Source organism: Barbus barbus, assembly GCF_936440315.1.
Source record: "Barbus barbus genome assembly, chromosome: 15".
NCBI lineage: Eukaryota > Metazoa > Chordata > Actinopteri > Cypriniformes > Cyprinidae > Barbus > Barbus barbus.
In genome coordinates, this window is record NC_136743.1 from 21817359 (window position 1) to 21961537 (window position 144179).

The 144179-nt window shown below is 37.1% G+C and overlaps 1 protein-coding gene across 2 annotated transcripts; it reads left to right on the forward strand.

Moving 5' to 3' along the window:
• The first annotated feature begins 44015 nt into the window (after positions 1 to 44015).
• LOC306881372 (pre-B-cell leukemia transcription factor 1) lies at positions 44016 to 112596 on the forward strand. Of its 2 annotated transcripts, XM_079435454.1 has the most exons (9): positions 44026 to 44642; positions 45853 to 45926; positions 100092 to 100336; positions 100522 to 100712; positions 101476 to 101611; positions 102006 to 102165; positions 104157 to 104266; positions 105925 to 106014; positions 112139 to 112270. In XM_079435454.1, the coding sequence occupies exons 1-9, from the start codon at positions 44455 to 44457 to the stop codon at positions 112229 to 112231; spliced, it is 1287 nt and encodes a 428-aa protein (XP_079291580.1). In that variant the 5' UTR covers positions 44026 to 44454; the 3' UTR covers positions 112232 to 112270. The 2 variants fall into 2 exon arrangements, with proteins under 2 accessions (XP_079291579.1, XP_079291580.1); XM_079435453.1 differs by lacking the exon at positions 104157 to 104266 and having other exon boundaries at positions 44016 to 44642; positions 112139 to 112596.
• The last annotated feature ends 31583 nt before the right edge of the window (positions 112597 to 144179 follow it).

Below are 144179 nucleotides of genomic sequence, written 5' to 3' on the forward strand. Positions count from 1 at the left end.
CAGGAATAGGACAGTCAAAAAAAATTTTTTTTTTTGATGGTCCACTTTAGACATTCTACTGACTATTAGTACATTTGTAACTACATGTCAACTAATTCTCATTCATTTGCAACTACATGTCTACTAACTCTCAGAGTAGACTGTTACGGTAGGTTTAGGGTTAGTAGAATAAGCTGACATATACTTGCAAAGTTTCTCATAGTCAGTATGATGTATGTTGTGGACCCATCAAAATAAAGTGTTAGAAGATGTTAAGCAGACAGTCTACTAATGCTCTAATGACTGCTAGTTGACATGTAGTTGCAAAGCTACTTACTGTTAGTAGAACGTTTAAAGTGGACTATTGAAAGAAAGTGTTACCCAGGAATCATTTATATTTTAAAGTGTATTAAAATAGAAAATCGTTATTTAAAGTTATAATAATATTTCACAATATTACTGTATTTATTGTATGTTTTAATCGCCTTGGCGAGCATAAGAGACGTCTTAAAAACCTTACTGATCCTAAATAGCAGTCTAATTACAAATATATTGTGCGCACACACACACACACACTTTAGTTTTATATTTTATTTTTTATTTATTTATAGCACGTTCCATTTTGTTTGTATATATTTTAGATTTATATAATTATAATGTCATTACACAATTATATTCACCAAATAATTAGAAAATCTATATATATATATATATATATATATATACATACATACATGCATACAACTGCTCACATGGTGCACTGTAATAAACCCATGTGTGTTTGCTTTAAAAATACGCTATATATCTCCAAACATCATTATACACGTAGATGGGCAACTAGTAGCGACACTTGCATTTGTAAGAACACATATTCACGCACACACACACACGCACAGAGGTTGTGTAGCTCATGGCAGCTGCCCAATGGATCTCTCACAGTATTATTTACTGGCTTTCAATGTCAACCGAAACACGTTCCATCATGCGATATATGATTACATGCTGCTGAAAGTAACAATGTGAATTTAGATATCACAAGATCTTTTTGATTTAGTACAAATGTCCTTCAACAGTTTGAGTTCCGAAGGATTCATGGGCCTGTGTATTGCCTACCCTGGTGAAACAACCTCAGCAACAAGAGATTTTGGAGAAAATTATATTCTGAAGAGGAACTGTTGTGCCGTGGGCATGTGGTTTAAAAAAATGCCTCTCATTTCACATCCTCACCTAATGTGATGTTCAGCGCATAAACAGATGGATGCCTATCGCAGCACATCAGATTCAACATTCAACTCTGGGATATAAAATTTCACAGTGCTTAAAATTGCATTGAAGCATTGCTGCAATGCTGCTATATGCATTTATTAAATGCACACAAACCTGTAAGTTCACAACAGCATTATCAAAGTCATTTGCTTATCTTTAATTTCAACCTCAATTCAACATATTGAAGAACACAGGCTGAATTCGATAAACGCTGAACATGTGAGATAAAACGTGGTTGATGTGTTTGCTTGCCTGTAATTCTTTAACTGTCTCAGTGGTGTTATTTGCTCATAACTCTGACTGATATCTACACCTGTACAGTCAGAGTAGGTTTTTGGTTTTATATTAGCACGTGCTGCCGCACTTCAGTGTGTGTGCTCAGCATTGTTGGGCTGAAATAAGGTTACTATTACAGGCCAGGTTCATGAAATTGTATGAGCGGCGGTCCTAATCCAAGAATAGAGGAGTATGCGAGGCCAGCATAAAGGATATCTCTAAAGCCCTGAGCTGAGAAATACAGGAAGAAATGACAGCGATGTGACAAACAGAAAACACAACAATATGTGAATAAATTTGATTGTTGTATCTTTGACCATCAGCAAAGGAAATGCCAGTACAAAAACTGTATAGCTCCATGCTATTCTTGGAATACACTGATTTGTATTTTAAATATGAAGTAGCAAAATAATACAAGCAAATATAGCAAAATACATCAGTAATTAAATTATTATTTTTTAAATCCCGTTAATTTTTCAGTAAAAAATGGCAGCCGTAGTTGCCATAAATTCATTGAAATAAACAGTGACAATATTTTAGGTATTGAGGAATGGCATTTTGTTATCTGTATATTTTACAACTTTATATGCTTGTAACAGAAGTGGCGTGACACGGATGGTAAGTAAAACAAATACTTTATTTTGCACAGAGGAGTCGTGACGGGTAGTGGGGTGATGCACTGGTGAGTATTACAGTCCTTAGAATTCTTCCTTGGAGATTGGAGTAGAGAGTAACTTGAAATCTTTTCCTTACAGATGATCCGGAGCACACGAGACACAGAGACGGAGCACACACCTCAGGAGACTGGAGAGAGTGTGGAGACACAGAACATTATCAAGGAACACAGGAGGTAAGTCATATAGAATGCTGAACTAAGTCAGAGAGTCCTCTTCATAGGTACGAGACCGGACAATGATGGTGACTGAGGTGTGTGCTTATGTACTTGGCTGGTGATTGGGTAATTGGATGTGTGGCAGGTGCAGGTGCTCAAAACTCAGGTGAGAGTGATCTCTGTGATTGGGTGGTGGTGGAGCCTGGCTGATCCGTTACAATGCTATTAAGCAATATGAATTTTGCACTATTTTACAGTGAAATGACATATTTAACCATTTAACAATGTTCAAAGTTAAATACTGGAACATTTTTAAATATTGCTACATTTCATCATTTATATTTTTACATATTACATATTATATTTTACATATTTGCAATAATAAATATTTATTAATAGTAATCAGAATAATATTTTTTACTAAGCATTAGAGTAAGCTGTAGGCTGTTTAAGGTGTACAAGTAACACTTCATGTATTTTCATTCATAAAGTTCAGAGTTGTGTTATAATTTTACATATGTTCATTAAAATATTGCATTATCCTTATTTGATGAGTCCAACATTTCTTTTCTCTCTCTCTCCTTCTTTCTTTCTTTCTCTCTCTCTCTCTCTCTTATTGGCTATTATTCGCCATTAGATAAGATATTAGGTATTTGGCTTTAAGCACATCTTTAATTACCCAGCTAACAAAAACATGTTCCAATAATAATAATGTTTTGCTAACAATCCCATTAACGTTATATCTGATTGTACAGTCAAATGTCAGCAATATATTTATGAAAGCATATGATTGATCACATCACACAAGTTCCTTTCTTCCAAGTCATAGAGTCACTTTCGCTCTCCACATTTATATATAAATGTAATAATTCTGTTAATGGTGATATGGCTTTAGACCTTAGAACTTTAGGAATGGTATGTTGTTTAAGCTCATCACAAAATAATGAGACATTTTAGCTGCATACCACACATTTTTGGTATTTGATATTCTGACATTTTGGGCTTATACGATACACATCCTCCTACCTCACCAGTCCCAGTTGGGTATCTGTGCACTCTTAATGAAGTTTTAAGTTAATTCTGTACACAGTACTGGGTCTAGTAACAAGCAACAATAAAACTACTTTCACAACCTAATGCTGATGCATTTAAATGCATGTTTATGAGCTAGCAAAGGCTGTATAGTTGGAGAAAATCTTCATTATAGGTGGCAGGTTCTTTTGCTATCTTTGAAATCCCTGGAGCGAAATGAACAGGGACAGCTACACTGCTTAATGCAACGTAGCCTAGCAACAGAAATTGCAACGACTTCAGGAACACACTCTCATATTTATGTTTACATGAGAGAATGATTTGTATGTCAAGCTGTTGGGTCCTAATGTCTCCAACTCCTGTAGGAGTGCTCCTTCACTCGCTCTCTTTTCTCTCACTATTTCTGCTTTTCTTCCTTCCTCTTTTTTCTTTTTTATTTGTGCTTTTTTGATCCTCAACATGTGTGGACTGCCAGTGACCTAAAAGACATATACAATTCAATCAAAGTTATTACTATTTACTATCTATTCAGTATTTTTGCAGACATTTAGCTTTTAAATGGAAACCTCATCACTGACATTTTAGTATAGCTCACAGTTCTTGAAATCATAGTTTGTATCATACATTTTCAAAAACATGATTAGGGGTTTGGGGGTCTGACTCCTTATTTAAAACCTGAACCCCCCGAAGAAAAGGTCTTAAAACTACAAATTATTTTTTCCAAATGTTTCCATAACCACAAAGATATAGGCAGTACATTCACCTTTTGCCAAACACTGTCAGGCATTATTTGGATAAAACATTATCAATTTGTTTAGTATTTATAACTAGATTATGGATTTACAGTATAGATTTATTTATACATCACACATACACCAGAAATGAAAATTCACTCACCCTAAGCCCACTTGCTCACCAGTGGATCTTCTGCAGTTAATGTTTGCCAGAGTTTAAACCGTTGATAAAAATCATCACATTAATCCACATGAAGGGTGACCATACAGCAGATTCTCTTTTTCCTGGACATGCCCTTGCCAAGATTACTAAATTGTTCAAACTGTCCAGGATTTGGCTTTGTTAGGGCCCATGTCACTAAGGCGCAGGGGCCTCTTGTTCTTCTAAGGATTATTATTTGGGGCCCAAGCCAGTAAGGCGCAGTTTTTTTTTTTTTTTTTAATTCTTTTTTTATTCAGTTTTAATATGACATTTGCTTTTCCAGAACAAAGGTCCAAAAGGAAAGCGATAGTACGGTATACTAGTTACAAATAAATTCCTCTTATGTTCAAAATATAGGGTTTCCAAACAGATCACAGTGATAACATCAGCAGGGTGTGAAGAAGAAAAAAATAAATAAATGAATAGATAAATTAAAAATAAAAGTAAATAAAAAAATAAATAAAAAAGAAAGTATATATGTATATAATAAAATAAATAATATATACATAATAAATAAATAACATATATACATATACATACACAAATACACATAAAAAAGTAAATTAAATACAAAAATACTTTGATCACCACATAATATATAGGTAAATCAATTTAAGAGTTACAGAAGTATAATGCAGCATACAAAACAATGTGAATAAGTTATCTCATTCCTAAGTAATCTAACACAGGCTTCCATATTTTCCAAAATAGATCAAGCTTATCATTACCGATAAATCGTAATTTCTCAATATGAATAATGTCTGCTAGCTCACTCAGCAACACATCAAATGTTGGGACAATGTCAAGTTTTCACCTCTGAAGAATCAATCTCTTTGCAAGTACCATAAATAAAGAAATACCCTGTCTTTCATATGAACTAAAAGAAGGTACCGAAATCACCCCAAAAATGGCAATCATTGGATCTGGAACAATATCTTTTTTATACACTTTTGAAAGCAGGTCAAAAATATCTGTCCAGTACTTATGAAGGTTACAACATGTCCAAAATTAATGCAGAAGTGTACCCTCCGCTACCTTGCATTTATTGCATATCGGTGACACTTCAGGGAAATTTTGTGCAATTTAGTTTTACACATATATACTCTATGTAGAGATTTGAATTGAATTAAGTTGTGTCTTGTATTAATTGAACAATCATGTATATTCTGTAGGCATTCCTCCCATTGTGCATCCTCAATAGGGAAACCTAAATCCTCCTCCCATGCTTTCCTAATTGTAGTTGTGTCACTTTCCACCAGATCTGTTAACACTTTATAGAAATATGACACTGCTTTTGAGTTTCCAGCTTTAAATCTGTTTATTTCCTCTAATTTTTCATGCGTTTTTAGTTGTTCAAAATTAGGAAAATATTTTCTGACGTAGTCTCTAATTTGCAGATATCTGAAAAAGTGAGAATTTGGTAACTCAAACTCTGATTGGAGCTCTTTAAAAGACAGGAAATGCCCATTCATATAAAGTGAGCCAACACACTTTATTCCCTTCTGTTTCCAAAACGAAAAAGATTTGTCGTTAAGAGCTGGAATGAAGGAGTGATTCATACATATGGGGCTATAAAGATATACATTAGGAGCTTTAATATATATTTTAATTTGTTTCCAAACTTTTAAAGACTGGCCTATAACAAAGTGATTATTATAGATAAGCTTACTAACCTTACCAGGACTGTTACATAGTGCCTGCAGTGAAGAATTAGAGCAAAGGGCTTGTTAGTAAGGCGCAGTTTTGATCAAACTGCAGTAGTATGTTCGTTGTATGATACCGATCGCATAGATGTGACTATTAGGAGTCAAAGTTACGCCACCAACTGGTAGCAGGAAATGTGTCGTTTTCAAAATGCTTTGAATTCAGCATCTTATTTTTACTCTATTTGCTTCTAACTTATTCAGAATAATGTCAAAACACGGCCGATGTAAAACTGTGAAGGGAATATTGATATCTAAAATTATGTTGCCATGGCAACGTGTCAAACTTGAAAATTCGTTTCTGGTGATTTTGAGGCAGATAAAATGTTTAGAATGTCGTGAAACTCAACACACATATCAGTATTAATGACAGCTAGACACTGGAAAAAGCTCATAAACGGGCGTGGAAGAGACACTCTATAGCGCCACCTTTTGTCAAAAATGGGGGGGGGGGGGGGGGGGGGGGGGGGTTAGTTTTAGCTACAGACACCAAACTCGGTACATAAATTGTTCTCATTAAGCCGGACAACTTTCTAATTTACAGTCATTAGCTACGACCAACAGGAAGTCGGCTATATTTATTTTAATGTGGGTTTTTTTTTTTTTTTAATCAGGCTGTAAATAAATTCATACTCCTCCAAGCAGAAACAAGTAATTCACACCAAACTTTTTTCAACATGATGCCAATATACTGAAGATGCTAAATTGCGAACGGATTTAGGATATCTTGAATGGTGTTTTAATGCCAATTTATTAAAATTACAGTATTTGTATTTTTTTTTATCTTTTAAGAGCAGCTTCCAAACACTTCATAATAAATTACATACACAGAACAAGTCATTCTGAGGGAATGTGATTAATTTCATGAATTTACAATAAACTATGGAGAGCAGAAAATTTTAAAACTATCAGACAGCTTGATGTCACTGCTTCTGTGTGTGGGGTGGGGGGTGGGTGACTATGTGTGTTGAGGGGGCGAGTGAGAGAGAGAAAGAGAGAGAGAGAGGGTCGGTTTAAACTTTTGATGCTTTAATAGTGGTTTAAATGTAACAGAAAAACAGTTCAGCTGACAGATGCAGACTAAGATATAATGCAGGCAGAAATATTTAATAATACTGAGATAAAATCATTAAAAAATGCTTATAAATTTTGATAACACTTTATAATAAGGTCTCATTTGTTCACATTAGGTAATGCATTAACTAACATGAACTAACAATGTAAAATATATTTTTACATCATGTTAATTCTTCATTGATAGTATGAACTAACAATGAACTAGCAATGAACAAAACTTTTTTTTTACAGCATTTATTAATCTTTTTAATGTTAGAAAAATAGTCATGTTTGTAACAGATCGACCAGGCTCTCAGTCCACCCAATCACAGCGAGCACCCTCACCAGAGTACTAATGAGCACACCTGCACTGAATCTTCACCTCATCACCAGCCACTATAAAACCACACACCTCACAACCGTCAGACGTCCGGTCTCGTTCAGACGAAGTGGACTCATGTATGCTATCGCAGCTATCGACCTATCGACCTGTTACCAACCTGTGTGTGTACTTACCTCTTGTGTTTCCTCCAAGTGTTGTCGTCATCTGTGTCCAGGATCCAGATCCTTCTCCCGAGTCTCTGTCCAGCCAGAAGTGAGGTGTGTGGCACCGTCGATATCCATGAGCTCCTGTCAAGACACCAAGATCAGTCATTCAAGAATCCAGTCATCTCAAAGTATCTGCTATCTGAACTCACATAGTCAGTCATCAATCACCGCTCATCAGCTTTAATAAATCTTACCTTTTTACCATCTCTCTTGAGTTGAGTCCCCTTCCGTAACAATGTTCAAAAGATACAACTTTAAATTTTAATAATGTATTAAAACATTTGACTTAATATTAATTAACATTAATAAATGGTATATAATTGTTGATGTTAACTAACAACAGTTAAATATAGTTTTTTTAACATTGGTTAATTCACAAATAACATTAAGTATGAACAATATATTTTTATTTATTTGTGTTAGTAAAAATTACTCATGTTAGTTCATGGAAAAGTAAATAATTAAAAAATGCTTATAAATCATTAAAAGCTTAGGTAACTATAATAATGTCTCCTTTGTTAACATTAGTAAATGCATTAACTAACATGAACTACTGTTACGGGGGTGACGAGACGTGAGACGTGCGGACCATTTGCAAAGCTTTATTATAAGACATGGTCAAGACAGGCAGGGTCAAATAACAGCAAACAGGTATGGCAAAGGCAAGAGACAAGAATAATCCTAGGGCAAGCGTGGGTCGACGATCGGCGTACAATATCCAGACAGGGAAAGGCAGAGAGAATAATCCAGGAACACAGGCAGGAATCAAAACACAGGGAGACAAACTAGGAAACCTATGACCAGAAAACGCTTCGTAGAGTAGCTAGGCTAGACACTACTCGGTGCAAGAGCAACAGCAAGTCCCAGGCTTAAATAGTGAGTGGTGGTGATTGTGAAATGATGATCAGGTGTGGGCGAGATAGTGAACAGCTGTGCATGTCGTCAGTGCAACGGATTGTGGGAAATGGAGTCCAATGTGTTGTGAGTGAAAATAGTCACTGTGGTGAACGGGTGACCTCTAGTGGTGGTTAACCGGGAGAGCATGGACCAGATTCGTGACAACTACCAATGACAAATATATTTTCACAGAATTTATTAATGTTTTTTTATGTTAGTTAATCAAAATGTTTGTTAATTCACAGTGCATTAACTAATGTTAACAGATAAAACTTAAAATTTTAATAATGTTTATAAGTTTTGAATATTAACTAACATTAGTAAACGCTATAAGTATTGTTCTTGTTAATTGATATAGTTAATGTTAGTAACTGAAACTTTATTGAAAGTGTTACAGAAGTTTTATGCATTGTTGTGTGTGTGTATATTTCACAGTCTTGATGGTTTGGATTAACCCTTTCGTTGCTGAATCCCTCAAATCCAAACTGCCAGAGGGTTGCTGTAATGCATGTGCTCGCTGTGCACCGTTTTCCTGATGCCACGGGGGGTGGCAGTTGCACTGACGGCTTGGGCCCGTCATCACTGCTTGCAGCTTTAATTTTCCTATTGCTTTCATACTAACTGAAAAATAGTTTGACCAATAGTGTGCAGGCATTGTATATAATCGACTAATCATGTCAAAGCGGTCAAATAAACAAACTTAATGTATAATGACTGTAGCACACGTCAATTGGAAAACAAAGCCTAAACCTGGACATTTTAGGCAATTTAGAAATCTCACCCTATGCACAAGTTCATCCAGTCCATCAGTTAATGTCTTGTGAAGTGAAAAGCTTCATGTTTGTTGGAAACAAATCCATCATTAAGGTGTTTAACTTGAAACTACTTTCAAAGTCCATAATCCATAACAACGGTTCGTCCGGTGAAAAAGCTCATCCTCTGTTGTCCTGTGACATCAAAATCCACCGACATATTTGTTTAGAACTGTTTTGGACTCTTTTAATTTGTAAACGATTCTTGATCTGTGCGTACGAGACAACTTTTTCAACGGAGGATGCAGTATTATGGATAGTGGACTTGGATTTTAGTCGAAAGCAATAGATTGAAGTTAAAACATCTTAATGATGGATTTGTTTTACAAATACACAGCTTTTTGCTTAAATAAGATGTCAACTGATAGACTGGAGTCGTGAGGATTACTTGTGGATTATTGTGATGTTTTTATCAGCTGTTTGGACTCTGACGGCTCCCATTAACTGCACAGGATCCTGTGGTAAGCAATTTTCAGTAAATGTGCATTTTTGGGTAAACTGTTCCTTTAATGTTTTTTCTTTAAAATACTTTTTAGATGCTTAGCTAACCATGATAGTGGCGCCAAATGACAATTTGCGTAGCACAAATCAACCCCCATCAGATTTCCCCTGAAAAATACCTATAAAATTCCTTTCTCGCCATGGGATAGACTTTATGTACTGTATGCTGCCTGGTAGTGGCACATTGAATTTAATTTCTCTTTCCGCTGTTGTTTACAACTTAAAATGGCTCGCAGTATAATAGCATTACGAGCTGTGCTTGAATAATAATGCTTTCAAATTGCACATCACTGATGATCCAGCTTGCAAGCTTTAGATGGGAAACAGGCGAAGAGGGTTTCAAACTTCATCAGAGGGTTCAGTCATCAACATTCAGTGTGGGTGAAAAAAATTTATTATGAGCCCATAACATTTGATAAGTGCTTTGTGATCTTATATCGATCTTTGGCTGTGTATCATTTAATTTCTCCTGTTCGCTTTTGTCACACACTCATTCTTGCTGTGTAAAAAATATCCTCGATTCCCTTTCAGCACATGTGAGACAATGGTGGGCCCTCCAGCCTTGTTGCCATAGTTACCAAGCAGTTTAGGCAGACAAGAATTGTGGGTGCTGACAACAGTGAATCAGCTGATACTCCAGTGACCTCCCAATTCCATCAGCGATTGCTGTTAATGGAACGCCTTAATGCAGCAGCTCTGAGAACTGCACAGTGATAAGAACCAGCAAAAAACATTCATATGTGCCAAAGAACAGGAATGTTTAAATGAGCATTTAAAGTCAACATGAAACCCTTTTCATGCAACGCCCGTTGCTTTTGCTATGTGAATTGTTTCCGAGTGAATCAGGATATTTAACATGATCTTATTAAAGATAAAATGTGGTTCTCATACACATAACATATGGTCAGCATTTACAACCCGAATTCCGGAAATGTTGGGACATTTTTTAAATTTGAATAAAATGGAAACTAAAAGACTTTCAAATCACATGAGCCAATATTTTATTCACAATAGAAAATAGAGAACATAACAAATGTTTAAAGAAATTTTACACTTTTATACACTAAATGAGCTCATTTCAAATTTGATGCCTGCTAAAGGTCTCAAAAAGTTGGCACGGGGGCAGCAAAGGGCTGAAAAAGCAAGACATTTTGAAAAGATTCAGCTGTGAGAACATCTAGCAACTAATTAAGTTAATTGACATCAGGTCTGTAACATGATTAGCTATAAAAGGGATGTCTTAGAGAGGCAGAGTCTCTCAGAAGTAAAGATGGGCAGAGGCTCTCCAGTCTGTGAAAGAGTGCGTAAAAAGATTGTGGAATACTTTAAAAACAATATTCCTCAACATCAAATTGCAAAGTCTTTGCAAATCTCATCATCTACAGTGCATAACATCATTAAAAGTTTAAGGGACAAGGCCGAAGACCTTTGTTGGATGCCCGTGGTCTTCGGGCCCTCAGACAACACTACATCACTCATCGGCATGATTATGCCATTGACTTTAATAAATGGGCCCAGGAATACTTCCAGAAACCCCTGTCTGTAAACACAATCCGCCGTGCCATCAACAGATGATGATGATGACGATGATGATGATTATACTTTATTGTCAGACAAGTCTGAAATTTTTCTTGCGTAACAGTATCTATGTTTACAACATTCAACACCAACAAATACATTTAATCTACACAGTACAAAGACATCACACATTATACAGTACATTACACTTACCTAAGTATTACATTACATCCTACATTACATGTACTATACGTTTGAGACTAAGACATCCTTCATTACATATACTAAACCCCCACTTTATGGCACATTCAACTCTTATATTCATGATTTATGATTAAGTGTCTTATTCATCTCAAGGATAGCCTGATGCACAAATGAATGCTTCAGCCTCACTCTGTTGAAACTTGGGACCCTGTATCTCCGATTTGATGGTAATAAGACAAACTCATTGTGCAGGACATGATTAGAATCAGCTACTATATTATTAGCTAGCCTAAACAAGTTGTTATAATAGGCTAAATCATATAGCTTCTCGAGAGGTTGACCAACAATCTTTTAACAGATTTTTATGTAATTAAACAATTTAGTTTTTAACTTAACTGATAGACTCTTTAACCATATAGACTTGCAATATTGCAGTATACTCATAATCACAGACATATAGAAGAGCAAAAGTATCTTCCTACTCACTTCAAAAGACCTAAGACGACGCAGAAAGTAAACTTTCTGCTTTACTCTTTTACAGGGAGTATCAATATGATCCTTCCAAGATAGCATATCATCCACAAACACTCCTAAATACTTGTACATTTTGACCTGTCTGATTTTTTCATTATGAATAACAACAGGTGATGTACAACCATGACATCAGAATACTTTAAAATATATTAATTTGTCATGTCAGCTCGATAATCGTCTGTATATACAGTAAAAATTGTAGCAGAGCTGACACATCCCTGGGGTACTCCAACATTTGTTATAATAACAGATGACAATGTTTTATTCACTTTATTAGATGCCAACTAAAGCTCTATCATGCAAAAAGGAAGCCATATTTGAACATGGTCCAGAAGCGCCATCGTGTCCTGTGGGCCAAGGCTCATTTAAAATGAGTTTCAATGTGAAAAAGTGTTCTATGGTCAAGACGAGTCCAACTTTTACATTCTTGTTGGAAATCACAGATGCTGTGTCCTCCGGGCTAAAGAGGGAGACCTTCCAACGTGTTATCAGCACTCAGTTCAAAAGCCAGCATCTCTGATGGTATGGTGCATAAGTGCATACGGTATGGGCAGCTTGCATGTTTTGGAAGGCACTATGGATGCTGAAAGGTATATAAAGTTTTTAGAGCAACATATGCTCCCCTCCAGACGATGTCTATTTCAGGGAAGACCTTGTGTATTTCAGCAGGACAATGCAAAACCACATACTGTAGCTATTACAACAGCATGGCTTCGTAGTAGAAGAGTCCGGGTGCTGAATTGCCCTGCCTGCTATCCAGATCTTTCACCTATAGAGAACATTTGGCACATCATTTCACGAAAAATACGTCAAAGACGACCATGAACTCTTCAGCAGCTGGAAACCTATATCAGGCAAAAACACCAGAAACTCATAACCTCGATGCCCAGATGTCTTCAAACTGTTTTGAAAAGAAGAGGAGATGCTACACCATGGTAAACATGCCCCTGTCCCAGCTATTTTGAGACCTGTTGCAGGCATCAAATTTGAAATGAGCTAATTTTGTGCATAAAATTTAAAAATTTCTCAGTTTAAACATTTGTTATGTTATCTATGTTCTATTTTGAATAAAATACTGGCTCATGTGATTTGAAATTCTTTTAGTTTTCATTTTATTCAAATTTAAAAAACGTCCCAACCTTTCAGGAATTCGAGTTATAGAATGTAAGCATTTTGTATGAAGAACGTCAGAGATGTTTACGATTCTTTTTAGATTCATTAAATATTGAATTCATGGTTTCATAGATTTATTTTATTTTTAAAGAAATATGATTTTTGATTTTTATATTTATGGGCTTTTGCCTTTATTTGATAGGACGGCAGAGAGCAGAAAGCATTGGGTAAATAGAGGGGGTCAGGATCGGCAAAGGACCTCGAGTCGGGATTTGAACTTGGGTCACACTCACACTAACCACAAGGCTATTGGTGCCAACAGATTTATTGTATTTAATAAATGAAAGTAATAAAATATGTTCAACAGTTTCAGGGATAAAGCATTACAAGTAATGTGAGTTATGTAATCAGTTAAGTAACTAGTAGAGTAACTCATTACTTTTAAATTTTACAAGAAAATATCTGTAATGCAAGTTACTTTGTTTTCCCATTTATTGAGATAAATCAGAGGCGCTTCCTTCAGGCTGAGGCTTATTTTACTTTACAGTTGTCAAAAATATAACTTTTGGGGTTTTTTTTTGGTTAATAATCAAGTCCAGTTTAGGTGACAAAAAGTAACAATGTCTTACTTTCCATTAAAAATAACTAAGTAACACAAATAGTTACTTTTTTATGGACTAACGTAATATTGTGTTGCTTTAATTTTAAAAGTAACTTTTCCCAACACTGATGTTCAGTGCCATCACATTTATCTAACTACAAACCCGATTCCAAAAAAGTTGGGACACTGTAAAAATTGTGAATAAAAACAGAATGCAATGATGTGGAAGTTTCAAATTTCAATATTTTATTCAGAATACAACATAGATGACATATCAAATGTTTAAACTGAGAAAATTTATAATTTTAAGGAAAAAGTAAGCTTATTTTAAATTTCATGGCATCAACACATCTCAAAAAAGTTGGGACAAGGCCATGTTTACCACTGTGTGGCATCCCCTCATCTTTTTATAACAGTCTGCAAATGTCTGGGGACTGAGGAGACAAGTTGCTCAAGTTAAGGAATAGGAATGTTGTCCCATTCTTGTCTAATACAGGCTTCTAGTTGCTCAACTGTCTTAGGTCTTCTTTGTCGCATCTTCCTCTTTATGATGCGCCAAATGTTTTCTATGGGTGAAAGATCTGGACTGCAGGCTGGCCATTTCAGTACCCGGATCCTCCTTCTACACAGCCATGATGTTGTAATTGATGCAGTATGTGGTCTGGCATTGTCATGTTGGAAAATGCAAGGTCTTTCCTGAAAGAGACAACGTCTGGATGGGAGCATATGTTGCTCTATAACTTGGATATACCTTTCAGCATTGATGGTGCCTTTCCCGATGTGTAAGCTGCCCATGCCACACGCACTCATGCAACCCCATACCATCAGAGATGCAGGCTTCTGAACTGAGCGCTGATAACAACTTGGGTTGTCCTTGTCCTCTTTAGTCCGGATGACATGGCGTCCCAATTTTCCAAAAAGAACTTCAAATTTTGATTCATCTGACCACAGAACAGTTTTCCACTTTGCCACAGTCCATTTTAAATAAGCCTTGGCCCAGAGAAAACGCCTGCGCTTCTGGATCATGTTTAGATATGGCTTCTTTTTTTACCTATAGAGTTTTAGCCGGCAACGGCAAATGGCACGGTGGATTGTGTTCACCGACAATGTTTTCTGGAAGTATTCCTGAGCCCATGTTGTGATTTCCATTACAGTAGCATTCCTGTATGTGATGCAGTGCCGTCTAAGGGCCCAAAGATCACGGGCATCCAGTATGGTTTTCCGGCCTTGACCCTTACGCACAGAGATTGTTCCAGATTCTCTGAATCTTTGGATGATATTATGCACTGTAGATGATGATAACTTCAAACTCTTTGCAATTTTTCTCTGAGAAACTCCTTTCTGATATTGCTCCAATATTTTTCGCCACAGCATTGGGGGAATTGGTGATCCTCTTGCCATCTTGACTTCTGAGAGACACTGCCACTCTGAGAGGCTCTTTTTATACCCAATCATGTTGCCAATTGACCTAATAAGTTGCAAATTGGTCCTCCAGCTGTTCCTTATATGTACATTTAACTTTTCCGGCCTCTTATTGCTACCTGTCCCAACTTTTTTGGAATGTGTAGCTCTCATGAAATCCAAAATGAGCCAATATTTGGCATGACATTTCAAAAGGTCTCACTTTCAACATTTGATATGTTATCTATATTCTATTGTGAATAAAATATAAGTTTATGAGATTTGTAAATTATTGCATTCCTTTTTTTATTCGTAATTTGTACAGTGTCCCAACTTTTTTGGAATCGGGTTTGTGTATATATATATATATATATATATATATATATATATATTTTTTTTTTTTTATTTTTTTTTTTTTCTAAATAAATAAATTCTTGGTAAATAAGTAAATACACTGTAAAAAAAAAATCAGTAAAATAACAGAAAAAGTACTGGCAGATCATTACACACAACATTATCCATTCATTTTACAAATATTTTCTGTTAATTCTAATACACAATGCAATGAAGTGTAAAATTATTAAATTAAATATTATTTACATTACATTTAGTCATATAGCAGACACTTTTATCCAAAGCGACTTACAAATGAGGACTTACAAATTGAAATGATATGCAAGTGCTATTACAAGTCTCAGTTAGCTTAACGCAGTACATGTGTAACGCGGCAGAAGAGACGTGAGACGTGCGGATCCAAGTGCAAGCTTTATTTGTAAAACATGGTCAAAATACAGGCAGGGTCGAACAATAGCAAACAGTATCCAGAGGACTAGACAAGAGAGGTAATTCAAAACGTGAGTAATAATCCAGGCAAGGTGCGAACAGAGTCCGAAATAGCAAGACAAGGGTTAATCCAAACAGACAATAGATCCAGGGCAGGCGGCTGGCAGACGAGACGAGATAAACCAGGCAAGGATCAAGACACAGATGAAACTGACTATAAATAAAGTTAGGCTAGACTTAACTTCAGAAAACACGGAATGGCTTCGTAAGGTTGTTATCACTAGGAGAAAAATAAATGCAGACAATACTCGGCAGTGAGGGAGAGAAAGTCCAAGGCTTATAAAGAGTGTGTGATTGTGTGATAATTTTCAGGTGTGAGCGTGATTAGTGCATTCAGCTGTATGTGTGACGTCAATGCAATGGGAGATGGGAATTGTAGTCCGTGGGTGAACGTGCAACAGTAGTGCAAGAGTCAATATGATGGAAAGGCGACCTCTGGTGGCTATCGGGCGGAAGGCCACAGACCGGATTCGTGACAACATGTAGCAAGGTTTTTTTTTTTTAATTATATAATAAATAAAAAGAAAACATAGTATAAAAAAAGAATAGAGCAAGCTAGTGTTAGAGGCCTTTTTTGCTTTTGTTAATTGTATAATAAATAAAACGAAAACAAAATACAAAAAGATTAGAAAAGTGATAGTATTTTTTTTAAAAGAATAGAATTAGAATAGAGAGTGCTAGAGGGTCAAATAAAGATGGAAGAGATGTGTTTTTAGCCAATTCCTGAAGATGGCTAAGGTCTCAGATTGAGTTGGGCAGGTCATTCCACCAGGAGGGAACATTTAATTTAAAAGTCTGTGTAAGTGATTTTGTGCCTCTTTGGGCTGGCACAATAAAGCCACATTCACTTGCAGAACGCAAGCTTCTAGAGGGCACATAAGTCTATTATCATTCCAATCATTATTCCAGTCACATGATTCTTCAGAAATCATTCTAACATGTTGATTTGGTGCTCAAGAAACATTTTTTATGATAATAATTTGTTTTTATACCTATTTTCTGCATATGATTAATAGTTCTTTAGGGGCTCATCTCTAGGTTGATGGATGAGGATTGATACTATTGTTAGCATGATAGGGTAGACGAAGCTGGTTGTTGGCAGATAATTAGGCTACTGTCAAAAGCCGCTGCCAATCAAAATAGCTAGTAAATGAATGTAGTAATGGTGAAATGCACCTTTAGCACATTGAACGGCTACTTTAGTACACTTGCCTTCTCAGAACTCATATACAAAACTTGAAATACTATAAAAAACTATTAATATCATTAATATAAACAGCCAAATGTCTATTTTTGATTTTATGGCTCAATCCATTGTCTCCTTTGTTCGCACCTATATGCTATGCGTCAGATGGGATGGAATACAAACTAGCCCATGAACAGTTTTGACTGTGCGCTAATGGTTTTATATGAGAGCTAATCACTGCTGTGCTGTTAGCCACATGCTCGTCTCTGGCTTATTGCTGTGTTTCAGGGGTTAGCAAAATACTGGCTGAACACATGATGGCTCTTTACGAGGTGGAGGCCAGGAAGAGGGGGTCCACAGACACCGCTAAAGAGACGATAATGACAGCCATTCACTGCAATCCAATTATGCAAAAGGGAGTCTAAACAATTCCATCATCCCCCAAATTAGATTGTCCTAACGAGATAAAGGCACCAATTAATCCTGAATTAATTTCTATAGCTCATTTTCCCAGAAAACACTCTAATATGCTAATGCAAATGAGAGACAGAAAAGAGAAAGCCCTTCAGCGGGGGTTGCCCAGAGTTCAGGTCGTTTAGTTTTGCAGAGTGTTCGGATAAGTGCTGAGGTGCTACATTAAATTTTTAACAAACAGAGACGAGATTGCAAAACTCAGAAGTGCAACGCTGTCTTTGAGAAGTCTCTGTGTATGAGCTGGTTGGTTTGCAGTTGAAACCTCAGTGGGCAACTGAAACTGAGCGGAAAATATGTGAATATCTCTGTGAATCTGCATATCCTTCTATTACTCTTATTATTAACTATTGTTTGATGATTCACCTAGTTGATATTGCTTTTGATATTGGCAAAATGTGGTTGTGGGGTCCAAAGTGAACATTTGCCAAGTAAAATTCAACTTTAGTTAGTAAATAAAACCTGCCAGTTGGCTTGTATTATGACAAGCAAAATCATATTACATCTAACCTTTTTTGTTACAAGTGCCAACCAAAACTGGTTGGCTGTGTACCACATATATGATAGGAAAAACAAATGAATTCCTCTGTAATATGCACAATATTATAAATAAAGATATATTTGTATGTAAATCACTGTGGATTATGCATAAATGTAATTTTAAAATGCAATGTAAAATACAAGTTTGGAGCAGATACCAAATATTTGGGTTACACTTTAGTCTAGGGACCAATTCTCACTATTAACTATTAATTACAACTTTTGCCTCAATAAATTCCTAATTTGCTGTTTATTAATTGTTAGTGAAGTATAGTTGTAAGGTAAGAAGTAGGATTAATGAATCTTAAATATGATCATGCAGAATAAGGCATTAAAATGTGCTTCATGCTAGTAATAGGCATGCTAATTAGAAACTGTCACAGAAGCAGCCGGACACAAAGGTAAGTGATAACACTGTGACTTTATTTCCAAAGTGAAGGTGCAGGAGATCGTGATGAGAGGGGAGTACTATATCTTGAGGCTTGATGTCTGAGAGTCAGGCAACTGAACTGATACTGTCCTTTTGCTTCACAGGTTGACGGAGTGAGACAGATGAAGAGAGCCGGAGTCAGATGATTTAATTCCCAACCGAGACGAGTCTGCAGACAGGGGAGACAACAGGACGGAGAACAGAAGGTAAGTCTAAGAGGTAAGTAGTCAGAAGGTATACTCATCAGCTTGTGGTGCGTTGTAGAGGAGTCAACGTTGAAGCAACGAGATTGGACAGCTACTGTGACTGAGGTGAGTGATTTTAAAGTGTCCTTGATGATGGTGGTGACGAGGTGCAGGTGTGAGTGATTTAGAATGCAGGTGAGGCTGATTGTGGGAGTTGAGTGGGATGAGAGCCTGGCCGTGCTGTTACAATATCTCCCCCTCCCGGAAGGTGCGTCCCGCACCGTAACATCGGGGAGGGGGGCGCCCTGGAGATGGATCTGGAGACTCGGGAGACCATGGCGGATCAGGAGACTCGGCATGCCATGGCGGATCAGGAGACTCGGCATGCTGTGGCGGATCGGGGTCCTTGGGCGGCCGTGGCGGATCGGGGAGCTTTGTGGCCTTGGCCTTTGGCCTGGCCACACAGACTAAGGCTATATGGCCCCCCCCAAAAAATTTATTTGGGAACGTTCCCCTCTGTCGGCCATACTGGAGGAGCAGGTTCATGGGAATGCTCAGGAGGAGAGGGCTTTGGAGGGCGCTCTGGAGGAGCGGACTCTTGGGGGTGCTCTGTAGGAGCGGACTCTTGGGGGCGCTCTGGAGGAGCGGACACTGGAGGGCGCTCTGGAGGAGCGGACTCTTGGGGGCGCACGGGAGGCGCGGAGCTGGACAGAACCAGCGGAGACGAAGGAGAGCTGGACGGGACCAGCGTAGACGCAGGAGGGCGCTCTTGTAGCGCGGACACCTGAGGGCACTCTTGCAGAGCTAACATTCGAGGGTGCACGGGAGGCGCGGAGCTGGACGGGACCAGCGAAGACGAAGGAGAGCTGGACGGGATCAGCGGGAACTCAGGTGGGCCGGACGGGACCAGCGGGAACCCAGGTGGACTTGCCTTGGCCACGATCGGCGGCGGGTTTGAGAAACTAGGGGTAGATTTCAGCGCTGACCGGACAGATGTTAAGCATGGGTCTGAAACTTTAGCCCCCAGGTCAGCGCTGTTGGACACCCATTTTAGGGCACGCGGGAATGCCGCGGACCGAGGCAGCTGTACCCTCTTGGTCACAATCTGGTTTGAGTGGGACTTTGAAATGGTGGTTCGCTCTACTGGGGTAGATTTGGAGATTGGAGTGGTTGGATGGTTCTCGACTGTCGCGCCTACAGTGAAGGGAGAGTCGGCCAATAACAGCACCTGGTCTATAAATTGTGCAAGCGAGGCAGGGTTTGTGACAGCTGGTGATCGGGAATAAAGATAATCGTTTAGGCCAGTCCAGAATATGACCTTTAACGTCCCATCGTTCCACCGCACCTGATCAGCGAGTTGGAGGAATTCCTCAACATACTCTTCAATGGAGCGATCTTCTTGGGCGATGGAGAGTAGCGCTGATTCCGGATCAAAAGTGGGATTCATCTTTTTAACGGTGTGGTCCGATCTTCTGTCACAGAAGCAGCCGGACACAAAGGTAAGTGATAACACTGTGACTTTATTTCCAAAGTGAAGGTGCAGGAGATCGTGATGAGAGGGGAGTACTATATCTTGAGGCTTGATGTCTGAGAGTCAGGCAACTGAACTGATACTGTCCTTTTGCTTCACAGGTTGACGGAGCGAGACAGATGAAGAGAGCCGGAGTCAGATGAGGTAATTCCCAACCAAGACGAGTCTGCAGACAGGGGAGACAACAGGACGGAGAACAGAAGGTAAGTCTAAGATGTAAGTAGTCAGAAGGTATACTCATCGGCTTGTGGTGCGTTGTAGAGGAGTCCACGTTGAAGCAACGAGATCGGACAGCTACTGTGACTGAGGTGAGTGATTTTAAAGTGTCCTTGATGATGGTGGTGATGAGGTGCAGGTGTGAGTGATTTAGAATGCAGGTGAGGCTGATCGTGGGAGTTGAGTGGGATGAGAGCCTGGCCGTGCTGTTACAGAAACTAGTTAATAGTAAGAATTGGTCCCTATAAACTAAAGTGTTATCAATATTTGTAATAATAATAATAATAATAATAATAATAATAATAATAATAGGAGAGGAAGAATTGTATAAACTTGTTAAATCAGCTAAACCAACAACATGTATGTTAGACCCTATTCCAGCTAAACTACTAAAAGAGATGCTTCCAGAAGTCATAGATCGTCTTTTGGCTATTATAAATTCGTCATTGTCATTAGGATATGTCCCCAAAACCTTTAAATTGGCTGTAATTGTTACGGAGCGAACAAGATGTGAGACTTCCGGATCCATTTGCGAGGCTTTATTAAAAGGCGAGGTCACAAAACAAACAAGGTTCATACAATGGCAAACAGGAACATCACAGGCAAGACAAAGAGTAATCCCAGGGCAAGCGTGAGTCGACGATCGGCGAACAATATCCAACAGGGCAAGGCAGAGAGATAATCCAGGTACACGAGCAGTAGTCCAAGAGAGGTGCAAACAGAGTCCAAACGGCAAGGCTAAGCGATAATCCTGGAAACACGGGCAAGAATCAAAACACAAGAAAACACAAAAGGCAAGGCAAGGCAAGACTATGATAACTGAGTGGCTCCGTAGAGTAGCTATCGCTAGGAGAGTGATATACACTATACAATACTCGGCAGAGAGGAAGAGGAAGTCCATGGTTTAAGTAAACTGTGTAATCAGTGCAATCAGCTGTGTGTCGTCAGTGCAATGGATTATGGGAATTGTAGTTTGAGGTGAAGTGCAACAGTAGTGTGGTGCAAGAGTCAATGTGGTGAGCGAGTGACCTCTGGTGATGAGTTAACGGAAGTTCATAGACCAGATTTGTGACAGATTTGTGTTAAAAAAAACACAATTTGACCCCAAAGATCTAGTTAATTACAGACCGATCTCGAATCTCCCTTTTCTGTCAAAGATACTAGAAAAGGTAGTATCCTCACAATTATATTCCTTCTTAGAATAAACACACCAATTCTTGAAACACACCAATTTGATAAACTTATGGAATGCATAGTCAATATAAAAAACTGGATGACGAGTAATTTCTTACTGCTAAATTCAGAAAAAAACAGAGGTGTTAATTCGGACCTAAAACCCCCAAAAGTAATAACCTAGAACACTGTCTAACACTTGATGGCTGCTCTGTAAATTCTTCGTCATCAGCCAGGAACCTAGGTGTGCTATTTGAGAACAATCTCTCCTTTGACAGCCACGTTTCTAGCATTTGTAAAACTGCTTTTTTTTCATCTTAAAAATATATCTAAACTGAGACCTATGCTCTCAATGTCAAATGCAGAAATGCTAATTCATGCGTTTATGACCACAAGGTTAGATTATTGTAATGCTTTATTGGGCAGTTGTTCTGCACGCTTAATAAACAAACTACAGATGGTTCAAAATGCAGCAGCTAGAGTTCTTACTAACACTGTTCTGTCAACACTGCGCTGGCTCCCTATTAAATATCGTATAGAATTTAAAATCTTGTTAATTACTTACAAAGCCCTGAATGGTTTAGCTCCTCAGTACTTGAGCGAGCTCTTATCGCATTATAGTCATCCACGTCCATTACGTTCACAAAACTGCGGGGGGCAGATCTTTTTTCTATTTAGCACCCAAACTCTGGAACAATCTACCAAACACTGTTTGGGAGCCAGACACACTCTGTCAGTTTAAATCTAGATTAAAGACCCATCTCTTTAACCTGGCGTACACATAACACATTAATACGCTTCTAATATTCAAATCCGTTAAAGCATTGTTAGGCTGCATTAATTAGGTCAACCGGAACCGGGAACACTTGCCATAACACACGATTTACTTGTTACATCATAAGAAGATTGACATCTACGCTAATATTAGTCTGTTTCTCTCTTATTCCGAGATCACCGAAGCCACCCAATCCGGTCTGTATTCAGCCCAGATGGTCACTGCAGTCACCAGATCCAGTCCGTATCCAGATCAGATTATGGATCAGCACCCAGAGACGACCTCTACAGCTCTTAACGTCAGCGGAGACCAGGACACCTAGATGAGCCCCAGAGACAGATCCCCAGTGAGGACCCCGCCACTTCGACAGCCATCGGGAAAAGACCACTGGAACCAGTTGAGCCCTTACAATCTGACTTTGCTGCAGCTGGAATTGAACCGCTGGTTCGTTTGGCCAGAGGAAAACTGCCCCCCCCGACTGAGCCTGGTTTCTCCCAAGGTTTTTTCTCCATTCTGTCGCCTCTGGCTTGCTTAGTTGGGGACACTTAATTCCCAGCGACATCGTCGACAAGACACTATTTAAACTGAACTGAGCTGGATGATGACATCACTGAATTCAATAATAAAATGCCTTTAACTGAAAATTGAGTGTTTAATCTTGTCATTTTACATTATTGACTATTTTTCTATTTTGATATTGTGCAGTTGCTTTGACAGAATTTGCATTGTTAAAAGCCCTATATAAATAAAGGTGATTTTGATTTATAGTATGAAAATATATATATAATTTGTAAGTAAAGCACTGTGGATAAGTTGACTAAATCCATGAATGTACAGTAATTCGTAAAATGTAATGTGAAAAATATAGCAAAATGCATTTTAATTGTTGTTAAGTATATGTATATATAAAGTATATATATCCATACACACACATATATATACACATAGAAGACAAAATGCATTTTAATTGCTGTTAAGTATATATATATATATATATATATATATATACAGTATATTGTCACAGATCGACCAGGCTCTCACCCCAGCCAATCACAGCGAGCACCCTCACCCGAGTTCTGATTAGACACACCTGCACATCATCACCACCTCATCAAGACTCCCCATAAAACCACACACCTCACCACAGCCAAACGTCCGGTCTCGTTTATCTGACGTGAACTCCTGCAAGTATATGCTGATAGTTACCTGTTACTTACCTGTTACTTACCTGCCTGTGAACTTACCTCTTGTCCTTCCTCCGAGTGTTGTCGTCCTTGTCCTGGATCCCTGTTTGTCAGTCCTGGAGCTTCAAGACAAAGCGTCGAGGTGTGTGGTTCCCGTTCATCCACGAGCTCCTGTCGAAGAACACCACGGTTTAGTGAGAATCTCAATCCCAGCATACATCATCTCTGCATCTGAAACTTCTGTTGTTATCTTCTGCCTTCACTCATCTGTACAATAAACCTTACCTTTTATTACATCCCGAGTGTTCCGTCTGCTTCTGTAACATACATATATACACACACATATACACACACACATATACAGGTCCTTCTCAAAAAATTAGCATATTGTGATAAAGTTCATTATTTTCTGTAATGTACTGATAAACATTAGACTTTCATATATTTTAGATTCATTACAACACAACTGAAGTAGTTCAAGCCTTTTATTGTTTTAATATTGATGATTTTGGCAAACAGCTCATGAAAACCCAAAATTCCTATCTCAAAAAATTAGCATATTTCATCCGACCAATAAAAGAAAAGTGTTTTTAATACAAAAAAAGTCAAACTTCAAATAATTATGTTCAGTTATGCACTCAATACTTGGTCGGGAATCCTTTTGCAGAAATGACTGCTTCAATGCGGCGTGGCATGGAGGCAATCAGCCTGTGGCACTGCTGAGGTGCTATGGAGGCCCAGGATGCTTCGATAGCGGCCTTAAGCTCATCCAGAGTGTTGGGTCTTGCGTCTCTCAACTTTCTCTTCACAATATCCCACAGATTCTCTATGGGGTTCAGGTCAGGAGAGTTGGCAGGCCAATTGAGCACAGTAATACCATGGTCAGTAAACCATTTACCAGTGGTTTTGGCACTGTGAGCAGGTGCCAGGTCGTGCTGAAAAATTAAATCTTCATCTCCATAAAGCTTTTCAGCAGATGGAAGCATGAAGTGCTCCAAAATCTCCTGATAGCTAGCTGCATTGACCCTGCCCTTGATAAAACACAGTGGACCAACTCCAGCAGCTGACATGGCACCCCAGACCATCACTGACTGTGGCTACTTGACACTGGACTTCAGGCATTTTGGCATTTCCCTCTCCCCAGTCTTCCTACAGACTGTGGCACCTTGATTTCCGAATGACATGCAAAATTTGCTTTCATCCGAAAAAAGTACTTTGGACCACTGAGCAACAGTCCAGTGCTGCTTCTCTGTAGCCCAGGTCAGGTGCTTCTGCCGCTGTTTCTGGTTCAAAAGTGGCTTGACCTGGGGAATGCGGCACCTGTAGCCCATTTCCTGCACACACCTGTACACGGTGGCTCTGGATGTTTCTACTCCAGACTCAGTCCACTGCTTCCGCAGGTCCCCCAAGGTCTGGAATCGGTCCTTCTCCACAATCTTCCTCAGGGTCCGGTCACCTCTTCTCGTTGTGTTGCGTTTTCTGCCACACTTTTTCCTTCCCACAGACTTCCCACTGAGGTGCCTTGATACAGCACTCTGGGAACAGCCTATTCGTTCAGAAATTTCTTTCTGTGTCTTACCCTCTTGCTTGAGGGTGTCAATGATGGCCTTCTGGACAGCAGTCAGGTCGGCAGTCTTACCCATGATTGCGGTTTTGAGTAATGAACCAGGCTGGGAGTTTTTAAAAGCCTCAGGAATCTTTTGCAGGTGTTTAGAGTTAATTAGTTGATTCAGATGATTAGGTTAATAGCTCGTTTAGAGAACCTTTTCATGATATGCTAATTTTTTGAGATAGGAATTTTGGGTTTTCATGAGCTGTATGCCAAAATCATCAATATTAAAACAATAAAAGGCTTGAACTACTTCAGTTGTGTTGTAATGAATCTAAAATATATGAAAGTCTAATGTTTATCAGTACATTACAGAAAATAATTAACTTTATCACAATATGCTAATTTTTTGAGAAGGACCTGTATACATATAAAATTCAATATATTAAATATTTTCCTGTCTGGTTGATTTTAATGTCATGTTACTAAATACATTTTTGTGAGAACTGTTTTTTTTTTTTTCCACTGTCACCTCAGAAAAAGGGCAAGGGAGCCCTCTGAGAGTGAGCAAATCAGCTACCTTTCAATCATCGATCACAGAAAGACTCACCTCCTTCCTGTTGTCTAAATCAATTTACAGCAATGGACTCCCAAGGCTGCAAAATGTTCAATAGAAACACTGCAGTGCCCTCAATACTGTATTCATACCTTCAAAAGACATCCATAATTAAAACGGCATAATTACCATTTTCTGTAGTCCCAACTTCTGCTTGCCCCAATGATCAGACTGTATGATTAGACTATATGATCCAGATCAAGCACTGTTGTAGGCCCACAAGCCCAGGGTCATGACAGAATTCTTTTGCTTTGTTGTAAAAAATAAAGGCATTGTAGATTCAGTTCATCATCATCATCATTATCATCTTCACAGTCCTAATTGTTTTGCCTGCCAGCTGTCGGGTGGTGGGATAATTGAGTAATCTGACATTTTTGAAACCGCTTCCTGAAACAATCTCCCCATCAACACAATGTTTGTTTACCTAAATGAGGTGCTTATTTCATATAGAGAAAATAAAAAAGGCTTCATTTGGTGAATTGGTAATATATGGCTTGTCCTTGTCGCTCTTCAATGAGCTTTCTGGGAATGGCATCAAATAAATGGGAAAAGTATGTTCTGATATGCTCTTTCACCTCGTTAAAGAATATTTAGAATGGTTTATAAATGCAAATATACAGTTATCTTAATCAGAAAAGAGGCTGAATATTCATTGTCTTTGATGTACTAATCTCATAGAGCAAAACTTAATTTGTGCATTTCTAGAATGCTGTTGTGCTACTGTGTGCTTAATTTAACACGGCAGATTTTCATGATGTTTTTTTTAAGCTCTTAAAAGCACATTAGAAAAGAAATGCAGATTTATTGTACATAAAGTAATTTGGCTTTATTTGATTTGCTAACGACAGCTGCTAGGCTAGAGTGGATAATTAACAGAGAAAGAAACAAATCGACAGGTGCCTATTGATTGTGACAGACTTCTAAATTTAGCTGTTCAATAGTAAGTGCTTTATGTTTTGTTGAGTAGCATTTGAGTGTATTTTGAATATGACAAACCCAAGTGATACAATGGGAAATATTTTCACAGAATAATAGAAGTTAAAGCTAAAATTTCCTAATTCATACCTTTTAATGGTTTATTATTCAGTTTGTTAATATCAACACTATTTGATGTGGCTTTCAGGTGGACAATTTGTATACCAATGAGAAACACAGTAAAAGTTCTGTCAACATTTACTCATCCTTACATTAATCCTCTCAGGTATGACTTTTATCTGTGGAACACAAAAGGAGAATGTTTGTAGAATACCCTGGCAAATCTTTTTAATATAATGACTGGAGTTGTCAAGGTCTAAAATGAAAAAATAAATAAATAAATAAATAATAATAGTGTTAACTGTTGCAACTGGATGTTGTTTTAGTATTATTTATACAGTATACAGATTCATTATTATTTTTAATTTTTATCTTTTTTACAGTATATCTACTATTATAGTCTTTATTATTTTGAATTAGTTTTTTTTATAGCTTTAGTTTTCTTTAAATGTTAGTATTTTACAATAATTTGATCCATGCTTTTGTCTATTTTTTAGTTGTTTTTTTATATATTGCTGTTTAGTTGTAATTATTATTGTTTTTTTCAGTTTTAATATGAGTATACTTAAACTTAAACTTATGTTATTTGCCCAGGCAGGATTTAATTTTTCCCCCATCCAATCTTCATCTATTTTTTTAATCTAATATTTACATTATTGTATAAACTATTTGTAATAGTTTTGTTCATTAACAAGATTCAATTGAAAAAGTGATTTATTTACAAATCTGACACACTGATAGCGCTAAGCAGAATTAATTTGTTTGCTGTCAAGATTTTCAGTTAATAATGACTAATACTGTCATATGAACCACTTTTGAGATACTCCTTTGGCATTCTTTTGGCTATTTATTTTATGATTTACAATCTTAGTTCTTGTTTACTTTCATCATCTTCAAAAATTCACTTTTTTTGTTTCTGTGCATCAAGAGTGTGAGCAAATTATGCTCTTTTTTTGTTTGAACTATACCTTTAAAACTTTAATTTATTCACATTTGAGGGATATGATTGGTAGTGTGAACAGATAATGACCAATCTAGTCTCACACGTTACTCTACGGTCTTGTGTGTTTATGTGTGATGACCCACCCTGCACCTGCGATTCTCTCCTCCTAAGCTTTTGTTTGAGTGCTGATAGACATAAAACAACCCCCCCTCTTCCCCTCAATCTCCTCATCCTCACTGAGATTCTCTCTTCCTTTCTCCATCACTCTCTCTCTCTCTGTCTAGATTTCTTCCTCTCCTGGAGTTATTTTTCATTACGGTGAGCCGTTGCAGACAAATACGGCGCTCCTCAGACTGTGGACCTGGGCTGAACCGCTGACCCCTGCATCTCAAACGCCACTCCCAAGGTCCCTCGCCTCCAAGGCCTCCCTCTGTGCGGCTGTGGCCGGAGTGCGGCCTCTGTAATTCACCCGCTTGCTAGATCGCCTGCCAGCGAGTATTGATTTTTGTTTCCCCAATCTCCAGGAGAGAGGGCAAGAAAAGATTAAAAACACTTTGTCAGTTTGGTGGGGAATAAGAATTCCACGCAGGGGATACCTTGGAGTGTGAAGGGTCAGGGCTGAGGTACATCTTTATGGCTTTAACTCCTTCCTGACTAGAGACATTTTGCTCGGGCTCCTGCAGCTTCTTTCTTCCTGTGTCCTCCCTTTTTTTCCTTGTATTTCCCCCTCTCTTTTATATTACCTTATTGTGTGGAGGAAATATTTTTGCCAACAGGGTACTGGCCTCATCATTATTAGGTTATTAAATGTGGCGGCGTACGAGAGATGAAAACTTCCAGCAGAGAAGGCCTGCTTAGTGTTTGCGCTGTTGTATCACCGTAAATCGAGTAAATAATTTTGCTGGACAAACGCTGACCTCAGGTGTTAATCAAGGGCTGATTGAGACATCATTCTGAGTAGGGGAACAATGACCGTCCGTTTTTTCAGCAGCCTTGATGCAGAACTATATTTCTCATAAAAAACTTTTCCATTCCAAAAAATATTCAATAAAGTTAAAGCTATTAATTAAACCAACCAGCTCATAAATCACATGACTAGAATCTTTCATTTAAATCAAACAAAGACACAAAAGTGTTATTTTTTGAGAGAATTCAAAAAGGATTTGTCAATTATACTGTACAACAAAAACTATAATATAATAAAATATTATAATATAATAATAATTAAAGATAATAAAATTGTCACTTGTCTTGAAAAATTGTTGACTTGTAGTCATTAAGAAAATAATATATTTTGAAAATATATACAATTCAGCAGTAGGCTGTATGAGAGTGTACATAATTTATAAAATTCATAAAAGAGTGCAAAAATGCCCACCCACCTTTTCAGCAGATTTGATTCTGGAATTATTTTTCTTATTCTTTTTTTTTCTCATAGGTATTTTTAAAAAGTTGTTAAAGATTTATAACCAAATCAACCAGCTATGGGGTGAATCACAACATTATAAACTTATAAACAGTTATTCCAACAGTACTGTCATGAATCCTGTCCGTGGTCGCCATCAGAAGTCGCCTTCCCATTAAATCCAATCAAATTACACAAACTGTTACACGTCATCCTGCACTACATTTCCCATGCTCCATTGCACTGATTGCAGTCTCACCTTCAGGCAATCACACACTTTAAATACGAGGCCCTAACCACTATTCAAGGCCGAGTATTGTTTGCGTTTATCGCTCTCCTAGTGGTAGTACTTTACGGAACCAGTTTTCTGTCTGAGTTTTGTCTAGTTCCTAGTTCCTTGCTCTAGTCCAGTTTAGTCATGTCAAGTTTTGCCTGATTGTTTCCTGATCCCCTGCATGTCTTGGATTTCTCTCTCGTCTTGTCGTTTGGATTCTGTTTGTACCTTGCCTGGATTATTGTCTCTCTGTTGATTATTCGCTTGCCTCATCCTTTGGATTATATTCGTCATCGATTGACCTACGCCTATTAACTAGAGTACTCTTCTGTCTTGCCCTCTAAATACCTGTTTGACATTGTCTGACCCTTGCCTGTTTAGATCATGTTTAAGAATAAAGCTTTGCAGTTGGATCCGCATGCCTCTCGACTTTGTCAGTCCGTAACAAGTACACTAAACCGAGGAATCAGTTCGGACACAAACCGAAGACAGGTGATAAGCACACGCGTGAACCAAGTATTTGAATGAAGGAATTAAATAAAAGTTTTTAATATTTATCATGGTTCATGTAAAAGGTTGAGTTGATTAAGGCTAGCTCATAATTTTTTTATGCTTTAGACATGTTCACGCAACAGAATCAGACATTTCCATTTGCCTGAGGCTATGGATTACAGTGGTGTAAATAATATTAAGTTTTTGCACAGACCAATTTTTTCGCTTCATAAGACCTCAAAATGTCATCATGAACCATGAGTATTAATTTTTTCTTCCCTAATATGTTTTTTTTTTATTTACTTGCATTTTATAAATCAACACATATTGATGGTTTAAAAAATTCTTTACTAATTTACTGAAGAAATAAAGTCACATCTTGGATGGCCTGATTGTGAGTGAATTAACGGCAAAATGTTCAGTTTTGGGTGAATAATTAAGTAATTTAGTATATGAGAGGAATTGTCATTGCGTAAGAAAAGAGATGATGGGCACTAAAGAGATCCTTTAGCTGTGATTTATTTGTTTCGATTCTCTGATTGTAATGTAGTTTTTCACCAGGAATTTCACGTTTCAACACAATTATTTAAATATTAAGCTGAAATAAAAAACAATACATTTCCTTACAGAGAAAATGAAAGGGAATTTTACTTCCGCAATATGACTTATATTCTGTAGACTAAGAAAATAGAGAAATTAGATGAATCTTTATTCCTATCATTTTATGCTGCCCCCACTACTGATTTTAGCCAGGGATTTTTCCATGGCCACAGATTATGGAGAATGCCAACAAAAGCCCAAAATCATTTTCAGCATGTTCAAACTTAATGTTGATTTCGTTGCATGTTTACTGCCTTTTTTCAAGTGAAATGATGCTTGTCTTCATCTGACATTTCTTCAGTATTTGATGGCCCATTCATCTCTAACTTCCCCTCCCCCACCATGTCTGTTTTGCCCAGCACCTAGATGTTCTTCAGCTCTCACCTGAGGGTAAGACATTTCGTGGTCTACCTTGCATCACATAGTCCATTATAGCAAGCGCCCTGTCCTCGTAAGCCTCTCCCCCCAATCTAAACCAAAAATGGTTGTGGATTATGGCCACAGCTGCCAGACCCCATCTGGATCAAAACTCTCTTCATTCCTTGTACCTGGAAACAAACAGCGAAGGTCTTGTGGCTCCTATATGACAGTTCCTTACCAAAAATGAAAATTCATTTACTCACCCTTATTTCATTCCAAACATATATGAATAAGATTATTGGAGTATGTTTTACAAGAAAATACTATTTCAGTCTTTATACACTCAATGTATTTGGATGTGTGAATTGCTGTTTCTTTGTAATTATTTGTGAAATATCTGAGTGAAAATTGTTTCAAAGTAAATCCTACACTGATTTGGAAACAAATTTCGCTCAGACACATTGAATTAAACAAGTATAGGATTCATTTTCTTGTAAAATATACTCTTTGTTTCATTTACAACTTTTGAAAAAAAAGAGTATATACATATATAGAGAGAGAGCGAGAGATTTTATTTATTTTTTTGCAGTGTACACCATTTTTCAGCATATTTCAAAGCATGTCTCAGTGTTTTTATGTGCATACAATAAAAGCAAATGGGGTGATTTACAGTGTAGACACAGACATTCTTCATAATATCTTCTATGAGTAAACGTTGACAGAAATTACATTTTTGAATAAAAAATCCCTTTAATAGCTTTTACTTGAACATATTTTAAAAAACAATACATTAAATTACATTAAATTAGCACATTGCAATATTTAATGGTTAATGAATAATCAGCCAGTCATAATCCCAAACTCTGACAGGGTGATCAGTTAATAAATAAGAGCACATTTAAATATTAATTTTATTATGTGAGAAGAGAGAGACTGAAAATAGCATGCACTGAATGTTATGATTGGCCAACCAGAATCAAGTATTACAAAGAATTGTGTTATAAAAAAATTATATATTTTCACTGTTGTATTTATGGCAGATGTTGGTAAAACTGTACTTGAATTTTATGGATTGCAATTGGAAATATCTAATCTTTCTCTGCCTTGCCTGAACCCTCTAAGGCTCCAGTCAGGATGACATTGAATGGTGTCATGACATTTATACTTGGCCGAGGGCTTTTTTATATGGCCGTTTTTGCTATTTGATTCTGCAGTATATTGTCTTCATATTCAGCTGTACCTTTGAAAATCCTCCGAGGGTGAACACACAGAATAAGTGCCCTGCTTAAAGGCATATAATTTTATTCTCTCATGCATATTCATTTGCTAAGCCTTTGAGCATAAAGATTTGTCACATTTAGATGCAGATTCCCTTTCCATCACCAGCTATATACTCTTTGCCCTGTAGGCATGGATGTGTTTTCTTTCTTTCTTTCTTTCTTTCTTTCTTTCTTTCTTTCTTTCTTTCTTTCTTTCTTTCTTTCTTTCTTTCTTTCTTTCTTTCTTTTATCCATTCTGCTTCCTTCCTTCCCTCATTTCTCTCAGAATTTCCTCTTTTATCCTCCGCTCTTTTCAGCCCCAGCCAGTTCTATTACAGGAGCCATTGTTCCTCTGAGTCTTTATTCCTCGTTTCTGACGCTGGCCAGGTGAGGTGTCCATGTGTGTGTCACCGGGGACCGTGTGTGTGCATCCATGCCTGGACACATGGCTTTGTCTTGTCCTGGCAGCCCTCTGCACACACCAGATGTTCACATACATTATCCTGCTCCTTGTGGGCCACATATTCCAGGGGATGCTTTGCCTATTGTTCCAGCACCATTTACACCTATTTAACAATACGACTGCTTGGTTTTCCTCATTTTAAAGGGATTTTGTTTTCCTGTCTAAAAGGTCATTAGTTACAGCGATTAAAGCAGCTGCTCTCTGCAATAAATCAATTTGGTTTCTGGAAAATCATTGAGACAGATATAAAGCCTTCTGTTTGTTTTTGTGTGATGTTATCATGCTATATTAAGAAACCGTTTTGAACACTCATTGAAAATCAGTGAAATTCCCCTCCCTATCCCCCCCCCCCCACAAATCTGTATGTATCCTAATTAATGTATCCTAATTAATGTGAAGATAAAAATGTATAAGAAACACTTTTTTGTCATTTTCAATGGTTATTCATTTTTCATTACACTTACACAGTATTTTTATCCTGTAAAACTTATTTTTGTCATTACAGAACTGACAATATACAGTATAATAATATATACTGTATATATCATACAAAATGTACCTTATTGCTTAAGTATTTATTATATTATATTATAATATAATATGTTATAATATGTTATAATATTATATTATATTATATTATATTATAGCCAGAGGGACCTTATTGCTTTTATGACATGACCACAAAATAAATGTATTAAGGACATTATACAGTATGTCATAGAATCTTTAAGTAAATTCTTATTTTAGAAGATATATCTGACACAACAGAACACTGCTGTGCAATAATAGTGGTAATAGCATTCCTGCACTATAATAACCAATTCTTTACAGTTTTTTTATTGGTTTGGTACTATTTTCATAAGTAAGGTGTACATTTTCAAAACTCTTAGTACAAAACTTTAAACTGATCACACTTGTAAGACCACTAGTCATTCTTTCAAAACCTGATCTCATGATTTCATTGTAGTTGCACATATTTTCATTCCACATAATCAATTATTCAGAACACAAGGTCATTGTGATATGCATTGAAAATATTTGGCTTAATCACCAAAACACAACAGTAAGATCTTCTTTCAACTTAGTACTTTTAACATTCAGTTAATTCAAGAGCAAAGAATGCAAGATACTTGTTTCAAATCACCTTTGTTGCTGAAATAATTACAGTAATAGAGGCAATAACTGTCATGTTAGAAAATATACTTACATTACCTATAGCTTGCATAACTCGCATAAAATATATAATGTTTGTAAAAGTATTTATACATTGTGTTACTGGATCAAAAGGTGTGATGAAGATATGACATGGTCATAAGGTTTGGTGCTAGACAGAGTTTATGCAGTTTGACATACGACTGAATCTACACTGTAACTGCACTTTTCAGATGAGTTATAGTAATGTGCAGTCTCTATGGTAATGCCTCTATATACCGTATCAAATAGCGTAATGTAATGTAAAATGCTGTATTTGATGCCATCTGTCTCCCCTCTTCTGATACATCTCTCTGATCAATCTCTGATCAGTTCCTCTCCCTTGTATCCTGCTGTATTTTCACAAATTGCAAAACACACAGTTTTACAAATAAGGGCGTCCTCAAAGGTTATTTGTGTGTGTGTGTGTGTGTGTGTGTGTGTGATTTTGTCAGGTTTTGCTCACGTCTGGGTACCAATTTGTCCCCAAAATAGGTACACACACACACACACACGTTGGTTTTTGTGGTTTATGGGGACTCTCCACAGGCGTAATGGTTTTTATACTGAACAAACTGTGTGTGCTATTGCCCTACACCTAATCTTAGCCCTCACAGGAGACTTTGTGCATTTTTAGATTTTCAAAAAAACACCATTTAGTATGTTTTTTAAGCCTTTTGAATTACGGGGACATAGGCAGTGTCCTCATAAACCACCTTCATATTGTAATACCTCTGTCATACCCATGTCATTATACAAATTTGTGTCCTCATAAACCACATAAACATGCACACACACACACACACACACAAACACACACACACACACACACACACACACACACACACACACACACACACAAACACAGGTATTCCTATCGTTATGATGACATTTCATAGGAGTAATGGGTTTTATAGCATACTGTACAAACTGTATATTCTATCACCCTACACTAACCCTACTCCTAAACCTACCCTTACAACAATTATGTTTGTTTGTTTTTTTTCATAGAAAAAAAGCCCACAAGGAAAAGGATTTCAGATATTGCCATCTTTGAGGAACAATTTTTCCCATAATATAGGGTTTTCCTGAACCACACACACACACACACACATGTACAAAATAGTGGTTATCATCTAAGATAAATCACTTATAGTGCAAAAAAAAAAAAAAAAATCATTACATTTGATTGCCTCTAAATTGCAAATAAGTTTTTTAGAAACTATATCTATTAAATCTATATCTATAGATATCTATAGCTGCACCAAATGATTCACTGATTAACCATTAAGAGGAGTTAGATTAAATAATAAACAAATGTATGAAACTGAATGAGAAGACATGCAAATGAAAAGTTTGATAGTAAGAGCGTTATGAAAAGCAGTTACTGTGAATGAAACATTGATATAGATGAAACAATTATTTTGTGTAGTGAAAAGGATACTTTGTGATTGTGTGCAATGTACTAACACTATTGAAAATATGCTGAAATGTTTGAAAAAAGTGCACTTTTGATGATCTGTTATGATATTAGTACTAAGAGTTTTGAAAATGTACCAATTGCTTGTAAAAATGGTGCCAAAGCGAAAAAAAAAAAACTGTAACAATATTTGTTTTATCTTGGTTTATCTTCCTTTTTTGAGTATTAGCAAATGCAGAAATCACAATGCAGCTGCTCTAGGCCTTGACACTTGACTCTCACTGCTGGATGCTGTGGAAAACCAGAGCAGAGCTTCCTCTTCCCAGAGAAACACAAACAGACGGACTATAGCATCTGATGGTAAAATAGAATTACGGTTAGCTGTCTTTACTGTCCACCTTGGTCACTCGAAGCACAAATTCACTGGGAATGGAGACATACGGTAGAGCTCCTTGTGATGAGAGGGGAAATATTTTATTCAGATTTATTCATTCAAAACTGAAGCATGCCTGTCGACGGAGGGACAGTTCTTCTCAATCTGTCATCGTTGAAGTCACGCGCCTGACACCGCGATTCATTTGTCTTGTCGTCACTGACAGTCGGATTTTCCCACAGCACTCCCGTGAGGAGTCGCACAGGGATTTTAGAGACGGCATAAAGAAAGGGAGGGGGAATAAAAGACAACATACTGTGACAAGGAACAGCCATTTCATTAATGCAAATAAGCCTGAAAAATGCTATGAACAGCACTGAAAATCCTGCATTATATGTATTTTCCATTCCTAACACTTTTTAAAGAGGAAAGAAGAAACAGAAGTCTTGACTATCATGGTATAAAAAATCATGTATGTTTAAGGGTATAAATAGTAAAGAATGGAAAAAAATTGGGTTTGACTCCTATGGATGATTCTGGTTCCTTGAGAGTTCTGTAACAGATTAAAGTACATAATTTCAAAAATCAATAAGCCTAAATGTTAAACAATTATTGAAAAAATGTGTGTTTACACAAGCTTTAAAATGTGAATCAGACTGTTTGTGTGAGCTGAATCGACAGATTAATTGATTCACTACAATTGCGTTCTGCAAAGCCGTCTTTTCACTATCTCAGACTAATGAAAAATGACAGAATGCAAGTCATTAATTTCCAATAAAGACACGTTTAGGGAGTGTGTGGATTTATATGCATTATATGCAACTCTGATGTGAGCTTCGGGTATATTGAAATATATTTGAAGTAATTTTGCGATAAAACCGTAAGCGACCACTAGAACGGAATTTATTCTAATATGTAACAATTAAAAGTAATCTTTGGAAAGATTACTTTTGCACAATGACCATAAATATAAACAAACTTCTTTCCTTTCTGCCAGTTTGTTTATCTTTTTTTAATGAAAATTTAGTTTTATTCAGGTACTCGTTTCCCAATCCTACATTTACGGTGGATGATGTATTGGCAGTGCTAAACATGTAGGTCGCTGTTAATCCTGTTTATATCTCTTTTTTTCAGTTTCTCTCTCCTTCAATGTCTTTCTCATTCCCCAACCTCCCCCAGCCCAGCCCGCCCAGCCCCTGCTATTTGTAAGTTTGATTTGGAGCGCTGGGTCAGCACATAAACTCAGCCTGCTATCTGCCCACTGCTCTAAGTGGCCTTTTCGCATGGGAGGCTGGGAGGTGCTGAGTGGCCTTCCAGTATCATCTCTTGACATTTACAGTAGTGTTCTCTCTCTCTCTCTCGCTCTCTCTCTCTCTCTCTCTCTCTCTCTGTTCCTCCAGGCATCCACCCTGCAGCTGTAAATGAGAATGCTTTATGACAGGTCCTGCTCCCTTTTTCCTGTGGTCAGGAGCTGCTGCGTGGTGTGTGTCCTCACAATGGCCTAGGAAACTGACAGGTTTGTGGAGGGATGCTCGGGAGAAACACTCAGAGAGAGACATTTAGATGAGTTAAACTTACCAGTAAACAACGTTTCAGCATTTTACTATGGAAAACAGCCTTTTGTATATGAAATAGCAGGGTGACATTGTTCCTGCTTTTGATTTGGTTGTTTGCTGTATTTATGACTACTAAAGGTAATGACAGAAAAAACTCACTTGTTCCTCAGAGATGCAATGCTAAGTAAACAGGTAGATTTCTTCATATTTCCAAAGCTTTAGAAAAGCGTAAAATGCTGAATCAACCACTGACCTGTAACCCATTTAAAGCTTAATGAAAATTTAATTCCTCTAGCCCTGTCTTAAGTCTGTGAGAAGGAGAGGTTTTCGGCTTTGCACTTGATGCAGACTCAAGCTGTGTCCAGTTCTCTCTATTTCACACTGCCTCTTATACATGCTTGGGGGATACGACGCCCCAAACAACTAAATATATCATAACAGCCTCCCCCTGAGAGATGTACTTGAAGCTTTCAGCACTGCAATGTCTTCTCAACCTGGTCCGCACTCACCGTGCAACAGTGATCAATAGACGTGTCATGAAGTGCTTTACTCAGCCTCTGTTACACTGTGGCATGACAGGTGATGAGAATATAATGTCTTACTTAAGAATAATAAATGATTGATGCAGATTGAATCCCAAAGGGGTTTTAACATGAAACACAAAGCTTCTGGAAATCCTTCACAATGTTGCATGCAATATAAACACTTTCATATTTTGTAACATGCTAATTGTGCAACATGACATTAAAAATGAAAAGGCAAACAAAATGATTAATATTCAATTGTCTGAGAGCTTATGGGTCAATGTGCCACTCGTTTTTTTTTTTTTTTTTTACCTTAGTAAACCATAGTAAAGTAAAAAAAAAAAAAAGCCATAAAATTCAAGAGCAAGGTAGTTTTGGTTGTAAAATGTCATGTGGTGCAACTCCACACAAATGTTTATTATTCATGATATTTGTTAAAACTAAAAAAGTAATAAAAACAAATTGAGTAAGATACTTACACTCACATGTACTCAAGGTGTACAGGAAAATGTATTACCACTTTTTATGTAATGATAACAACTCAAGACATTTTTAGAGTCATTAAATAGATTTTTTTTTCTTAAAAGGGGTCATGAACTGCTTTTGTTTTTTTATTTTATACTGCTCTCTGAGGTCCACTTATAATGTTATCAAGATTTAAAGACCAAAAATATCATATTTTAGAAGTAATAGGCTATTTTCTTTCATGTTTTTAACCCCTCATCGCAACGCTCTGTTAGAATAGGCGTGGCGGATTGTAGACTTGGAAGGAAATGCCCACTGCTATGATTGGCTAACACTTGTGTATGTTTGACAGCGCACATCCTTCACAGATGAACGCTGCAGTGAATAAAAATGAATAAATACTCATATCAAACGATTTGTTTAACAGACAAAGCAATAGTGACCACGTAATAAAAAAGTTACTTACATTTGTGTGCAGCGACATTACTGTCAGATCCAATATAGTCGGCACAGCATTGTATTTCAGTTTCAGTCTTTCTGAAAAACCTGTCTCAAATTGTGCCTTGTTTGTAAACAAATCTGTGGTAAAATTAAGTGAACAAAGGACCGAGTTCTTACTGACGTGGACTGGATCCTCATTCAAATTAAAGTTCATCCACTTTTCTAGAGTTGGGATCAGAAGCAATGCAATGCAAATACTGTTTTTCCACAACTTGGCACTTCACAGCATCTTGTTGTCTTATTGTTTTTGCGTAGACCTGCGTTTGCCTCTCTTTAGTTACACTAAATGTGTGAATCGGTGGGCGGGGTTAAACAGGCAGTGATGTAGAAGCAGGCGTTGATCTTCCACTGTGGAGGTGGTGTTTATCCACACTATTACATTATAAAGTGGCTCATTCCACAAACTGTGGTTTTGGTAGACTGGCTTCAATGTAAGGTTTGGTTTCTCAGGTCATGACCGCTTTAAAAATCTACAAAAGACTTTCAAAACCACATAAAACCAATATAAATCCAAAGAGTACATTTCTAAGAACTTGACGTGTGTTTTACACCATATAGTTTTAATTAATTTTTTTTTTTTTTTCGTGGACGCTCTTATTTTTCATTGACTCAACTAGTCAGCCTCATGCCACACAACCATTTAAAACTATTTAAATGTTTCCAAAGCTTTGAAAAAGATGAATGTGCTTGATATAAGTGAGTGTATGCAGATCACACGTTATTAGAGAGGACAATTTAGATGAGCTGGCATAAATATGAATGAAACGAGTGAGCTAGAAAAGTGTTCAGCAGCAGCACAATGTGCTCCTCTCACCGCTGGGAATACAGAACTGCTGATCGGTAGGGAAAACCGAACTACTCTAAATTCAAACCACAAGAGTTCAAGCGTCTACAATAGAATGTCAAATATCTGTAAGTGTGTTATTTGCTACGTGAAGCTCATTGTAAATTCATACTGGGCATCAGTTTTTTAATGTGCGGCCAATTTTTGACACTGCTAGAATGACCGGAAAATGTTCAAATATGGCAAACTATATCAAAAGGCTAATATTCAAGCCTGATGTTGCATTTTTCTTCATTAATAAGAGATGTTCATACTGTTTATGCAGCAGTTTCATTTTTGCAATGTTTCTAATAAAATTTCTGGACAAGTAGCCTAAACAAGCTGCCAACTGTTTGTGAGTCAATGCTTGTGCAAAAACACAGTATTCTTTCCCGTTTGGTTAAGAATATGTTTGACATTGAGCTGTGTGGCTATAGTACATGATGCTGTAGAGTCTTTTCTGGCTGTAGGCTATAGCTGTGAATAGGTCAGACAATCATTGAGGTCTGGTTCCACAGAGGAAGGTCACTTAGCCTATACATCTGTTCCAGCCCAGCAGTCTTCAGATACTATCACAGCAGCGGGGCCAATTTCTTTTTATCATTAAAGTTTTGCTTCTTCTTAACTAATGAGAAATCTGATGGATCGATAAACTTCTACTGTGGTGTAAAAAATGTATTTTACCAAGAGTAGAGATCACATTTTGCCATCATTCACAAAGGAACATGAATTTCCAGTATGATCTCATCATGGTAATTTGTAACTATTTTAAGTTTTGGCAAATTCGTAGGAATTCTCATCTCATCTGAATGTTTTCATATGATCTGCTTATGTCCCACTGACAGTTAAATTTAAATGAACCTTCATGATTTTTCTTTTTTCTAAAAATCTTACATTTTTGCATATTAATTTGATCCAATTCGTACAAATTGATACTAAAATGACAACTCATAAAATAGCTGTTTTCTCATGAAATTGGGTTGGTTGCTACTAATGGCAATAAGGATAAAACGAATAAATGAAAAGTTAAATTTAGCCTTTTCGTAACACTTGTTATTAACTATGACTTTTCCCTCAATAAATTCTTAATTTGATGCTTATTAATAGTTAGTAAGGTAGCTGTTAAATTTAGGCATTGGGTAGGATTAGGGATGTAGAATAAGGTCATGTAGAATAAGGCATTAATATGTGCTTAATTAGCACTAATACATGGCTAATATTCTAGTAATATGCATGCTAATAAGCAACTAATAGATGTAACCGTAAAATAAAGTGTTACTGCATTTTCTTTCTTTTTTTTTTTTTTTTTTAAATTGAACACTTTTTATCTATCTTTGTTGGTGTCATGAATTCTGGCCATGAACTTCCATTCGTTCACCACCAGAGGTCACCCGCTCACCACATGGACTCTTGCACTACACTACACTACTGGCACTTCACCATTGGACTACAGTTCCCATCATCCCGCCTGTTAATAAAGCTCAGCAAATGGATCCGTCGTAGTGCTCTCCTGCTCTGTCTGCTCCGCCGTGGAGGTCTCCTGCCCTGTCTGCTCCACACTGGTGGGCTCCTGCTCTGTCTGCTCCGCCGTGGAGGTCGGCTGTCTCGCTCTGGTGGTCTTCTGTCCCACTCTGGTGGTCTTCTGCTCCGCCATGGTGGTCGTCTGCTCCAGTCTGGTGGTCATCTGCTACGCCATGGTGGTCTTCTGCTCAGAACTGGTGGTCATCTGCTCCACTGTGGTGGTCTTCTGCTCCGGTCTGGTGGTCTCCTGCTCCGTCTGCTCTGCTGTGGAGATCTTCTGCTTCGCCTTGGTGGGCTCCAGTCCCATCTGCTCCGCCCCGGTGGGCTCCTGTCCCATCCGCTCTACCTCAATCCCCAGTCTCTCCATTTCTGCATGGTCCTGGCCCTCCGTCCCTCCCCCTGTTCCGCCTCCGCTCCGCCGCCCTCCTGGATTGTATAGGAGTGTCTGGAAGCCGCTCCTTGTGGGGGGGCTATGTCACGAATTCTGGCCATGAACTTCCATTCGTTCACCGCCAGAGGTCACCCGCTCACCACATGGACTCTTGCACTACACTACACTACTGGCACTTCACCATTGGACTACAGTTCCCATCATCCATTGCACTGACGACACACACAGATGATTTCACTGATCACACAATCACACAAGCTTTATAAGCCTTGGACTTCCTCTCTGTCATCGCCGAGTATTGTTTAGCGTATATCCTAGCGATAGCTACTCTACGGAGCCCTCTCAGTAGTTATAGTCTTGCCTTGTTAGTTTTCTCATGTTTGATACCTGCCCTTGTTTCCTGGATTAACCCTTTGCCTTGCCGTTCGGACCTTGTTTGCACCTCGTTTGGATTATTGCTGTGTACCTAGATTATCTCTCTTTTGCCTTGCCCCTGTTGGATATTGTTCGCCGATCGAAGACCCACGCTTGCCCTAGGACTACTCTTTGTCTTGCCATATATATTCCTGTTTGTCAATGTTTGTCATGATGCTTGTCTGATGAGTACGCCTGTTAATAAAGATCAGCAAATGGATCCGCTTGCCTCTTGTCTCGTCTGCTCCGTTACAGTTGGTAAGATTTTTATTTTTTTTTGCTTAATAAACCATTTATTGTCCCATCATAACTATTTTACTTTTGGCGAAATGTTGGCTATATTGTATAAATGTATACAATCTTATTTACTAATTTTTGTCAAATCTGCTTACACTTCACTGATTTAGGGATGGACCTTCATGCTTTTTTTCTAAAAATCTTACGTTTTACATGTGAATTTGTATGACGTGATTTGTAAAATATTTGTTTTCTCATAATATTGGGTTGGTTGTTGCTAATGTTAAATAGGACCGACTATAGGAAAATGAAGTTAACACTTTAGTTTAGGGAGCAATCTCCATTGTTAGCTAGTTGCTTATTAGCATGCATATTACTAGCATATTCAGCATGACCATATTTTAGATCCCTTAATCCTATCCATAGCTATACTTAACAGCTAACTATTACTAAACAGCAAGGAGTTTATTAAGGCAAAAGTCATAGTTAATAGTTAGTTAATAGTGAGAATTTGTCCCCAAATTAAAGCATGACTAAATATTGTATTTAGCGTTTCCGTTCATTTATTTATTTACATTTTGTACTTGTTATCTGTCTTTGTTGGTAAACGTTTTTGTTTAATAAACCATTTATAACTGCAATCAAAAAAAAAAAAGTAATACATGAATGAAATGCATGAGCTCTGAATATAGTCATAATGCATTGAGTGATTTATACATTATCCTTCACATATCTTTTTTGCTCTCTGAAATTGATAATATTGTATGCAATAAAAAGTTGCGATATTACCTATACGACCAGTATATGTCAGCAGTCACCTCCTAAGTAGGACAGGTTAAAGTGGTGTCGTTTCTCATAAGGAATATTAATGGAAGGTGACACACCTCATATGTTGAGCATGGGGATGAGACATCACATGAATAGTTGGAGTGGTGCTTCTGGAATATTTGCTACAGTGATGGGTACTCAGGCATCAGAAACGGCCTCTTTAACACTCTCTTTATTGGTCCTTTTCCAGCACCTGCAGCCAGAGCGTGACATTTCTGCCACATTCTGAGCTCCATGTCAATAGCCAGTGAATTTAATAGGCTACCGTTAAATAGACCACATGGCTGAGCAAACTGCCTTTCTGATCATTTTTCCAAGACACATTGAGTGGTCATGGTGGAGGACGAATTAATATATATATTCATTCGTCCTCCACCATGACCACTCAATGTTTACACTACATGTTTACATGTAATATGATTATGATTTATTTGACAGAGCAACCCTGTAAATATTACATGTAGCCTATCCAATATGGCAGCCCTAGCTGTGTTATGACATGTTTTATGTGGTTTTGACACAGATATTCTTTCAGATGGGTAAACTAGAATTACAACTCTCCTCATGTTTAAACCAGCCACATATCTACAAATAATTGTATTTTTTTTATTGACAGCTGTGTGTAAAATGTATTAACAACTCAGTCCAGACCCTTCAAACTAAATCAATCATTTTTGATAATATATTTACATTAGTGGAATCAATTATAAGATATCATGATCACATTCATTTACAGAATGAGATGACATGGAGCTCCAGTCCTTGTTGACGGTGGGAAAGAGCGGACATAGAGGCTTTACGCCAAGCACCATTATTTATTTTCATGTTCAACCCCTATCCATCACCGTGTTGCCACTCTGTCCAGTCCCGGCGCTAACGCCACATCTTAAAGCTTATTACGGCGACCCACCTTCCTCGGGAATATGATTGACGTATCGTGGAAGAAGCGAGGCGGGGCCAACAGCGCGCTCTTGTCCAATCGCGGCCGATGGGCGGCGCCCCATCGCTATGTGCCAGTGTTGGTGGGCGGTGCCTCTCGTTATGTGTCAGTGTTGCCAGCAGACCTGTGCGAAACAAAAGCACGTCTCTCCCCACGTTTAACGCCTTCAAAGCACGTCTTGAAGCTGTTTCAGTCGTAAAGCTGTCAAAGGAAACAAGGAGTTACTCGGCAGAGTCGCAGATTACACAGGATTACAGCAGCCCTTAGACAAAGTTGGGCTCTGTTGTCTTGGGTGGCAAGAGCAGGAGTGGCTTGATCTTAAAGCAGCTCTCCAGATCAGATTTCACCCAAACCAGCTGTGAGAGAAGGAGCTTTGCCTTTTCTCCCCTCTCTCCCTCTCTCCATGTTGTAATCGCGCTCCTGACATCCAGAAAGAAAAGGGGGAGTGACGGAGAGAGTTCCTGAAGGAATTTTCCTTCTCCTAGGCGAGAATTGAAAAAGTCACCAGAGTCTAGAGAACAGCGGCGAGGATGGATGATCAGCCCCGGTTAATGCACTCCTCTCACGGGGTGGGCATGGCCGGACACCCCGGCCTGGCGCAGCATATGCAGGATGGCACGGGAGGAGCGGACGGCGAGGGAAGAAAACAGGACATTGGAGACATATTGCAACAAATCATGACCATAACCGACCAAAGTCTGGACGAAGCACAAGCCAGGTATATATCCAAGAATGTATGCATGCCGTCTCTGTGTTATTAACTTCATAGTAGCTACTGAAACACGTCGACAGTGTTGAACAAGTCAGCTTCCCTTTATTTTCACGCGCCACCCGAAGCGCACCGACTTTCTTTTCGCGTCTTCTTTCAAACTTTTATCCTGGCGTACATTTTTATTTTTGCATTACAAACATGTTACAGTCACCTCCGAGTGCTTCTGTGCACAATCTCAGCTGTCTTCTTCTTCTTCCCAGATGCATCGTTTCGATTTCCAATTGCTCTGGATCTCGCAGGTTACAAATGAGAAAGCGCATTGATTCAGTGCCATATAGACTTACTACGTGTTGCGGGTGGATTCAATCCTAGTTTATTTATTTATTGGACTGCAAGCACCTAAGAACTGAGCAAAGAAATACATTTTACCAAGTATGCATATTTAAAAAAATTCCAATCGTACGTATTTATAAGAAAGTCCATAACTGTACAATGACAAAGTGGCTACAGTCTTTCTGTCGTCTGCTTGTTGTGTGTTGAAGGAACGTTGTTAAATCTCTTACTTTCCATATAAATATTCTATGGAATAAAACACATTAACTCAGGAGTAATTAAATAGTAATTAAAATCAATAAGATAGCTAGTTGAAGACTAATTTGCATGACTTAAGTGTTGACAAAAATTAATTCACTTGATTAGTCTTAGCAACGGTCAACACAGGTGTTTATAAAATACTTTGAAAAAATGCAGACATTTTACTTTTGGAATGATAATTGAAATGGGATTTGTAGTAATTACCACATATATTAAAGTACTCTTATGCTGATATGTACTTTATATTTGTGGTTTAATATAAATTCAATATGTGTTGTGCTATTTTCTGGAAAAGGAATGTAGCTAGTCCCCTTATATGAGAATTTGATAGTAATTTCACTTTGCAATCCAATTTATGCTGCCATCTATGATGCACGTGAAATATTCAGACAGTTTGTTTTGCTCATTTAACACATGCATCACTCCCAAAAAAGTGCTGCACAATTTAGAGCCATTTGTCAGCTGTCTTCTATCAAATACCATTTGTAAAATACTAAAAAACACATTTCCATCAGACATAGCAGACATTCCTTCTAAACCTAATGTCTATGTTTTGACAGTTTTGACAGTTTTGGTCATGCATAGTGATGGCTTGATATTTATTTTCTGTTTGTGTTTTTAGGAAACATGCACTGAATTGTCACAGAATGAAGCCGGCTCTATTCAACGTCCTGTGTGAAATTAAAGAAAAAACAGGTGGGCTTTCCTGTCTTACAGTAAATAGAGAACAGAAAGCAAAAAGTTGCAAGTGCTACCCTTTGTTTAAATCCAGTTATCACATTAAGCTGAATATTGAAATATTGATTTTTTTTTATGCGTGTCTTGTGAGAATGTGCATTGTTAGATATTTAGATAGAGGAGAATTTGCAGTTAGAGTCAAGATTGCACCATGTCAAAGTTCTGATCTTACAATAAAAACACAAAAATTCATGCTATTCAAAAAATGTGTGATTCATACCGCATTCAGATTCCTCAAATAGATAGCTATTATTATTTTGTGTGCTAGGATTATAATTTTTTCAGCTGAGCTGAAGTGTATTACTTAATACAGCATTTTACACTGTATTGTATCATTAGTTACGTTATGATGCATTGAGCTCTAATGATGAGGCTTTTTCTCATGTTATTTTACTTTTATAGCCTAGTATATGAGAATATCAATGGCTTTAATTGCGATATTGACTATTATCTTTAAGTTACTCTGCCTCGTGGTTTTGATAATGCCCATCTGAGTTTTATAAACTCAGTTTATTGTGACATACCTTTTTTTTTTTTGCTGCGCTGTCTGGCTAGATACAGATTCTAAATTGTTAATGGATACATTTTGAGGTTTTTGTGTTCATAAAATGTAGCTGGTTGAGTAAAGCACTTTAAGAGCAGTTTAAAAAGTCCACCAGAAGTGCTATTCATTAGAGTGAAATGAGCATGCTGTTTTGATTATGCGATCGTCCCTGAGTGAAGGTTTTCCGAGGCAGATTGCTACAATGAGAAACAACAACAAATGTAAAAAAAAAAACAAAAAAACTGCCGTATCTTCCTTCTAATTAGCCCCAAAGTGTAATTTACAAAGATTTCATTACATGGAAGCTGAATTTGGCTCTCTGCCACACTGTCTAAAAAGCGCTGTATTGGAGAGGTTCCCCCCTCCTAAGTGAGATTCTGACCGACTGAAGAGGGCTTCGGAGGGCCACTGTGTCAGCGATCACAGGGGCCTCATGGCACTAGGTTCGCTTTTTTTCCTCCTCTTGTTTAGCAAGGTTCTCTCAAGGAGGGAAAGAGTTATGCCTGGCTCTTTTGAACTGCCTGGCGTCACCCGGGGTTCACTCAAAGTTCGTTTCCAAGATGAAGAACAAAGTGACTTGGACCTCTTCCTGGCTTTTTGCTCCTGCTTCTCTTCCCACAGTTCCTGGCAACCAGGAACCTGCAGGGCTTTTGACTGGAGAGATGAACCCGGTTAGACTCCAAACACGCTATAAAAAATGTTTGATTATGAAGTTGGGGCTTTTTTGGTCGAATTATAGTTGTGATGTTGCTCCCAACACGAGGAGTGTGTGAAGTGGTTGTTTGTTTCGTCTATATTGTCTTCTTTTTATCTCAGTGTACAATGTGAGATGCCCCCCCCACACACCTCATGTTGAGCTTTTGTTTGTTTTTGAACGCAGCCCTGGTGTTGTTTTTGTCAAGGGGGTTCATCTCAGTTTCCTTGGTTGTGGCGCGCTTGCTTTTCTCTCTCAGGACTTCATTAGGTGCATCAGATCATCAGAATCAATCATACTTGCATTTGATCAGTGTTTGTATAAAAATATTAACATTAGCTGATTCCCGTTTTTTTGTTTGTTTCATTTTGAAAACACAAAAAAAAAGGTTTGGGCTTTCCAGTTGTTGAAGGAAGTGGGAGGAAGGATATCGTCAAGTGGATCAGGAGGACAATATATATATATATATATATATATATATATATATATAATGTAAAATAGAAATATATTTGTTTTATTTACACCATCAAACATTCCGCCACAAACATTTGCAAACTATTTCTGTATTTTTTTTCAGCCCTGGCCTGGGAATTGAGAGAGAAAAAAGGATATTTGATGTTTTAAAGTAGATTCTATTGATAGTAGCCTGGTTGTGACTTAAGAAAACACTCCGAAAATAGAAAGAAAAAAAGATTCAGTGTTTTTAGATGTCAGTTTCTAATACTATTTAAAATGCTGTCGGGAATATGGTTTAGCAAACACTGAAAATAAATGAACTCAAGCCCCGATGGTTGATTTGAAAGGTCCTTGTACATTAAACCCCCCTGTGCTCTCTCCTACAGAATTAGCCGTGAGCTGTACCTCGGTTCACTTCTGTCTCTTTTTAATGTGAGGGTGTAATTTCACACTGCACAGACAGACACCACTAAAAATCTAGTGCTGCCACGGAGAAAATGGCTCAAACCTTCATCGTGACATTTACTGCAAATGAGTGCAGAGCGCCCAAACGAGAGCAGCCACCATTTTTGTCGGGGCCTTTTTAATTTTTTTTTTTTTTAATAAAGAGTCAGCCTCATTCATGGTTTTACATTGTTGCAGCCATAGAGTCCCAGGTGGATTCCAGAAAAGCGAGGTTATTAAATCCGTAGCAGGTCTGTTTTGTTGAAATGGCGTAGCGTGCTGTGGAACAGTGGTGTCTTAGGTTTCATAGCAGACTGTGGAGGTCATGGAGCCTTGCCTCAATGAAACAGGGGCTCTGTGTTTTAAAAAAATGAACTATTTGTGCTCACAATAACCTTGATTTACAAGAACTTTGAATGTTTGGATCAACTGCGTCGTCACTTCAGGCACCTCAGCCTGCTGCTTTAAGCACAACTCGTAATTCCTATTCAGACACAACACAGTTTCTTCGACAGCAACAATAAATTTTCACTCTGCTAATATATTTCATCTGCAGACACGTTGAAAGAGCACAAAATGACACGGCTCCTGTAATTCTTCGTAACCTACTGCCGTCTTGCCGAGATTGACACAGCTGCAAGTTGCCCGGCGCACACCACGTGTTGCGTGGCGGGTGTTAGTGGCGTTGCGGTGTTGACAGCCGTGCGGGGGGACGCCGTGGTGATGAGCCCTCCACTGGCAAGCAGCTGACAAGCGGGGCAGTACAGTGTGCCAGCAGCAGACAGAGCCGGCCTGAACTCCTGACCTTGCCGTGTATTTTTACACAGGGCCTGACCGAGCTAACACGGCACAGGCCGGCGTGCGAGTATAAACAAGTATTGCAGCTCACGGAACAGGATGTGATGCAGGGTGGGGGCTTTTAAATAAGGCTGCTTTAGCGCCGCAAGTGTTTCGGATTATTTAAAGCCTTCGTGTATTTATGTGTATTGCATGCTCTTGGAAATGCAAGGCCGCTGTGTGTGTGTTTGAATTGGGTGATTGGCACATATGGATGGTCGCTTATGGAAACTTTGACATTAACTTGGATGTTTGTTGGTATTGGGTTTCAGCTCCTTTTACCCTTGGGGCTTTCATCAGGCCTGTTTCACATGGACATACATTTGCCCGATCATGAACAGAGCTTTGAAAAATAAACTTAAACTTAGCTTGAACTCGTTGAACCGTATGGTTTGATTACAGAAAAAAAAAGGCCATCAAAAAGAAAAGGAAAAATCTTTTTTAAATCATGTTAGGGTTAGTTCAAGCTGGTTTCATGCAATTTCAAAAAATTGCATGAAAATGTCATGTGTTGTAACTAACAATTAAAAAAATTTCCTTAATTCAATACTTGTAAGTACACACATTTTCAAAAAATATATTTGTCAAGGTTTTCCAGATTATTTTGTATTATTAATAAATAGCATTACACTTTTGAGGATTCGGTTGGATCACATGACATTTTACAGCTTGAACTAACATTGCCTTGTCATAAAAATGATCTGATAATTGAAGTAATGTATTGGCATAGACACACAGTTGTGTGGGTCTGCTGGAGTTTTATGCCCTAAAGCATTTATAATGAATTTTAATTGGGAAATTAAAAACATTCTCCTCATAGTATACACATATTCAAGTTTTTATACCTATGAATTCGATTTTTAATGTATTTTAATAATAGACAGACAAAAATGAGTGTCATGATTCTGAATGCAAGCTTACAGTCCATTGTGAGAAAGAGGTGGGGTTTAAGCAAACTTGTGATTGGAGAGGTTTGGCATCCATCACCAGAGAGAGTTGTTTCACGGGAAGATTTATGACAAAAAAAGAAATAAAAATATATATTTTTAAAAATATGCATGGATGAACTGTTTACAATGAGATCAGAACACAGTTTTCAAAATAATCAAAATACTGCATTTCATGCAGACTTCAAGAGTTCATTTAAGGTGGCATTCAACAAATGATGCTTTCTGGCATGTGTATGATGCTAAAAGCAATATGGAGATATTTGATACACTGTTATCATCTAACCTGACACGTACACACACTAACAAGCTTGTCCTTACTTGTATCTCATGTCAAATGAGTGATAGAACCTCATACATATCTCACACTTGTCTAAGAGAAGTGATTCATTTACTTTTAACACAAGATTCAGCTGCAAAATTCTTACCAAATATCTTTCAACTTCAAATAAACGTCTTTCTTTCATATATTAATATAGCCATAATGAGATGAGATGAGAAAACACAAGTAAACAGAGTACATTTTGTAAAGGTTGTATTTTGATGTATTACTCTAGTAATATTCACATTTATTCACAGTGTTCTTTTACCTTTATTGTAGCGGAAGTAGTGCTTGCAACACCACGCTTAATAAAGTTTGGGCTCCATTCCTTAACTCATTTGTTCTTCGTGCGCCACGTAATTTTAGAGCTGGCGAGATATCTAACGACCGTCGTGGTGAATTGTGGAGAAATATTGTGTTTGCTACAGCTACATGAGGGGAGTCTCTCCTTCTCCTGTTTTATTTGGAACGTGATTGCTAATCATACTTAGGGCCGTTGGAACGGACATGCCTCAGTAGCAGCATAATGTTTCCTGTGTGTTTCTGTTATTACCCAGCTTCAAGTCTAAACTCACTCGCAATTAGAGCTCCTTATAAATTATGCAAATGATGACTGGCGTAATTGAGACATGTTAATCATGTTTTAAGAGCCTAATTACAGAAATGTATAACGGAGGTGGGAGTCTCTAATTAGCTCTGATAACAGGTTGCCCGTGTGAATAGTGAAGAAGCGCTTTTTGTGTGGGAGGTGTTTTCCTCCTGCGGATGGTCAATAAAGGAACCCAAACCCTCATTTTATGGAATAATTATTGACATGGCTTAAGGTTACGCTGGGCCTGTTTGAAACTGTTGCATTTCGTACCTGCGTTCGGTACAGAGTCTTGGCTGACGACATCTTGTTAATATTATTTCACATTGCTTTAGGATCAAAACCTTTATTTAAATCCACCCCTCCTCCTTTCCTGTATGAAAGGCATCACAACACATGAAATTAATCATCAGCACTCTAATTTGTGGCAAACTGAGCCTTATTCAAGCCTTATTGTTGGATTTTACACTGAAGTAGGGCTGCACGATTTGGAGAAAAAATCTAATCGTGTCTTATGTGATAAAAATTGTGATTGCGATTTAAATCACATTTTAAGCTCCATATTTGCTGTAAATATTTGAAGAGCTGCACAATTTTGTGTTTAAATAGCATTCATATTATTATTAATTATTAATAGTAAATATTTCACTAAAATAAAATAGTACAAAAGTACAAATGTAAATGTAAATGTTTTACAAATGTAAAATTTAGTGCTGTCAAATGATTAATCGTATACAAAATAAAAGTTTTAGTTTGAATAATATGTGTGTTCTGTGTATATTTATTATGTATATATAAATACACACATACAGTATATATTTTGAAAATATTTACATGTTTACATGTCTATATTTATAGTCATATAATTTATATTATAAATAAATATGTTTAATATATAAAAATAACATATTTTTCTTAAATATATACATGCATGTGTGTGTATTTATATATACATAATAAATATACACAGTACACATACATATATTATGTGAAAATACATTTTATTTTATTTTTATTTTGGATGCGATTAATCACAATTAATCGTTTGACCTCACTAGTAAAATTACAATACTAATTATTTATGGCTGTCTTTTAATATCTTCATTTTGAAATGGTAAACTCTCAAGTTTTTTAGAGATGCACCGATTGTAATTTTCTTGGCTGATTCCGATTGCCGATTTTTTTTTTTTGGAGGTGTGACCTGCCGATACCGATTTTTGCCAATTCCGATTTTCTTTCTAAGAACAAAAATCTATGCAAATTTCAATGCAAAAATTATTTACATAATAAAATAAATTATTAAACATTACAATTCCCCCAATCTGGACTAAGTTACAGATTTTCTCTCACTTAAACAACTCTCAAAATAAAGTGCTCTGTGACTGGAAAGAGGAAGAAATAGTTAACTTAAAATGAGTTGCTGTATGTAACAAAACAGATGTCATGTCCCACTATATTTATAAATTGTAATTTTTTCCCCCTAACCTTATTAAATGTCATCTTTCACATCAAATTCTGACATTGTTTCAGTTAATTCAGTTAGCATAATAAGAACCGGTAGAGTTGTTACCATTCAAATGAAATTAGTATTAACAAACTCCATCTTTCCACTGCTGAGGAAACAGAAGCTGCATCTGAAGTGGCATTAGATGCATTTACACAGAGAGTTTGATGAAGCTGAGGTGCCATAAATGCATATACACTGCAAAATTTCAAATGCATAAGTAATTTTATAAGATTAATGTTTTACATATTTTTTTAAACATACAAATAAATGTTGAAAAAATGCAATGATACTTTTAAATATGACTAAACCACCAGTAGGTGGCAGCAAGTGTCTGTTTTAATGAGTGAGTCATTTATTCATTCACTCAACCGATTCATTAAAATGGCTGATTCATTCAGAAACGAGGCAAGTGACTTTCCTTATGAATGGGCCACTGAATCATTGACTCACTCGATTCGTTCAAAAACGTGGATTCATTCAGTAACAAAACACCGCTGTGTGTTGCTCGGAGACACACAACCGTTCTGCTGTGGCTAGACGGCAAGACGTGAGACTGACCGGCTGGTGACCGATCCGGGCCGGTCATGCGAAAAATCGCCCGATTCCGATCACTGGCCGGTCAATCGGTGCATCTCTAAAGTTTCTATTTTGGCGGAAATTCGCAGGGGGGGCCCTTAAAGCTTCTATTTAGTTGACCAAAACGTCTCATCACAAGTTTGGGAAGATGGTTGGCATATGTTGCATTCCCAACATTATAAGCGATCCAATCGGATGCCAGAGATTTTGTGTGAAACAGCATTTACTGCATTCAAGCCACTTTGAGACACTGAAAACACGAGCTGCTTGTGTAAAAAGAACACAGTGCCATGCTATAAACTAAATTTTGGTTTTATTTTGATTAATCACGCAGCCCTACACTGAATATAGCATTATACTTTAAACAAGGAATACGCCGTTTCTCATTTTTGCATAGATTGGCTAACAATACAAACTGTTAGTCATTGTTTGTTTTAGTGTAAGGCACAATAATCGTAATGGTCATTTAATATTTCCTTTCAAAAGATTTGAATGCATCTAAAGTGCATAAAAGCATGGAAGTGCTGGCCAGTTTGGATATCTACAGCATCAATGCCAGCCATTCTGCAAACTGAGCTTTGTTCATAGTTGTCTGACAGATATCATATTCGGAGCTATTACAGCGAAAACATCTACTCACTTATTGGATTAAAAATTGCTTTAGAGAGGAAATTTGCTTGCAGATGCGACGGAGCTCTTTTTTTCTGTCTGATATTAGTCTGTGGTGCAGTTTGTAGCTCAATGTAAAAAAGCGAATTACAGTAAAAGGCTCTGCAGATGCTATTATTGTCTCTGTGGAGTCAGACTCAGCCCCTCAGCGGTGCAGTCAATGGCCGTGATCCATATAACAGCATTAGGGCTCTCTCTGCCACCAAATCCTCATCGTTACAAACACATTTCAATTCATTCATTTCCTTACATGCAGTTAAGTGTAAAAGGCGGTGCCGTTTCCAGCTACGGTTGCCATACCAACACCCCAGGAGTTCATTTAGTTTAATTCAAAGGCCGGCGAATGCCGCTCTCCCGTGTCCCGCTGTTTGATTTTGACAACAGAGTAGCGGCGCAATACATAAAAAACCCCCCTATATTCCCCCCAGCCATCAGTATCCCCCCTTCTCCCGCCTCTGTGAGCAATCAAACACGGACTGGCGAGCGCCCCTTCCTGTCTCGACTTAGTAAAAATGACACAAATTAATATATGCTACTTAAACCAGACCAAGATTAATGGCCGCCTTTCGCCGCAGTTTAGGAACACTGTCAGTCGACACACGCTCATTGGACGGAATCAACACTGATCAACATTTACTCGCTGTCATATCCTGTGTTCAGGGAAACGTGGAGAGATTGAGGACCTGCACACACACACACACACTCGCACTGAGTAGCTGTGTGACCTAAAACATCCTTTAGACTCTATTCACAGCCCAAAAATGACTTTTACACACGTTTTCATTTCATAGACAGTGTGTATTAGAGTAATAAAATGACACTGATATCGTCTACCTTTGTTAGATTTCACCACACAATTATAGTGTTGCCTCAGCCACGTCTTAGTATTTTACTTGAGGGAATGTCTCAACAGGGAAGTGTATTTTCATACTCATTCCATATACTTTAAGCTAATGATATGATATACAGAGTGTGCTGGGGAAAAGGCATGTTGCCTGAGTGGTTTAGCATGTAATGAATGTTTCTAATGTAGATTAATGTAATGCTATTGGCATGGTGTGGCTGTGCTAAAGATCCCCTCCACTCTCTTTAATCAGCAGGGGGGTTATGTTACAGCGGGCGAGGAGATAGAGTCGAGGGGTGCGGGAGGACATGTGTCGTTATGTGAAGGTAACGCATAGCTATGAGTTGCTCTCTTGCCGTGAAATATTCTAATTTATGCTAATGAATCTGGCGCTGCCTTGAGAAACAAAAGGGCTGGCTTTGAGCCTGCGTAACCCCCTCCGTGAACACATACATGAGTGTACATATTTTTTCTCTGCGAGAGGGAAGGAGAGAAATGATGAATTAAGCCACCGTCCTCGGTGCTGTTCCTATCTGATTGGCAACACTTTAAAGCAGAAAAAACTGTTTTAGGTCTGGTTATAGATAGAATTTTGTGGGTGAATGATGAACTGTGAATTACCAAAATTTTTTCATGAAAAACTTGTTCATGTGGATTTTCACGAGGTGTACTTTCATAAAGAACTTATCAGGAAAACGTGCATAATGTCTTTTGGTTGGTATATACAGTGTACACTTAAGTACATTTTATTAATTCCTTTAAATATATATTTCTAAATGGACATGTTGCAGCTTTAATAAATTAAGTTCATGTAGAGTAAATATATATGTACTATTTTTCTGAATAAAATTTCATATAGTATATATTATAAACATATATTTTTGTTTTATTCTGATTTATTCGGACTAATGTATATAATGTATATACACATACATATATACTGTATATATATATACACAGGTCCTTCTCAAACAATTAGCATATTGTGATAAAGTTCTTTATTTTCTGTAATGTACTGATAAACATTAGACTTTCATATATTTTAGATTCATTACAACACAACTGAAGTAGTTCAAGCCTTTTATTGTTTTAATATTGATGATTTTGGCATACAGCTCATGAAAACCCAAAAAATCTAAAAAAATTAGCATATTTCATCCGACCAATAAAAGAAAAGTGTTTTTAATACAAAAAAGTCAACCTTCAAATAATTATGTTCAGTTATGCACTCAATACTTGGTCGGGAATCCTTTTGCAGAAATGACTGCTTCAATGCGGCGTGGCATGGAGGCAATCAGCCTGTGGCACTGCTGAGGTGTTATGGAGGCCCAGGATGCTTCGATAGCGGCCTTAAGCTCATCCAGAGTGTTGGGTCTTGCGTCTCTCAACTTTCTCTTCACAATATCCCACAGATTCTCTATGGGGTTCAGGTCAGGAGAGTTGGCAGGCCAATTGAGCACAGTAATACCATGGTCAGTAAACCATTTACCAGTGGTTTTGGCACTGTGAGCAGGTGCCAGGTCGTGCTGAAAAATGAAATCATCTCCATAAAGCTTTTCAGCAGATGGAAGCATGAAGTGCTCCAAAATCTCCTGATAGCTAGCTGCATTGACCCTGCCCTTGATAAAACACAGTGGACCAACACCAGCATCACTGACTGTGGGTACTTGACACTGGACTTCAGGCATTTTGGCATTTCCCTCTCCCCAGTCTTCCTCCAGACTCTGGCACCTTGATTTCCGAATGACATGCAAAATTTGCTTTCATCCAAAAAAAGTACTTTGGACCACTGAGCAACAGTCCAGTGCTGCCTCTCTGTAGCCCAGGTCAGGCGCTTCTGCCACTGTTTCTGGTTCAAAAGTGGCTTGACCTGGGGAATGCGGCACCTGTAGCCCATTTCCTGCACACGCCTGTACACGGTGGCTCTGGATGTTTCTACTCCAGACTCAGTCCACTGCTTCCGCAGGTCCCCCAAGGTCTGGAATCGGTCCTTCTCCACAATCTTCCTCAGGGTCCGGTCACCTCTTCTCGTTGTGCTGCGTTTTCTGCCACACTTTTTCCTTCCCACAGACTTCCCACTGAGGTGCCTTGATACAGCACTCTGGGAACAGCCTATTCGTTCAGAAATTTCTTTCTGTGTCTTACCCTCTTGCTTGAGGGTGTCAATGATGGCCTTCTGGACAGCAGTCAGGTCGGCAGTCTTACCCATGATTGCGGTTTTGAGTAATGAACCAGGCTGGGAGTTTTTAAAAGCCTCAGGAATCTTTTGCAGGTGTTTAGAGTTAATTAGTTGATTCAGATGATTAGGTTAATAGCTCGTTTAGAGAACCTTTTCATGATATGCTAATTTTTTGAGATAGGAATTTTGGGTTTTCATGAGCTGTATGCCAAAATCATCAATATTAAAACAATAAAAGGCTTGAACTACTTCAGTTGTGTTGTAATGAATCTAAAATATATGAAAGTCTAATGTTTATCAGTACATTACAGAAAATAATGAACTTTATCACAATATGCTAATTTTTTGAGAAGGACCTGTATATATGTAAAATTATATATAAAATTAAGCAGCACAACGGTTTTCAATATTTATAATAATAGTAAATGTTTTTTGAGCACCAACTCACCTGATTTCTGAAGGGTCATGTGGCACTGAATGATGTGGAAAATTCAGTTTTGCCATTGCATGAATAAATTAACTTTTGAATATATTAAAATATAATTTTAAACTGTAATATTCTTTCTTTCAAAAACATTAAACAGTCTAATTGACCCAAAACTTGTATTGTCCCAAAATGCTAGGATATATAAAATATATATTATGAAAACTTACGTTGTTATTTTAATAAAAAGTGTCTGTATATATTCATATACTTTTATATTTTTTTGTACACATTTTTATTCTGAAAATGAACATGTTTTCAAATACATTACTTTTGAAGATTAATTTGAGTTAAAGTTCTAGAGTCAAAATGTCCAAAGTTCTAGAGTTTAAATTAAATGAAAATGTCTGTTCCTCTGGCATCAGCAAATACAATTGCAAAAACAATGGCTGTTTTCAAACAGATTTCCCAAATATTTTCCCATCTGTCATTGGTCAGTCAAACATATAGCCTCGCCTCATACTCACAACATTGGTTGAACCAGTGTTGGCATGGCAGGCAGGTCGAAAAATGTTTTGATAGCGCCAGAATGTTTACATTTTTTAGAGAACACGATCAACGACTGGCTTGCATACACTTTAAGTTGTGATAGGAGAAAGTGTTTTAACACACAGCAGATGCGACCGAATGCAGGCCCGGCTGCGGAGGAGCAGAGCGTGCAAGAGGAGCACGAGGAGGTGGATTTGGATCACTTCCCAACATGGTGGCCAGTGAGCGCGTAGGTAGCTTTTAGCACAGCAGGGTGAGGAGCAGGAGCTTTATCAGGGGTCAGCGCTCACCACGGCCGCCTGGCAACACCACACACACTGAGGAACCATGACACACTCTGCCCTGAACACTCAGGCAAGCTTAATCGAGGGGAAACAAAGAGCCCCTCATGTGGCAAGGAATTCAAGGTCTTGCAATAGCTTAGTGGGCTTCCCCTCGAAAATGCGTTAGATGAAGAATGAAATGATTCGAAGGCAATATGGTGCATTTGTGAATTGCAACACAGTCACCTTCTGTAATTATGTGGGTGGTAATTACTTACTGTACGCTAAACACAAAAAAATCAATAGCGTCTGACCTTGAGGATGCAGGTCTCGCATCTTTCGGGTTAATTGCGTGTTTGCTATTATAGTTCGTTTCTAAACTGAGAGCTGTTTGTACAGTGTATGCTCACTGTCCCTGAATACACACACACTTCCGATTGTCTCTGTTTGCCAGCTCGCCTTTGGCAGTGTTAGTTATGGACAGTTAACTCCTGGAATCCTATTAATGACTGTCATTTTCCTTTTTTGCCTTTTGCATAATCAGCATTGTGCTCCACTGTCCTACATAACCACTTTTAGCAGCTCTTGTCTAGGTCTTCCGTTGCTGAGAGCACAGACGGAAACATGGGTGGCAGGTGTGTGTGTGTGTGTGTGTGTGTGTGCATTTGGGAGTAGATGTTCTAGTGATATATTGCATTTCAAGCCTCCTGCCAGAAAAAGGAACAGTGAGATGTTAAGGCATGTGCAGTAGAGTTTACCTCAACCTGAAGCAAAACCTCCGTCATCGAATCCTTATCGACTGGAGAACTCTCATCACAGGCTTGTCTCGTCAGGCCAGCTGGTGACATTGTGTTCTCTACCCCACTGACTGTGTTTTTTAGAGGATGAGGCTCTGAGTGCCGTTATGAAAGACTTGATGGCCTTTCTTTATTTATATCTGCTTTAAACAGGAACTGACTCTGACGTGATTGTCTTTTCCCAAAATGTACATCCAATTCAAAGTAGGGCTGCTTGATTTGGACAAAAAGATCATATTATGATAAACATACAACATCACTGATTACTATATTATATGTGACCCTGGACCACAAAACCAGTCATAAGTGTCAATTTTTCAAAATTGAGATTTATACATAATCTGAAAGCTGAATAAATAAGCGTTCCGTTGATGTATGGTTTGTTAAGACAGGACAATATTTGGCTGAGATACAACTATTTGAAAATCTGGAATCTGAGTGTGCAAAAAAAATCTAAATATTGAGAAAATCACCTTTAAAGTCGTCTAAATGAAGTTCTTAGCAATGCATATTACTAATCAAAAATTTAGTTTTGGCATATTTACAGTGGGACATTTACAAAATATATTCATGGAACATGATCTTTACTAATGATTCCTAATGATATGTGGCATATATATATTATATTATTTATTTATATTAAATATATAAATATATATTTTTTTACCCATACAATGTATTTTTGGCTATTGCTACAAATATATCCCAGCGACTTAAGTCTGGTTTTGTGGTCCAGGGTCACATATTATATTATATTATATTTTATTTTATTAAATTTTATTTTATTAATTATATTATATTATATTAATACAAAAATAATGTATTTCTGTCCTAATTTCTTCACATTGTAAAACTAATCATTTTAAATATGAGTAAGAGTATGGTGCGCGCACATTCACATTTAAGAAGACTATATATTATATTATATTATATTATTATAAATTTCTTTAGAATAGGAGTTTTACAAAAGTAATATATTTCTGTAATATATTGCAAACTGAGCCACATACATCGCAGTATGTGAAAGAATATTGTTCATGCACAATCACACTGAAGCACATCTAATTCATAAAACTGTGTGATTTGGACAAAAATCATAATTTGAAATATTATAATCAAGATAAATATGGTAAGCATCTCACACTGAAAGCATTATTATATTATATTGTATCGTACTGTATTGTATTATAATGTATTGTATTGTATTATATTATATTCAGTTTTTATGTTAAAATAGCAATTTTACAAAATTAATATAGTTCTGTTCTAATTTTATTATAATATAATACAATATGAGCCATGTTGTATCTTTTTTTTATTTGGCACAGCCTTATTTCAAATATTTTCCATATAAAACAACATATTATCAAAATGAACACTTTATTAAACGTGTTATTGAATTAACAGAACAACTTTTTTTGGATCAACTAGGCAAGGAAGAACTAAGTATTTTGCAAATGCTCTGACACTTTTAGCGATGTTGTTCAGGCAGGTAAGCATGTTCGAATTTGGCTTGCAACATTACCTGATCCTGTTCCTCCTCTCTCTCATAGTCGTTTCCTTTCCTTTTTGTGCTTTACTCTCTGACCAAAAAAACCAAACAAACACCTTTTTAGCTTTAAACCCAGAGCTGAAGCAGCTGTCTGGCATCTCCTGTTGCTGCTGTCCACTGTTTTTCTAGGTAATATCCCCTGACAGCATTGTAAGCAGGTGCCTCCTTATGTCTGCATACACTTCGGCTTCATTTGATTTCCTATTACCACACCTCATAGTGTGCGTCTTTCAGAAATCCTCCCCGATAAGGCGCTATTGATGAATTGATATCGGTGGAGGCAGCAGGGAGATAAAGCTGCACAGGTTAAGAGCTTTGTGGATAGTTTAACCTTGATATAACAGTTGTTTCAGTGAGGTTGATTTTCTCTCATCCATCTTCATCTATCAGGGCCTCACTGAAGTATGCAAATGAGCACAGCGGATAGGCGCATGCTGCCGTTAAATGGGCCGTTTCAAATGCGCGGTGTACCACACTGACAGGGTGATACTCCTTACTGTCCAAATTTAGTGTGTCTTCACAGAAATCCCCCCTCCACACACACACACACACACAGACTAAGCCCCCATTACTCTCAGCAGAATGCTAGAAGCATGTTGACTTATAAAATATTAATAATGTCCTTTTTCATGTACTTGCCACATTGTTCATATTCAAATGTGTCAGCATAAAGTGTGAGAGGAGACACACGCGTTTTCATGTGTGTCCGGTGTGTATAAAATGCGAGCGGATGTTCTGACAACAATAACAAGAACATTTCCAACAAATACTATTATTCCCATGCCAAATTAAGTCATTTATTTATGTTAGTGGGTTGTAACGAATGTGAGTAATATTAGCTGTTTGTGAAATATGGATGTTTAAGTTAATTAGGGAGTGAGGAGATGTTGCAATTATAATGCTTAATGTCCCAGAATACCATGGTCACAAGAAAGACACTAATGCAGAAAATAAAGTGTGAAAACAATGCGTTTTTATTGCATATCTGAGATTAATCTGACACCTCTTGCATCTTTGTTTACTTGCAGTTTGCTGAAGGGAGTAATGAAAAACAAATTAAATCGGTTATCTGTGAAACAATCTGCACATAGCGAATAGTTTTACTAGAAGTAAACGCTGAGATCTTTTCAAATCAGGGTTCAGGGTTTGTTATTTCTGAGCTATTTTTTTCTGTTTTGCTCATATCTGTTACTGCAAGTTTTTATGGGGCACTTTTATACTATGGTAATTGAGTGTAGCATCTCAATCATTTCTTACGATTCTTATGATACTCATGATGATCCTGAGGCCGGTATGTTGACATTTTCACTGTAGTGGCTCTTGAATTTGATCCTAAAAAAGCATCTGCCTTGTTCCTTTGTAATTGCCGTGTAGTCAGAAAGTGGGAGTAAATTTCTACTCTTTGTAATTTTGGTTTCCTCTGGGATGCCACTGAAATTTATTTTTATAGGAGCTTATAGTTTATAGCAGCTATTACGATCCATTGTTTGATTTCAATAAGCAAGCGTTCAAAACAATGAATCTTGAGAGCTGTTAGCTTCTCCGCTTCACGAGCTGTCAACCGTCCACTCGCTGTATTGCCCAAAGAGGACCGAAATAAACCAATGGGGCGGATCTTAGTCATGACTGATGGATCTCTGTGCCAATCAGGGTTGGGTGTGGAGGGAATCAATGTAACAAGCCTGGGAAACCTGCCATGTAGACCTAACCACAACTGGCCTCCACTAAAAAAGCCCATTAACATTAATGAAGGATGGTTTTTAAAGCTTCTTCAGCAATCAAGCCCGACAGGATTTATGAAATGAATGGCCTGCCATTAAGAATCATGATTATCATTAGCCAGGTCCACACGATAGATTGGTGAGGGATCATTCAAAGACTATGAATGCCAGTCTTTCTCTACCAATACTCCGATAGATGAGTCTCATCAATGGGAATATTCTAAGTTGTTTCCTGCAGTAGTTTTGTATGCTGTGTTAAAGACCTTCTGGAAAGATCCTACTTATGAATTTGAAAGTTTTAATTGTTGCATGATGTATGTTGAAGTGATTTTTTGAATACAGTTGACTTGATGGGCTGTTTTAGAGCTAATACAACAAAAGGATGAACATTTGGTGTGTAATTAATGCTTTATATGTATATTCTATCATTTTCATGGCACAGTGACTGATGGCAAGTGTCTTGATGGGTATGTCTTCTCATAAACGAGCTACATTTGTAGTGTTTTATCACTGTTCTTTATTAATCACTGTAAAAAATGTTTTAATGTAATTTTTACAGGACAGCTACAATAAAAACTTGTTAATTTGTTAATTGCAAGTTACAACCTACCATATTGTGAAAAATTGTAGCCTAAATGATTTAAATTGCAGTACAGTGTATCTAATTGTCAAATTTATGATTTTTTAAAAACTATGAATTATCATATTATTTATAGAGAAAAGCCATTAAATCATATTTCAAGCATTTATGTACCATCATGTCACGATGATATGGTATGTGACCCTGTGTGTCATTTATACTTTATGAGTATTGACCGTTTTATAGACAAACCACTTACAATGAACTTTAAATTCATGATGTGGCTTTCTGTTTTTATCAGTGGCTACCAGTCAATTGTTAGATGTAAGCAGATTTTGATAGTTCATGAAGTAGCAGTAATATTATCTCACTTATTAAAATATACAATTATAAGTTGTAAAACATAAAGTCACCAATATGCATATCTCGTAATACCTTAAACACTGTTATTATATTTTTTACAGTTAATTTCTGGCAACCACAGCTGGTTTTGTACCATAAAAATACATTTTTTTAAATGGTTGCAGACTACAGTGTACATCAACTTATGTTCAATACCAATTAGCTTTTGCCATAATTCTTTAATTGACACTGAACTTAATGTTAAACTTGGGGCTTAAACAAAATTCTGAGTTTCCCCAATGGTTATTACAGCTTTACATTTACCATAAGTGTTTAATCACTGTTTAAATAATAAATGAATGTGGAATGATAAGTTAAGAGCATAATACCCTTTGATTGAGACAGGAAGGATGTATGATTTCACATGCTGAACAGGATGTTCACGAGCATCATAATACGACAGCACTCTATAAATCAGTCTTGCAAGTGTCACAATCATTTTTCATATGCTTTATGCTAGCGCCTCCTCTGCACGTTATGTCTGTTTTAGCAATTAACCTGCTGGTATCAGATGACTGGTGAGCGGAGGTTATGCTTGTGAACTGAAGCACTTTTTATGTTTCTGTGGGTCAACCAACATTCTGCTACCAAGTTCATTTACCAGAAAGCTGTATGTTACCACAACATATGCACAGTAAGCATTAGCAAAGCTTTTCGCTGTCATGACTTTTGGTTCAAAAGAGAAACCCGCCAAGCATCCCTTCTCTCTCCCTCATTTTCTCTTTTTCAGTCAAACCTTTCATTTTCTTTTTCTACATGTTACTCTATTTGCCGTGTTTCTCATTCCCCCAATCCTCAGAAGTCATTACAGTGCTGTGGAGTTGTGTAATGGAGCCCGCGGTTATCAACTTAATGAATTCTGCCCAGTCGCCCCCATTTATTGTGCCCCCTCTCAAATGCAAGTTACATTGTGTGTATGTTGAATTTGGCTGCACATTTGCGCAATATAAACCAAGGAACCACCCTGACCATGTCTGTGTTTTAAGGGAAATGTCATCTGTGGGTTTTCGGGACAGTTTTCTTTGTAGCTGAAACATAGTTTTTAACATCAGATGATGTTCCATATGGATTTTTATTGGATTTATCTGACACTATGATATATGTATAGCAGGGCTGGGTGATATATAATGAATATTCATGTTAGATTCACAGTGATTCACAATTCAATATTCATTGCAACCATTTTAAGCTAGGTTACTTTTTATGTGGTTGCTAAGTTTCCTAAAGACTGTGTCATTAGATACATTTTTCTGTTCTTCCATGTGTGAAAGCTTTAAGATGGAGGTGCTTTGTGACTTTATAAAGTGTCTGTGACTTTAAAGCTGCAGTCCGTAACTTTTTTGGATAAAAATGATCTGAAATCAATATTTGAGCAAGTACATAACCAGCCAGTGTTCAAAACTATCGCCTTACTTTAGCCCGATTCACAACGGTTAGCTTATAATAAGGTTTTCTAATTTGAGTGGTACAGGTAGGTTTTCGCGGGAAATTCGAGCATGGCACTGCATCATTACGTCACGTCTGTAAACATAAAGAAGTTGTCACGGCTAGTAGGCCATCGCATGTGAGGATCCTGCAGGTGGTGGATCATTTATAACCTTTTTTCACAGCAGCTAGAATACGTAAATGTATCATTTTGATGGCGGATTGTGATCCAGAAAGGATTGTGTATATATTTCAGTTTTAAATATGCTTCTGATTACAGATAGCCTGGGATTACACAAGATTTGTATTTTAAAGAAAACCAGTTGGAAGGGAGCATAGTTTGCTTTTTGGTTTAAAATAATTTCTTAATATGAAATTCGAATGGCATGACAATTAGATTAGACTGTACAGAAATTGAAATCTACACGCTAATACACACTATACTAATAGTCACGCAATGCTGATGTTGTTAAAATTAATAATTGTTAACAACTATTAACAATTGTTAACAATAAAGTTGGTCAGTTGGTCAGAACAAACGTGGTAGACTTGTTACTTACTTGTTCAGATGACAATGTACGGTGACAATTGTTATCTGGGTCATATATCTGTGTTTGCGAAGTACAGTAAATAACCACACTGGTGCAGTGACTGACAGCTACACATTCACCTCAAAACATTAGATTCATCCGCGCTGGAGCCATGCCGACTCACAACCCCACGCAAGCAAGATAATTCCCCAAAAAGCTGCAATTCCAGGTTTTCAAACAGAGATAGCAACAAAGAGGCAAAACTTAAGGACTGCAGCTTTAACTAAAGAAACAATATAAGTTGATAAGTTCTAATAATTTACATAAATCAGTTCAAACTGTCAGTTTCAGTGAATAAAATAATAATAATAAAAAAAAAAGATGTATTTGCCGTTCCCAGAATTGTCAGTATTGTATATTAAAATGCTGGTAAGTCAAGTCAAGTCACCTTTATTTATATAGCGCTTTTAACAATACAGATTGTGTCAAAGCACTTAACAGTATCAAATTGGAGGATAGAGTGTCAGTAATGTATAAAAATAAGATTAAACACTCAATTTTCAGTTAAGGCATTTCATTATTGAGTTCAGAGATGTTATTGTCTAGATCAGTAACACTTTATAACGTGCCTATCATTAACATATTGGCTGTTTATACTTATAAAGCACATATTCTGCATGACCATATTCTACATCCCTATCCTACCCACTAGCTAAACTTAACAACTACCTTACTAACTATTAACAAGTGGTAATTATGAGTTTATTTAGGCAAAAGTCATAGTTAATGGTTTGTTCATAGCGAGAATTGGGCCTTAAAATAAAGTGTGACCAAAATGTTTTAGTAAATGTGTTATTGATGCATATTAATTGAATTTGTGTGTTCATTTAGTAAAAAAAAAAAAGATGATTGTTTATTGATTATGATTTACATTAAGTATATAAAACACTTAATTTTATTATTATTGTTATTTTTTAATCTAACTGGCTACAATGGCTGTTTGGCTACTTGTAAATAGCACCCCTTTAGATTCCACCATATTTATCACACATTCTCAAAAGGTTGAAGAGTTTTGAGATATGATTCTTTTAGCTATAATGTCAAGCCCTAATATGTAGCTATATTTTGTTAGTGGGGTGGCAGCCATATTGCCAGTCTCCTGCTTCAGTTCAGCACTCTGTTGCTCTCTCTCTCTCTCTCTCCTCTTTTTCTCTGCTGTGTAGGTTGGGGTTTTCTTTGGCAGACTTGGACCACAGCTCGTTAGACTAAAAGAATGCACTACTTTAATTAATGATATGTAAATATCTTTCAGTGGGCTGCATTTGCATATTAAGAGAGATTTGCGGAATCTGTGGAGTAATATATTTTAATTAGGGATTAATTAAAAATAATGGGAATTTTATTTTGCCTGGCAGGTTGGTTTGTACTCGAGTATGCGTCTGGCACATTTGCCTGACTGAATACCGGTCTCCCACCTCCAATCGGCTTCCTTTCTCTCTCTTCTGCTCTTAAAGGTCTTTTTCTCTGCTTTCTGTCTTTCTTTTTTTACACTTATCTGTTTTGTTTTCTCTCAAATATTTTTCTTTCTCTCTGTTTCTTCATATCTCATCCAGATCTTCTGTAAGCTTTCAATACGAACTCTCACCCCTCTGAATGAGACAATAGACAATTATTATATGATAATGGTTTAACTGGTTAGCAGTATGACTCACCTTCCATCTCTGCATCCATTTATTCCCCCCTTTCTGTACTCTCCCTCTCTCCGTCTCTCTCTCTCTCGCTCTGTATTTTTCTCCTGAAGGATAGGGAATGACTCTCAGACACGGAACACTAGTTGTGTTGGCAATTATGTTAATGGGCTGCCATTAGGCTGTGGTGCTGTATGAGCGATCGGGGAGCCGAGCTGGCATGGTGGGAGAAAATGATCACAGCCTCCGGGCCTCCTTGATACAGCTCCAGCACCTTCATTTGCATAGCGTAACTCCTCCCACTGGCAAAAGCATCACCCCGTTTCCACGACACAGGGAGGAATATGCACGGGCCAGGTGACGCTCCGCTACATGGCTTCAACGCGCACGCGACAGGCGTCGGACATGATGTCTGCTCCTGTAGCCAGATGGGAGCGTAACCCGAAGCAGAGGCCTACTGAGGGAGTTTTGTAGGAGTGGCGGAGTGGTTCATAACATTTCTGAAACATCATCATAACGTTGGCTTTGCGGCATAATGAGGACATAATGAGTTCTGTTATTACCAGAGGCCTGCTGAAAATCCCTCCACGCTCATTGTTCCCATTCGTGACCGTGGGCTGGAGATGGTGATAGTGAGATGCATACGTGACACAAATGGGTGTACTCATATCGATATGTATATGCATATGTATGTAGTTGTATGTATATTTGATTTTGAGTACAAAATATTAAATTTACTTGACAACTTTAATTTTGTAAAATATGTTGTTGTTGCGTATTTTTAGGAAATATTTTTCTTTATACATGTTTTTTTTCTTAACCTATTGACTGGTAATCAATCAAATTATTCTCAATTAATTGCATCAATATTTGCTGAGAAGAGCTGTGAAAAGAACATAATTCAAAGACATTAGATTGATGTGGCAGAAGAAAGCATTGAATAGGCATGACAAAAAGTGGCTTAAGAAATCAATATATGGTTTGTGTAATTTCCATATAATTGAACATAAGTCTGTCAATGAACTACCTTCCAGAGAAATCCATTCAGTCTTTAAGAAGGAGCACACTGAGAAGACTTCGTCGGCCGACGAACAAAAACTGCCCGACGGCCAACCGTCGACTTGGTGTGTACCGGGCTTTAAAGGGATAGTTCATCCACAAATGTCTTTTTCATCATTTACTTACCCTCATGTCATTACAAACCTGTATGAGTTTCTTATGTTGAACATAAAAGAAGATATTTTTAAGAATGCTGGTAATCAAACACCATTGACTTCCATAGTATTCCTTTCCTTACTGCGGAAGTCAATGGGGACCGACAACTGTTTAGTTCTTCAAAATTCTTAAAAATATCTTCTTTTGTGTTCAACATAAGCAAGACACTAAAACAGGTTTGAAATGGCATGGGGGTGAGTAAATGATGACAACATGTTTTGGGGTGAACTGTTTATTTAAGGCTGCGTCACATTGTCCAATCAAACGACAGCACTTTCTGAAGTTCACTGTAGGATACTTAGTTGCTACTTGGTTGGAAAACATTTCACACTACTGCAACAAACACCAAAAGGGTGAACGCACTGACCCAAAGGAATTCAACAACTGCTAAAATTCTGTATTTATAGGTGTTTGTTGCTGTTTGTTGGGGCAGAGTGAACTATAGCCCCATTGTTAACTAGTTAAATATTGGTTTATGTTCATATTCAGATGAATGACTTTGGCCATTGCAAACTTCAATCATTTGGATACAAGGAAAATTCTTTTCAGTGGAGTTTCTGTGTGGATCAGGGACATTTCTATCATTTACTCACCCTTCAGGCCTGTATAACTTGTCTTCTCCGGGAACAGAGATGTTTTTGTCCATATAATGAAAGTCAATGCATACAAAACAATATTGGACCCCATTAACTTCCATTGTATGGACAAAAACAATTTTTTTCAGAATATTTTTTCCATTGTTCTACAGAAAAATTAAGGGCATACAGATTAGGAATGACATGAGGGTAAATAACTGATGATGTCATTTACATTTTCGAGTGAACTATTCCAAAGAGAATAGTTCCAATTTCTACTAATAATTAGCATTTTAGTTTTTGCTGTGATATCAGAATTGCCATCAAGAATCGTGTAATTTTTCTAGTACTGGTTTTCGTGACAACCCTCGCTCTGTCTGCCTTTCTCTACAGTGGAGACCATCAGTGCTGACTGCTCGTTTGGTCTTTCTCTGTCTGATCTCACCGCTGCAGATAAGAGCACCCCACCCCCACACCGGTTCACTTCATCAGCAGCGTGTGTGTGTGTGTTACTGTCGCAGGCTGCCTGACTCTTTCTCCATCTCCTCAATACTCAACATTAAGCAGTATTGTCTGTTCCTGCTGTGAGAATGCCACTATAGAAATCACACACCTTCTTTTTATTTTCACCATTACATTTTTTTTTAAATTGACTAGTCAGTGGGTTGTCTGAATGACTAGTTGGTCAGAAGCCCTCTATAATTGTACAGGTTTAGAGTTACGTTCAGAATAAACCATCAGAGGGTGTTCTACAAATAACAATGAATGAATCAAACTCACCCAGAGTGTATATAACAGTGAAATCATTCACAGTAACTTTTTGAATAGACTTGATTATAGTATTAGTATGTATTGGCCATATTGGTTTAGGCCAATATGTGTGATATGTGTGTGTATATGTATTTGTGTGTGTATATGTATTTGTGTGTGTACGCAGTATTTAAATGAGTGGGGTCAGTAAGATTTTTTTCATATATATTTTTATTCAGCAAGGATGTATTCATTTGATCAAAAGTGATAGTAAAGACAATTAGAATGTTAACAAAATATTTCTATTTCAAATAAATATTCTTTTGAACTTTCTAAAAAAAAGTTTCCACAAAAATATTATGTACTGGAAAATATTACCAAATAATGGCACACCTGTTTTCAACAATTACAATAGTAAGTAACGTGTCTTGAGTACTTCAGTACTTGAGTATTGAGTGATTCAGCTTTGCCATCATACAAATAAATTACATTTTAAAATGTAATAAAATAGAAAACAGTATTTTTTCAGTTGTAATAATACAATGTTACTGTTTTTATTGTATTTTTAAATAAATGAATCCTGGGTGAGCATTCCTTTTGTTTTTAATTCAAGTAATGTATAACAAATGTATACAATAAAATAAATATTTTATATCTGGCGTTCTATACATAATGTCGTGATGGCCATACTTTTAGTTTCATTATTCTTTTTACTAGTACACACTTATCCATTTAATCAACTATATGGAAATACTAATCAGCTTATCTGCAATAAGAAGTTCAGTATTGGGATCAGATCGCATTCAACTTTTCTTTACTTTGTCAAGTTCATGTACAAATCCACATCTTGTTGCCAGGCTAATAGAAATCAAATGTTTAATTGAAATAAAATCACTTCCAGTGATTCCGGTTGTTTGCTAGTCAACCATTCTGACCACCCCCTTCTTTTCAGTAGTGATTTCAAATTTTCTCTTTCGTAGCATTTCTTTCAGTGAACAGTCATCCAGTGGAGTCTTATCTCTTTGACTGTATGTGAGCAGCCCTTCTCTTGCTCTCACTCTTCTTTGTGTATGTATAAGGTAGAGTCAGAGTGCTGATATTATTGATCCCGGCCTTCAGAATTCATTACACCACTGCGCCACATCTTTATTTATGCCCCTGCTCGGCACTCTCCTCTCCTCTTTCTCTCCTTTCACATTATTCTTTTATTATTTTTTTACTGCCGCCTTATCTGCTGTATTTGGGCCTGGATGAGACCTGCCATCTTTAGGCTCTGCCGGCACATTTGATGGGGAGATATCGCAGGCCTGGGCGGGGGTGGGATATTAAACACCCCACCCCCACCAGACCACAAGACTTCTCCGTCCGACCCCCCTAATTATTCCAGAGATCAGAGACTGCGGCCGCGGAATAGCCCGGCACGGCCTGGTTAGGTTGTGATACCGGGGACGTGACCGTTATGCTGATGGAGGCAGCGGATCAATAATTTAGGCCTTGGCCTTAATGGTAGCGTTAAAAGCTCATACGTCTGGAAGCCCGCAGGCTAGGCTGCTTAAAGGTGCAGCGCAGAACGAATGGACTTTGACGTAAAACCCTTCATAAGGACGAACGCGAGACGTTTTCCTTTCAAATGTGTTTTTGAATGGCTTGTTTGAGCTGCGCTCCCTCAGAAGTGTGCTGTGCTATTGGTATATTCAAATTCAGCCGCACATTATCATATATGTCAGCATTGTGCTCCTCAACACGCTCCTACCGAGGAGTCTTTAACACGTTTATGCGAGCTTTGTTTTGCCGCTAATCCTTTTTAAGACCCGATCCACCTCTTGGTCTTATTGATTCGCACAAAGCCGTCCTCATATCCACACATCCCGGTAAAACAAAGAGGACCGGCGACGAATGCGCTTAATCTGTCTTGCTCTCTTGATTCTTTCTCTCTCTCTGTCCGTCTTGTCTGTCTCTCTGCCCTGTCTTTCTCTCCTTCTCAGCCTTAAGGCGATACACACCACACACTCAGGATTTGGACATCCATTGATTTGATTCAGGGACATTAACGTCAAGGCCCTGTGCATCTTGCCAAATCCAAGAGCCAAGCCAAGCTTTCTATTCCCCAATGGCTGGATTCAAGCACCTCATCTACTCATCCAGCCCTCCCTCCTTGCCTCCACCATTCATTCTCATCCTCTTTCTCTCTCTCTCTCTCCTTTCTCTCGCTCGATCGCCCCCCTTCCCTTCAGGGGTGGATATATTAGATATAACCAATTCAATTTTATGCAGCCAGGACAGACTCCCCGAGGACATAAATACACACATTTTTTAATACACTCCACACCAGGAAAGGCCCATCCGCCACAGCCGCGGGCTACACTGAGTCCCCTCGCACTCAATTATTAATGTAACGACTCTGCGACTTAATTAAATAATAAAGACAGTGTGGCCCTGCAAAGGAATGGAACAAGGATGGCTCATGTATAATGGAGCGCCGGCACCCGCAGATACGGCCCTGCGCAAGAATAAAGAGAAGGGGGTAAACAAATAAAAGCTTGCGGGATGACCTGAAGTCTGGTACTGGCGGGTTGTTAGCCTCCGAAGGGCTGAATGATTTATTAAATAAATACACGCTCAAGGTATAAATGGATATTAGCTTCGGTTTAAACAAACTTGGGTCTGGCCGATATGCTGAGTGCTGGCGGGGCCGTATTAGATCGGGCAAGAGATATGAATGTGTTATGGTGGTGAAATTGTTTTATGCATTAATATGTGGCGGGAGTGCTGGAATACGATTATAGAATGGCTCCAAACAGATTTGTGTTTAAGAAGATGTGCACAGCTAGTCAGTGGGTTGGCTCAACTAGTTGTTGACTAATCTGTTTCAAGGAAGCATTGTGTAATTAGGCTGGTTCAAGTTCACCTGACTTCAATCGGACACGTTTCTTAGAAGGCATTTACATAAAATCCATTGTATGTAGCATTTTTATATATTTTATTTTATTTTATATTTTTATTCAGCAAGGACACCTTCACCTTCAGTTAATCAATAGAGAATGTGAAGACCTTTTTAATGTTAAAAATGTTTTTTATTTCATATTAACGCTGTCCTGAGCTTTCTTCATCAAAACACCCAGAAAGTATGACAATATCCACAAAAACATTGATTAAATCTAAAGGAATGTTTCTTGAGCACAAAATCAACATATTAGAATTATTTTTAAAGGATCATGTGATGCAGAAGTTTCTGGAGTTTACTGCTGAAGATTCAGCATTGCATCACAGGAATAAATAGCATTTTAAAATATATTAAAATAGTTATCAGATCTATTATTTCAAATTGTATTGATATTTCACAGTATTACAATTTTTTTCATTAAATAATTGCATTTTATGTATACATTTGTAAATTAATATTTTAGTGGTGGCAGTATGATAAATATAATGATATATAAATTTAAATGGATCTAGATTAAGTAGTCATTCTCACTAGTTGACTGAATATTTTTCAAAAATATTTTAAACATGCATATGTAGAGATGACTGTAGGCTAGTTATTGGATTTCTCATTGAGAATATCAATCACATCCTCATTGGAGGGTAGCCCTCATAATTGTGCGTCTTTGATTTGACAGCTGGAGTGCAGGCTATGACCTCGGGTCAGGAGTCAGCAAATGACCCCCTGGTCTAAAGCGGAGAACCAGCACTCCAGGCAAATTCATCTATTTACGGTGAAATCACACATTTCTGCCAATTATGAATGAGTGTCACCTCAAAAGCACAGCACAGTAAGCGCTCAAGAGTTGATGTGATCGAATGTGACGTTATCTTTTACTTCTGTTTCATTAAATTTGGCTGAGATTGCTATCCTTGAAGATTAGCTCTCAAATGAGAACTCCCTTTGGCCTTGGGGCTGGAAAAAAGAGTTCAAACTAACCGTCTGAGCTCTGAAGCTCCCGTTACTGTTGCTCGTGCCTGGTTTATCGTGTAATTAATTATTCAAATTCGTTCTTAAACAGAAGTCACATTTGGAGAGGCTTATTCAAAAGCAGATGCCTTTTTAGCTAATGGCAGGCAAGCCCTACCATTAGCTTGAAAAATAGGGCTATTGTTGCTGTTGACTTGGTGGTGTGCTTCGGATGAATAATGGTGACAAACTGAAGTGTTTCAAATGGGTGAATTTAAATGAATGGCTCCTAAGAGCAGGAGCAGTTGACAATATGTCTATGTTAATACTCCTGTGGAGCAAAACAAATCTTTGGGTTCAGATGTGAAACACAGGGAGCTTGTGTACAGCTGGAATGATTGAATCTAGAGTTAAATCTTCCAAGGTTTGCAACATTAAAATGCGACGAGAAAAACAAAAACACACAACGGCATGTCGCCTGGTCTACGCAAATCTACTACTTAGTTAAAAGGCTTGCAGTCAATCCAACAATCCAATTGTTGATGTTTTGAAAGGATATCAAAGTCCTCATGAGCTTGTGGGGATTTTTTATAAATGGAAACCTTTGTGTAAACATAACAATAGCTAAAGCAACAGTCCGTTTTCACCTCCTCAGCGAGCGTTTATTGATTTATTCAACCTTTCAACGTGTATTTATCCAGTTACTCGCTTTGCACTTTTCGAATCCTTCCTGCGTCGCTCGCTCAAGAACCTGCCTGACTTTAGGTGCCAAATCTTGCTGAAACAAACCGAGTGACAAAATAATTACCCCATTTCATTTAGCCAGCATGCTGTAATCATTCATACAGGAAATGGAAAAGTCTATGAGGGCTAAAATTGCCCTCCCTTTCTTTTCTTTCTTCCCTCTCTGAAATGGACTGTGGCTGGCCGAGGGGGCTATTTATTTTCCTCACTCGGCGCTCAGCTATCCTGGAGTTGGCAGAGTGATTTTGTAGAATTGAAACATTATAGACTGTTACTGTCAGAGTGTTAAATGTGATATATAGTCCTGGGGGGTGTTGGAAGAGGTGTGTGTGCGTGCGTGGGGTGTTGTTGGGTTGTGTAACGGTCTGGAGCAGGGTGCTCATGGGAGAGCGAGGCCATCCAGCATATGAGCTGGCACGGCAATGTGGTGAGAGGTAATGGCTTAAAGCAGCCTGCTGTAACAGAACGTTTGAGCACGCGCGTGGAGAAGAGCCGACGTTAACCCCTCAATACCGTTCCCTTTTCACGTGTGGCTGAAGATGCACAGACACCAGGAGTGTTTGTGTGCCAGCCAGCCAGAGCAGAAGCACATCGGCGGGCGGGCGTCCTGACAGCAGCCACTGATCTAATGAGAGCCTAGGATGCTCCGAGAAGTCTGCCCAGACTAGCACTCCGACTCAGCCGCGCAAACGCTTGATACACTGACATTTATTCATCACCTGCTTAAGAAGTGATGTTTAAAAAAAGTGCATTGACATTTACTAGATTATACTCTAGGCTGGAAGTCTGCATGTTATAAGAGATGAGCCGATGGTGGATTTTAGTCCCTCATTTGTAGTGGTAGTAGTAGTCAAAAATGTGGACATACCTACTAATTCTTTATTATTACTAGGGGTGGACGATTTGACCAAAATCTTAAATCACCATATGAGTAATTTTATATCACGATAACGATATATATCACGATATAGTTATTTTTTTATTTTAAAAAGTTTTTTATGATATTAAAATCTTTGGTACCATAGAATTTTTATAATCCTGGTCACCAATGCCAATATCAAACATAATATAATACCAATATCAAATATAACATAATACAAGCCTAAAAAGAGACAAAACAAACAAACAAAAACCTCAAGCTCACTGAAGATAGTCAGTAATGAAAAAAGGATAAGAAACTAATTGTATAGATATAATTAACACGTATTATGTATAGATTATATATATATATATATAGTGATTTAGTCAAGAGCAGTGAGAGATTTTCTCTAAGTGTTGTTTGATTAATATGAATGGCAGACAGGACAAATATTGAACAGCTTCCCCTTCAAGACCGAAGTCCAGATCCAATATTCGCGTTTTCTTTTTCAGTTGTTTACTCTCTCTTAAAACCTAAACCACTGTGTTTATGAGGATATTTGCAAAGCCGGGGATTATGACGCATATAAGTGTATTTATGTAATCGTTAAAAGACAATAAAGCAGCAAAAAATGTGCGCTCCTCTCACACAGAAACAGAGACTTCAACATCTTAAAATCGGTTGTTTTAAAAACTGCAATGCTTAAAAACGCGTGTCCATGCTACAGACGTAGTCCCTCGTTTAGGAACAAACTCATCGTTTTGTCCTGGCTGGTCGTTCTCCTGCTCGGAGTCACCTGCTTCTGTCTCCCCTTCATGCTCTGTGGTCACGTGTAAGATTGTAGTTATCCAAATGATGAAAAAGTATTGGCGAAAACAATGTATTTTGCGACACCACAAAATAAGCGATAGAGCATAATATGAAACGACAGACTTTTTATTTCATCCATCCGATATGTATCGTCATATCGCACAGCCCTAATTATGACTAATTTCCACGTTAAAATAGTCATAAAGACTATAAAAAAACTCAAATAGTAGTATGGTAATAATGTATCCTCCACAAACATATATTTAAGAAATTAAAGCTATCTTCTTTGCACCAAGTACTTTCAGGAAAAGTTTTTTTTTATATATACATTTTTTATTTATTTATATATTTTATATTCTCTGGATATAGCAAAATGTGCTTTACAAATAATTGACATATCAATGTGAAATTCATGCTTTATAAAACAGTTGAAGGAGTTCCTTTGTATGTTGCATAATAGTTTCTGTTTTTCTGGAAGAAAAAAAAAGTTTTGTTTTGTAAAGAAATTTTACACTACCCTTCAAACATTTTGAAGTCAGTAAGATTTAGTTTTTAATGTTTAGAAAGAAGTTTCTTATGCTCACCAAGGCTGTATTTTTTTTAATAAAGTAAAACATAATATTGTGAAACATTATTAACATTTTAATTTTTATATATGTATTAAAATGGCTTTTTTTTTTATGTGATGGCAAATCTGAACTTTCAGCAGCCATTACTCCAGTCTTCAGTGTCACATGATTCTCCAGATGTCATTCTAATATGCTAATTTGATACTCAGGTGACATTTCTTATCATCATTAATTAAAATTGTTGTGCTGCTTATTTTTTCTTTCAGTATTATTGATGAATATAGTTCAAAAGAACAGCATTTATTTGAAATAGCAATCTTTAATAACATTACAAATGTCACTTTTGATCAGTTTAATGCACTCTTACTGAATATTAATTATAAAAAAAAAAAAAACTCAAACCCAAACTTTCAAATCATAATGTACCTGTATGTGGGCACAATTTATATTTCTCTTATGCTAAATTAATAAAATGTTACTTAAGCCTAAGGTTTTAACATTTACATTTATGCATTTAGCAGACACTTTTATCCAAAGCGACTTACATTGCATTCAAGTTACAGTTTTTTTAGGTCAAATATGGCATTGATATGTCCAAATTTTAGACTGTTAGTGTTTTATTTTCCTGAGGACTATTAGCTCACAGAACTATAATATAAATGGATCTCCATTCAATTCTGAGTGAATACTGTTTTGTGAGTCCTTTCACATACATACTGAAGAAAAATAAGCCTGTTGGATGATGTGCTAATATTAATAAAATATACCAATTATTCCCCCGTTGACAACCTGCAAAACCATTTTTTATGGCCGATTGAAACATATAAAAGTTTATTGCATTCGAGGAAAAGGACCATTTTTGCATACCTTTCCGAGCCTCGAGCTTTTATGTGATCTTGGTTATTGCCCCTCTGTGACATTTTAAACTTTATTGAACAAGACTTTTAAATCTGTGGGCAGTATATAAAAATTTAGGAATTTATTGCTTTCTCCCGTGGATGAGTTTCCCAGGCATGAGGCGTACCGGGGGCATCAGCACTGCTCTTCTGCAAGAGCAAGAGTCTCGCTAAACCTGAAGGTCAGGTAATTCATTCATAAATTTGCGTTCTAAACACTGGGATTTCATGGTGGATCAGACATAATGCTGTTTATTTTCATCGATTCGCCGTGCTCTTGATGTCATGTAGCATTTTACTACCCTGATAATGTTTCCATGGCTACCAAGGCCATTACCGCTCAATCTGGCTGTCCTCCGTAATAGCTTAGAAAGCCATTATAAACCGTAGACCAAACTCACTCGAAATAATCTGCACCGTTTCAGAAAGGCTTAAAATCACTTCCGTTTCTGAATTTGCAAGAACGTGGTTTCCTCTTTTCAATTAGCGTTGTATTATTTAAAAAGGTGTTATATTTCACATGAAGTATCCCGTCACGTGTACGCGTTTGTGTAGTCCTCCTTTATGTTTCTGAACTGAATTAACTGCCAATGGATATTAATCACATCGCTGCTTAAAATGAAGTAAGAAGTGTCTCAGATAACTTAGCTATTGAATATTGGAGCTGCGCTCACAGATGAAAGCCTTGGGACCAGATTGAGCGCTGAACAAAGATCAATTAAGCTGAATAAATGTGATAGAAGTTAAACAAGGAAAATGAATAATGACCTTCAGAGACGACACAAAAACCCTCATCTTTAAACACGGTGTATGTACATCTCAGACACAAGGAGCCAGGGACGCTGGGAAATATACTCCCTAGTCTCCTGAAAGATGTTCAAATGCTGTTTTCATTGCAATTAAAATGAGGTGTCCATCAGGGACTATCTGTCTTTGTGTGGCCCCATATGTTTGGGTGCTGATACAGTGCGGATTACTCTGTTTGGGAGGCCGATAACAGGCTGTTTATAACCTTGGCACAGAGCAGAGGCTAATCTGGCTAGAGCACATTTCCCCTCAACCCCTCTGATAAAGGCTAGCTGGCTCCGACACAGGAGATGGAGAGAGAAAGAAGCACACACCTGCAGGAAAAAAAGCTATATCTGTTTTGACTTATTCCTTGATTTATTCTTTTGTTCATCTTTTTACTCATTCAAATACTAATTCAAAATGTGTACCTTTAGAATACACTGTTGTACCTGAATATAAAGTGACTTTTTATATATTATAATGGCATTTCTTTTTTCGTTTTGCCTGTCATTATTCTGCACCTGTTTGTCAGCATCTGCCTTAAATATCGACTGAAACTCAACATGAATTGGTTTTGTTTTTAACAGATATTAAATTACATTTTAAGATGGTGCAGCAAAACAGAACATAAAAACGATTGTATTACAAACTGCTACCTTTCTCATGTATAGTCAGTTACAAAAGTCCATTTGAGAATCTGATTGAAAGCATCATTTAAACCTTATTGAATAATATAATTCGATATTATTAAATAAAATAATAATAACATCAACAGTAATAATAATATGTTATATAATAAAAGTATTATTTTAAAAAGGAGAGTTCCAGTCCTTGATTATGATTGGCTGAGCCATATTCAAAGCTGTTGTAAAATTCTTTATAAACCATATACTGTACCTATGATGACCTCATTACACTAGTATTGCTGTGCCACTGCATCTGTGTTTCTGCGTCTGTGTTGCTTTGCAGCTATTCTGCTGAATATTTGATGAAGACATATTTTCCCCATTTTCCGCATTGCTTTGCTGAGAAGTTATTAATTGTTATGAATCATTTATTATTTGTTTTTGTTTATTTTACCTTTCCAGGAATATAAGTGTTCTAAAATTTCTGTAAACTATGGCTTATGGGTTTACTATTATATTTTTTTCACCCTCTCCTGTACTTATTTATTTTTACTACACCTCCACTGTTTCGTGAAGGTTAAAGCCCAACCTTGGTAGAAGCCCATGTGAGTTTAACATAGACGGACTCAAATTAAGAAGCACAAGTTCACAGAGCTGAGTGTGTGAGAGAGATGGAGCTCATAAAGCCCCTGAGCCAAAGCACAGTCATGCTTTGTAACCACCGCCCCCACACAGCAATGTCCCGGAGAGCCCCAGAGTCAACACTGAGACTCTGAGCAAAGGCCTGTCTGCCCATCTCTCTCTTCTTCACCAGCAGGGAGAAATTACAGCCAGTCCCAGCCACTGAGGCAAGTATCTGAGTCTCTGGAGGCAACTCCCAACTAGGTCAGACTCATAATGTAATCCCACCATCTCTACCCTTAACCAGCTGTACATGAGGATGGAGAAGATGAAGCGAAACCTCCCACTCCCCCAGCATATTTCAGCTTCTCGCCTGCAGCGCTCTTACAAAAATCCTATTTCTATATTTCCAAGTGTCGAAATCGGCATTCATTATCATGCTAATGTCGGCGCTGGCCCAGATCATACCAAGTGCCACTGTGGCACGCTTAAATCATTTTGTCAAAGTTCGCTGTTTGCCGTGTGCCAGAGATGGCTCAGGTTTCGCATACATTAAAGATGCTCTCAGTCTCTTTTTTCTTCATTAACAAAGTTTTACCACTAAAAAATTATAATTCAAATGTGTCAAACTGAGTAAATTTAAATGAGACATTTACATTGTAATACAAGCATAAATCCTTAAGAATCTTTAGAACTATACTGGTTTTTGTAAAGATTATAAAAGTAGAAAGAAGTTAAAGTAAAATGCAGAAATAAAAGTATATTTTTAAGCATGTGTTGTATGTCTTTAAAACTTGAAAATGAAAAAGTTTTTAAAATAAGGCTAAATTGTTTACATATCTTTTACATTTTCCTCAGTTGTTTGAGATGGTTTATATATTGTCATTCTTGTGCTTTTTTTGCTAAAAATAAAAATAATAAATATACAATAAAATTATTTACAAATATAATATAATAATATAAAAAATAAATAATATATAAAACTATTATATAAAAATAATACAAACAAAAAAATCAAATGATAATGAGAACACTCCAGTGATTAGTAACCTGCTTTTTACTGCACACTTTCGCTGTTGAATAAATTAATCATAGCTAAGAGCTATTGGATTGATAGCAAAAAAATAAATAAAAATTATTTTTTTTTTTTGTTTTTTCATTTATTTTACACGGAGCGGGTCGCCTCATGCGGACCACCATTTTTTGATCACATGACCTGAAGACCTGCTTATTACTGCACACTTTCGCTCTTGGAATAAATAGATCATAGCTTACTGCCATAGGATTGATATTGAAAACTATTGCTTTTGCATGGTCCTACATCCACACCTCTAGGAGTCAGTGTAAATCCTGTCAGTACAACATAAACAAAAGATGTACCTAGCTTTCACAACAAGCCAATATGCATGTGCGATCTCTTCATGGCTACACGTTCAAAGGACGGATTGTCACGTAGCGCTTCGAAACCAGGCCCTCGCCAGATACAGTCCTGTTCTTCACGCAAACAGCCTGATGAAAGTTGATGAGTAAACAACGTGTGTTTCCATTTACTGTACCTGCCTGCAGCCAGAGGGGGGAAAGCCCAAAGTCGACTGTGAAAACACTCCCCGCAGGTGTGAAAATAAAAGCCAAGGCTAAAAATACAGTCAGCAGCTGGGAGTTATTTGGAATGGGCTGTGTGCGGAGGAGAGCGCGGCAGTCCAGCTGGGGAGGCAGGTGTGGATAGGCTGACCGACAGAAAGCTGCCTATTTAGTCACACTGCAATCCCTCAAAGCAGATGCTGCGCAAACACGCCTAGCGTTTGCTCAATTTCCTTTTGTGTTGACTCATGCATAGCTTATTTGCGGTGGGCATTTCGGTGAGGGATGGGTTGGGGAAAAAGCTTCCGAGCCAGCCGGATGAGGAAAGAGAATGACAAATGGAGAGAGTGAAGGAGAGAGAGAGAGAATGAGGATGCTTTATGCGATTTTAGCGCAATCGACCGGCCCCTGAGCCTAGCCTCCAACTGTCCCCTTGACAGTTATGCACTTCACTGGTTTTCGCGTCGAGGCATTTTCAGACAAAACCAGATTCTCTCTCCTTTTTGTTTTGTGTTTGTATAACATGCGAAGTGCCCTGTATTGTAGCTCTGTCATCACCTCTCCATTTAGCTGTAGTGTCAGACCGCAGTGCCTTTTTGGGGTCAAGCGTGGCTGCTGCCTTCTGAGACTTGCCTCTCATTTTTCATACATATCGCCTCAAGGACAGAAGGAGATGTAAAAATGACCCCCCGCTACTTTCTCTAATGAGTTCATATACAAATGACCTCCCTCTCTCTACTTTTGTCTCTTGATTGACAACGGGGGTTCCCTTTGACCCACATGTGCATCTGTTATGCGACCCACATAAGCCAGTAAGATTGAGTGATTGAAGCGTTGTGAACCTCAGGGCGAGTCGGTTTTTGTCCGGCCCGGCTTTTCTGCGAAGCCCAGTCCGCTTTGAGCTCATTTGCATGTTCAGCCACATTCGTTTCTTAACTCAGGGAGTCTGCAGGAGTCCCCGTCTCACTGGGGAGTCAAGTGAGTAACGCTGTTAGCACTAATTAGCAAGATTAGCTGCACCGCTAATCTCCAACCCAAAACAATCAGAACAGAAAATCCCATGTTGTGACAATTATCTTTGAATATGTGAAAAATTGGATCACGTTTTTTTTTTTTTTTTTTTGTAGATTTCATTCTGTTTTCTCTTCAGTGATGTGACATTTGGGAAATCTAGGAATTATGTGTGCTTCTGAGAAAAGATTGGTTTTACTAAAGTAGTTTGGGTGTGGCAACTGATATAATTTGAGATTGTTTTAAAATCAATTATTCTGTGCGTTATTGCATATTAGTCTAGTCGAGCAGTATAGTCAACTTGTGTTTTTGGGTTTACCTGACCCAGATTTCACGCAACTATTTTTTTTTAACGGGATAGCCTATTTCAACAAAATAATAAAAATTCTGTAATTTCATGAAATGACGTTCCAAACTTGTATGATTTTTTTCTCCTGCGAAATACAACAGAAGATACTTTGAAAAATGTCCCCATGTTGTTGTTTTGTTGTCCATACATTAAAAGTCAATGGGGTCCAAAATTGTTTGGACACCAACATTTTTCAAAATATCTTCTTTCGTGTTCCAGCAGAAGAAAATCTTAAAGGTTTGGAGCAACATTTTTGGAATTTAAATTATTTTTACATTTGTATAACCTAATCAACCTTACTAATGGTTTGTGGGCTTATATATAATTTAAGAATTGGGCATGCAATGGAAATTGCGAATGACTTTTCTTCTCTATAATGAAATGGCTTTTCAAATGTACAGTAGGACTGGTTTTGATTTTGTCCATTAGCAATTTACATTAAGACAATTGGATTGTTGTTGTTGAGGGGAGGGAAATCTAATGTATATGATTTCAAGATTACGAGGGCACAACTAATAATGTGTACAGATACATAATAAATAATCACTGCAATATACCATTAAACAATAAGAATAGTTCATTTTGATTTCATGTTGACTTTCACCTAAAAGTTATTCACAGAATCTTATATAAAAAAAAATTTCAATGCAACTTAAGTTGGTATTGACAAGTTTTCTTAAGCAAGGCATTAGTTATGTTGGAGTAGGGAAAATTATGACTGGCAGTAACTGAAACAAACAGACCTCTATTCTCCAGGGCCTGCTGTTTACCACACACAAAACACTGGTCTCTAGCGGCCTGGTGTCTTGTGGATGGGAGTTGTTATGAAGTTTGATGTCTCATGTAGTTTTACTCTTGCTTACTGAACAAGGCAGCCTCAGCAAAGCCAACACACCACAGCTTGCAAATGGAAAATTCCAGCGAGAGACAGACACATCACAATAACAAAATCTGTGAGGGGATATAAAGTGTGTGGCCAAATATTCTTTTGTTCGCAAGGTAACTTGACATTTTCGTCCACAGATTCCAGATGAGACCTGTTACTACTTTAAGTAGTCGGATTCAAAAACACTAACACACCTGTTTCCATTAGATATGTATAGTGTATGGGGATATTAACCAAGAAAAATTGCTTATAGGCTATAGTCCAATTAGAGATGGTGCTTGTGTCTCATTTTTCTTGTTTACATAAGACGTGTCAAGTCCGGTACACAGTGTGAGATCTCCTCTCCAGCTTGCACTTGCAGTGAGATCACTTTAACAACGTGTTATTGAAGTAACAGCTTTACGTGTACAACCGTGCCTTGAACCTGCCCTCCGTCACAGCTCTGTACCTTGGGGTCATTTAAGATCCAGTTTCTTCGCCAGAATCAGGTCCAAGCGTGTGTGCTAATAGACTTTTCTCACCTTCTACCAGTGCTCTAATTTACACCTCAACTGCGGGCCAATCCTGCAGAAACTCACAGACCATTTCTTTCAAATAGGATGGGCTCACAGAATACAAGATTTTCAGGATTCTCTTGATAATTAAATGATGAGTTCATCCAAAAAGTGTTTACTTTATTTAATCACCCTCGTGTCATTTCAAAGCTGTTAGTTTGTTTATGTGCAACACAAAGAAGATTTTTTTTAAATCTCTTCCAAAGCAACAAATTTAATTCCTGTCAAAAATGAAGAAGCTGAATTTAATGATTCCCTGAATAAATAAATGTCATGCTTTCCACAAAAATATGATGCATTAAAATAAAAAAGAAAAACTTAAGTTTTCAACATGGATAAAAATAAAGAAATCAGCATATTAGAATGATTTCTGAAAGATCATGTGACACTGAAGACTAGATTTATGGCTGGTGTAAATTCAGGTATAAATTAAATTTAGCTAAATATTAAAATATAATTTAGATCAATACATATTTCAAATAAATTAAGCCTCAGTGAGGAAAAGAGCCTTTTAAAAATACTTTTGAACACTAATGTGTTTGATTCATTAGAAATGGTAAAAATGGTTCCTAACCCTAGTCTCAAATCTATCATATGGCTTCAAAAGACTCTGAATATAGCTCACAAGTCATAAGGACTCTTTTATGCTTCTTGTATGTGCTTTACTGACACATCAGAAACACTGAATTCTGTGGAGTTGTGATTGAATGTGGAACATTGGTACGATTTGAATGTCGAATGTTGCTGCGGTGTTGACGCATGGCATGTTTGTGAATATGTTCTGCAGATAAGTGCTTATCTGCAGGATGTTGTGCCAGAGTTGGAGCTGTTTGATAGGGATGCGATGTAAAGCTGTGGAGGGGTTTTGTGGTTTAGTGGGCGGCTGGGAAGGCACATGGATGCATAGGCTGCCTGCGGGTGTGGCAAATAGCCTAATCCCACTTTAATCTGCTCACACTCTGTGTAAATAACTGATTAGAGAGTGACACACACTTGCCGAGCACCCACAGCCCACAGCACTTTCATTTCTCTGTTTGAGTGTTTAGTATATTGGTGCATCACTTAAGCACTATTGGGATGAGATTAGCTTTCTCAACGATGTTTGAGTTAATTATTAACCTAGGATGTCTATTATTCCACGCGCTGATTTGACAGGATTGAGATCTCTGTAGTTTTTATTAAAATGGAATTATCTTTTTTTTTTTTACTGTTGGTGTTACGAAAGGCCATGTGTTCTGGATAGATCCATTACAAAACCCACTGAAATAAACAAGAGTTATATGGGAGAATAACAAATACGAATGTTTAAAAATTGTGTGTAAACACACGTGGCAAAATCTTACACTCATATTCATGTCGGTTTCAATGGTTTTGAAAAATGTTATATTGTTTTCAAGAAAAGTTCCAATTGAATGACTTCTGTCTTGTGGTGCAACCATCAAGTAAATAACAGTATTATTTTAGTGTTATTTATATACTATTATGGTATTTATTTTGATTGAGATTTTCTTTTATATTTTCAGTTTTCATTTGAAATTCCGTTTTAGTAGTTTTGTTGAGCTTTTGTCGTTTTTATTCGATTTTGTTTAATGTGTATTTAGCTTTATTTCAGTTTGTATTTTTAGCACTTCAACTTCAGCTTACTTTATTTCAGATAGTTGCCAATGTTTTGTCTTATTTTCATTTAAGTTTAATTAAGTCTAATATTTACAAAGTTTTTTTTAAATTTATTTAAACATTTTGTAATAGTTTTAGTTAACACCGGTAAAAAAATAAATGATAATAACAATTTCTTACATTACATACTTTACACTTTTTAATTATTTCAAGTTTTTTTGTACAAATATCATGAATTGTGATTATTATATCTATTATAATTATTATATCTTCAGTCACACCACATGACTTTTTAGAACTGTACATTTTCCTACCCTAAAGTCAAATGATCTGATATTTTAAGAGATTTATTGACCTTGACACACAGTCATGAGGGTTTGCAGGGGTCCTGTCTATGATATCTGTTCCCGTTTTGTGTTTTTTGTTCTGCATACTTCAAGGAAATTAGATTTAGGTACAGTATTCAACAAAGGTGAAAATAAATGAGAATAATTAAATAATAGTAATAAAAAAAAAAATAATACAATAAAAATTCACCACAATCACTGAAATTATAACGCGAATCACTGACCGGATTGGACTAGATTTTCCAAAGGATGCCTGAGTTGAAAATCAGTAGGTAAACTGACTCTGTCATTTTGGTTGTGAAAAGAAAACAACAGCTATGTTGATTTGGACTGGATTAAAACCACAAAGTATGTCTGTGAAACACAAATTTATCTGAGCTCCTCAGGGAAAACGAGTCCCATCTGAATAGAGCTATATTTGATAAAACACTCCAGTGTTTGCATTTATCCATAGAGGGATTGAAATGACTCGGGATTGCACAAAAATGGATTTATCTGATGACGACAGCTGCTATCTCTGAGAACCCGGTGTCATGTGTGAGATGCAGACATCCATGTTCCAGAGAAGTCAGACACCACAGGCAATTGTCTGTGTGTCTGCGAGTGGCCATATGTTGCACGTCCTTGTGTCGTAGCTTAAGGGAGATGCTCCCCTAGAGATGAGAGGTTATTGTAGTTTGAAATGAATCCCTCATTCCTCCCCCTTTCACATCATGCTCCATCCCCCTCAGCTTCACTCACTAAGTCATTCTCATGGGATCCAGAGCAAAAAACACAGGAGTCTTGATCAAACAGGTAGCCGCCACCAAATGCTGTCAGATGGCTTTGGTTTCGCCCCTGGTCCTCTAAAAAAAAAGTAAAAAGCAGAAAACAGACCGCTTCAGTTGCCGAGCCCCTTTCATCTGCCTCCAGATGTGGTTTAATTTACTGCGACTTGGCTAATTATGGTAATTAAGGATTAATTACTGTTAATTACTTTTGCATAAACTCATCACCAGTCAAAGAGCGAAGCCTTATGAAATGTGCCACGCGTGCAAACACACCATGGGGACCTCGGCGAGTGTGCGGGGGTCCCTTTACATGCTGTCGCTCGTATAGAGACCCTCTTTAGGGCCACAACAGAGCGAGGTTACTGCTCTCACACGTTCACCTCTGCTCTCAAGCCCACCCGCACAGATGAACATTAAAGTACAACCACACTCAGTCCTACTATACCCCTTCATTTTTAAAGAGTTCACTCATTAGACACATCACCAAAAGCTGCTTTTTGGGGGAATATTACTATAGATGTGCCCAAACACACATCGATATCTGTCAATATTTATTCGTATATTTAGTTCTATATTTCAGGTATTTAGAAACCTGTATGACTTCATTTTTTGTGATAATATAAAGGAGACATTTTGAAGAATGTTCACACTTCTGTTTTCCATACAATGGAAGTGAATTGTGACCACAGATATCATGAAAGATTTTTAAGGCAAGTTTCATTTTCAGGAGAAAGTTCCTCTTAGGACTGAACAATATATCATAATATAATCAATATCGCAATATATCTTAGTGTGATTATCAAATCTCAAAGGCTGCAGTTTAATTAAAAAATATAAGCACTGCAGGTTTCCGTGAGAAGTGCGGCACTGTGTTCATTTGCTTATATTTATTTGCCGGCAAACCGCCACAATAAAAGCTTGATGGCTTAATGCTTGAAAATGAAATTATAAGATACATTTGTATTAGAAAAGTGTTTTTTTTATTATTAAATAATAAATTAAATATTTTTCTGAATACTAGTACACTAAAATAATTTTTAATACTAGTACACTAATATTTTTACAAAATATTTTGTTTTGTTTAATATTTTTTATTTAATAATAATAGACATTCAATAAAAAGTAATTTGTCAGATTTATATATATATATATATTAGTGCTGTCAATTGATAAAACAAATTAGCTTATTATTCGCACATTTTTCTGAAATTAATCGCGATTAATCACAATTAATCCCACCTAACATTAAAGTTTTTAAATATACTTTTATATTTCAATAATTTCACATTCAATCTTCCAATTAATGTAGAAACAACATAAAGACAGTATATATTTTTTTTAATATTTGTTTAATGGCATCTTTTTTATGACTGAAGGCCAGTATCACTGATAATACTAGCAATACTATTGATGTCTCTATACAATTGCCCCCCCCCCCCCCCCCCCCAATATTTAACCATTGCCATTCAACATTACAGTATAATTGAGAGCTATCAATTTTAACATTTATTAGACTAAATAACTTCTAATTTAAGTGAACTTAACGCAATCTTCACATAAACCCTATAATAAATGTCATATTTACCTGTGCCCTTGAGCTGAAATATACAGAAATTAGAATGATCAAACACTAAATTCTAAATTAAATCTAGATGAATCCTTAAAGCTATAAAAAAAAAAAAAATTCCCCTCTTTTTTTCTTTGTCCTTTAATTAACTGTGAAGACAGGTTAATTGCCATTACTATTATCATTACATTACAGACATCACAGCAGCTGGTTATTGTTTTGGCTGTTATTTCTTTAAGACCTGCTGCTGCTGAACGTGATGCAGAGCTAACACGCATCATACTTCTCTCAACGCTTTTACCTTTTCTGACCCACTTCGTCTCTATTAATGAACTGACTGATGAGTTGAATCAGGTGTGTTGGATGAGGGAGACAGTGCTAGGCTGCTCCAGGGCAGTTTGGAAAAGCATTTCAGGGACATGTTCTTAAATGTGACTCATATAAAATATATTACATGCACGCACAGTTTTAAGGCTGCTTTAATCGCCTTTTTGGTAACTGCATAACTTAACTGACCACGACATTGCATGCACATAGTTTATTTTGCACTTTGATATGAAATGAGACGGGCTACAGCGCACGCCGGTGTCTGTACCGTTCGGTGCCGTTTCCACGCTCGTTTGACTCGCGCCTGCCACTGAAGTGAAGGTGGAGTGTGCGTCTGAAACATCTCCCGTTTGTGGTTATAAAGACGTTCTGCGACTGAATAAATGCACTTCTTGTCAAGAGAAATAGTGACAGAGACAGCAGTTTTGAGTGAGGTGGCCAACCCTAGCCCCGCCCCTGCGTTAAATATTTTTAACACGTTAAACTGAAAAAATTAATTGCATGCGTTAACGCGCTAATTTTGACACCACTAATATATATATATATATATATATATATATTTATTTGTCTATGCTGTTTCATTATTTTCTGTGCAGGTGAATATTTCCAAATAGAGCTATTAAAGTCGTCTGGTAATTTTATTTTTCCTGTCACAAATGCATTATATATTTATATAGCATTATATATAGAAAAACAACATATTGCAATGTCAGTTCTTTTGAAGTCTAGATGCTCTTATAAAGCTATCAGACAAGTTTTGAAAACTACTACTTTTATTGTGCTTTTATGGTCCCCATCCATTTTCATTATAAGGTAAAGAGCAGCACAGACATTCTTCAAAATATTGCTTTTGTGTTCTTGAAAAACAAAAAAACGCCATACTGGTTATGAACAACATACAGTAAGGCTGAGTAAATGACTTTCATTTTTGGGTGAACAATCCCTACAAAGCTATCTTGGCTGGTTTGTTTGTGTCAGCCTTCAAGTATAACTCTGGAGCTATTTATTCGAAGAGAAAGATGACTTGATTTCCTTGGCGGTTGATTGTTACAGAGAAATTCCTCTCTAACATGCAATCCTCATAAAGGAAGCAATATACAGAGAGCTGGCGGATTCCCTAAGGAGCAGAGATTAAGTCATAGGCACCTCTCCCTTTAGTAAACAGGCACCACACGCATGCAAGGGATGACAGAGAGGAAACCATTCCGCTCCGGCTCGATTAGATTAGCAAACTTCACTGGGAGAGGAGGAGGGGGGAGAGAGACAAGCGTGCATAATTAATTCTGACTTTGATCACTGTCGCTGTCTTTCAAAGGGATCATTTCCCATCTCCAGATCTTTAAGAGACAGACATTATAGAGCAACTCGGTAAACTCGATATGTATCCGTTAGAAGCCAATGCAAAGTGTCTAAGTGAAGTTTTGTTGACAAACAGCCAAAAGCTGTGTGAACTTTTAGTGTTTTTTTGTAAGATGTTCAGATTTTGTTTTATGGTTTACGTGTCAAACACAGTGAACTAAATGAGCCATTCTCATGTATCCTTGTCCCTGTGATCTGTCCTGGCAACATACCCAAGCGAAAGATATCTAATTTAGCCCAAAGGCTATAAAAACTCGGCTAGCTTAATGCGCCAAGCTGAAGTCTGATTAGATCTAGTGAGGTACGTTTCCGAGGCACCTTAAAAGACAGGACTTTGATAGCCCGAGGACACTTTGCATCGCCTGTTTTGATTAACAAATTCTTTTAATGAAGGTCTTTAAGTAGAAGTGCGTAGCTCTAAATTGTCTTGTGGTGTGCACCAGACTGCCTGGTGGAGGCTTGCTAATGCTAATCACGGTTATTAGCTGTAGCTTGGGGGCCTGTGGCGTCCCAGCTCTCTACTCTCATCCAAACCCGTCTTGCTGACCACCGTCCACAGGGAGGGGGAAGGGGGGCAAGAGAGGGAACAACGGGAGCCACCAAAGCTCCGTAATGTAATGCCTGTCATCTCGACTCCCACCAGCTGTCATCACGGCAATGTACTCCGGTTCATTTTTTTAATTGACACCGTACTTTACCATTCCGATTCAGTTCCTTTCCCCTCCTCCTCCTCTGTATCTTCAGTGTTCATTCTGTCACCCTCTGATTCCTTGAGCCTTTTTTATTATTTTGGTGAGCCCCCTAGACAGTTTTGAGTTTTCCCAAATAGACTCTGAACTGACTTCAATGTATAAAAAATCATCTCATAATTACTCACCTTCTTGTTGTTTCAAATCGTACATGCTGTTATTTTTTTCATATTTGGATGAACTATTCCTTTAAAATAAGAACATTTGCTTTAATAGTTACCATTCAAAAGTTTGGGGTCAGGAAAAAAAAAAAAACTTTTATTCAGAAAGGATGCACTTATTTTTTTCACTAAAGGCATTAATAATGTTACAAAGGATTTCTATTTCAAATACATCACACACACGTTATATGTATTATATGTAAGGAATAACTGACGTCAGGCTGTTGAATTATTATAAAATAATGCACATCTGAGGTGGTGAGTCAATTATTACACTTACACTATGGTTACCACATCTCAAAACATTATTCAGATTTTGTATTTCAATACATTCAATGGTTTTTGTTTTTAAAACACTCTTGTGTCTAGGATTGAGTTCTTATTAATCTCATTTCACGCCACGCCACGCCACAGTTGCTGAATCCAAAACATAATTTTAGACCTAGTAAAGGAGGCTTGAGCCGTTTATAGTAATGCAGTTATGAGAGAGAGCGTTAGAGAGATATTTAAGTGTGTGTGAATTACTTAGCATCTCTCAGCTATGTTTGGCAACAGGATACTACTAAGCTGTAAGTTCATCTGCTTCAAAAACACTTATTACCTCGCTAGTGAGAAATGACAAGTAGGTTTTAAGCTGATAAACTATTTTACTGATAAAATTGTCAGAGCAGGGCTGACAACACATTTCTGTGCGAATGTGTGTCCGTATTGTTTGCATGTGCGTTTCTATGTTAGAGAAAGCGGGAGAAAGAGAGTATGTGCTTTCCGTACATAATAATGAAATGTAATTTTGTGGCAAAACATGAATATATATATATATATATATTTTATTTATTATTATTTTTTTTTTATCTTGTTGTTCACTATATTTATTTGGCGAAGTGATATGGACATGTAATGCAGTCAAGAGATGCCTGGAACTACTTTAGTGATGTGTTTCCCTGCAAATAATTGCACACCTTAGAATATTTGTCAACCAGTCAGATTCAAGCATTCAACAGCCCCATAGTATAGACCTATCACCTAACTTGACACTCGACTTGCATAAGACTATGTTGATATTACTCTAAATCAAAACATGAGTAAATGTTTCATACAGGACCAGCGAGACATGTTTTATTTCTGTAGTGGGATGAGATTTTCAGCATGTGGCAGTAACACAGAATGCAGTAGATCAGCAAAACACATTCAGAGTCCCTGCAGCACAGACAAAGAGTGAAGAACACAGAGCTGTACTGAATGACTGTGGATGTTATTATTTTGCTGCCTGTACCACAGATAGTCTCTCTCCCTCGCTCTCTGTCTCTCTCACTGTTTTCAGGCTGTGTAATGAATGACGGCAATGTTACATTTGCATTTTGCTGTCCCTCTTTTGGTCTCATGGACGAGCTGGTGACAGGCCCACCATGACACAGACAAGAGAAAGAAATTCACAAATAGAGAAAAACTGAATAGATTGCTGCAGAGAGACAAAGCTTTGATGCTTTATATGATCTTTGCTATGCAGCCTAATATACTACTAATATTCTTATTTACTGAAATACCAAAGTAACAGTAAATTGTGATATACTGTATGTGTTACATATATTTAATTTAATATTTAATAATAATAAAGAAAAAAAACTTTTTCAGTATAAGTATAACATTTTAATGATTTCAAGAGTTTTTAATTCTTGGTGTTAGCCACTGCCAATATAAATAAAATATAAAATTGCAATTAGAAATATAAAATTAAATTGTTGTAGTTCTGCAGTTAAAAATGGAATCATTGATGCAACATTTATTTGTCAGCATTTTATATTAGACAATATTAGTTTTCTTGAATCATCAAATTGGTTAGACTTTTATGCCAGGGGGAAAACAACAAAACAAAACAAAACAATAAATTAAATAAAAATGTAATAAAATAAAAATAATATGAAACAACATTGTTTTTTTTTTAAATAATACATTTAATTTATTCATTAATTTATTTTAAAAATAACAATACAAGAAAAAGGATGAAAAAAAAACTATTGCTTTTAGCCAATAATATTTATATCAGTCCATCCCTGTTAGTAATTAAGGCATAAGGCCAACATTATGGTTGCAATGGTAATTTTTTGTTAGGATATATCATAAAACTTGCCTAAAATTAGATGCATTAGATGCTTGTTGGCTGACGGCATGAGTCTGCTTGGAGATCTCAAGTCTCAGGTTACCGTATTGACTGCATCTGGAGAGGCTCCAGGGCCCAGTGCTGGCTGCCAGTGCCAGTCCAGGAAGGCAAACTTTCATCATCCTTGTCAGGGCCATCACAAGCGCCTTGTTTGACCATACATCTTCCTAATTGTGACAGAATACTTCAACATCATTAATTAAACATGCTTTCATTTAAGACGCTCACAGGGAGTTGAGGCCATGCAGGGAGGGGGCTGGGCAGTATCACTGTATGAAAATACAGCAGAGCCGGGGCGGCTTGTTTGCATTTGCTGTTTTTCCTTTCTTTTTTTGTTTTGACTGGCTGGCTTTGTGGTTGTGTCTCTCTGTCTAGTTTTTATGGGATGGTGGTCGTGTTAGTGTAAATGCCAAATTACAAAATGAAGTGGTTTCTAAGAGGCTTTCACAGTAAGACCGTTGCATCAGAAGGTTCCTCTGTCATCCGTATATGACAGTGTATCTTGTGTGTGTGCGTGTGTGTGTGTGCATTCATTCCGGTGCTATTAACACAATGTAATGTCATTGATAGGGCCTCCTCCATTCACAGATTAATTATAGATGAGTACAGAGAGAGGTGGGATTTGTCTTCTGTCACCGTTCAATTAAAACATGCCAGAGAGGGACGATTACTTCATCTCTGGCTTTATATTGTCAAGCTAGCCACAGCACAGTAATTCTCATTTACAAACAAATAAACTTCTCCTCACTGACTTACACTGTTATGTGTGGTTAGATCATCTAGTAAAAGGAAGTACATTAATTGACTTAGTAAAATAAGGAATTTACACAACCAGTCAAAGCTTTAGGGTAAGATTTTTTTTTCTTTTGAAAGAAATTAATACTTAGCAAAGATGCAAAAACAAGATATTTTAAACATGCAATTTTTCAGTTTTTGATGCATTTTAACTTTGAAGCTGACTATGTTGTTGCTTTCTTGTGAATACAAAACTAAACCAATTTCTGTACAGTATGTTTGCATTCCCAGACAAACATGAGTCCTTCAATGCCCAAAGGTTTCTTTTAAAAGATACTGTGTGGATTTTTTTAAACAAGTTAATATATAAAAAATGCAATCACTGCAAAATACAGACTGTGAATTGGAATAAAAATTCAATTTAAAAATGTGGGGTCAGTAAGAATGGATTACATTGATCAAAAGTAATCAATAAAACCATGTACAGTGCCCTCCAAAAGTATTGGAACATTAAAGACAAAATTGATCTGTTCGCTGTGGAGTCAAGACATTTACAAATATGATTAAAAGATGAATATGAGACAAAACTACAGAATGTCACATTTTATTACTGGGTGATTCAACACATAGATGTTTTACCAGCTAAGAAGTTCAGCACTTTTAGAGTTGCATCCCTCTATCTGATGTGAGCATAAGTATTGGTACAGTTGCCTCACAGGTCTTTCTAAGTGATCAGCTGTGTCCTGTTACATTAATTCTTCAGATATTAAAAGCAGGGAATGTTTCGTATCAGTTATATCCATTACTTCTGTATTCTGAATCTTGCATTCGATGATGACACACACAAACCAGGATGAAGACGAGGGAGCTGACTTTGAGAGAAAAGCAAGCAATTTGGATGCTAAAAGAAAAGAGGAAGTCAATTAGAGCTATAGCAAAAACAAAGGGCATGGAGAAATCAAGAGTTTGGAAACCACCAGCAACCAACAACGACCTGATCGGCTGAGAAAACAACAGTAGTTGATGACAGACAAATCATAAAAGCTGTGAAAATTAATCTTAAAAGACGTGTCTGTAAAATCACCAACAACTTCCAGAAAGCTGGGGTGATGCTCTGACAATCTACTGTCCTCAGGAGACTTTGACACAGAATTACAGATGCTACACAGCAAGATGCAAACCTCTGACCAGCACCAAAAATAGAAAGGCAAGATTAGAGTTTGCAAAAAAGCACAAAGGTGAGCCAGAAGAGTTTTGGAACTGTGTTTATGGACCGATGAGACAAAGATGAACCTTTATCTAAGTGATGGGAAAGCAAAAATGTGGAGAAAAAGGGGAACTGCAATGATCCCAAGCATACAGCCTCATCTGTAAAGCATGGTGGAGGTGGTGTCATGGCATGGGCATGCATGGCTGCCTTTGGAACAGGCCCTCTCAACTTTACTGATGACTTAATGTATGATGACAGTAGCAGAATGAATTTGGAAGGGTACAAAACCATCTTGCCTAACAATATTCAAGAAAATACCACCAGATTAATTGGGAATTGCTTTATATTGTATCAGGACAATGACCCAAAACACCCTGCCAGTTCAGTCAAGGAATTTATAAGGGCAAAGAAATGGAAAGTCTTAGATTGCCCAAGTCAATCTCCAGATTTAAATCTGATTGAACCTGAATTTCACCAGCTGGAGAGGAGAGTAAAGGCAGAAACTCCCCAAAACAAGCAACAATTGGAATTGGCTGCATTAAAGGCTGGGAAAAGCATTTCAAAGGATGAGACCAAGAGTCTGGTGATGTCTATGGGTCACAGACTCACTGCTGTGATTGTGCGCAAGGGATCTGCAACTAAATAATAGCTTTTAATCTTTTATATCTGCCTTATGTTCAACTGTCCCAATACTTATGCTCACATCAATGAGTGGGATGAACTCTAAAAGTGTTGTTCTTTTTATTTGGTAAAACATGTATGTGTTGAAAGGGCTAATAATAAAATGTGACATTCTGTAGTTTTGTCTCATATTCATCTTTTAATCATATTTGCAAATGTCTCGACTCCACAGCCAACAGAGAAATTTTGTCTTTACTGTTCCAATACTTATGGAGGGGACTGTATATGTTAAAAAAGATTTCAAATGCGGTTATTTTGAACTTCCTGTGCATCAAAGAATCCTAAAAAAAGTATTTTTAAAAATATATTTTTCCACAAAATATACAGCACATGGTTTTTGATGTTGATAATATTAAGAAATGTTTCTGGATCATGTGACACTGAAGACTGGAGTAGTGTCTACCCAAAATTCACAGAAATAAATTACATTTTAAAATGTAATAGAAAATAGAATAAATAGAAATTGTAATAATATTTCACAATATTGCCGTTTTTACCAACCCTAGACTTGTCAGTGGTGGTGTACGTCCAAATATATATTTGCAGTAGTTAATTTATAAATTCACTGCTTTATCAAGGCACTGCTTCATGAAAGACTAGTACTGATTTTATTTATCTTTTTAAAGATATTGTAAATTATGATTTTAAAAAGGGGGAATAATCCTATATTTTTGTACTTTCTCCTGTCATCGTTATGATATTTCAGCCTCAATGAACTTTGGACACTGCAATAAAGGCAATCAATTTTAATTGTCATCTGTTCAGTGACATTTATTATTTTATTTAATTGATAATTAAGATTAAATTTAAGTTATAAACTATGCAAGAATATAATGAACAGGTGTGTGCATCTTGCAAATTAGATTTTTTTTGTTTGTTTAACTTTGCAAGCTGTTTTGAACAATTAAAAAAAAAAGAGAGAGAACTACACCATTACAATAGTTATGTCTGGTCATCTTAGCCTAACATAGGCCTTTGGTAAATATTTACATATTTATGTAGAAACATTCCTTATTGCTTATTTAATGCATATTTTTTTAAATGGTAGCTTGACTTTTAGAAACGCCGAACACTGCAGACAAATGTTCACACTTTCTACTCCAAGGAGGTTTCGCAGAGAACTAAAGAGCCACGAGTCTGCTGTGTGCCATATGTCTGTCTTTCTGATACAAAATCAGGCCAAATCCTCCTGTCTCAACAGTAATCCATTCCACTCTTTGACTCCCAACTTAATTCCCTGAAGTTGATACCAGCCTTAGTTTAGACACTGAAAAGATAAACCCCCCTGACTAAACCTAGCTCAAAGCCCCTCGTTGCCTCGTTTTGCCTAAACTAAATACTTTTTTATTGCTCCAAAGGAGGATTACAAGACTCTGCAACCTTGTGATCGAGCATACATTTGAAAAAGATTACAATTTAACAAACATGAGGAAGATGTGAGTTTTTCTGGGGATTATCACGGGGAATACCAGACCCGCTTGGCCTTGTTGTAGAAGTGAAGAGAGTGAAATTAGGTCTTGCTATCAGGTGCGTGGGTTCTAGACTGGCAAATCAGCTGTGAAAAGGGAAACGCTCAGGAAAGCGACTGCTGGGAGGGTGAAATTAAGACTTGTCTGAGGAGAAGTCACATCTGAAAAGCCTTCAAAAGTGAAATAGTCCGTTAGAGACTTCTAAAAACTGCTGCCGTTCATGATGCTATATAGCACATGCAAAAAAAAAGGAAGTCACAGAGAGAAAACGAGAAAGTGAAAATAGGGTAAGATGGGTTAACGTTCCACCCCCACCTTTAATTTTCTTCTTGACATTAAATTTCATCTGAACACATTAATTGAATGCTTATGCTCATATAAATGTTGACATGCCATCACAAAATTAACATTTGTATTGATTATTGATTATTTATTCACGTGTCAGATGATGTATCTTGACCCTTATGACTGGTTTTGTGGCCCAGGGTCAGATATGTTATTTATTATTGTGACATCCTTTTTTCTTTTTTGTAACTGTTCATCCAAATTAACTACAAAATAAGAGGCATACGATGATTTTAGAAATGATTTTAATAATATAAATAATAGAATATTTCATTTAGTATTTTACACAAAATTTTCATAACATTTGCGGGTCATTTTATGCCAGTAGTGGGGCTGCAACAACTATAATAGCAAATGCTATTTATATTATGCTATCTAATATGCTATCTATTTCCCCCCAAATGATATGATGGATGATACATTATTATTTTATACATGTTAAACTTAAATTTTACTATTTCAGGGAAGTATTACTATATCAGTCAAAACACATTGTTTTTAAAGAGGTTGTCTTACCCCATCTTCCCCTAAAGACAGAGACAGAAGGAAGAAACCAAAGAAAGACAGAAAGAGAGAATGATCTGCTCCTCAGAAAACTGTTAATGTTTGTCTGCGGGTGGTTGAGTTCAGCTCAGTTCACATCAGCAGCGCATTGGGCATGGACCACTCACACACACACACAAACACGCACGCCGGGCCGGCAGCATTACGGCCTAATCGATTGCCATGCCATTACTGAATCAAAATAAATAAAGTGCATTGCGTTGGTTTGGGGTAATTAAGCAACAGCAAAGTGAATTGTATGATTATCCGCATTCATTGTATTTATTTAATATATTTCATGCATTTAATTGTGCACTGGAGGATATGGTTGGAATGAATAAATCATTATTTGCCTCATTAGATTTCCTCTCCAGATGAACGTTGCACACTTCTGGGCCTGGGTTTCTTTAGTCGATGCCGTACACCAGTCACGTTCCACTGTTACTGTCTCTTTCTATTATAAAGGCATAAAAGACTTGCTCTTTTTCTCTTGTGTTGTGCTATTGATATACACTTGTGTTTTTTATTCGCTGTGAAATAGTTGGGTGGGCAGACAGTTGAGACGAGCCTGAAATTGGACAGTCTGAAAACAGAGCAAGGCTTGAAGTCATCGTCAAAGAGTAGAAGCGAAGAGTTTAGGATGACGGCGGTATGAAAATAAACACTTTGCGAAACACACTTTGCGCACATGCGCCAAAGGACTTGCTGAAGGAGCAGGATGTTTGCTGTACTGCTCTCTAGAGAAATCTGACCTCACCGGTGTCCCTCAACCAGTGCCCTGAACTCTTGACCTCTGGAGGCCTCTGACAACCCCTGACATTTGCAGTGGGAGTGAGCTGATTGGAAGAGGCTGGGCTGATTGGGTTCGGGGTTGTGGTAACAGATTGCAGCACGCTGGTTGCCTTACCCTCTGCTGTCATCTTCAGAATGATGTCACAGGAACGTTTGCATTGCCTCTACTGCGGTAGACATTGGGTGTTTTTGCAGGTTTACATATGTAATAAGCCATATGTGCTACAGTTATATCAGCAGCTTTTACCTGGTGGTGGGCTCTTCTGTCTCTTCTGTTTGGGTCGGAGAACACAAAGGGAAAAAAAATTAGCACTTAATCCAAATAAAAAAACTATAACTAATCATATAACTCAATATAGTTGGAATAGCGGAATAAAATGACTCATTAACAATTAAAAGGGGAGTGTTACAGCCTGTATTTACACATATTGGTATAGTAATTGGTCTCTTGGTAATAATTTTTTTTTGTCCCACCAAGGGACATTTATTTGATCAAAAATACAGTAAAAACATTAATATTTTGAAATATAATAAATGTCTTTACTGTCACTTTTGATAAATTTAATGCATCTTTGCTATATACAGATATTAATTTATTTAAAATAACATCTTTTCTGATCATAGATTTTTGAAATGTATTGTAATGTAAATTATTTTATCGAACATTTTTATTATAATAAGCAATATTGATTTGATTGGTCACCACTTGACATCCACTGTAATTGTAAACAAAACAAATATTTGCATTATACAGTGAGTATTGGTTTTATTTGTATTCTGTTATCGCTGTGGATCTTCTACAGAAATGTATGGCTGCTTGTGTGCCAAATACTTGGTAAATCTGGATTTGTGTGCTCTTTGTTACTGGTAGAATGGCTGCTGCGGGTGCTGTCTGCCGTCAGTCTGCCTCCACTGAACAGAACAGAAGGAGAGACATCTAGTGGCACACAAAGAAACCACAGCTTATAATGTTCTAATAACACTGCACAAACAGACAAAACTCCTTTGAGAGTTCTTATATAATCTTCTTTTCCTTCATAGTGTAGTAATAACCAACCCCATACAGAATCTTAAACATCCTCCACAATTTGCATGTTTGTTTCCTGCCATTTGATAATACTTTCTGCTACCAGTAAAAGAGTAGTACTCTTAGCTCTGTTTATCACATTTTACTAAATCATTTTTACATTTAAATCAGGTGTTCGGAATAATTTGAACAGTACGTGTATATCAGAGCAGTATTGGAGCTAAACTTTGCAGCACGGTAGATGTTTAAAGCACCTCTGTAACACAGCCAATATAAACATTGATACATATGTACAGTCCTAAAATCAAAGAGCAGAGTTTCATGGCATATAAACTTAATCTGTATATTAACTTAAGTTGAAAAAGGAAAGCTTTCCAGAGAACCTGACAGTTGAACAACTATGAAAGTAATCAGCGGATAGTGGGCAAACAAGAGAAAAAAAAGGTATTTCTCTGACATTTCTATATCTTAGTAATTGTTTAGTTTAACGTTTTAAATAATAATTTGATGCTTTTACTCTTTAGTGGGTAATTCACAAGATCAAGAACTAAAAATGAGCAGATATAATAATTTATTCTAAATTATTGTGCAAATGCAGTGAAATTATGGTTTTATTATCTCATACCCTTCAAAGATCAGTGTATAGTTCCACATTTTTCTCACAAAAAAGAGAGCAATTCAAATGAAGGCCATATCTGTAATGTCTCATAAGGAGATGTTATTATGTTAATTTTATTACAGACATTTACTTTAACTTGACTGTTATGGAGGTCACTCAAATGATAGATTATATACATGTGCTTCTCATTTTTAAGTGTCATATTGAGAGATTGCAGTTCTTAGCTTTACTAATATGAGAAATATTATTCTGAGTACACAGTTAAACAGAAATGACCTACTACATAGTCAAAGACAACATAATATGTCTGAAAATTTTCAGGATTTCCAGTTGAACCTCCAAAATTACTCAAGTGTTCATTGTCTCTTCCTTTCTTGACAGTACTCAGTATCCGTGGAGCTCAGGAGGAGGAGCCACCAGACGCTCAACTCATGCGATTGGACAACATGCTGCTAGCCGAGGGTGTGTCCGGACCTGAGAAAGGAAGCGGTTCGGCTGCAGCTGCAGCCGCAGCTGCTGCGGCAGGCGGCGGCGGGTCCGATAACTCGTCCGAACACTCAGATTACCGGGCCAAGCTGTCCCAGATCCGTCAGATCTACCATACAGAACTGGAGAAGTATGAGCAGGTGAGAGAACCGTGTTTGGTCTCCAGAAAAGACTCTTAGATCTGACCTCTGTAAACTCAAATGTTTTGAAACAAAATGTTGTAGCACACCAAAAAGTCCTCAGGATAGGATATTTGAGCAGCTCCTGTAGTTATGTTTACATGCACAGAGATTGATGCATGTGCCGCCCCTCTGTGCATGTTCAGGCGTGTAATGAGTTCACCACCCATGTGATGAACCTGCTGAGGGAGCAGTCTCGCACTCGGCCCATCTCCCCTAAAGAGATCGAGCGCATGGTGGGCATCATCCATCGCAAGTTCAGCTCCATCCAGATGCAGCTCAAACAGAGCACCTGCGAGGCGGTCATGATCCTGCGCTCCCGCTTCCTAGATGCCAGGTCTGTATAAGTGTATGTGTATCTAATATGTCTCTAACTTCATAGCAAACATGAAGTAAAAAGGCAAATTGTTCAAAGGTTTGCGGTATGTAAGATTTTGTGTTTTTGAAAGAAATCTTTTAAAGACTTCATTTATTTGATCGAAAATACAGTAAAAACAGTAATACTGTGAAATATTATTAACATTTAAAGTAAATTCTAATGCAGTTTATTCTATGGTGGCATAGATTTCAGCCATTATTCTTCAGTGTCACATGATCCTTCAGTAATTATTCTGATTTGGTGCTCAAGAAACATTATGATCCATGTTGAAAACAGTTGTGCTGCTTAATATTTTTGTGGAAACCCTTTTGTTGGGGTGGGGGGACTCTTTGATAAATATAAAATTCAATAAAATGGCATTTATTTGAAATAGAAATAGAAATGTCTTCATTGTCACTGTTTAATGTGTTCTTGCTGAATATAAAAAAAAAAAGATTTAAACATTTAAAACCCAACAACGTTTTTATGAAAAGTTTTGATTAAAAAGTGTGCCAGTTAGTTTAACATTTTAATGGAATTCAATTATATTCATACGTTTTTAAGTGAATGAAATGTCCAAACACTAGTTAGAGCCACTGTATTTACACAGCAGGTTCAAATGTGAAGGACTTTATAAACATCGTAGCTTCTGAATCAAGCTGGCTTTGCTTTTTCCTTTTCTCACTCTCTATTTCTCATTCTCATTTTCTCTTTTTATTTCTGTTCTGTCATTTTCCATTAGACGAAAAAGAAGAAACTTCAATAAGCAGGCCACAGAGATCCTGAATGAATACTTCTACTCCCACCTCAGCAACCCGTACCCCAGCGAGGAGGCCAAGGAGGAGCTAGCAAAGAAGTGCTCCATTACAGTCTCACAGGTGAGACACACCAAACTTTACCCCATACAGTGATGCAGAATATATTTGAATGCTTAGAAATGAGGGTAACACTTTGGAATACGTAACTACAAATTTTCCCTCAATAAATTCTTAATTTGCTGTTTATTAATAGTTAGTAAGGTAGTTGTTAAGTTTAGGTTTAGCGATGTAGAATAAGGTCATGTAGAATAAGGCATTAATATGTGCTTAATTATCATTAATACATGGCAAATATTCTAGTAATATGCATGCTAATAAGCAACTAACAGGTGTAACCGTAAAATAAATTGTTACCAAAATTTGTGGTCCTAAGACACTAAACAGCTCTCAAATAATCTTGATGTTGAAATTAATTTGTTCTTTCTGATTTATTCAGTAATTCTTGTCTTCTCAGGTATCCAACTGGTTTGGAAACAAGAGGATCAGATACAAGAAAAATATTGGAAAATTCCAAGAAGAAGCCAACATGTACGCTGCCAAAACTGCCGTGACCGCAACCAACGTCTCCACCCACGGCAGCCAAGCCAACTCGCCTTCCACACCAAATTCGGCCGGTGAGTATTGCAATAAATCGACACCCAAATAACAGATGTGTTTGTTTTTCACTGGTCTTCAGTAAGTTTTAGAATATAGCCCTGCTAGTGGTGCAGAAACAGCAAATTTGGCAAACTAAGTACTTCAACCATGGTAATGTTTTGAATATTCGACAATTGCCTGCCTTTAATGTCCTCCCTTTACTGTAGCATTCCCATAATGCCTCTCTTTATGACGTACAGATCCACCTCTTCTTTATCTACATCAGCAGCTTGGCCTGCTGCATAGCTCATATAAGGCTTTCTCTTTCCACAACCAATAATTCAGCTTTTAATCACCAATACTCTGCTTTTATTTAATATTGACTTAATAGTTGTTTGGCTCAAATTATATTTTGTTTTATCTGGTGTGAACGCACCTAAGCCATTCGCCTGCTCAGGTGCTGTTGTCTGGTTGACCTCCTGGATGTCATTATGATGAGATGGTCAAGCCTTTTGTCATATAGCCTTGAAGTGATTCGAGGTCCATGTACATTTGATTAGTGCCCTGCGGCTTATAAAGCGGAAATTAAGTTAAGCCCTGCTCTCTCTTAAACATCTAAGGAGTTATTCTCCATTAAAAGACAAATAGTATTCTTTGATTCCTTCTGTGACTCAATTAGCACATCCTGAATGACTTGACTGTCGCAGAGTAACTACTGTCCATCTTAGATGTCACTGTAGAGTTAATAAAAGTCTGTTTTGGTCCTTCTTCACCCACTGTTATACCTGAAACACTTTAACAGCTATTGTAGTTTTTTTAGTGATAAGCTAAAGGTGCGGTCACATTAGGTGAAAGTTTGCAGGCCAAGTAGGTTCATTGTCAATAGTGTAGCAATGAATGAAGCACAGCTCACATAGAAGTCACTTCCAAACCAAGCAGCTTTCTGTGTGACCAACCCGATGCCAAATCTGCATAGGGAAATTTTTCACCCTCACACAAAATTTAAGAACACATTATTCCTACTGAAATTACAAGGTTTTACCCACACAAAATTTGTAAATATTACTGCATCTTAAGACTTTGGGGCATTTAGATGTAATTCCAATATAATTTTCCTTACTAAAACAAAACAGCTTAAACTTGCCTAGGGCAGTTAGCTAGCCATCTAGCCTTGTCAAGATGGTCATAAATAAATCCACAATTTCGATAATAAACAAATTTTTGATATTTAGCCTATATTTAGGACAGGGCCTTAGATGTGTGAGTCTGCTAAAATAAAAGTTTGGTTTAACTTGAAGAAATTATGATAGTAATATTTTACTAGTCTAGAGTAAATTGTTCTTCTCAAAGTAATAATAATAATATTTTTAAGGAATATCATACGACCAAGATATTTTTCATCCAAGTTTTATTTCACAGTACACAAAGTTTGTTGTCCAGCACTCTATTTGACAAAACATAAAAATGCAATGTTTTGTTGTAAATGATTTATTATATTTTCAGTTGGTTACCTTTTAAAATGTATTGATTAAACTTCTAACAATTTTCATAGGGCCCTCAATTAAAAGTTACATTTAGTTGTGAACAAACAAATGATATTTGCATTCTGATAAACATGTGGAATGCATTTCTTTCCCCATTAATGGTTTGAAATTAATATTGTGATAAATATTGATATAAAATGATATTGAAAAAAATATATTTCTGGCCATATCTCCTAGTCCTAAATTGATTCCAATAGATTTTGGCATTGGCAAGCTGCTAAGCTAACAGCGCAGTCCTATAATTGGCATAAATATACCTAGCAAACAGAAATATTAGGTACTTTTTCATTGAATGTACTATAAATATATTAAACAGAATTTCTCTCAGCTGATTCTAACCATGGATTTATGATTTGGAACTCACTTACAGTACCAGCTCTGCACTACTAACCCTCCTTACTTCAATCTTACTGTTGCATGACTATTTCTTGTCTTTCTCTATCCCTGTCTTTCTCTCTCTTTCTCTCGGCCTCTCTTCCCCTTAGGTTCTGCTGGCTCTTTTAACATGAACTCCGGGGACTTGTTCATGAGTGTGCAGTCTCTGAATGGGGACTCATACCAGGGGGCCCAAGTGGGGGCCAACATTCAGTCACAGGTAGGGAGTACCGCTAAGAGAGAGGGCAGATGACTGGAACTAATTTAATTCAGTTAAACCTAATAACACATTGGACTGTCATAATGGCGGCCCTGATTACCCCGCTCACAAAATCACATCTGGCTAGCTGCAGTTCACACAGTGGGCCTGGATCCATTAGTAATCCAATTCTTTTTTCTTCCTCTATTTATTGAATTTCTAAGAAAGTATTCTTAGAATTGTGCTGCTGCCTTTTTACAGAGTACTTTTGTTAACTGAGATTTGATTTTTGCTGAACCGCCTTTGCAAACAAGCACATGCATGTGTTTGCCCATATTTTCATAGGAACTTTCCCTGTTAGTACTGAATGGCATGTCTATGTCATAACTGATCAAATAGTCATCATCTTGTTATATATCCTTGTCACAACAAAGTTCATCTCTCAGCGCCAGCCTGCTCATCATAGTGTCTGGCGCGTGTACATTTTGTTCAGCCACGGCTGACATGACGGGCCTCCTGACCTTGAGGACGGACTGGGGTTACAGTTTGCCTCCAGCAGTTGTACACTGCTCCGTGGCCATTGTCAACTTCCAAATGAATAGACCATCAAAGACAGTCTTGGAAACAACGCAGCTCTTGTCAGCGGGTTTGCGTATCTGTCATTCTGTCACATTCGCCACCGTAGCAGCCTGACCTTGCCCGGCACACTAGCATCCAAACACAGGGTGCTTCGGTTTGTCCCCTGTTGATGTTTGGAATGTTTTCCTCCCGTAATGAAGTAACTTCTCCAAAGCCTTGGGGTGCTTCATGAATATTCAGTGCTGGAATCCCAGAGGAAATCTTCTGAAATGAGTTCATGTGGTGCAAGAATTTTTTTTAGTGTATTACGAACGTGCTGAGTAACAAAATATATAAAATATTTTATTAAATGCATGTATCGGCTCTGTGGCTCAATGGATAGCATATAAAATGCATGTAATCTAATATGTGTGCATGCATATATTTAAATGTAAATTCATTAGTGCTGTCAAAGGATTAATCGCAATTAATCGGATCCAAAATAAAAGTTTTTGTTTACATAATATGTGTGTGTACTGTGTATATTTATTAAGTATATATAAAGACACACTTATACAGTATATATTTTTTAAATATTTACAAGTATTTACATGTACATATTTATATTTATATAAGTTATATTATACATACATATATTTAATATACAAATATAAAATATTTTTCTTAAAAATATACATGCATGTGTGTGTATTTAAATATGCATAATAAATATACACAGCACACACACATATATTCTGAAAACAAAAACTTGGATGCGATGAATAGTTGGACAGCACTCAATTTTAAATATGTTATTCTGCTTTATTGTAAATAAATGTATTATAATTTGTATATTTGTGGTTTGTTTATTTTATGACATTTAAATCACTCCAATAATTACACTGTAAATGTTGATTTATTGTTTCATATCGATTCAGAAACAAAGTATGTTCTTTGTTTGATATCTTCAGCACAAACATTTCATTCAACTTTTGATGACCTTTTTGGTTGCCAATATCCTTTTGATATCTGGGTGACCTTTTCTCAGCACAAACGTCTTTGTTTTGTATCTGTATTGTCTGACCCTGTCTTTTGTTTGTGTTGTGTTCTTCTGTCTGCAGGTGGATACTCTTCGCCATGTTATCAGTCAGACAGGCGGATACAGTGAAAGCCTTGCTGCCAGTCAGATATACAGTCCACAGGGCATCAATGTGAGTGCAAACTTAGCTTCTTCACTCTGTCTTTTGCTCTTGTACCTGATCCTCAAAACCAATGTGATTAGCATGATATGTAAAAGTTTGGGGTTGGTAAGATTTTTTTAAAGTTTTTTGAAGTAGTCTGCATTTATTTGATCAAAAATACAGTAAAACAGTAATATTGTTGAATGTAATTACAACTTAAACTAACTGTTTTCTATTTTAATATATTTTAAAATGAATGTATTTCAAATACAATTTTAAAAATTGATTCCTTATTCCAGCCATTACTCCAGTCTTCAGTGTCACATGATTCTTCAGAAACCTAGTGAAAAATAAATATACTAACATACATTTATTTCATGCTAAGTCTACTACAAATACATTTACATATTTATTTATTTATTTATTTATTTATTTATTTAATAAAAATATCCTGCAGTTGTACTTTTGTTATACCAAACTGGTATACTTAAAGTCTGCTAAATTGGAGCAACTAATTATGTGTGTAATGCACTTTCATTGTGCGGACGTAGTGCTGAAGTCCAACTAGAGATATTTTGAAGTATATTTGATTGTACACAAGTGGCACTATTGCAAGAATACTAAATATCTTGCATTAAAAGACCAATATTATTCAAAAATCATACAATCCTCATCAGTAGTGACCTTAAAACACATTTTATGTTTAATATTTAGAAATGTGCATTGTACACTGGTAGTACTCCAAATAAAGTTTAATTATAATTTGTATATCAGTAAGTCTCGAGTGTATGTCAGTAGAACTATACTTAGTGTGAAATAAATATATTTTAAATGTATATATATTTAAATGTATTTTTTACTAGGGAAATCATTCTAATATACTGATTTACTGATTTTGTTTTATTTATTATTTTCAATGTTGAAAACAGTGCTGCGTAATATGTTTGTGGAAAATGTATTACAAATAGAAATCTTTAACAATGTAAAAGCTTTTACTGATCAGTTTAATGCAAAAAAAAAAAAAAAAAAATCACTGACCCCAAACCTTTAAATGGAATGGATATGTGTGTGTACAAACATATATGTGTGTGTATATATATATATATATATATATATATATATATATATATATATATATATATATATATATATACAAAAGTATTGGAACAGTAAGGCCGATTCCTTTATTTTTGCTGTAGACTGTAATCATTTGGGTTTGACATCAAAAGATGAATATGAGATTTATTATTTATTTTATTTCAGGTTTATTTAACAGGGACAATGCACACTAATAATACATAATTAAATGTACAGTGTGCCAGAATTAGCCAAAAGGCTATTTTGCATCTGCTGTCCCTGGACAGATCTTAAAGTCACACCTACAAAAGGATTAAAATATTACATACATATTAATATGAATAAAATAAACACATCAAAAAAACAAAAAAAACAATTGATCAATAACAACAACACCAACACACACATACACACACAAGCCAAACTGCCAGTCCATCTAACAAACATTTTTTGGACACATGCACAAAAGAACAATATAACTGAGACAATAACCAACAACAGAGGTTTCACCAATCTAAACACAAGAGAAAACAATAAGCCAGCACACCTCGTCGGCATAATAATAATAATAATAATAATTTGTTACATTTATATAGCGCTTTTCTAGGCACTCAAAGCGCTTTACATAGTAAAGGGGGTATCTCCTCGTCCACCACCATAGCATAGCGCAAGAAGCACAAACAAACAAACAAGCAGGACAGAGAAGACAAGGTTGCAGCAATATTTCATGTCAAATGTAATGTTGACAGTCCTGACTACCTGTTAGCCACTTCTTTAAGTTAAGTTTAAAAGAAGTGTAAGTTTTGAAATTCCTAATGTGAATTGGAATGAGATTCCATTCACGAGCAGCCCTGATTGAGAAAGCTGTTTGACCAAGTGCACTCTTCCTAAACGGGACAATGCAGTCACCTCTTGCTGAACTCCTTGTAGATCTGCAAGCATTTGGTACTGTGCTTACAAACTGGTGCAATACGGGAGGAGCCAATCCATGCACAATTTTGTACATAAGACATCTGCATATATAATCAAGTTCTCAAAATGTAATAAATTATATATTTTTAAAACATGACAATGATGATAATATATGGATTTCCTATGAAGTACTTTAAGATTTTTTTTTATATAGGGAGAGTAGTGGTTTGAGAGAGGTGTTACTAGCATGTGACCAGGTTGTCAAACAATAGGTGATATGAGATAGATTCATTGCGGCCCTTTTTGACATGCAGCCACGGACATATCTAAAATTTGCCAGATGAGAGATTAACATTTCAGCTTTTATTTACAGGTATTTTCATCTGGATCTGATACACAACTTAGAAGATAGCACCTTTTGTTTGAACCCACCCATTTTTCATGTTACCAAAAGTATTGGAACATGTGACTGACAGGTGTGTTTTGTTGCCCCGGTTTGTCCTATTAATTGATTATTCAAACAATAAATAGCACTGAATGTCTGCTCAGTTTCAGATCTGTGCAGACTGCATTTATAGTTAGTTAGATGTGTAACCAACATGAAAATCAGAGAGGTGTCTATGGGTGAAAAACGAGCAATTGTGAAGCTGAGAGAAGATAAAAAATCAATCAAACCATTGCACAAACACTGGCAATAGCAAGTACAACCATTTGGAATCTCCTGAGGAAGAAGGAAACCACTGGTGTACTACGTAACATACCTCAAACGGGTAGATCAAGGAAAACATCTGCAGTTGATGACCGAAACATTGTGACAGCTGTAAAGAAAGACCCTAAAACAACTGTTAGTGACATCAGCAACAACCTCCAGAGGGCAGGAGTGAAGATATCACAATCTACTGTTCGCAGAAGACTTCATGAACAAAAGTACAGAGGCTACACCAGAAGATGCAAACCACCCATTAGCAAGAAGAATAGGAGATGAGCCTCAAAAATTCTGGGACAAGGTTTTATGGACTGATTTTATGGACCAAATTGATGGAAAGGCTAACGTTTGGAGAAAAAAAGGATCTGCTCATGATCCCAAACATACAAGCTCATCTGAAACACAGTGTACACAGGTGTACATTATAGTATACATTACACAAGTAATGTAATGGATTAGGCTTTCATTGCTTCTTCTGGTACAGGCTCATTAATCTTCATTAATGATGTAACACATGATGGCAGCAGCAAAATTAACTCAGAAGTCTACAGAAATATTTTGTCTGACAATTTACAGAAAGATGCAACCAAACGTATTGGGAGATCCTTCATCATGCAGCAAGATAATGACCCAAAACATAGTGCCAAAACAATAAAAGAGTTCATCGGGGCAAGAAGTGGAAGGTTTTAGACTGGTCAGTCTCCACACTTAAACCCTGTAGAGTATGCATTTTACCTGCTAAAGAAGAGATTGAAGGGAGTAACCCCCCAAAACTGAAAGAGGCTGTGTTGAAAGCCTGGAAAAGCATCACAAAAGAAGAATGCAAAAGTTTGGTGATGTCAATGGGTCACAGGCTTGATGCAGTTATTGAAAGCAAAGGATTTGCAACTAAATATTAAGTCTTTTTCTCTTTAATCTATGTTAATTCTATCTGTTCCAATACTTTTGGTAACATAAAAAATGGGTGGGTTCAAACAAAAGGTGCTATCTTCTAAGTTGTGTATCAGATCCAGATGAAAATACCTGTAAATAAAAGCTGAAATGTTAATCTCTCATCTCATATTCATCTTTTGATGTCAAACCCAAATGTTTTCAGTCTACAGCAAAAATAAAGGAATTGGCCTCACTGTTCCAATACTTTTGGAGGGCACTGTATATGTGTGTGTGTGTGTGTGTGTATATACACTGTATATATATGGTTATACTCACCCCTATCTAGTGTATAACCATATATATATATATATATATATATATATATATATATATATACTGTATATATATATATGTATATATGTGTGTGTGTGTGTATATATATATATATATATATATATATATATATATATATATATATATATATATATATATATATATATATGGTTATACTTACCCCTATCTGGTGCCAGCAGCATAATGTACACTAGCAACAGTCACCAAGGCGACAGAAAATGTGACCACTGATCAGTGTTAGCGTTACCATGGCTCCTTCAGCCACATAAACACCAACAACATCAAAGAAGCCCAGACGCAGGTGTATTCAGGCCATCAAACTCATCCAGAGCCTGAGATGGTGTCCTCCACCACAGCTCTGAGTGGACATTAAAAGAATTGTGTTAACCAGAGCAGACGAGTAGCTCCAACCATCAGTTTTGTACTGGGGGAGGAGTGTTTAAAAGAGAGGGAGAGGGAGAACGGGAACACAAACGGCAGAGGCCAGCATGTAAAATCCACAGCGACAAGCCGTGTCGCCAGCAGAGGAAATTGATCAGACAGTCTCAAGGGAGGGCTGAGTAGAGATTTGGGACAGCAATCCAAGTGCATTGGTCATATCACACATCTGCCACCTTAACAGCACTGACAGGGAGCCAGCAAAGTGTGAGGAGGAAAAAAGGAAAAAAAGACAAACACACTAACACGGTCTCTCTAAATAGCCGCTCTGAAGCAGAGCCGAATGTGTCCGGAAGTGGCCCAACGCTTCTGTGCCACCTATGGCTGATGGAGAGCATGTTTTTGTCAGGACAGCTTATAGTGATGTAAATAAATCTTTGAGGTCGTTATGAATTCAATACTTGATTCAATATCAAGTCTCAAATGAAAAAAACATTTTATTCACATACATTTTTAAATGTAAATTTCTGAATTAAAATCTATGAAGACTTTATATAAAAAATCACAGATTTTGAATGCAAATATGTCTGAATTGATGTTGAATTGTTGTGAATTAAATAAAATTCGAAATAAAGATCTGAAAAGATATTTTATCTGAACACTCTTTAATTCACAGGTTTTATATGTAATTTTTTCTGAATTAACATCTGAAAAGATTAATGTTTTTTATTCAAAGATACATGTAAATATTTCTGAATAAAACTAAATCTGAAAAGATATTTTAGTGGAAAATGGAAGGTATTTTATTCACATAGATTTTTTTTTTTTTTACATTCACATAAATCCTAAATGTAAATATTTCAACATTATATATTTTAGCTGAATATTTGTTTTATTCACATATATTTTTAATTTAATCACTGTCTTTAATTGTTGTAATATTTAATTTTAATTATTATATTTAATTATTTTTCAGTGACATACTCTTGTGTTCATTTCTAATAAATAAATCTAAAAAATCTCAACTTGCATTTGATTTCAACTGATTTCATCAACAATATTTTATACCTGAACACCTGTAACCATAAATAACAAAGAAGAAAGCGGCAGCCCGAACATTTGCATCATAACGCCGTGATAATGTAGCCAGAGAAAGTGTCTCAATCTTCCAACAAATTCACTGTCTTAAATAACATGATGTTTTTCCTTCTCCACCCAGATAAGTTATTCGCCTTTTTTTTCAGCTGTGGATAATGACGGCCTGAGACATAAAGCATTTATGTGGGGGAGCTTTCCTCTCGCCCATGCGCTGTAATTACGCCTTTGAAATAGACATGTGGTGTCACCAAAGCTGAGGATTTGAAAAGTTTTTTTCTCTCCTCGCTCTGCTCTTTCTTTTTTGATTACAGACTGCCTCTATCTAAAATAACAGGCTGGGAAAATAAGAGGCTGCCAAAGCGCATTTCTAGTCCTTTTTCTGATGGCATGGAAATTGCTATTAATGCCCCAAATGCTCTTTAGGCAACCTGTCTCCCGGACATGAAATGGCCTCCATTTTAGGTGCCCATTATACTTCCATTCCTTTATCCAATGTGATAATTTGCAATAATTTATTCCTCCATCATCTGTCTTTTGAAAATCATGTTCTGGAAATGACTCGTAATATGCAGCATAATGTCACTTTGTGACTCACTTCTTGCAAAAGCGTGTTTATAGTGAGAGAATTCATCATGGCTGCTCTCGTTTAGATTTCACGACGGGGTTTGTAGCCAGTCGCCTGCATCTTTGCATTCGGATGAGTGTTGAAATACGCACTTTTTTAATTTTGCTTTTCGTTTGTTTTCCTCACAAAAGGCGAACGGAGGCTGGCAAGATGCCCCGACACCCTCCTCAGTGACCTCACCCACGGAAGGACCTGGGAGCGTCCATTCTGACACCTCCAACTGATCAGCACCATCCTTCCTCACAGCGCGTGGATCTTCAGACTAAAGATCCGGCGATCCACCCTCCTCAGATTTGGATTAACATCCTACATGCTCATACACAATCATGCCATCCTACCGTGGAACATTTGGGATACTTTACAAGATTTTAGAAAACAATTATGAATTAAAAAAAAAAAAAAAAAATGTGTTTGTACAGTTTTCAAAGTGTATTTTAGGTGGCACAGGGCGACTAACAAAAACCTGTTTCAGTCTTATGAGGCAATTGTTAATGATGGAACAACCAGTTGTTGTATTTCAATTTAAATGCTTCATTCTACCTCTCAGCAAAAATAAAAAAAATACATGAAAGAACAGTCCTTGTTTTCTAAAAAAAAAAAAAAAAAAAAAATGTTACCACTTGATATAATGCTTGAGAGGAAGCTCTCCTTATCGGTACGGTCAATTATTATTGCCTCTTTTGTTCGTTCATAGTGATATATTGACTATTTGTTTACTGTTTCTCTTTTATCATTTTACAAAAGACCCTCCAATATCAGTTCAGCTATATTCAAGTATTTCCTTTGCCCCATAAAACAGATTTTTCTTAACTAGGATGTGTGGAGGTCAATCGTACCATTTCAAAGCTGATTATCATATTTTCCCCTTAAAGGCTATCAAAAGCTGTCCATTAGATAAAGGAGCGTGCTTACGTTTATCGTAGAGAGCAGTCTAAACAACTCTGTTGTCGTAGATTTCATTTGGAGTCATTTCCTCACTCTGAGGACACTGTCTGCGAGTCGATGAAAATGTAACTGATTCCGGAAATGGTGGAAGCATCAAGTCAATACGGTCTGTAATGATATTTCCTCCCCGCTTTCACTTCAGATTGCTTTCAAACACTCCCTTATTCCCCTTCTTCCTTAAGTGAAGGAATTTGACATAAAGAGCTGTTTGGTTTATACAGACGGATGCCCTTTACTACCCCAAATCCTTAAAAACAAGCACTAATGCTCTTTATTGTTTTGAATTGAATTAGTTTTAGTATAGTCCCTTTTTACATTTTTTTGTTCCTTATTATCTTATGTTCACCCGTGAAAACCTTGAGGGTTTCATCAAAAGGCCACATCTTAACAAATGCGAACCTGACATCTTGTTTTTCATGTAATTTCAAGTTTGAGAGCCAACTGTGAATGTACAGTTTTAGAAACAAGCAATGTACTTTACAGCTGAGTGTTGCTGGTAACCAAAATCCTTTGTGTAAATGCTGTAAAAGAATATGAAATATCATTCTCATAGCTGTTCAAACATGATGAGCTTTTTTTCCTCAGTTTTCTGTAGCATTTGTAAGGACGTACAACACACAAGCGTGTCTCTGCCAGAAACTCTTGTCTTATTCTTTTGGCCAGTTGGTATTGCTGATGTCACTGTTTCCATTGTGAAATCATGACGGATGCAGCTCCTCTTCCTAATTGAAAAATATTATCTTGAAAAATCCAATAGTTAACTAATTTTTGTTGAAAATATATCTCTGTCTGTCAGGGCTCCAGGTAATGAAGTTTGTTTTGCAGTACATTGAATCAGAATCCATTTAAACGGGGAAGTCATTAAGTTAATAAGATTTGGACATTTCGACGGTCACTCTTAGCTGTGTTTATGCAGGTAAAGCGCCATACAAGCGCTTAATCTTTATGGACCCTTTGCCCCGAAACCCAGAAATCCAGTTCAACGGCTTTCAAGCACTGACTTGGGATGAAGCCAGTCGATCGCTAATATGACCTCAGTGTCTAATATCATATTATCCCCTATTAATTTGTGCTCTCTGACACGTTCTACCAAAAACATATTTTTGAACAATTGCCAAAAAGGAAGACGCTCCGCCTCTTTAATGGATTTTGGGGGGAAATGTTTGGGAATGTTCATCGCTATTCACTGTCAAAACCAAAAATGTAAAAACTGAAAGTAGCTTATGTATAAGAAACAGAAATATGTGACAGATATTTCATTGCCTTTGCCTTCAATAATGGCTTTGAAGACCATTCTTCTCTCTTTATTCAATGTTTCTTGTTTTTTGCTTTTGTTTAGCTCTCATTATCAAGACATTATGAAACACCAGTTAATATTTTTTGTAATAGTTTGAAAATGATCATGCTAATCCATATGAAAATACAAACATACGTCATCTGTTATTTGAATGACATACGTTTATGACACAAAATAACACACTCTAGTTTGCTGATGGTTGCCATTGTGAAAATGTATATATATTTTGTGAAATAGACTTGACCGCACCTGTTATAAAAGCATTATTAGACTTCACGAATATGTACCATATGAAGCATTGAGTCCAGACTATTGTGTTTGGGTTTCCCCCACAATTCCCACAAACTTTGTCTCAAAATTGACATGATTATCATCAATAAATGTTGTATTGCTCACTGAACAGTATTGATACACATCAGTATGTATTTTGTGAGATTCTCTGTTTTTTTTATTATTTTTTATAAAGGTTTTACAGGGTTTAATGCTTTTCTTGTTCTTCAGTTCGTGTTTAGGGACCATTTTAGAAATACGGTAAAGGAATTATGGATACACATCTATAAAGGGCACCTATAATTTGGCATTAGATAACTCAGTCCATGACTTAGATTTTGCACACTTCTGGTCCAAAATCACATAATTTCTTAGCCTGAGATTTTAAAGTCCGCCCTTAACAAATTATCTCATTTTACTTTGTTGCATGTGTTTTGCTTCCAATAAAATACTGCAGTGTTTTGAGTAAATCCCGATGTATTTTTTCCACGATTTTACTTTGTCTGCAATTATACAATTTCGTTTAATTGTTTGGGGTTGGTAAGATTTTTTTTGAGAGAAGTCTCGAATGCTTACCAAGACTGCATTTATTTGTTCAAAAATTCAGTAATATTGTGAAATATTAATACAATTTAAAATAGCTGTTTTCTGTATTTGTTTATACTTGGGTCTAGGAGATGGAGCCACAGTGAGAGTCACAAATGCAGTCAAATAAATATTATTTGTAAATTATTATATAACAGTTATCTGCTTATGTGTCTCCTCAGCAAGTGTTTTAGTAACAATAAATATGAGTCGTTGTGCATAAATAAATGCTAAATAATCATTTTAGTAATCATAAAACAAATCAAGAAATAATTTGATATTATTTTACAGGTTAGAAAAAAATCATATAAATTATTATATTAATATTAATACTAATATATTATTATACAAGTGTTATACATTTTATAATTTCATTATTTATTAATTTTCTTATAAACAACTTTTTATAATTATTTTTGTTATTTGGTTACACTTTATTTCTGTTATTTCTCCAATCACAAATGTATCATCATTTTTGAAACATTTGAATTTGTGTATAACTTAAACCATTCAAAGATCTACCATTCAAAAGTTTGGGGTCAGTGTTTTTTTTTTTTTTTTTTCATGAATACTTTTATTCAGAAAGAACCAAAAGTGTTAGTAAACGCATTTACAAAAAAAAATGTAAAAAAATGTTACAAAAGTTTTCTATTCTAAACAAATGCTATTCTTTTAAACTTTATATTCATCAAAAAAAAATATTTCCACAAAAATATAAAACAGTGCGAATGTTTTATAAATAATAATAATAAATTCTTGAACATTAACATTTTAAAATGGTTTCTGGATGGCCATGTGACATTAAGGACTGCAGTACTGCTGAAAATTCAGCTTTACCATCACAGTAAATTATATATTAAAATACATAGAAAAATATGATATTTTTCTATGTATAAGGTCTGTGATATTAGTTACACAGACCTTCCTGAATGTCATCGTGTTCCTGCTCTGAGTTCTGTCATTCCCTCATGCCTAAGAGTGAAAGTGGGCCAAGGTCAGGCCTAGACTTCACAGGTCTGTCAGGGTCTCATGCCTCTGGACTCAGAGCAGCTTTAAGCTACTCGGCCTCAGGAGTACTGGCAGTTTGTTTTATATATAAATATTCTGGCAGCCATTTCTCACTGCCTTCCATGAGGGGGGCTGAGGGGTGTGAGGGGGGACGAGGGTTTTAACATGTCTCCCACCTCCACAGGCCCATACTGACCCAGACTCCCACCTCCAAACCGCAAACAACCCCACACGTCTTTCACCCTAAACATCCCGAATCCCGCTCATCCACATCTTCCACTTGTCAACACGTGAGAGAGAGATGTGAACGCTAACAGAAATTAAATGTGAAATTGTCCTCTGTAATGTCAGGTCTTATTTCGTTTCCACAGGGGAGAATATTGCTGAAAAAAGCCACAGAATCTCTAGATCACATAGAGGACATTTACACAGATGTTGATTAAAATACTGATTATTTTGATATTATAATTAATACAACACTGTGAGAAAGGTTTTAAGCCAGTTATGTTTATCTTTTGCTGCAGTGTGTTGGTAGGAAGTATCAGTTTACATTTTCAAACATTCCTTTTGCTATTAATTGTAAGAATCCAATGAGTGAGATTTTTGTATGTGCATGAGTCTGACAACAGCCAGTGCTCCACACCATCCGTCTGAAATAACATGAAGAATCAGGAAAAAAAAATTAGACAGAAGTCCAGAAATCCTGTAGCGGGGAAAAAAACGCGAATGGTGGAAACAGAAGTTTCTTCAAGCGTCATGAAGACATTGCAAAAGGAATGTTTGGAAATGTATGTATATATAATAATTAATAAGTTCCAATCAACAGGAGATATTATGAATCTGTCTGGAAGAGGATGTGTGACTACATTGGCTTAAGCAAGGCAAGAAGGATAGTTTGAGTGGCCAAAGACTCTCCAAGGATCACACCTGGAGAATTCCAGAATACAGTCGAGTCTTGGGGTCAGAAAGCCTACAAAATTATCAAACATTCACCACACAAATAGGGAGTTTTTTTGTGTTTTTTTTTTTAATTCTCAGCTTTCATTCAAAAACAAACACAGCATTTTCAAACAGGACTGGCTTCAATGGTCAGACGAAACTAAAAAAATAGCTTTTTGGCAACAAACACTCAAGATGGGTTTGGTGCACTCTGGGATAAAAAGTGTCCCAATAACAATTAAATATATTGCTGTATCTTTAATGTTGTGGGTCTATTTTTCTGCCAGAAGTCACATCTTGTTCAGATACATGGCATCATGGATTATATCAAATACCAACAGATAAAAAACCATCCCTGCTAGAAATCTTATAATTGTCCATGTTTGGATCTTCCAGCAGGACAATGATCCAAAAACAGACATCAAAATCAAAACACAAATGGGTCACTGAGCACAAAATTATGGTCCTGCCATGGCCAACCCAGTTCCCTGACCTGAACCTTATAGAAAATGAGTAGGGCGAACTGAAGAGGAGAAGCAACAACATGGAGAATCTGTAGGGCCTAGTGATTCAGTATGAAGGAATGGTCTCTGATCTCTGATCTCTCTCTCGGGGGAAGTCGTGGCCTAATGGTTAGAGAGTCGGACTTGTAATCCAAAGGTTGCGGGTTCGAGTCCCCGGCCGGCAGGAATTGTAGGTGGGGGGAGTGAATGTCCAGCGCTCTCTCCACCCTCAATACCACGACTGAGGTGCCCTTGAGCAAGGCACCGAACCCCCAACTGCTCCCCGAGCGCTGCAGCATAAAATGGCTGCCCACTGCTCCGGGTGTGTGTTCACGGTGTGTGTGTGTGTGTTCACTGCTGTGTGTGTGCACGTTGGATGGGTTAAATGCAGAGCACGAATTCCGAGTATGGGTCATCATACTTGGCTGAATGTCACTTCACTTCACTTCACTTCTTGTCAGATGATCTCCAAACTCATCAGGCATTATAAGTGAAGACTCAGACTGTTGTCTTGGCAAAAGGAGTTTTATGGAGTCTTAAAGTATTGAATAAAAGGGTGCCATTAATTGTGGCCAACGTATTTGAGAAAAACAAATCATAATGAGATTTTCCCCTCATTTTAATTTATAAATCACACACACACCTTATTAAAATGATGTGCTGAAAAGTCAGGCAAGGGCTTGTGACTGAAATAAATCCTGTTGACTCATGTGACCATTGGTATTGTGTGCTATTTTGTTTTCCTGCATCCATATACCAGGAGAACAGATTCAATGGCATTGACAGCGAATCCAGCAGTGTGTATTGGGAAATTAAAAAGGGCAATAGGAACATCTGTGGCCAGTTCCGTTTAATTCTCTTTATCTGTTTGGCGCTGTTGGAGCCTCCCCGGTCGCCTCTGTGTCATTTGGCATTCCATCTCACGACTGATCTTCTCAGGTTTGAAAGGACAGGACAAATCCCAGAGATAGTCCGTCTGGTCCAGACGCACAGCCTCTGCATATCAGCCACTCACAGAAGGGATGAGAAATCCCCTTCCTGACACTCGCAAAGGCTTTCTTTGTGAAACCTGCTGAATTATCTGAGCTCTGCACACATAAGCTTTGGTGCCAGTCAAATATTGAACAGCTTCCTGCCAACTTTAAATTATACTGAATCCATGTCTTTCCTCTTAACAAAACTGGGGAGACGGAGATGTAGGACCAGTGAATGCGTGCTTATTTTCACTTTTGTATTGTGTTTGAGATCATAAAAGTTTTATTAAAATTCCTAGGTCCTAGAAAGTTTTAACTCAAAGTTGAATTGTTCAATTAAAATGTAAGTTCATTTTTAATATTTAAACCATTTTAACTGTAAAAGTTAAAGGTTGATGCATTTTTTATTTTCATATTTCAGTATAAACACAGCACCACGGCAGAAACATTGGCTCAAGCAATGCTGTGAATTCAGATGCACGACCGATCCTGGTATTCAGTTCAGCATCAAGGCTGTTGTTTGCTGTCAGGGTTGAGCCGAGATAGACACATTTTTCATCTCAGTTTTTACTATTCATATAGAATGAGACAAATCTGCTATTATTGTAATCTCCAAACAGTTATTTATCAGTCTAACTTGAAGAAGACACTAACAGGTTTTAAATTACAGTTGCGCAGATACGTTCTAACACTGCGTTACAATGTGCCCTGCTATAATTAAACAATGCTATTCTATGACTGTTACGAATCGGTCAGGCTCGCTTCCCAACCAATCACAGCGCACTCCCTCTCCTGAATACTGATCACAGCACCTGTCCCTCATCATCACACTCATCAAGTCTGGTACAAAAGCACACACCTCAGCAGCAGTCTTTGTCCGATCTCGTAAATACAAAGTGGACTCAACCCTCGGTATCATTACCCTGAACTATCTAAGGTTACTTACCTGTGGTACTTACCTGCTATCTCTCTCTCTCCGGTTGTGTCCTCCAGCTCCAATCACTCGCTGAGGTGTGTGCTCCCTGTCATCCTGGTCTCCATCTCCACGAGTTTCTGTGAGGCAAAGAAGGTTTCGTTATTCCCTGAATTCATCCTCTAGAACTTCTCTGAGTAGGCTTACTCACCCGGAGTCTCTCGTCACTTCTCCAGAGCTCTCCTGTTAAATAATAAACTTCCTCTATTATTCACTTACCTTCGTGTTCTGTCCAGTATATGTTACAATGACATTAGCAATGTTACTTACACTTTTACATTTACTTTAACGAGAAACATGTGCATAAAGACTGACAGTCAATGCTTAAAATTCAGAAATTATTATTTCAAGAAATTATTTTGTGTATGTTGGCCGTTAACCAAGCATGGTTGCAATGTGTTCATTGCCGAACTCCAAAAAAATCTGATTATTTTTAATTCTTAAAAAACGCCATTATTTTATTTGAAAAAGTTAATTTTATTTTATTGACAAAATATTTTAGTTTGTCTTGTATATTTTTTCATGAGATGTCATATGGTCATGTTACAACATGCCCCTCAGATGTTACAATGTACCCCACCTACGGGGCATGTTGTCACATTTCAATTCCATTTTTTGAGGGTAAATAAAGAAAATCATATACACTGTAATTATTAAACAACGCAACTTATTTGTAGTGTGAAATTACTGTGGATAAAAATTACACTCTGAACCCAATGTGTATTTACACAAATCGAGAATGTCAAAAAGTATTAGGTTGTGCGCCACTCTCCCCTATTTTGTTGTAGAATAAAAGGTGAAAATATCTTGAGTTTATGGGAACCACAGACCTAATTTCAGGTATTTAACCAAAAGAAGCCCATTCATAAAACACAATGACTTCTGGATGATGGAATCAGAAGAGCTAAAATGCTAACTAGTTTCCAGGTTTCGGCTTAACCTAAACAAAAATGTTTACTGAATAGATATCAACTGTTTATTTGATGTCCTTGACATGGCCTTTCAAAAAGGGGGAAAAAATTCAAGAGCTTGAGATGGAATTCAGTTAAAAGTTTTTCTTACTTGTTAGACTACAGTCACTCAAATGTCAATTTCCCATGAATGTGCTTTCCACATGCTTGATGTCACACTACACAAGCAGTGGCTCAGTGTGGGGTGGTGGGTGCCTCGATGACCGGCGTTAAATTAGCCATCTCAGCGCACTGCTTTCGCATAAGCGGGATCATGCAGTGTGGCAGCGGCCATGACTCCCGCTGATCTTATTACAGTGGCAGGGCTGAGACCTCGTTGACCAGGCCCGGTAATGATCACACCCTGTCAGGCCTGATCAACATCTCACCCTCACTCTCCCATCAGTGGGGTCACAAGCACACAGTGCACACATACACAATAACATGCTCACATACATTCCACTCCCACCAGTCACAAAAACCACATGCATTATACTTCTCAATGTGCTAGACATATTTAACTGTGAAACCCAAGTTTATTCAGTATATATATGAACATTGTATTAATGTTACATTAATTAAAGAGTTTATTATAATATATTTATTATAATATTAGTACAATCCAATATGTATGTTCAAAAGTTGGTTCAGTAAGACTTTAAAAAAAATAAATAAATGAATACTTCCATTCAACAAGGACAAATTAAATTGATGACAAAAAAGTGACAGTAAAGATGTCTATATTGTAGCTATAAATTGTACTATATTGCAACTAAAACTGACGTCTATATTGTAACTTCTTTTGATTTTTTTTTCATTAAAGAATCCTGAAATAAATGTGTCATGGTTTCCACAAAATTAATTTAAGCATCACATCTATATTCAACATTGATAATAAGATTTATTTATTTACAACCCGAATTCCGTAAATGTTGGGACGTTTTTTAAATTTGAATAAAATAAAAAAAACTACAAGACTGTCAAATCACATGAGCCAATATTTTATTCACAATAGAACATTGAGAACATAAATGTTTAAACTGAGAAATTTGACACTTTTATCCACTAAATGAGCTCATTTCAAATTTGATGCCTGCTACAGGTCTCAAAAAAGTTGGCATGGGGGCAACAAAGGGCTGAAAAAGCAAGACATTTTGAAAAGATTCAGTTGGGAGAATATCTAGCAAATAAGTTAATTGGCATCAAGCCTGTAACATGATTAGCTATAAAAGGGACGTCTTAGAGAGGCATAGTCTCTCAGAAGTAAAGATGGGCAGAGGCTCTCCAATCTGTGAAAGAGTGTGAATACTTTAAAATCAGTCCAGTTTTGTTATCGACAAAGGCATATGCGTTAAAAAAAACTTTGCTAAATTTGCTGTCTACAGCCTGTTTCCATCCAACTGGCCTTTTACCGATACAATGGTGTGTGTGATGACGTCATACCTAAAAAAATGTTTGGCGTATGCGTAAATTATAGGCTATAGGCCGGTAGCCTGTTCTTCATCCATTTGAAACAAAACAGCCTAGCCTATTATTAAATGTACAGGCCTATATAAAATTATTTTTATTAACAAGTGTCATGAGTTTTTCTCTTTTTTTTGTACTTTGTTATAGACTATTTGATAGATAGCCTATAATCAAGCAATAATCATAAACAGGTGAAGTTGTATTATTATTATTTTTCTGATTAACGTTTATAGGAAATAGGAATGTTCATTTTGGTTATTTTATCCTGACCGACGGTCATTAAGCCATATTAACCGCTAACCGACAAGATTATGTTAAATTACAATTAAATTAAATTTAAATTGATAGGTGGCTGTGACCCATTAAAACTACCTAAATTTGTTTTCCAGGGAATTTATTCACGCAAAAAGCAGCATAAACAACATGAACGTGAGGATTCACATGCACATCACGCACCTGCAGCGCTTCTGCGAATGGAGAAAAATATACGCTATTAAATATAAAAGAAATAGGCCCATATCCAAAATATATTTTTCTAAATAATTAATGAATTAACAAAACGAAAGAAAAAAAAAACCTGTGCAATTAGCAGCCTAGTCTTATATGCAGAATTTCGGTTCATTTTTGCAATGCGCTCTTGAGAAAGCGGCATCCTGTTTATTGTTTCCTTTATTTCACAAAAGCACGTTTTGTTTTTATTGTGAATACAATATTACTTATATGACCACAAATTAAGGAGTAGGCTATTGTAAGGTGTTTCCACCTTTACAAGGGAAAAAAAATCTAAAAAATGAAAGTGACATGTGGCCAAGTATGGTAACCCATACTCGGAATTTGTGCTCTGCATTTATCCCATCCAATGTGTGTGCGCGCACACGCACGCATATTATTTTCTTACCTTTAATAAACAAATAGGCAAAAATTATTTTTGGTCTCCTCCGTATGGTCATAGTATGGTCAATTTCAAATCCAATGACAGGCCTTCCTTTGGTCTTCCCTTTCAACTGATACGAAGAGAAATATTGAGACAGTGTGTTAAAAATGTAAACCAAAGTAAACAAAATATTTAAGAGGAAGGACTAAGGAAAGATATGATCAACACATAATATAAGGATGTGTTCATTAAAATAAATCAGTTATTACTAAAAGTGTTCAACAAAACCTGTGAAGGGTTGAACCTTTGAAGGACTTGTTCAGCCTCCTTGGCAGCTTCTTCAAGATCAGCATTGGGAGTTTCGAATTCAAGTTCCCTGTTAATTCTAGCAGCTTTCAGAAAGAACTCGTCAAAATTGGATTCTGAGTTGCCATGATGAACCACAGAAAGAGAGAGAGCAAAATATGTGTAAATGAATTACGGATTACAGTTTGGAAAAATAGGAAAGGAAAAGCTAGATAGAGATAGAGAGAGAGAGCGAGAGAGAGAGAGAGAGAGAGAGAGAGAGAACCTTTACAAGAGATGGCTTCTTAAAACAGCTGCTGGAGTATGTGATCTGACTTAACTACAAGACAGAGAAAAAATACTGAATTACAATTACTTCACAAAAACATATTAAAGGCGTGGAAAGCGTTGTGGTTTATATTTTTACAAATACCACAGTAAAACTACGGTCACTGAGGTAAACTCATAGTAAATATCGAGGTTACTGTGCTTTAACTACAAATACCACAGTAAAACTACGGTCACTGAGGTAAACTCATAGTAAATATCGAGGTTATTGTGCTTTCACTACAAATACCACAGTCAATCTACGGTTACTGTGGTAAACTCATAGTAAATATTGAAGTTATTGTGCTTTAACTACAAATACCACAGTAAAACTATGGTTAAGGTGGGAGAAGCATGGTACATTTTGTGGCTACTGTACACTGACTACACATGACATGGTCTACAGTTACTATGGTAAACATATGGTAAATGTGTTTCCCACCATAGGCAAATTTTAAATGCACAACTTCATTCATAAACACAGAACAATTGAGTATTTTATGAGAGGTACCTGTATCTTCTGCTCTTCTGACCGGGAATACGAGCATGTATGCTCTCCGACGCGCAGTAAGAGCCGCCAAACACAGATACAGAGAGAGAATTGAGTCTCATTTCCAGGTCAATGATTCTCGACGGATGTGGCAGGGACTGAGGACCATCTGTGCCTTCGGAAACAAATCCTCCGTGGAGGTGAGAGCAGATCCGTTGCTGGCCGACGAGTTAAACATCTTCTACGGCCGCTTCGATTGCTACGGAGGTGGCGTGACTCTGCCGTCCAGCGCGTCAGGAAGCAGCAGGCAGAGCAGCGATGATCCTGTAATCACCGTGTCAGAGGATGAGGTTCGGAGGGCGCTAAAGAAAGTGAACGTCAGGAAAGCAGCCGGACCCGATGGGATAACCGTCCGTGTTCTGAGGTCCTGCGCCGATCAGCTCGCTGGTTTGTTCACTTCCATCTTTAATGAGTCCCTTGCTACCTCCGTGGTTCCCACCTCATTTAAAACATCCGTCATTATCCCTGTGCCAAAGAACTATAAACCCTCTTGCCTGAATGACTATCGCCCAGTTGCCCTCACATCTATAGTCATGAAAGTTTTTGAAAGACTTGTAAAGAGCCATATCTGCTCCTCCATACCTGATACTTTGGACCCTCTTCAGTTTGCCTATCGCCCAAATAGATATACTGACGATGCCATCTCTCACGTTCTCCACTCTTCCCTCACACACATGGACAGCAACAATGGGAATTATGTAAGGTTGCTATTCATTGACTATAGCTCAGCTTTCAACACTATAGTCCCCATCAAGCTGGCATCTAAACTCACAGACTTCGGCCTAAACTCCTCACTCTGTGACTGGATTCAAGACTTCCTCACCGGCAGACCTCAAGTGGTGAAAGTTGGCCAGTTCACCTCAAACTCCATCACCCTGAACGTAAGAGCCCCACAGGCTGTGTCCTGAGTCCACTGCTCTACTCTCTCTACACGCATGACTGCGTGTCCTCTCACAGCTCCACATCTATTATCAAATTCGCTGATGATACTGTGGTTCTGGGCCTCATCTCCAACAATAATGAGGCCGCATACTTGGATGAGGTAGAGAGACTCACATCATGGTGCCAGGACAACTGTCCCTCTCTGAATGTGAGCAAAACTAAAGAGCTGATCATGGACTTTAGGAAGAGACAGCAGCAGCCCTACACACCTCTTATGATCAGTGGGACCCCTGTGGAGAGGGTGAGTAGCTTCAAGTACCTCGGTGTAAACATCTTCGAGAACCTGACTTGGACTACACACATCCAAACACAGGTTAAGAAAGCCAGGCAAAGACTGTACCATCTGCGACAGCTGAGGAAATTCAGGGTCTCACCAGCAATCCTGAAAACTTTCTATTCAGGGACCATAGAAAGTGTATTGACTCAGTGCATCTCAGTGTGGTATGGAAACAGCTCCAATCAGGACTGCAAAGCACTACAGAGAGTTGTGCGCTTAGCTGTGCGCATCTCAGGGTCTGCTCTCCCCTCTCTGCAGGACATCTACCTCAAACGCTGCAAAAATAGAGCTGTCAAAATCATCAAGGACTCAAATCACCCTGGTAACGTCTATTCACTTTGCTTCCATCTGGTAAGCGCTTCCGTAGCCTGATGGCAAAAACTGAGAGATTTAGGAGGAGCTTCTTCCCCCAGGCCATCAGACTCCTAAACTCTAACTCTGTGTCATAACATCACTTGACTCCATGTAAATATCACTATATCAATAAGCTATTCATAATTTTTTCTCTACCTCACATTGCTGCTATTTAAATACTCTGTACAACATTTTTGCACATTCTTTTGCACATTCCTCTTATATTATTTAAGTCAACAACATACTGACCTGCACATTTATATTTATACTTTTACATTATATTTTTCTACTTTTCTTTTTCTTAATATTGGTATACTATTAATTGCACTGTCCTTGGAGCGGACCTGACTTACATTTTACTGCTGGTTATACTCTGTATAATTGTGTATGTAAAAATCTTGAATCTTGAATCTTGTATATGTGTCCTGAAGTCATCTAAATCCATCTTTAATGCGCTATTTCACTGGTCTTTGGTCCGTGTGCAGTTGTTGGCGCTGGGGAAATGATTGCCTCTGCTGGTACTCCAGTGGTAACTTCACCTTCATACATGTGTGCGGTGATTAAGGATGTGGATCGATGATAACAGCCTTCTCAGCTTACCAGTAGAATCAGAAGATCCCTTCTGGTCCATATCTGTGACCTGATAACCACTGATAACGACCATTCAATCGACTGATATCATTCGAAGGGGGTGGTTTAAACTGAACAGTGCACTGTAAAAAACTATGTAAATGTAGGCTAGCCTACAAAAGGAACATCAAATAAAGATAAGTGAGAGGTAACTCGTCTTTTTCTTGCCATGTATAAAATAGCCTAATTTTAGATGCAATTTAATATTATGAATATGATTTAATGCACTTTTGAACAACAGGGAAACAGTGCTTTAACGTGAGCAACACCATGAACATGGGCATAGGCTAATTTTGTCACTTGACACCACATTTATTTGCGTTAAAGCCCCTTTTCTTGACAAAAAGTGTTTCCAAACTAATTTTTGCGACATTTGAAGTATCGATATGGAATTTATGTGCTAAAGTTAAATGGAAAAAGATTGTGTCCACACATGAGAAATTTAATCGATAATTGGCATTTCTATAAGCTATATCGTAAATGTTTTAAAGCGCTAAATAATTTTTTACAAAAAAATCCTTGGATGGAAACCTGGTTAATGTTCCTCAACATCAAATTGCAAAAGCTTTGCAAATCTCATTATTTGTATAGCACTTTTAACAATGCAAATTGTGTCAAAGCAGCTTTACATTGCTTGATATAAAGCTGGGTGGCTTTATATCAGCTTTACAGTATTTAGATGTGGAGATAGTTTGTTGAAATAGTGTCATTCTCCTCTGGCCAGACAAAATCAGCAGTTTAAATCTAGGCTGAAGCAGAGTCAGACTGTGCAAAGGACTCATCTTATCTTGTTCCTATGGTCTTGTCCCGATGGCCGTCTAGGAGACAGGGTCTTCTCTGGGGCTCATCTTTGTCCTGGTCTCCACTGACGTTCAGGGCTGTAGAGGTCATCTCTATGTGCTGATCCACCATCTGATCTGGATACGGACTGGATCCGGGTGGCTGCAGTAACAATCTGATCTGGATACAGTCTGGATCTGGGTGGCTATGGTGACCTCGGAATAAGAAAGAAACAGACTAATATTAGCGTAGATGCCATTCTTCTAACGATGTAACAAGTACATCGGGTGTTTTGAGAAGTGTTCCCAGTTCCGGTTGACCTAATTAATGAAGCCTAACAATCCTTTAATGGATTTGAATTATAGAAATGCAATAGTGTATTATGTGTAAGACAGGTTAAAGAGATGGGTCTTTAATCTAGATTTAAACTGACAGAGTGTGTCTGCTTCCCGAACAGTGTTAGGTAGATTGTTCCAGAGGCTACATTGTATATGAGTTAATCACAGACCACAAAGACTAATCATCCATATAAATTTTGGCAGATTATTTGTTGGGAGCTCAGCATATTGCTGGATTACCACTCCTGCAGATGGATCCCAGATGGGTGATGGGATGGGGTGTGGCAGGCAGGAGGAACACAGTCTTGTACCGTCATTTCCTGAAGGAATCATCTGAGGTGGACAAGGGTTGACACCTGACCCTTATATCATCTGCTGCCCTTTTCTTACAGACACAAAGAGTGATTATGAGGAGCATCTCCTTCACAGCAGCAGAATCTGACCTAAACATGTGTGCTCTCACTTTGATGATGACAATATTAATATAAAGACAGATAGAGAGTCTCATCTTTTAGTTTTATGAGATTAATTTCATGCAAAAATGGAAATTCTCACATCACTGACTTACCCTCATGTTAATAAAAAAAAAACAATTAGATTTTTTTTTTTTTGTATTTAGCAGATTCTTCAAGATGCTCTTTCCTTATATAGGGCTGTCAAGCACAAACAAACAAACAAACAAACAAACAAACAATCGAACAAACAAGCAAACAGATGAACAAATGAAAAAACTAACGTACAAATATTAAAACCATAAAAACATTTTTCATCAAAAAAAAACATGAACTGAAATAAAATAAAAACTTAAACTTATTTTATTTCAGCTAGCTGACAAAGCAAAAATTCTCTTTTTCATTTAGTTTCAATTGAAATACTAAAATAACTAGAAATGAATCAACTACTCCTAAACTAAAACTTAATAAATATTCTCAAAAACAAAAATGAATAAACATTGCTAAATACATTTTTAAAAAGATAAAATCTAAATGAAAACATAAACAAAAACTATAATAGTATATCAATCATATTAAAATAACACTGCATACAATAACTGTGTAAAATTCAAGACCATGGTCACCATTCACTTTCATTGTATGAAAAGCAGTGGCTTGGACATTTTCTATAAATATCTACTTTTGTGTTACACGCAGGGAAAGAAAGTCACACAGGTTTGAAACAACATGAGTGTGAGTAAATTCTACAACAATATTTCATTTTTGGTTCACTATCCCTTTAACTAGAACGTGGCTTACTGGTTTCATTGTTTAGTTTTAGAATATAATTAAGCATTAATGAGGCATTTTGTTCCTGTCCATTACTGTGTCTAACATGTAATATTTTGCGGTAACCATGCTAACGCACTTAAAATAATGCTGGACATACTGATGATGATAAAGTGTAAATGAGATCTTAATTGTATTATGGCATTATATGTTGACAGTTATATAGATTCATAATCTCAGGGAAGGATCACAAGACCTTGAGCGCAATTCTGCATCCATCCCGACAGATCTATAGCATTTCTCCCATGATTCTGTCAGACGGCATTGCGTGTATGCGAATGTGGCAAATGTTTTATATGTAGGTCAGTCAGCGGTGCATTATCACTGGCTCTGGTCATTGTTCTACATCCATATAAGACAGGCAGTGGAGTGGACAGGCCACATTTTTTTGAAGGCCCTATCCCCCCGCATGTGGATCCTGTTTCCTGCTGCTAATGACTTTGACATTATTGGGCCGGACAGTGGCGTGTCTGGCCACATTACTCTCAGCACTATTGCATATTCATAATCGACTGAATATAGTCAGCCAAAGCGAAGACTAGCGGGCAAAAAGGCTAGGGATGGACACTGCAGCTGGCCACTCAACAATGGCGAAATGGCACCGGACCCCTGACTGGCCGCGGGCTGATGGGTAACGGGCCAACTCTCAACATGCAGGGAAATCAAAAGGATTCAACTTGAGGAGCTCTTTTCTTAGAGTCCCTCAGGGCTAAATGAGTGAACTGAAAAGACACAAAAATGGCCCCACAGATTTTACATGTTTATATACATTAAGTCACAGTGACAGGGTAGTTGTTCGGTAACATTGGATGTGCTTTCATTTGAAAATATCGTTCAAACTTTTGTACCTTTCTGTTGTAGATTTTTATGTACGTCTGCAAGGTATCATTTTTTTTCTTCATTTTGACAGCAGTTTGGCATCAAGTCTCAGTAAACAATAATAGAGAATAATAGAGGCTAGTAGCCTGATTAATTCTATATTTGCCAAACAAAAACTTTTAGTCTGGATGCGATTAATCGTGAATAATTGATTAATCGATTGATTGATTAATTTATATATAATATACGTTATATAAATATATACATGTAAATATTTTCTAAATATATATTCATAATAAATGTACGCAGTACACACACATATATTATGTAAACAAAAATATTTATTTTGAATGTGATTAATCGCGATACTAATACTAAAATAACTAGAAATTAAACTATTTATATAACTAAATTATAATATTATTAATATTAATTATAATATAACTAAACTAAAACTTAATAAATATTTCCAAAAACAAAAATGAATAAACATTGCTAAAACATACAACAAATAAAACTAAACTAAAAAAAAACAAACAAACAACATTTTTAAATGTATACATTTTTAAAAAGATAAAATCTAAATGAAAACATTATAAAATTTAACAAAAACTATTTTACATGTTTATTTTATTGTGGCCAGCCTAAAGCACACCTGTGCAATAATCATGCTGTGTAATCAGCATCTTGATATGCCACACCTGTGAGGTGGATGGATTATCTCGGCAAAGGAGAAGTGCTCACTAACACAGATTTAGACAGATTTGTGAACAATATTTGAGAGAAATAGGCCTTTTGTGTACATAGAAAAAGTCTTAGATCTTTGAGTTCAGCTCATGAAAAATGGGGGCAAAAACAAAAGTGTTGCGTTTATAATTTTATTCAGTATATATATATATATATATATATATATATATATATATATATATATATATATATATATATAGGTTTGCTTTGTTTATATTTCCCTTTATGTTTATGATTTATAAAGCACCTTGATTACTGTAAACCAATAGATTTCTAGATATATCTAGTGAGTCTTTGTTTTTAGTCTTTATATCAAGTGCCTTATTATGATCCTTCTTAAAGTGCGTCTATGGAGTGTTGTTCATTTATTTATATGTTAATTAGTGAAAACGAGTGCACCTCTAAGGTCATGTGCAGATTTATATCATAAATATTGAGATTTATTTAAATGAGAGAGTACGCATTTGCCATTGAATAAAGTGAAAAGTTAATCAAGATAACTTAAATGTATACTTTAAAAAGACTGGTGTTTTCAAGTATTTGTTTAGTATACACGAGTCACACTGTTCATGCTGCATTTGTATCTGTAGTATTTAATTGTATTACATATGTTTTTTTAGGCTATCCAATAACTGGTGTTTAGAGGTTTTATTGAGCTGTTAGTTACAACTCAATTGTCCCATATTGTCAAACATGACCTAATTGCCCATTGTTTTCAAAAGCCTCATTTTTATTAGTTACATACAACACCCTAATGGAAGTTATTTGCATCAAATGAACAATACATTCATATGATTGTGTGTGTGGGGTCCTGTTATTCCCTATGTTATGCGGACCAAATATTCCCTCAAAGATATTTATACCAGTAGATTTAGACCTTGTGGAGACATTTGTTTTGGTCCCCATGAGGAAACAAGCTTATAAATCATACAGAATGAAGTTTTTTGAAAATCTAAAAATTTTCACACAGTTTGTTCAGTATAAAAACCATTACACCTATGGGATGTCCCCACTTTTCACAAAAGCAAACATGTGTGTGTGTGTGTGTGTGTGTGTGTGTATCTATGCTATAAGAAGCATAATTTTGTCTATAAATGTGATGTGGAATTTTGAAATCTTATAAAAACAGACCAAATCTTATATAGGCACCATGGTGTGAAAATTGCTGTAGCAGATTACATTAGCCTGTACAAGTTTCACGATTAATTTCCCCCATCTGCAACAAACACATGATGTTTAAATGAGGTATATTAGGGCAGTGTTAAAGACCAAGTTAAAATAAACACTGCATATTTTTACTCATACAAGAGCAGTAGGCAACAGATACCCATGACATCCAGGCAAATGAGAATAAAAAAAACTGTCAAGTAGGTCAGTACAAAACATTATATTAAATTATACATCCACACACATGCACTTTGTTGGATTTTTTTTTAAATGTTCTATTCGATGAAACGTTTTTTTTTTTTTTTTTTAAGGTCTCGCCCTTTCCCATTTTCCTTACTACTACAAAATGATTACAAGCTCACAGTTTTTTGTCTTCGTCACAGCACTTTGGACGTTTACCACAAGAGGGAGACATTGACCCATATTATTTGGAGTGTTGCAGAACTGCTGTGGAAATTTGGCAGATTTAATCTGATTTTATTGTACATAAAACGAACAGTCCTGTACGATCCTGCCAAATCTTGCTTTTAAGACACTTATAATGTTCTTGATCCCGAGAGAGAATGTAATTCGTATTACAAACTAAAAGGGTGATTGTTCAAATGACCTTGGATTACAAAGGGCTGTGTTCTCTTACAGCCCTAAATGATAAAAACTCCACAAGACATTAATCATTGTATATTGCTGTGATATAGGGTGCAGAGGACTAATATTGCAGACTTTTTGTCCTGCTGTAGGAATGATATGTTAGGGAGGATATGCAGGTTAAGAGATGAGAGGAGACCACTTATGTGACATGCTGATGGATTCTTAGTCATCCCCTTTCAACTGTGCTGTCACACAAGCAAAATTACAGCCCTCCTCCCATTAAAAGCCGTTTCCTTCAAAGAAGCAGTCTGGGGTGACCCCAAATCAGCGTGTGGCGATTGGAGCTTTTCTGTTCCAGCTTTTGAGAGCATTCTATCACACTCATGAAAATAGCACTCTTGAAAACAATAACATAACCACCAGCGATGAGGCCATCGGTCAGCAAATGGTAAAATGCAATGTCTGATATTGCTCATCATCATCTTTGCATGCTTCACAAAAAGTAAAATATTTTTTTAAAAAGTGTCATTATCTCTGTGTTTGTGAAGGCCTTTACACATGGCAATAATCAAAATTTCCTTGCCGAATGTTGTGGTTTCTTTTAAAGTCAAGCCATGTGTATTAATAAAAAAATCAGCCTTTTTAAAACAAAAAAATTGATATACCTGCATTCTGAGATTTATATATTTGCCCCTGAATGGATTAAAATGCTGATATCCATCTATCTATCTATCTATCTATCTATCTATCTATCTATCTATCTATCTATCTATCTATCTATCTATCTATCTATCTATCTATCTATCTATCTATCTATCTATCTATCTATCTATCTATCTATCTATCTATCTATCTATCTATCTATCTATCTATCCATCCATCCATCCGTCTGTCTGTCTGTCTGTCTATCTATTTACTGTATATACACACACACACACACATATATATACATATATATGTTTTTTTAATTTTTATGGAAACTTCCACAAAACAACACGCATCTAATTTAACTGTTAATTCAATTAAATGAGAAAAAGGGGCAATTACAGCTGGAAATTGCTTCGTTTTAGTTTTTTTGTGTTGTCACTCAAAAATGTTCATGGATGTTGCTGAGTATTTTATGTAGGAATGAAATAAAAAGTATATAAATAACTCAAACAATTAAGATATTGTTACTAATAGTTTTATTATTAACAATGTATATAAATAAGTTCTTCTACTAAAGATGAAAGAAACCAAAAACATTGTTTTAACTAGATTTTCCTGCATCTTGAATGCACTTGTCAATAATGTCTTTATCGATAGTTGGCAGCGGCAATGAGCGGGCGACTCAGTTAATTAAAACAGTTTTTTTGATGACTGATTTCTGGATATATCTAGTCTTTGTCTCATGCAAGTGTGCCTTATTATGAAAATATGTGTATTCAGTATTTTGTCCAACCCTAGTGGCTATACATTCAGTCACATGCTAATGAACAGATGATATGCTCTCTGCCAGCAGAGGCTTACGATGGCTCTTCCAGGTCCAAACCCACAATCTTGATTCCTGAAGCCAGCAGGCTGAACGTTTCCAAAAGAGTAAGACATGAGGCAAAACTCACTGGTGTTCTCTCTTATCCTTTGCCAACATCTCCGTGGGGACAGCCATCAAAGATGATCTTCCAAGGACAAGACTTCAGTGTAAGATTTGCCATGTCCCTCTTTATCTATCTGTTCCTCTTTCGTTTCTGTTCCTTGGTCCCTCCCTGTCTGGGTGTTCTTGCTGCCTCCCCCCTCTGTTTCTTTTTTATTTCCCCTCTGTGCTTCAGGTAAGGTGGCGGGATGTTTTGAGATGAAAGCCTGGCAGGAGGGATGGGGTAGAGGGGGAGATATAAAAACTCAGAGGCAGCAGTGGAAGGTGATATGTGGTGATAAAACAAGTCAGTGGTGCTTCTGTTGGGGAATTTGAATGTCTCTATTATGTGCTTCCACCCAAGAGATGCTTAATGAGCTACCCAGCAGGATTATGGGTGGTAGCAGAAACAGGCCTGATTGATTTCCTTACATTGCATAATACAGGACTGTGTAGTATCAGATACAACCACCAGATGGCTGCCTTGGGCTTCAGGACTTTTTGAAGACTGCCCTGCTTGCCATGGCACATTTGTTTGGGACAAATTATAATGGGACAAAAAAGGTTTAGATTAAGGTTTAGATAAATTTCATCAAGTTTACATAATGAAAATGTATTTATTACAAACTAGTTTATTTATTTATTTCCATATGAAGGAAACTATTCGGGTCCAGTGGTGTTTGGACTCCAGTGTTCTTTAAATTATTTTATTGGTTTGTTCCAAAAGAAAGAATGTGAGTCAGACAGGTTTGGAACAACATAAAGGTGAACTATCTGAAGCCTGATGATTCTTGAAATCAAACTGAAATGTATTGCTGTGTGATTAATATATATATATATATATATATATATATATATATATATATATATATATATATATATATATATATTAGGGCCGGGACTCGATTAAAAAAAAATAATCTAATTAATTAGAGGCTTTGTAATTAATTAATCGGAATTAATCGCATATGAATATTTGACCTGAGAGCAGTGAGAAGTAAGTTTTTTCATATGGATTTTTAAATTTCCCATCCACAGGGCCAACCAAAGCGGTCTCATCAGCTTCTTTGTCCATGTTCACTGTGGTTTGTTTTTGTCTGAATGCTAGTTGGTGCTCCAGTATAATCGGTCCGCCGAAACTCATCCAGTGAGAAACGTTCCGCGGTGCAAAAATAAGTGCGATTAAAATGTATATACAAATATATATACAAACCCGATTCCAAAAAAGTTGGGACACTGTACAAATTGTGAATAAAAAACAGAATGCAATGATGTGGAAGTTTCAAATTTCAATATTTTATTCAGAATACAACATAGATGACATATCAAATGTTTAAACTGAGAAAATTTATAATTTTAAGGGAAAAATAAGTTTATTTTAAATGTCATGGCATCAACACATCTCAAAAAAGTTGGGACAAGGCCATGTTTACCACTGTTTGGCATCCCCTCTTCTTTTTATAACAGTCTGCAAACGTCTGGGGACTGAGGAGACTAGTTGCTCAAGTTTAGGAATAGGAATGTTGTCCCATTCTTGTCTAATACAGGCTTCTAGTTGCTCAACTGTCTTAGGTCTTCTTTGTCGCATCTTCCTCTTTATGATGCTCCAAATGTTTTCTATGGGTGAAAGATCTGGACTGCAGGCTGGTCATTTCAGTACCCGGATCCTACTTCTACGCAGCCATGATGTTGTAATTGATGCAGTATGTGGTCTGGCATTGTCATGTTGGAAAATGCAAGGTCTTCCCTGAAAGAGACAACGTCTGGATGGGAGCATATGTTGTTCTAGAACTTGGATATACCTTTCAGCATTGATGGTGCCTTTCCAGATGTGTAAGCTGCCCATGCCACACGCACTCATGCAACCCCATACCATCAGAGATGCAGGCTTCTGAACTGAGCGCTGATAACAACTTGGGTTGTCCTTGTCCTCTTTAGTCCGGATGACATGGCATCCCAATTTCCCAAAAAGAACTTCAAATTTTGATTCGTCTGACCACAGAACAGTTTTCCACTTTGCCACAGTCCATTTTAAATAAGCCTTGGCCCAGAGAAAACGCCTGCGCTTCTGGATCATGTTTAGATATGGCTTCTTTTTTGACCTATAGAGTTTTAGCCGGCAACGGCGAATGGCACGGTGGATTGTGTTCACCGACAATGTTTTCTGGAAGTATTCCTGAGCCCATGTTGTGATTTCCATTACAGTAGCATTCCTGTATGTGATGCAGTGCTGTCTAAGGGCCCGAAGATCACGGGCATCCAGTATCGTTTTCCGGCCTTGACCCTTACGCACAGAGATTGTTCCAGATTCTCTGAATCTTTGGATGATATTATGCACTGTAGATGATGATAACTTCAAACTCTTTGCAATTTTTCTCTGAGAAACTCCTTTCTGATATAAATGAAATGCATTGGGGGAATTGGGGATCCTCTTGCCATCTTGACTTCTGAGAGACACTGCCACTCTGAGAGGCTCTTTTTATACCCAATCATGTTTGCAATTGATCTAATAAGTTGCAAATTAGTCCTCCAGCTGTTCCTTATATTTACATTTAACTTTTCCGGCCTCTTATTGCTACCTGTCCCAACTTTTTTGGAATGTGTAGCTCTCATGAAATCCAAAATGAGCCAATATTTGGCATGACATTTCAAAATGTCTCCCTTTCAACATTTGATATGTTATCTATATTCTATTGTGAATAAAATATAAGTTTATGAGATTTGTAAATTATTGCATTCCTTTTTTATTCGTAATTTGTACAGTGTCCCAACTTTTTTGGAATCGGGTTTGTATATATATATATATATATATATATATATATACACAGTTGAAGTCAAAACTTTACATACACCTTTCAGAATCTGCAAATGTTAATTATTTTACCAAAATTAGAGGGACACTCACTGATGCTCCAGAAGGAAAAACCATGCATTAAGAGCCGGGGCATGAAAACTTTTTGAATTTGAAGATCAAGGTCAATTTAACTTAATTTGTCTTCAGGAAAACATGTACGTATCTTCTGTAGCTTCTGAAGGGCAGTACTAAAGGAAAAAATATGATATTTAGGCAAAACAAGAAAAATGTAGCTACTCATCTTCATTATGTTCAAAAGTTTTCACACCCCGACTCAATGCATGGCTTTTCCTTCTGGAGCATCAGTGAGCGTTTGAACCTTCTGTAATAGTTGCAAATGAGTCCCTCATTTGTCCTCAGTGTGAAAAGATGGATCTCAAAATCATACAGTCATTGTTGGAAAGGATTCAAATACACAAAAATGCTGGAAAACCAAAGAATTTGTGGGACCTGAAGGATTTTTCTGAAGAACAGCAGGCAGTTTAACTGTTCAGGACAAACAAGGGACTCATGAACAACTATCACTAAACAAAAGAAAAAACACAGCTTTGGATCGTTTAGGTAACAACGCAGTATTAAGAATCAAGTGTATGTAAACTTTTGAACGGAGTCATTTTTATAAATTCAACTAGCCTATTATTTTCTCTTGTGAACTATATGTAAACATCTTTTATGTGAAATATCTTATTCAGGTCAGTAGCAAATAAATAATAACATGCATTTTGTATGATCCCTCTTATTTTGGTAAAATAATTAACATTTTGCAGATTCTGAAAGGTGTATGTAAAGTTTTGACTTCAACTGTATATATATATATATATATATATATATATATGACAAAATAAAGTTAAAGACAGTAGCATGCATCATGAAAACTTTTTGTCTCACCTGAATTTATATCTCATAATTTTGAAAAATGATCTCAGAATTGTGAGATATAAGCTCAGAATTGTGGGATGCAAATTCAGAAGTGCGAGAATGGAAGTCTGAAAGTCTTTTTTATTCCGTGACCGAAACAGGCTTCCATAGTATCGCCTCTTTTGTCGGTCAGGTAAAAAAGTATTAAAAATCTTTCAATATGAACTTTTTTTGAACTTGAAATGGATGGGTATATGTATGTCAGGGGACATTATAAGCGGATTATACAGTTTAGATTTTAGTGCTCTTAGGTGTTACTCTGTATGCAGTAGTTTGTCCTGAGTGGTCTTTCTCCACAGGAGTAATTCTATTAAAAAGTCTGGCTGGAGGAACATGACATCAGGTAACACTTCACTTGCCCTGAAAGTGCACTTAAATGCAATAGCTTTTGGAAATAGCTGTTTGTGAGACCTGTTTGGTATTCACAGCTTTTATACAGATAAAAATTACAAACTAGTCTGAAAGCAACACCAAACGACAGTGAGCCCTGCCAAAGATATTCTGAAGGATCTTTAATGCATTGTAGATTTTTTTTTTTTCCAGCAGAAGTCAAAATCATTGGGTAGGGCGACATTTAGGTGACCTTCTGCTTTCAATACTTTATTCTGGAGCGTGTACATTTGCAAAGATGATTCATGGCGAGTTTACTCTTTCAACTAGCCTTCCCCTTGAGCCTACAATGTCTCAAGGCATAAATGTACCGCTACTATTAAGCCATCTGGATAGATATGATTGTGGTACTTGAGGACACTCTGCTGTGGAGGCTCATGAGGTTATTCCTGTTTCTGTTGTGACAAAGTAATATTTTCTTGATTTTATAACAGTGGAGGTTTAAATTGTTTAAGACACTTTGGGTCTAAACAAGGAATGCGTCAGCATGTCAACCTGAACCCAGTGTACAATAAAAACAACTTTCTTTCAGTTTTACGGCAGTTTTTCAACTTTTTTCTTCACATTGCCTTGCCCTCAAATGTTCAAAGCTTGTTTTATACATTTTTACCTAGAGAAATCGATGCAACGCCTTGAAAAAGTTTGTCCCAATCTAAGTCTTTCTGTCTTTGACTCCATCATAGGCCCTGCTTGCACTTGGACTAACATGCGTCTCAATCGCATCTCAAGTGACCGCTTGTGATCAGATCTCAAAGGTTTCATATTTTTATTCTATACTATTCAAAAGTTTTGGGTGTTTTTTTTTTTTTTATTATTAATTCATTTATATTAAAGAAGTTTCTTACTGTATGCTTACCAAGGCTGCATTTAATATAGCTGCTTTTTAAAATATATTTTAAAACTTAATTTATTCCCATGGCACTGCTGAATTTTCAGCAGCCACTTCTCTAGTCTTCAGTGTCAAATGATCCTTCCTTCAGAAATCATTCTAATATGCTGATTTGGTGCTCAAGAAAAATTTCATTAATTATTATTATTAATGAAATCTAAAATCTAAAATTTAAACAGTATAATAATAATGTCCCCTGAAGATGAAATTGAATAATAACAATGCTAATAGTAACTGTTCCATTGATGAAACGGTTGTGGTGCTTATTTGTTATTTGTATTAATTTTTTTTTTCTTCAGGATTCTTTGATGAATAGTACGTTCAAAATGTCTTACAGTTAATTTTTTAGCAATTTAATGTGCACTTGCTGAATTAAAGTATTAATTTCTTTTAAAAAGAAAGAAAAAAACTCCTTACTGATCCCAGAAATCTGAATAGTAGTATATATATATATAAATCACACACTATGTGTGAATAAAGAGCAATAAAATACACTGAACAAAATTATAAACGCAACACTTTTGTTTTTGTCCCCATTTTTCATGAGCTGAACTCAAATAGTCAGAAATCGTCTCAGGGAAGCTCATCTGCATGCCCATCGTCCTCATCAGGGTCTCGAACCTGACTGCAGTTCGTAGTCGTAACCGACTTGAGTGGGCAAATGCTCACATTCGATGGTGTCTGGCACTTTGGAGAGGTGTTGTCTTCACGGATGAATCCCGGTTTTCACTGTACAGGGCAGATGGCAGATGTGTGGGTGTGGGCGTCGTGTGGGTGAGTGGTTTGCTGATGGCAACGTTGTGGATCGAGTGGCCCATGGTGGCGGTGGGGTTATGGGCAGGCGTATGTTATGGACATCAAACACAGGTGCATTTTATTGATGGCATTTTGAATGCACAGAGATACTGAGGCCTATTGTTGTGCCATTCATCCACGGCCATCACCTCATGTTGCAGCATGATAATGCACGGCCCCATGTTGCAAGGATCTGTATACAATTCCTGGAAGCTGAAAATATCCCAGTTCTTGCATGGCCAGTATACTCACCGGACATGTCATCCATTGAGCATGTTTGGAATGCTTTGGATCGGCGTATATGACAGCGTGTTCCAGTTCCTTCCAATATCCAGCAACTTCGCACAGCCATTGAAGAGGAGTGGACCAACATTCCACAGGCCACAATCAACAACCTGATCAACTCTATGTGAAGGAGATGTGTTGCACTGCGTGAGGCAAATGGTGGTCATGCCAGACTGGTTTTCGCCCCCAATACAGTAAAACTGCACATTTTTGAGTGGCCTTTTATTGTGGCCAGCTTAAGGCACACCTGTGCAATAATCATGCTGTCTAATCAAAAAAAAAAAAAAAGTCATGAAAAAGTCTTAGATCTTTGAGTTCAGTTCATGAAAAATGGGGGCAAAAACAAAAGTGTTGCGTTTAATTTTGTTCAGTGTAATAAAAATGGCACACTGATCTACTGAAGATACATGTATTGTAAATGCACTTTTTTGAATCATTTAATCTGACAATTTTTTTTTTTTTTTAGCTAGATTTAAATCCTGTTCAATAGTTTGTCCTTCACTGCTGTCTTGGACACATTATAAGGATATAGCGTTCATGAATGTGGTTGAATATGTTTCAGTTACCTGTCATCTTAACATGTTTTGAACTGTTTACTTCTGTATATGGTGTTGCAGTGGTTGGGCTCGAAATACAGCAGTTGCTCCACATTATTCATAAGAAATTCTGGAAAGAAAGGTTATGTTAAAAAATGTTCTGCTAACTCCATACAAAGATAGAAAAACAGAGTAATATTGATGAGAATGATCTGCAAAAGCGACATTCCTCTTTCATGCGGGCAAGGGTAATGCTGACATGTGGCACCGTTTATTCAACCATGCTTGCAATTTAGATGTCATCAGGAAAGATTGTCTTGCATTACAGCGTGAAAAAAACAAAATACTGGTGACTTAGGAAATGGAGTCAGCAAAAGGACAGACCGCATCCATCAATTTGCTATTTAAAGGGAGGGAGGAGTTGGACTGCACTTTCACACTGTGAAACTCTTCCCAATGTGACTTGTGTGGCGGGGCAGAGGCGGTGGTTAATTAATCAGCCTGTGAGCGGAGCGCCAGTGTAAACACTCCTGATAACAGAAGTGTGAGCGATGAGGTCGGGAGGAGATAAACAGAGTGTGATGGGGCCCTTTGGCAAGAGCACTTCATTAAGCAGTTTTAGGCCACTCTTGCTCTGCCTGCTCCTATTGCCTGAGTTATCAGTAAATTTGCCGTGGCTATGATCTTACTCAATATTCACATGAGAAGTAATTAAGTAGGCGAGAGCAAAATAAGCAGTTACATTTGCATATTTATGCACAGAGTTAATTTGGGGGTGGAGTCAGTGGCTGATGTTGTTGTTCATGCAGTCATTACTTCTTCTGTTTGATAGAGAAAGGGCTGTTTATGAAGAACCTGGTCAACTTAGTCTTTCTTAATTAAATTTGTGAAGCTGAATTTCGTGCCTGTTAAAATGAAATGTAAATTGAAACCTTTGATTTCAGTTGTTATAAAGTTGGGTGGCTCAGTGAACAGCAAAACATCTATACATGTATATACATCTTGATGTATCTTTTTCAGCTGCTTGGAACATTTTTTTGGGAGAAAATACTGGGAATACAGATATAAAATGAAAGCAAACTGCATACAATAGCTCAGATAATTCAGCCAGGAAGAATTTGATAAATAAATAAAATATTGGGGTTGTGTTAAAAAGTAAACTGACTTTTGATTGCAAACATTAAAAAATCCAAGTGAAGTCAATAATGAGATATCTTCTGGCACTCTGGAAAAGACACAGTGTCCAAAATCCAGACGCCAACTGGCTTTTGTGGGTAAATAAACTAGTTACTGGCCAACTGGCGTGTATCTGTAAAGAAATGCAAAATAATACATTGTTTGAATATAACAATTGTCTACTAAAAGAAATGGCTGCAATTTGCACATCTTCAACTTTTACTTTGGTGGAAATTTTACCATCAAAATGTTTTTTCCCCTAGCAGAACATTTTTAAAGAGTAGGAGACCCAAGGTTATGTTTTTCCAAACCTATATGAACTACAGTCTTCTGTGGAAAAGAAAAAAGCAAGGATTTTTTTTTTCCCCTTCACACACTGAAAGTCAGTCGAGTCCAATGTTGTTTGAAGCCAAATGTTCCTCAGTTCTATAGAAAAACCTACGTCTTAGAACAATATGAGGGTCAGACATGATGAATAAAATGTTTTGAGTGAACTTTCCATAAATATGGCAAAAGCCACTACATTTAATACAATTTCTGACTAGCAGAAACAATTGAGATATTAATGACATCTCTGAATTATTTTATCTAGCAATCCACCTACAGTTTCTCAAAGTTTCAAAATAAAGGGAAGTGAAACTGCCCTACATAGTGATATAAATACCATGGCCCATGGTGGACCCATTATCCCAGTATTCCTAAAAGCTTGGCAGCCCATTATTACACTACTCTCATCTGTCCCCCACATTAATAGCAGGCTGTTTTTAAGGGACCAAATACCTCAGAGGCTAACAACCAAGTCCAGTTATCAGTGATGGTCTAAACACAGCATCTCTGTCCTTATGTCTGTGAGTTTGAGCAACCCAAAAGCAGGACTAAGCGACAAGGCCAAGCCATGTGGTTCTCCAGTGAGCAGACCCTACTGCTCCTGGTGGTCTGTCTGGCCTGCGATCTGCACTGCCTGCTCCTTCCTGACAGATGGCAGGACCAACCAAGCGTGATGCCCCACTGGTGGCATACTGTGTATTTATAGAGTCAGACCAGGGGGATGGAATTTCTTTTGAAGTGCTCATGGATATTGATGGTGGTAAGAGCTTCACAGAATGTGAAGATATGTGGGATAAAATGAAGGATAGCAGGATTTGACCCACTCTACATGCAAGATTGAGCCAAACTGACCTAATTTTATTATGTGAATGTGTCAATGCTCTCTCTGTACACTCAGATGAATCTCAAACCAAGAGGCAGCAGCAGTGGTCTAGATGATATTTCTTAAAGTGAGAATGAGCGGAGGGAGATCAGTCTAGTAAATGGCTGCATACTGAATCTTGATAGGTTTACCTGCAAGACGAGCCCAGTAAGCATCTGTCAGTTAGGGAAGGCCTTGTTATCAGTGTTACTGGAGCACTGTTTCATTAGTTCATTTAGAATGAAAACATGGTGACTTTCATCGTGCACACTTGCATTTTTTTATATTTTATTTATAATTGATTGTGAAGCAAAGGCCTTTTTTTATCGGTTATGTGCTGGTTGAATTTTTGTGGAGGAATAGAGCAATACAACAAGAAACGAACATTTATTGGTCCTACGCCTTCAACAGAATATATAAATGCAGATAAATACATTTAGACCACTTAACTTAATGATTGTTATCGGCAGGGCTCGAATTGAGGGGGGATGCGGAGGGATGGCATCCCCCTGGTCGAAAAAAAAATGACAAAAAGAATTCTCTCTGTTAAACCACTTTCCCCCCTTACCATGCTCTTTGGATTATTAATTTTGTGTATTACGTAAAAATTATCATGCACATGAAATGTTAAAATGATCTAGTTATGATCATAACGGCGATTGCCAGTCAGAACTCGGTACTGTAACAAGATGCTCACAAGCGGAGGCAATTTCGTAATTTTTTGCGCAAAATGGTTCAAGCGCAACTTTTAAAGTTCTTTAAAAAGGAGACAACAGAAGCTATGATTTTTCCTTCATTAGAATTTAAAGACATTCTCATGACATAATGTATGTGTGTGTCACACAGCAGGGAGGAACAAGGAACACGCAGACGAGGATGTAACGCAAAATAACAGTCTTTACTGAAGACATCAAGGCAGGGCAAGACAAGGCAAGGCAGACACAGACACAGACACAGACACAGACACAGACACAGACACAGACACAGACACAGACAGGAACACCAGGGAGTAACGAGTAGACCACACAAAATCAAACTGAACGGACAGGACTATAAATACACAGGTAAATCATAAATAACGAGACAAACACAGCTGGACAAGAATTAACTAATAATCACACTAGACAAGGACAGGAAACAAACCAAATATGGACACAAGAGGCGGGAACACATGACACACACGACAGAGGACTGACAGTGTGACTGTGAGGGACTGAGAGACGATAGGAGAGCTGATTATTCAACTTTGAAAAAAACAAAACAAAAAAAAAAAACATCTTGAGAGTCCAAAAGCATTCACTGCAGGATGAAGCCCATTAGAATACAGTTAGAATGCCCTTATAATTCCAGCAATGAAACAAAACATACCCATGTATGAGTTTTTACGTTTTTATATTCATTGCACAGGCAATGTACTTTTCTATCAGCACATGTGCGCGAGGCCGCAAGCACAAATGTGCTATTAGTTTTACACAACAGTGCATAGCAACACGGTGTTTCATTCCGTGAATGAATCAGTTTTTGAACGAATCGTTTGATATGAATTATTCAGTAAGTAATTTATTAAAACAGGGACTTGCTGCCACCTACTGGCGGTTTTATTGTCATATTTATTTATCCATGACAGACCTAAACCAGCCAAGGTAAACAAAAACA

What these genes read in the sequence shown, in the direction of transcription:
- LOC306881372 (XM_079435454.1), top strand. Translation starts at nt 44,455, where the DNA reads ATGGATGATCAGCCCCGGTTAATGCACTCCTCTCACGGGGTGGGCATG. An exon ending in TGAAATTAAAGAAAAAACAG is followed by an intron (nt 45,927 to 100,091) that starts GTGGGCTTTCCT and finishes CTTTCTTGACAG; the next exon opens with TACTCAGTATCCGTGGAGCT. An exon ending in GCTCCATTACAGTCTCACAG is followed by an intron (nt 101,612 to 102,005) that starts GTGAGACACACC and finishes TTGTCTTCTCAG; the next exon opens with GTATCCAACTGGTTTGGAAA.